Source organism: Megalops cyprinoides, chromosome 17, assembly GCF_013368585.1.
Source record: "Megalops cyprinoides isolate fMegCyp1 chromosome 17, fMegCyp1.pri, whole genome shotgun sequence".
Classification (NCBI taxonomy): Eukaryota; Metazoa; Chordata; class Actinopteri; order Elopiformes; family Megalopidae; genus Megalops; species Megalops cyprinoides.
This window is the reverse complement of record NC_050599.1, coordinates 12,578,885-12,723,063: the sequence shown is the minus strand read 5'-3', so window position 1 is coordinate 12,723,063 and position 144,179 is coordinate 12,578,885. Positions and strand designations below refer to the sequence as shown.

The window sequence follows — 144,179 nt, the reverse complement described above, 5'->3', positions numbered from 1 at the left end:
TTTTGTAAAAAAATAAAAAATAAAAAATTGAGATCCCGGGCTATTCATAGGCTATTCAAGGCTGTAGCCTTGGACACCCAGGACTCACTGCGCCACTGTTTTTAAGCATACAGTACATATGTATTTCTGCATATTCAGTTATTCTTTCATTTACCTAGTCAATGACTAACACATGTTATGGAGAATTTGCACAAAGAGGAATAATATGTGTAGGTGAACAACAAGCCCCTTGTTGTTTCTGATAAACAATAAAATAATCCAATAAAAGAAATATATATTAGATATATAAAAGAATACAAACTGCATACTAAGAACATGCAACTTTGTCTATACTAAATATGAGCCTGTCAATGGGCTTGGGTATTATTATTTTAACCTAAAGATAAAGGAAGGGGACCTATACAAATATGTAGAAAGTGTAACTTGACAAGGCCTGCTAAGGGTTTCGTACTGATGCTTTGGCACACTTCTCTGGTCAAAGTATCCACTGGATGAGAAAAATGGAAATGTATTCACACAAGAGTGTCTGCTAAGTAACAAAAATCTAAATGTACCAAGTGATATAATTAGTTTGCTGAGCTGAAAACCACTGTCCCCAGCAAAAGGAACTAATTGTAAGATCATCCAGGCTCTGGGGTTGATAGGACCTTCTGCTGAGGATGTGCACATGCTCACTTATGTTTCTGAACTCCACTACAGAAGCATATAATGAGATTCATCAAAGCTGATGATGGCTGTGCATTTCTTTGAAGATGTCCAAGAAATGGGCGCTAAGTTTGTGATTAATGGTAACTGTAAATAGCTTTTAAGGAGACATCCATTTCATCAAAGAATATTACTGCAAATTGAAAGGGTTTTCTCCCCCCCCATCCAAATTTCCCTTTTACAAATGAGCATATGCCATAGCCCTAAAAGCACACAAGCTGACAAGGCACCCAGTGATAAAGCTATTGAACAATGTCAAAGAAGACCTGAAACATGAAGTAGGGCCATGTAATCCCTATAGCAGTGCATCCTTTTTTCCCTTCTTTTTTGCCTCTAGTTCATTCCATAGCACACCAGGGTCGACATCTGCGAAATCACAGTCTACATCTTCTACTTCCTTGACTGTAGTGCTGAACATGTTTCTGAACTGCAAAGATACTGTATATGGAATATGGAGACAGGTGTGTGTGAGTGTGTGAATTATTTAGATTCAGCCGCAGCAATTTTGTGACTGTATTTCTCTTGGGTTTCAAACAGTTCATTTTTGTATTGTTGTCGCTTTCAGCTGGCCCTTGTTGTCATACATGTGATGTTATAAATAGTTAATATGGAGTCTGTTATAGTAGCTTTTGTTGTATTGCTTCATCCTGACCTCTGTGCAGATCATGGCCTCGCTTGTAAAGGAGATTTACAGCCAGGCTTGCTATCACGCATTTGATGGATCATACATTGGGAATGTGGGAAAACCCAACTGAATTACAGGGATTGCACCCATACAGCCTATACAGTCCCTGGTGCATGCTGTCTATGTCATGATATCACAGTGCATCATAGTATGGTGGGTGAGGAAGAGGAGGAGCAAGAGGACTAACCACCCACTAAGCCATTTCACACTTCAATGGAAGGCAGGCGCATTCTCAACTTGTTCAAAATTACTCATCGTGAGATAACTTTGTTTGGTTTGCCTTCAATTAACCATTATACCCCTTTATTTGAACTTTTGTTCAAATGAAAATATGTTTACTCAGAAGAATGTATGCCGCTTTATTTAAGTCTTATTGTGTGCTGTGCAAGAGTCATTCTTCTGACAAAAACCACAAAATGTTAACAAGAAATGTTCACTTCAAAGTTAGCTTGAAATACTCATTCTGAAGAACAAAAAAAGTAAAAAGAATTTGCTGGTCTCAGATAGCATCAACACAAAATGACACCACATACAAGAGTCTGAGAGAAAAACACCTAAAACCAAAGTAACCATTCCGTTAGTTTTACATAATATTTTTGTCATGTTTCTGAAACCAGATGTGGTCAGCTTTCTGTTGAAGAGTCCTCCTGTTGGCTCTGTTCATTTCATCAATGCCAGCCACTGCACTGAAGCACTGCCAGTGGGTAGAACTGGCCCAGCGTGCAGGGGTTTCACGGGGGCATTTCACAATGTCCGAGGCACGCAGCTGAGCATGATTACATTTATGCTGGTAACTGGCCACAGCGCCAGCCATTTTGCTCAGACCACACGCTGCTGACTGGTTTCTTACCAATGTGCTCCACGCACCCTTCACGGTTTTGTTGCTGTCCAAAAGTCTCAATTTCCCAGCTGGGGTTTTGTTTTTTTATCACTATTAATCAAAGACAAACTTTATGGACTTTAGACAGGCTTGTAAGGTCTTACCTGGAGGAAACAAGAATGAAAACGTGTCATTTCACCCAGCCAAATAAATCGTTGTGCTGAGCTGTATCTCAAAATGGAAAAAGCAACACTTACATTCAGTCATTTAGCAGCTGCTCTTATCTAGTAACTTACATCGAGCAGTGATTTACATGTCCATATAATAAGGCTAGATGAACGGTAGCACACTGAAGGTACAAAAAATAATTCATAATGCAATGGTATTGTGGTATTGTTTAAATCAATACCACAATCAGCATGCTGTTTTACACAAGCGCCACAGAGTAGGGACAACATTAAAAAGAGCCAAATATAGGAGTGCTGTGAGAGCCAGACAGAAGAGCCGCTGTCCGAATGTCCTTCCCCACAGAGGGGGTGCCATTACTTGGCCTGAGGTTGCAGAGCAGAGCAGTGTGGCAGGACTGCAGGACACAATGATAGCCTGCAAGTGGGAGCTGTCCTTTCTGCTGCCCGTTTAGCTGGCACCAGAGGCTTGATTTTAACACAAACCATGACTGGTGGCCGACGGAGGGAGACGGGCAGCGGCGAGATGTGACTGTTTTTCTGGGTTGTAGAGGAGTTGAGCCACAGCACACAGGGTAAGCTGACAGGCCTTGTCACACAGGGGGACCTGCATGTAGAGAGTAGAGAGTACAGTAGTTCGGATGGAAGATCACGAGGGCCTCAACTAGGAGCTGGGATGAGTAGTGGGTTAGAAATGTGCTTATTCTACAGATCTTATAAAAAGGAAACCACAGGTCATTAGCACTATATTCTCAGTGAATGACTTCTTGTCCGGCTTCATCAAGGTGCTTGATAGACTGTTGTATTATCAAAAGAGAGTAATGGAGAGATAGAGAAAATAGTGTGAAAGAAGTGGGTAGCCTGTAGTTAGCATAGAATAATAAGAAAAGCCATAAGAATAAATGACAGCACCAAGGGATATTGTGTGAAAGGAGGACAGGAGGCGACCAAGCATTCATCCCTGGGGGATTCCTTTCAAAAGGCTGATGATAAGTTCACCTAGTAAGAGCATCCAGAGAAGAACAATCAAATCCAAGGTACCAGTTTCAAAGTATGCTAAAGCAGAGGTCAGCTGCGTCAAATGCGCATTTGTGGAGTTTACTTGGATTGTTTTATCACAAAGCATTTCGCTCCTTACAGCTAGCATCCTTCTCTACCGTAATCATGACTATTGAGTCCTGGTACAAAGTGGGCCTCTGTTTTGCACATAGTTGTCAGAGCAGTTTGAATGCTGGTGTGTTGCACTGTGATCAGACCTTAGTGAACCCAGCAGCAGCGACTTGATTACTGAAGTACTCATTATGTTGGCTGATAAAGCTCAAAGAGTCAAGGGTGTTGCTTCTATGCCTTTTTTTATGCATTCATGGTGTTTTGTACTTTCATAGTGTTTCATTTCAGCCTAATCGGCATGATAAATACTGAACCTCTGAAGTTACAGGAAGCACAGATTTAAGTGCAGTTGTTTTCTATGTTCATCTCTGTATTTAGAGTCACTGTCATGGATTGCATACTTATCTGGTTACTGTTAAGTAACCTAGCTAACTAGGCTATTCAGCTGGCAATAAGTTAAACTTCAAACTAACTTACATACAGTGTGTATTACCCACGGTGGTTTGTAATTTCTGAGGAATAGTATGTTATGATGAATAAGCAAACAGTATGATCCATTCCCAGTCGGAAAACACACACCTCTCCCAACGCTATATACAATTTTTATTAAGGTTCATTTAATCATTTAATCATTTAATAAGCATGCATTTTGAATTTTCACAAAGTGTTCATTATACCTCCTTCAGGACACAGAGTAGACATTCATAAATCTGGACCGTCCCATTTTATGGGGATGTCTGGTCTATCTGCAAGACAGAGAGTTTGAATCACTTCAGTCACACACAGACATTGGAGTAAATGTACTTTAATAGGCACGTTAGCCTGCTCTCATTGATGGAACCTCAGCAGGTGTTTTATTGTAGATGATTTCCCACAATTGTGCCTTATGTTTTTCCTTTTTATCATTATTTTACTCATATACCTTTCTTTCAGTAATACCAAATGAATGCAATTTCTCCGTTGTGTCCCTTCCATATGGTACTTGGGTTCTGTGACATTAACACAGATCACGGTCCTGTAGTACTGATAAATGTATGAGGGCCTCTTTTGGCAAAATCAGCAGTCCACGGGGATGCAAGCTGACCTTTCTCAGGCATGCACCAGCCTCCACAACTTGCATGAGTCTCTGGTTTGGCAAAAGCTACATTTGTTCATGCTGTGTCAACACATGCAAAGTGTGCAGTTTATTATAAGAGATGTGTAATGGATGTGCAGTGAGGGACACCTAATTTGATTATTTCCAACTGACTTCATTCTCCTAATTACTGTTAGCAAATGTCCTACAAACATGAGAACATAAGAAGACATTCATTCTAAAATTGTTCTGACTAGCTTTTGATGATGTGCTTGATAAATTCCTTCTGCATATTTTAATCTTTCTGTTGCAGTTTTGTGTTATACACAGCAGGTGCTTATTCCAGTATAATCAGCATGTCCCTAAATTTAAGGTATACTGAATTTTAGGTAGTATTGTGCTGTTATTCTATTATTGTCTCTCCAAGGTTGGATTTTATGGGTCAGGACACTCTGTATGGTTCATAGACCTCAGAACAGTGGGCAGTAACCTGACATCACCCCATGGTAGAGTACACACAAACAAACACTTGCTTATTGCATTAGAATGTACGGGCCAAATGTACACTCACTGTAGGGCATACGAACATGCTGTTATCTGTGCTTGTCTCTGGTGTGTTTTCAGAGAAACTGTTGATTGCTATTATTTGAGCTACACACACTTCCGTTGGATATACCACTTTGTTTCACACAGCCAACAGTTTCTTTTTATATTTCACACCTTTTGTTGTCTTTCCAGCTCCATTTGTTTTACATGTTAATGAGCGGGTTTAATTAAGGTAAAAATCAATAATAATTCAACCTGGGGGAAATTTAGATTTACCTCTTATGTTGTTTTACCAAGCAACTTTTAGAAAGAGAATGGCATCCAGAAATGATGAATGCATAAAAGAATTGGGGTCTAATTTTCCACTGTCTGCATTTTGCTCATCCAATTAATTTGCTTTGGGTTGGGCTGCTTGCCCAACATGGCGAAAGAAATGCAGTTCTCTTGTAGCAATTAATAACAGATACCGTACAGATCCTTGCTCTGTCACGGATAATTCATTTACAAAAATATTTTTGCATAGATTTTTGTAGGGCTGCAATTCCCATAAGACAATAGTGATCATGGTTTTATTTTTTTTAGATATTTTTACAATGTACAATCAGTATAAAATTGTATGCAATGTACATGATAAAAGTACTGCACATGTACTGTATAAACTCATTTCTACTCTTACACTTTATGCACTCAGATCACAGTTTTTTTTATATAAAACCTCAATCAGTACACTTACAAAGCATAAAGGCATCATAGAACCTTCACATCCATCGCTTCTCTCCCAAGATACTGTCTTAAGGTTATCTGTTATCTTGATATCCACTATTGCCAAGCTGTTTCTGTGTGTGCATCTGTGCTTTAAGACACCCAAACTGAACAACATAAAAACATCTCCAGCTTCTAAATTTAGAAGTAATGAAGACACATAGCATTGGATGGCTATTTGCTGCCATATGGAACATAGATAATGTGCAATTAAGCAGCTGAACTGTGCAATGGAAAAATTAATATGTTTTTATAATGAAACAAATCAAGTTTGATGATGTCATATCTTCCTTAGCTGCATTCCAGCAGGCGGCTGGACTTCCAGCTTGGTTCTGGCAAGGTATCAAGAAAAACAAAGCTACTGAAGGACTTTCAAACAGCATGGTTCGAGCCCAGGGTCTTTTCATGCCCTTTTATTTGTACAAAAATATCATCAGTGTCAGCTGAGGCCATGCAAAAAAAATACAGTTCAGCTATATTAGTAAAGGAGTCATTAACAACTGAACTGCTGTGATGTGCTGTTCTTGTCACTGACCTAACACATTAACACATTAAGTATTACATTTTACAGCACATAACAATTTATATTTAGTATTAATTTATTTTAGTGACCCCCAATGGAATCCAAATACGTAAAATCTGCTTAAATTTGTTGCTTAAATGGACTCAATCAACACTTGTCTGGACACATCAATCTTCACCTGTTTTCACCTCCAACTCCTTTTAAATAAAGTCTAAAAAGTACATACTGTAAAGACTTGGTTCAAAGCCTGGTACATCACAGGCACCCTACCCTGTATAGCTGCTAATTTTAGGCACACCCTGGTGTTCAAATTGCCAGGAAAAAAGAAGAAAAATTCAGAAAATGAAGTCAGAAAATTCCAAAAATGCATGATATAAATATTTTTATTCACATTTTATATGAACTAGCAAGTATTTTTGCCACACAACACTTTATCTGTGTATGAAAAAAAATATTTTTATTCATTTCCCAAGGAAGATGCAAACACATAGTTTTGTCATCATAAACTTTATATTTTATATTTTTAAAAATATTTCTGAAAGCCAAATGTCATATACAGCATTAATTAGTTGACACACAGGGGTGCATGCAAAGGATCAGCCTGGCTGAGCAGGCAGAGAGGAGTCTATGGAAAATAGGCATGATGCAATTTTCATTATTGTTGTAGAATTAATTAATAAAAATATGAGAGGATTGCAAATGGTGGTCATGGGCAGTCATACCAGTTGGGGCCTGGGGTAAATTTACTCATGAATAAATTCAGGTTTTCCTTTTTTGCCAATGCAAACCCAGTTTTTCTCATTCATATTGGTGATTGATGAACCTGTCAAACTGTGTTTGTAAAAAAAAAAAAGAAAGTAGCACTTGAATTTAATTGTGAGTCAAACTTAAGGATAAATTTTGATTAATAACAAGGGTATGTGCCAAAGTTTTCAGGCTGAATACTCCCTTCTCCAAAAAAAGATGAGTGCATCAGTAATTGTAGACACTTCCTAAGTGTCAGTACTGGTTCTCCATGCAGTCCAAGACATACTAATACTTTTGACTGCAAAGGGGGGAGTCAAGCCCAGACAGACAGCCACACATGACACTCTGTTATTGAGGGGACATGAAATCAGCAGGAGACAGACTTGTAGCCAGTGGTGTTTCAGAACATGTCTGTTAATCATGAGCTGAAGTCTCTTATGGATAACATATAGCACATCAAATTGTAGGCTACCCTTGTTTAGGCTGGAAAAATGTTTGGTGACAATTGTGCACTAATAAGTATGCATGGACTTTCAGGGAGGAACCTCTCATTTGTCTGCTAGTTCCTTATATGAGGAGTGTCATCTAGTGTATTTTGATTAAGTTCTGAGTAAAGCACCTGCTTTTTTTGATTGTTCAGCCTGTGCGCATACATTGTCTCAGTTCAGTTCTGTCTCCAGTCAGGCCTGACTCTCGGCTAGTAAGCGAGGCAATTGTAATCATGAACTATGTTCCTCTTCTCCGTCAAGTTGGTGACTGAGCCGCTAAAACAAAAATAAGCTGGTTGCCATATCATCTTGGCAAATTGCTTCTTCAAAGAAAGAGCAAAACAAAAAGACAATCACCACTGTCAGGCAAACATCAGTGCCCTTGAGTTGCACATCATGTCCGTCATTGCTGTTGACGTCGTCTAACACTTCAGCAGACTCTACCTTACAGTAGACATTTGAAAAACATAAATAAAGACGTGATCCCAAATGTCTATTGCAAATGTTTTTTTAGACATTTCCCTTCACATGCCTCTAAAAAATAAATTATGTGTTTTTTTTCATACCATCAGCATCATTAATATTCCTCTTATTCTGCTCCACAAGCTCCAGAACAGACTGTATTTAACCGTGTCACCCTACAGCTCAGCGCCGTCTGTCATTCAATTTCCTGCACTCTCAACATCAAATTTGTCATTTCAAAAAGGGGGGACGCATCAGTGATTGTAAACTTGATTAAGACACGCTTATGCAAATCAGCAGAGGATATCTCTGGTAGTGTATTAACTTAAGCATCACCTGCCGTTTTCGGATGCAATTAACCTCGGCCTGGGATTTCCGAGCGCTGATTAAAAACATGTATCTTTGGAGTAATAAATACACGGGCCTGGGATAATCAATTACGCTTATAACATCATACTATGCATTCAGTTTGCTTGTTATTGATCCCCCAGGGGATGATTAGTATTCGGCACATCAGTGAGGCTGATAATGACGCTCGATGGGCATTAACAGCTGCAGTGCCCTCTAAACTAACTTTGCTCTTCCTCTGCCACAGCGTGCCGGCACAGTGTAAAAAATCATTTGTCTGTGGGGCCGCTTTGAATTGTCAATTGACGCGCCTGAGCTACGGGGAATGAAACCTCATAGGGTGGGTGGCAAACGGAGCCTTCAAAGGAGCCTGGGGAAAGTCTTACTGAATGCTTTGTGCGTCTCTCCATTATTATTTTTTATTTATTTGCTTTACAGACTCCTTTATCTAAGACCTAATTACATTGCTTTTATATTTGTATATTCTCCGGTTATAGTGTGGCAATTCAAGTTAAGTACCTTGCTAGAGTGTAAAACTGCAGTGCCTCATTGGAACTGAACCTGGCACTGTACATTTACACACCTACTACTCCAGCCCAGTGCTTTAATCAACTGGCCACTGAGTGAACACATCAATGGGTTCTCCCAAAGGCATTTTCATACGACAGCATCGTATGGCAGTGCACTTCCATCTCTGTATTCAATGCACAACATGGAGATAGATAAGACAGAGGTGACCCGGGCCAGCCTGAGGCTTTCAGCAATGCAGCAATTGCAATTACAAGGGAGAGTTACTGGAATGAAGCGTACAAGTCAGCTGTGAAGAAGCAAACAGTTTCTGAGATGTTCCAGCATTTTAGGCCATACAAAAAGCGCAACTGTGTCCTACATCGGGTGGCAGTGATTTGGCGGTGATTTGTTGTTTTGTCTCCCTGCCTATGCCACTAAATTCCCTGCAGCTAGTGCAGAATGCTGCGGCATGACTTGTTTTCAATCTTCCCAGGTGTGCTCACGTCACACACCTCCTCGTCACACATCTCTGGCTACCCATTACAGCTCACATCAAGTTTAAAAACCTTGGTGCATGCCTACAGGGCAGTGAATGAAACAGCTCCACCATACCTCCAATCAATCTTCAAACCATACCCCCCAGGCAGATATCTCCAACTGACCCCTCACTGGGAGGCCACACCTCCCAGTCACAATGCTATCTTATTTTTTTTATTTTGCTTAGGATTTGTATTTTTGTTCCAGTAAGTGTAGTTTGCATTATTACATAACTGACATAACATACATATTCACCAGTCTAGGAATGTTTTTAGCCAGGTCTGGTACCATTGCCCATATTAATCAGGTCAATGCATTCATGTTCTCCCACATTGTAAGTCATTCTGAATTAGAGCATCTGTTAAATGATTGCAATGTAAAGTATATAATGGTAATAATTGGCTTTACTTTTGAGTGCGCTATATGACCTTTGCAATTCATTTAACGTTTCTGGGCCCTTCTCAAGCTGCTTAAATTCGCATCTTCCCCAAGAACAGCAAATGTTTTCATGTATCATGAAATTAATGCAAAATACTTTAATGTTTTCAAACTTCATTTACTGTTCTTTTTCTGGAGGAAGCATTTCTCTGTTGTGGCAAATGGACCAATATAACTCCAATGAATGAATCATTACTCTCAAACTGTGTTGGGGGGCATCTGCATCAGGGGGAAGTTTCTCAGCGTACTCGTGTGTGATTCAAGTTTCTGGTGCATGCCTTCCAAAACAGTTTCCTCCAGGCAAATGGGTGTCCCGCAGCTCGTAAACTCTGCTAATAATTTTCCATGGTTATTTGTGCTCAAGAGGCAACCCTCTGTCTACTTTCCATGCTGATTCATTACTTCAATTAAATACGAAAAAAACAAGCATAACATTAAATTAAATTCCTTCCATTTACCTTTGTGAACAAATACGGCTTGGGTCAGTTGATTTTCTGTGTGGTTTGACTAACCAGTGGCATCTACAAGAGGTTTCCTTGCTCTTGATTCCCCATACCTTTCATTGCCAGAATCATGGTTTTTGCAAATTAAAAAATTGGATTCATTGACTTCGTCTGTAGTTCTAACTAAAATATCAGACAAAAACTCTCAGAAAGGAGAGAAGAAACTTCTAATGGTTATTCATCACATTTGTCCTACACAGTTAGGATGGAGGAAAGACCAGACTTCTGTGTGGTTGAGGGAGAAGAGAGATTGTCAGGACTTTTAAGCTGATCTTCTTGATCTAGCATATGGCATTAGCAATAAAATATTGATATAAAAAAATCATTTAAAAAAATTAATCAAAATGCTATCTGGGTAACTTTTCCCAATTTGGATTTATTTGATCACCTCAATTTGTAGGACTAGAGAGAGGACTGTCACAACTGGGGTCATGTTCATGTATAAACATCAGAGGATGTTTTTGGATTCTGTAGTTAACACCAAGGTGTGAACTCACGTTCTGTTGTTTGGTCCAAATGTGGTCTGTGTGATACATTATGCTTCACCTTCATGCATAAGTAAAGAAAAGAAAGGGCTCTGGGACAACTACAGCATCACTACAGCCATCACTGATGCAATATAGAATCACTTTCTATATTGTGTGTGTGTGTGTGTGTGTGTGTGTGTGTGTGTGTGTGTGTGTGTGTGTGTTTGTGTGTGCAGTTTTGGATGTTCTTTACTCACCCTGGAAACAAGGCACTATTTTGGCAACCTGTTTGAATTTGATTGTGGAAAGGTCTACTCCAAATAAAAATTGAGTTCAGTTGAGTTCATCATTGTTCTTTTTCAAATTCAAAGGGGCATATGTGAATACATCCTATTTTGAGCTTAGGCTTAGGGTAGGCATCTCTCAAAAAAGAGAATGATTTTAGATACCCCTGAAAAATAGAATGCAGAGGAGGGCTGTTAGAACTGATGATTTATCTCCTTGGAATGTGGTCTTTCTGATGTGATACAACTGGATATTGTGAGGATTTATGTCTGTAGCTGATGCAAGCCAGTAGTTTATAAAAGAGATGAGAACCTGCTGAAATGTGAGGAGGTGCAGTTATTGCATTGCCTCTCTCCATGCTTGTAGGAGTTATGCTTTAGGTTATTAGACATATAGAAATCCAGCCACTGTCTCAGATTTAAATTTGATCCACTAGATATGCATGCTAGGGAACATCAAATTTTAGTGCAACAAGACACTTCTTATAGTTTGGCAATCAGTGGGGGGTCAAAGTATAATACATTTTAGGTCATTCTGTAGGGGTCAATTTTGAACTTAATATTTACATTATAGGATGCAATCCTATGATCCTGCAATGCAATCCTGTGGAGATATTCAGTGAGCAACTCATACAGAACAGACAGGCCTGCATTTTCAGTTTTGTTTTAGAAAAGTGTCTGATATTGAATATATTCAAGAAATTCTCTCTCAGCAGGCACAGTGTATGAAAATGTAACATATGCAGAGATGGCTATCGAGGAAATAGACTTCATTAATACAGGAGCAGGTCATAGGTAACAACGCTCTGGGCCTGTCTAGAGACAAAGAAGAAAAACACTCGGTGTCCAAAGGATAAATTCAGCAACACAAGTGATAGACCAGGGAGAAAAGTCGAGGAAGACTGAGATTTTGGGTGATGATACGTTAACCTCGGAGGATTAGAAAAACAATAGGAATGAAGGAGCATGTTAATGATGCCTATGTTTAAGCAGGGAATGTGAAAACTGTGCAGTGGGGAATAAATTTTTGATAGGAACTGTGAAATGTCCTTGCATATAGGATACCCTGTGTCGGCAGCATGCTAAGAGACTGTGCGGCATTGTGGGAGATCCTTAACGGTGTAAGAGGTCACTCTTCACTTCTCGAAGGCTGATGTTAATTTCAGGAATATAAGCACAACCAGCCACCGATATGGTACAAGTACCCATTGATGAGAGACTGGTGCACACCACTCAACGAGCCGTCATCATTATGGCCATTACACCATGCAGGTCAACCGAAACAAATGAATACACTGGTGCTTTGCTGCATTGACAAGTATATTCTCATTTGCCGTTTATTTACAACAAGGTTTTACATCATAGCATATATTTCTTTTTTATCTTGAACACAATTATTTATCTTTTACCCTTGTAAAAGCAGAACTTTTAAAAGTGCTGTATCTGTTTTTTTTTATTCTTTTGCACTATTACTGTTCAACTGTATACTAAACTGTAAAATTGACTCCTGATAATATGTAGTAATTTAAAAATGCAACTTGCTTACATTTTTTTCACTCAAAATGGAAGGCCGAAAGCCACAGTGGATAGATTTAATGATGCCTTATATTTACAAATTAAGAGCTTTTACCTAATCCATTTATCTTTGAATTACCGGCTTTGTTTAAAGAGCCCTTGTGTGGCTGAGGTTTTCCCCATTGTTAAAAAGCTGTTACATAATGACCTTTCAGGTGTTTGGGTCGTGTGTAATTAAAAAATGTCCTGGAAGTTACGTTTAAAATGATTCATTATTTACATGGTTGCTTCTTGCATATACATTCACCATCCTGTTTTTTTCTGTGTTCTAGGCAGCATTGACTTTGTCTCACAGGCATACAGACTTACAGCGGCTGGTAACACAAGAGGTATCACATGTCTGTGTTGCAGTTTTAGTGGGTACAATATCAATTTTCAGTTTTTTACATCATACTGAGTGTTAGAAGTGAAACCTCACGCTGAAACACCAAAGGCAGTTTCCCCTGTTCTTCCCTGCACTCAGTAAAGCATTGCATTCTCTGGACAGGGTGTTTGCAGTCCTTGTCATGTCCACTAATTCATGACTTTGCTGGCCAAACACGGAAATGACCAGCGTAACCTTGACATGGAGGCAGCGAAGAGGAGCGGAAAGTGCGAGGGAGGGCACTCCTGTCAATTGCCCAGTGTTACACACTGCAAATACAGCAGGAAAAATCATTTCTAGGTTTAATTTGGGAGCCTTTTGAGTGAATCTGCTTTGAGGCGAATGTCAAATTTATCACTGGAGCCGCTTGAGAAAGATACGGTGTAGAGCTGTATCCAAACCATACAAAAATGAAAGGGGGGGGGGGGGGGGGGGGAGAAAGTTGTGCCTATTTGCTGAACTAAATAAATTCTTGTTGACTTTTTAAGTCCTTCAGCCCTGTGCAATTTGTATCATCTCTTTTGGCAGTTAGGCCTGCCTTCAATAATAACAGAGGGCTATATCTGCAACAACAGCAAGCATTATCAATCAGGCCTTCTACATCATTAATAACTATATAAGCACAATCTCTGAAACAAATTGCATTTCAACAGGCAATGGATAGAGTCCCGTGCAAGAAGAAAATTACACAGTCAGCTGGCAGTAATGCATTTTACCTCTATCACGAGATAAGGTATTGCCCATCTGTACCCCACAGTCAATGTATAAGCTTACTGAAAGCCCAATCGTGATACATCTTTTTATGAGAGAATCCACCTATGCAAGTGAAAGAAAGTTACATGACAGTCTGCCTTTTTTCCCTCTCTGTATAACTTTGTTTGCAACATAAAACCATTACAAAGATTAAAAATGTATTTGGATTCATTTTTCAATGTCTGGAGAAACAACTAATAAATGTCCCCCATGAACAATTATGATGAAGAATTATGTAGAGGCAATGGCAATTTCCAAGGGAACAAGAAAAACTCAGGATTTCGTATTCACAACACACTTATGAGCCATTAGTTTAAACAATAATTAGAAGACCTGATGCCATAAACAAGTTTTTGCTATCATTATTTATCATTCTCCATGTATCCCTGTGTGTCAAATTTACATCAAATGAATTCAGCTGCCGCTGTGTAATGTGTTGTGGCAGAAGGTGGCCCATCGTGCATTGCAGTGTTTAGTTCCAAGGCATTTGTCTCATTGAAACCCCCACAGCAGATAAATGTCCCTGTGTCACTGATTCAGAATTACTAAACAGCACTGCATGGATAAGAGCTTTTAAATTCTGCCACTGATTTCACTATGAAGAGCAGACTTATACATGAAATTCCTACCAAAGATGTCAGTGGAAATCTTGGGCTATTGTGTCATAGTTTGTCTTTATAACAATAACAATATTGTAAAAATATGTAAATGATATATATATATGTAGAGGAGCAAATGCTTTGAAAAAATATTTTCTAAAAACATTAATATTAATCGCAATGCAGGGAGCAAAGACATATTGTTCACAAATAATGGATTTTATGGTCACAATGGTCACAGTTATTCAATGTAATTAGTATTCCGTAAATCCTCTTAAGGCTAGGATTACAAAGACAATATGCTTCCTATAGTGTTTTGTGAGATTTTGAGACTTCTGAGGGGGGATTTTTAATTTTCTATCAGAATTGCTCTAGGTCCTTCAGATCTTTTGGGTTTTGTCTGTGAATTGTTTTCTTGAATTCAAACCACAAATTTGATTCAGTTGAGGTCTGTGGAAAATCAATTGAGAAAATGTATTTATGGTGATTCAACAATTTCTTTGTAGATTTGGTTGAATACTGTGGATTACCGTTAAGTATGAATGTCCGTTTTCAGCCAAGATTGAGCTTCTTGGCTGAGGGAATCAGGTTTGTGGCCAAAATGTCCTGGCATGTGCTGGAGGTCAGTGGATATGGGTTATTAGTCAACATGTGCCTCACCTTTGAAGGCCAACATTAAAATGATACACATTTAATTTCATCTAACCATGTTGTTTAGCAAGACAGACATGCATTCTCTTCCTGGTAGGGTTATCACTGCACCAACATCCCTAAATGTATTAGTAATACAGTAGATTCAGCATTGTCAGTTTCTTTATAGCTATCTTCAAACTTGTAGATGTCAACAACCATTTACCTGCAGTCTTGAAGGAGCTCTCTACGTTAACCATGATAAGACACAAAGCTCCTTTTATCCCACAGGGAAATGGAAAGTCTTTGAATGTCACTATATTATTCTGTGAGCGTCCTTTGATCTTCTAATATTCAGTGTTGCAGTAGATTGGTGTTGTTGGATTTTGTTTAAAAGATTACTTAAAGGTGTCAATAAATAAATGATAAATAAATGTTAAATGAATAATAAATGTTTTCTGGAATAAAATGCGTTATTTGTGATCAAACTGAGTTTGCTATGTGCAATGCCATTAAGATGAAAGTATAATGTTTAAAGAGCATCCAAATTTTGCCTTTAATTTATAATATTTTTAAATTTTTGTCAGGGGTATGGATAAATATAGGTGCCATTGTGTATCAATAACCTTGTTGCAGCTTAAAGATAAAAGCACCGGTTAACATGTGAAGTAAAATGACTTTCTGAAAAGTGTTATTTGTTCAGTTTAGGGTTAGATTAGTGTTATGTAAGAGCTTTGTCTTTCACGCGCAGTGGGATTTCTTCCAGCAAATTCCTTAAATGGAAGAAATGTTGTACTTGTTATTTTCCCCCACACTTAAATTTAACACCTGAGAAACATTTACACATAAATCCTACTCTAGAGATTGGTAAAGTAATGTCATTAGAGTGGTATCATTAGGCCCAATGTATTGTTTTGAAGCCAGCAGCAGTGGGGGAAAATTTAGTGTATGCACAAATTACAAACTGAGATGGGAGAGTACCAATAGACTGAAGGTGACCTTTGTTGGAAAGTTTTAGATTGAGACATGAAAAAATAATGGGATCTTGGTCTGGAGTCAGATGTGAGTCCATGGCAGCATGTCTTGGGCATTTTAATTGGTGAATGTACAACTCGTTTGCAACTTCTTGCTTTTGTTTACTCCCTGGAGTTCTTGCGGTTCATTTGTTCATTACAACAAGGGGTCCTGCAAATTGTAACCACAGAAATTGCATTCCACAGCATGCCTGCACACATTTCCATTGAACAAAATGAATGACTGCGCTGTCTTGTTTCATATATCCATGTTGCTTTATTCGTTCAACATCCTCAGTAATTGTTAGGGTAAAAATCACTTGCATTGCTATTGTATGCTTGTTATATTGTCTTGTTGTATCTTGTTTCTACTATAGAACGGATATTAGATAATAATATGGGGTTATCGCTTTCATGACAATATGAATAAATCTGCACCCAATGGGATTTTTAAAAGTCTTTTTCTGTGTTTTTTCCTTTTTATATTTTTGGAATTGCCAACTGTTTATGAGGCTTGTCTCCTCATGACAACCACTGCATCCGGAGCATTGAAGTGAGACGAATGTTCCTAAGCTTTCGCTGAAAGCAAGCACCATAACTACTGAGCTACCTGGGAGCACACCTGGTGGGATTGTAAGGTCTAGATTTAGTACATGATATGTATAAAAGTGATGGCTGAATTATTAAATAGATAACAAATAGTGTGCATCAAAAGAGAGAAAAATATTTGGCTCCCAACTGTTAGCGAACACCTGTGGAATGGCAATGCAGGTAAACAGTGTTGTCATGTAAGCACTAATCAGGTCTGTCAGTAATGACCAATGAAATTCTTAGTGCCTTTCACGTTGTCATTTTTGTTCTCTCCTCTGAGAACAAACAGGCACTTCCTCTGTGTGTCGTGAAATGTCACACCATGGCAGGGGGGCCATGGTGGCAATCTCCTTCAAACGTGTGTGACATCAGTGTTTTAATTAAAACAAATCACACTGGTAGTGCTCGGGGTGACCTGAACCTCACTTGTTTTTCTCCACTAGCTAATTTGCATGACGCAGCAAAGTTTTGTGGGAGGCCAAAATTGGCATTTCTCAAGAGAGAAAAAGAGAAAATATTCTGAGAAACAATCCACATTATAGCACCATTATCAATGCTGTGGCATGGAATATGGAAATTTGATCATTCTACCAATTTCCTCTGCACTTCAAACACTAATAACTACAGTATTTTGTTTTGTTTTTTTCCTGACAGCAGGCAAATCCCCAGAGTAGGAGCAATGGTGAGTTAAACGGTTTTTCAGAAAAGAAAAACGACACTGAAATTCAAACTGACATGCTGAAATACACCACACTGGCATGGCATGGTTCATTCAAGGGAGTCTGGAAGAAGTGAGAACAGTCTGAACTCACCCAAGGGATAAATCCTATCTACCTGAGGTTCTGGACCAACAGCATAAGGCTGAGGTCATCAACCTCACATGAATACGTGAAACTGGCTCCTTGGGAACATAGGTCTGTGATAAGACAGAATTAAGAATTCAGAATTAACAGTTCCTCCCACATGACAACAAAGACCTCTCAAACATAAATAAATTGAGTAAAGTAAATTGTGACTCCTGTTTGGACTTTAGTCCATTCTGAGAATCTGATAATTCTGAAATTTCAACTGGAGGCTTTACACAGTTTAAATAGACTTTTCTCATATACTTCCAAAGACCAAGTTACTTCCAGCAGAAAACCTCTGCTTATTGGACCTTGAATCACTAACGGCCTCTTTATTTGGGCCCAATCCAGCAGTTTTTTACCAGAGAAAAACTTCAAGACTGGGACTGATTTCTTGTACTAAATACCTATAAAAAAAAATTACACCACTATTCTCACAATAATAATCGTCAGTACAAATATTTGTCTTCAGTTGGGGAAATCATCAATTGAACCAATTAATTGGTTACCTAGTTATCCTCAGAAATTGTCTTTTTCCTTCTCCATGACAATTTCAGTACATGTTTTGTCAATACAAAGTATTTGCCCAATTTTTTTGTCATTTGTTTGTTGTAGTAAGCCTATCTTCACCGATACAAGCTAATTCATTACTTACATTAATGGTTCTCTCAAATGGTTATGAATTACTAATGACAATGTATTTTTTAGTGCCCTGTAATAATATCGTCATACCTCTAATGCCACCACATAAAGTATTCTGGTTTTGTATCATGATGTAACTTACTGACCCATATATTGAGAAGTGGTCTGACAGTTTCTGTAATTACTTTTATTTGTGTGGCCTTATTATATGTGATTATGTACCTTTGCTTTGTAAGTCACTGCGGATGAGACCAGGTGAGTGAATGTAAAATGTAAATTTGGTTGAAGATGAAGCTGAGGCGAAAACTCTCAATAAGCACCCTCAGTCACTAAGTAGAGTGGTGCTCCTGCCGTGACGATGAATACAGATCCTCAGAAAGTCTCCATACCCCTTTCAGAAACATGACATGGCGTCGACATTTACACAGAAGCACATTTTGGCGTCATAGTTTGAGGTGTGCAGTTATCTTGTGGTAATTTGAATTACTCCTGTTACCATATTGGTTAACCCCATGAGCCCTGCACTGTTTTTGAGGCCTTGGAGTCCCCTGAATTTTAGTGTGAATTACTCAGGATCTGTAATAGTTATTCACACATGCCGTATATCCCTTTGTTCAGAACTATTTTGTGCCATGGAAAATCCCATCTGAAGCTCTGACCATGACATGAGGAATTTGTTATGAATTTAACATGCTTTTTATATCATATAATTACTTATACATCCACCTTGTATGAACTGCAGCGTGACATATGAGCTGATGCTGTTGACAGTATTAATAGACATTAATAGTGTTTCATTTAATCCAGTCTTAGGAGCTATAGAATTCCACGTGCTTTATCACTGTTGCCAGGTTTCGGTGGGAATTATTCAGTTTATATCATCAGCACTATTTGTGAAACACATTTTCTGTTACACAATATGTAGCCTTGCATGAACTGAAGTACATTTGCCAAAAAATGAAGCTGTAACTGAACTGAAAAGTGGAACACCAAACAGTATAATGGTCAAAACAAATTTCACTTGATTCTGTATTACATGAGAAAACACACTTGGCTATAAGGGGCTTTAAAACAAGGCAAAATACAAATCAGATGGAGGGAAATATTTGAAAAAATAATCATATGAATAATGTCAAACTGAAATGTTATCTAACACAATTTTAAAAGATAGTCAAGAATAGTCAAGAATGGATGACACATTAGTAATACACTTAAAAAAGCAATAAGATGCCATTATTATCATTTATCAACTATTCAAGTAATGGGCTACATTAAAAAAGGTATGAACTTTAATTTTGTTCTAACCAGTTAGTTTACTTTCTTAGTTAGTTTGCTAGTTGAAATTTAGTTGGTTCCCAGAATACTTTATGGACTGCTATTACCAATTCTAGACAGTAGGCTCATCCCAATTGTGGTAAACTCTGTACTTGTGCAGGACTGCAAGGTAAATGCTATCCTCCAATACATGAACACCTCAATGCAACTATGTGTCACACCGTTGATCATTTCAATATCTTACAGTTACTGGGTGTGCATACTATTTTAAAATCAAGATACTGAGAGATATTTTCTTTTCTCTCTTTCACTTTTTCCTAATGTCATCCAGAAGCACAAAGATTAGAAAACTGAATGGTTCAGCTTACATCTTTGTAAATATTAATGCTTCTGTATGAGCCCTTGAGGGAAAAAGAGGCAGTTGTAACTCTCTACGTACTTTGATTTAAAAGTAGCAGGAGCCAAACGTAGGAGGTAGTTTCTATTAATGCTTTTAAGGAAGATTCTGCAGGACTGGGTCACTGCAAAAAAGCAATGGGCTTTTTGAATGAGAGTGACACTGAGGTGCTTAGCAACCTGGGAGGTGAACAGTGTAGAATCACTCAGCGATATTGAGAGGCTTTGGAAAGCTAAATGTTGGGCAGGTAAGCAAAGTAGGCCTCTATTGAAGAGACTGGTTAAAAATGGTTCTACATCCAGGTAGGTATCTCAGTTAGGCATATTGTAATATATGCCGAGGGTGTAGAAGGAAGAAAGCACTGAGTATCATTAGCAAAAACAGAAAGGGGCCAAGCATTAATCCTTGGTGAACACCTGTTGTGTAACATGAGATATTAAAATATAGCCTCTCCAGGAGAATTGTAATTTGTAAAGTAGGAACCAAACCAGTTTAGACCAATGCCTGGGTAGATGGGACAATCTGGTTGTCTAATTTGCTGAATACAGTAGAGATGTACAGAGGGATCACTACAGAAGAGATGGATGCTGCCTTCATAGAGTAGAGGGTCTCTGAATGTTTTATCTGAAAAAGCCACTCAGTAGCTTTGTGTGCAGTTTGCATAAATGAATATGATCCCCCTTGGGGCTGGAAAAATAAATAAATACAGACCTACTCTCTCGTGGAACCTACGATGACAGACTTGTATGAATATATGTATTGCTTTGCTGGTAGGGCTCTTCAGTAATGGAGAGGATCAACAAAGCCCTTTAATTTGACAGTCAAATATGGCAACCATTTTGTGAGGCACTCAAATGAACTACAGAAGCTCATTATCACAAACAGTTCAGGATGCAATGTTTTTGTGTTGCTTCATTTGCACCATTTATAATTCAAGCAGCAGTGTAATGAATTTCAGCCACAGCATGATTACAATACAGGAATTATGGATTTGAAACCCTGTCATCAGCCAGGCTTGAAAATGTGGGTGCCTTTTAAAACAAAGCCATACTTTAGACTTGATTTAAAAGGGTGGAAATGTAATCATTCTTATCTGCATTTCAAATGACATGTTAATACTGGTATGATTACAATTGAAAAATATGTCTTACTTGATCTTCATTGGTTTCCTATTTGTCTAAAAGAATTACTATAATTTATGTTTTCTGACTGCTACAGTCTGTCTCATTTACTGAAGGTTACTATACCAGAACATACACCTCACCTGGGTAAAGCCGGAAAAACCTAAACCAAAGTAAAAGTGTGAACATTTATAATACTGCTTCCAATGTCAAGAATTAGGTATAGATATGAGCAAGTCCTGTACAAATTCTGTGTGATTTACCTAGTGCCCAAAACAATGTAGTTAATCAATAACAACAGAATCAAGCTTGTAGCCTCAGAGTCCCCATCATATCAAACACTGGCACAGTGGGCTATGAGACGGAATGAGATCATTGTCTTGATGGGCAGTCCCTCCGTAGGTGGCAAGGTGAGGAGGTTCAATGACCATCCACCAGGGATTAATTGTTATGACACAGTGTGAGAGTATGAGACATATGGCTGAACGCTTTATGGGATGATTGATTTGGACCCCATATAACTTTTGATAATAAGCATTTATGTACATGCTTAATATTTAATGCTTGTGTCACATATTTCACTGGAATTGGCCATCCTTTCATTATCATTTGAAAATAAAATGTGTGGGGCATGACTAATTGAACTACTAAATCCTGAGTATTTCCATTGTTTCCAGCCCCCTATAATAAAATCTGCCTCAATTCTAAGAGCCTCACCTGCTCTTAATATTGCTGTGAGGGTAATTGTCCGTGCAACAGGAAAGCACGCGCTATGTTTTGCGGGTTTCCTGAGGGATTGTGATCTTGTAGCCACGTTTGGAGCCGTCCACCGAAGGAAGCAAGAAATTCAATTTCAGCCGCTCACCACCCATCGCCCTCCAACCCCAATCCGCCACCTGAGCTCAGACATTATTCCATTTGCCCCCAGGGTCCTGAATGTTTTGACCATTAACTGTCAGGAGAACGCATGAATGACAATTACAGCTCAGGAAAATAAAACAATGTTTGCCCCCTTATGGTTTTCACCCATATGGTTCTGAAAGAGCAGTTCCTTTAAAATATTGAATTTGAAACTGAACATCTCTGGTGGCGTGCTGCCTGATGCGTACAATAATATAAACCATGGGACATTAAGCCCAACGTAAGCATGCAAAAGTCAAAGTAAATGTGTTTAGTTTCTGTTGTTTTGTTGTTGTTTTGTTATAAAATCAACCAATAAGAACATTTTCATCAACCTGTACATGGTGTCATTTGACCACTCTGCAACACAATGTCAGTTAACAGTTTTAGTTCTCTGAGAGTTTTGTACATATATTAAATGCTCCACTCTTGCAACGATGAGTTAAAGGATGTTTAATTATGTCAAAATCCCTGGCTTTGATAGGCATATATCTGAAAACAAGGATACTGCTATGAATGCTCACAAAATCTATAGATGCAAAGTAAGCCGAGGTGATGCTTCAAGTAATGGGTTAAAAAAATTAAACTAAATTGACATCCCACTTCACAGGAATCTGGTAAAGTTGTTTATAAAACTGTAAATTCAGGACTAAATCAAATCTTCTTCAAATTCTTCTTTTTCCATATCTGTCTGCATCATGCAATGGCTGTATTTGCTCTGTTCCAGCTCCTCCAACACTGCCATCAAAACACATTCTGACTACAGTGGATAATGATGCATGTTAATTATCTATCAACAGAGTGTAGGCAATGTCATGTTTAATACCCTTTCTACTGACTCAGAATGAAAAGAATAATCACTCAGAAGCTAGCCTCTATCTGAGGCTAAATATTTTAACCTTTTAATGCTATTACACTCTTGATACAATGTATGTTATACCTGGTATCTCAATCAAATGTGCATTTTTTTGCATAAAATGTCTGAAGGTTTGGACAAAGAATTTGATAAAAAATTATTTCTTTAGCGATATATGTTTGTTAAATGTTACTGTTAATTACATGTTTATATCATTGTTTAGCTGTCTCAATGGCATATATGACATATATGACTGCTTGAAGAGTGTATTTTGGCAGGTCCATTGCTTTCTGAAATATCTGCAACATCAAGAGCATAATCAATAAAATGTCATATATTCATTTCTCTAATTGTACTTGGTTTGGATATTTGGGAAAGTCAAGTTTATGTTGCTACTTTCTTTCAATGTCACATAGGCAGATTCTTGAATATTGAGACTGCATTAGCAGAAATAAGGCATGCCTGTTCAAGATGAAATATTCAGTGAAATATATCCATGATATCCAAGGTTCACAAGCAGCAAATTTGGACTTGCGACAGTTTACCGTTGTTAGTGGAAGCTTTCATTTATTCATGAGCTGTAGAAAAGAGCACCAAATATGTGCTAATAATGGCAGTCTTTTCTCCAGCAGCAAGACTAATTTTATCTTAGTATCCAAAGCAAAAATGAACATCTTCTGAATGTGTAGCCTGGTGTTGTTCAACTCCCAAAGAGCATACAGTACTCTGAAACAAAGTGATTTATTTGACTTTCAGTCGCTTATTGCCTCAGAGCACAGCTTTTGTACCAATGCAAAATTTATCATTTTGGGGCTGATGGGAAGTGCAAGTTGATATACTCATGTTGGAGAAACTATTCAGCACAAAAACAGATGATTTTGATTCAGCCTTGCTGAATAGTGCATCTCTGACTGCTTTTCCGCTGTTGTTTTATCTCTCCATAGTGGTGAATCTTTGGTTTCAGAGCTCAGAGCTGATTCAGAAAGTTCTATCATTTGAATGGAAAAAAAAATTAAATAAATAAAAAAATGGAATATGATGACAAATGGGAGCTGGTAAGGAATTAATTATAGAAACCACAGATAATGCAACATGTTCCCTTAGGAGATTTTGTTTTGTGTTTGAAATAAGAGATATACCGCTTTCAGTTTTGCTTTTGTGCTTTTTCTGAAAGTCAATGTTTTGTAAAACAGAGTAGCATTAAAGCATGCTCTACATTTTGTTTTCAGCACCATGATGTGATATATGTACAGTATGTGTATTCATAAGGTCATATATATGACCTTTGAGGTAGCTCTGCTACAGCGGTTTGTGAGTCATTCTATAGTAATATTCTTTATGCATAAGTTCACTGGTTCAGTGGCATTCTGGTAAGAGTCTCTGGCTTGATCCCAGGAGTTTGGGGTCAGTCCCCAGCTGAGCCAAACAAAAAATAATAGAGTTTAAAAATGGTACCCCGCCACCTCTCTGCTTGGCACTCAGCATTAAAAGAGATGGATTGTGGGTAATGGCTTTGTGATAGACTGGCATCCTGTCCAGGTGGTGTACTTATCCATCAAGCTGCTTCACACCACAGAAATCAGGATAGGTTCCAACCCTGTGTGCCATCTTGGCTCAGAAATAGCTTCCAGGGGTGACCCATGAGACAGAAATAAAGGACAAGAACTTGCCTTTCCAATTACAGTTCTCTCTTTACCTTTACCTTTGTTGCAGTCAGAATGGTGCTTATAATGATTTTTTTTATTGTTTGTGGTTAATTAAGTTAATTAAGCCATTTGCTTTTTCCCATTTGTTTACATTCAACACTGTCATGGAAGGGAGCGATAGGAAAAAGTCAATATTAGCATAATAAACCAACTATCAGGGGGCCTGACAGAGACTCACTAAAACAAAACAAACGATCAGTAAGAGCCTGAAGAATGCAACGATGGAAAAGAAATACTCATCAAAAGGTCTAAGGTCTTTGTAAATTATCTTCACACCAATGTGTAGCCTTCACAATGCGTGATAGGGCATAGTGAAATTGAAAGGAAGAACAATTAAAACTGATCTCTAATTTCCAATTACTTAGTTCAATTAAAGCCCATATCCTTGTTATAATTTAAACATGTATCGCTAAGACCACAGAGGCAATGCTATCACATTGAACACAATTATGTAAAAAGGAATGAACTGGTGATGGGTGATCCTTACTATAATCCTTACTAAAATGTTTATCACAAAAGCAGGTTGAGGACAGTTCTGTAACAGTGCTGGCCCTCTCCTATTCCTTTACAATGGCTGCCACTAATATCTTCTGTTATTACAGTTGGTTCTATTATTATTAATAGAGGTATGAGTGCATAGTGTTATGAACACTATTGGGCATCACTGTGCTTGTGGACTCTAGCATCTTTTCTTTGTTCCCTAGAAATATATGAGTTATTGAAGGATTGGAATTCAATTTGATCAGTGCGGACCCCTCCTAGAGCAGGTGAGACATTTCAATAGCGTGAAGGAGGGAGTTGCTCTCAGTCTCAATATCCATTGGCTTTTTGGAAAATTGGTTTTGGACCACTGTGGGCTATAATGGGAAATTGATGGTGCTTTTCAGCCATAATCCTATTCATCAAGAAATACCACTAGTGCGCATGGTTTCAATAATTTCATCAGCAGGATCAAAACAAAAGCGATTTTGTGTTGAGAAAAAAATGAAGGTACCACAGAAAGTAGACTGCATTAATCTCAAAGCTGTTCATTCAATGGCGATGGCTGTGTTATATCGCTGCAGAAATGGACCTATTGCCAATTTAGACCCTAGGGTGATTCATCTGGACTGTATTTTCATTTTCCATTCATTGGGTGGCCATCAAGGCAATTTTTCAAGCTACAATTTGTTTAATTGTTTACAATATTCCTATAAAAGCTGATGTTCAATTGTTCAATTGTGATTTGAAATTGCTAGTGTCATCACATTGACTGACAATAATCATCCTTTTAGTATGGTCCACGGGTGCCATTTGTCTTGGGATTTCAAATAAATTATGGTAAGGAATTGTGCACAATTTAACCATTAATTTTACTGTTGCTTTGTCTTTGCAGTATTACCATTATTACTCATAGAATTTGGATCAACCAACTTGATAACAACAGATATAACAAGGCATTCAGACACACAGTACAAACCAAACCTTTCAATCCAGGATATGATAGCTAAAATACTGCAGGTTGCTTAGTACAATGGTAGTACTAAAGTACAAAGTAAATACATATGGTTTTATACTGGGTAAATGTACAACTGTATCCTTATTTTATCCTCAATAAAATTATTACTGCATAAATTAATTTAAGGACTCTCACATCACAGGACCCAACACATTACAGTTATTCACAGTTGACTTACAAAGAGTTTCTGATTGCTGTCAATCAGAATGTTGATGAGAGTAGTTTCAGTTTGCAGTGGAACTAAGTCAATGATGAGGTTAAAAGAAACTGCATGATTGTAATTAAGTGAGCAAATTCAGAATTCAAAAGTCGTTCCAGAACTGACAACCCATGGATGAAAAATGACAATGCTGTCAAAAAAAAAAAAAAAAATCAAGTTGAGAAAAAGTCAAGTGCCTACTTATAATACAATTCAATGTGCCATAATGGAGATGTATTTTTGAATTATATGGAGAATTGCCTTTCATCCATTCTGATTGAACTGAGGCTAGGGAGTATTGATTAAACCAGCGGTTGAGAAATACCTTTTTTTCACATCACAGCTACACTATGGATTTCATCACAGATAAACTGAACAATAATGTTGACTCTCAATCGCGCTCAGGTCTTTGTTTAAGTTTAAGGGGGTTTTTTTTGTAGTTTTTAAAGGAACACAGTTATGGCATATTTTATGCTTTGGAGTCAGCACTCTTGTTAAGCTGTATATATACAGCACTAAGGTGACTGTAAAAGAGATGCATCAGATGATTTGGAGGGGCCCCATTTAAAACGTGCTTACTGAGTAACCGACTTGAATGGAAATTTGGAGTTGCCCGGCTCTGTGCTCGGACAGAGGGCAGGGCAGTGATGGATGCTGCATTGCCTGCAGAGATGAGAGTATAATGAAGAATAATGAGGAGCACTCAAACTGGACCGTGTGCTGCTGATGACATTAATTTATACTGCCCATTTCTTCACACCGACCCTGGACCTAGAGGAGAGTACGCCGCTTCCTCTGTCTGATGTTGTGACAGCACGCTGTCCAAGGCAAAGCACAGGATAAGGGGAGCTATTGTCGAGCTGCAAGTAATCACAACCCGGCACAAGCCAGCCAACATGCAAGTCGTTTATTAAATAACGGCAATCTATATGAGAATTGCACTATCAGTGCTGCTTGCTTATCATTTTTCTTTCCTATTGGTGCTTAACAGGAGAATTCTGTTACACACCAATGAGAATTCTGACTGCTATACAAGAGAATTCTGACTGCTATACTGATGTATACCATGCTGTGAGACTCTTTTGTACGTACAAGACACACAAGGACAAAACTCTAAAATGAAATATTTGCTCTCAGCTTCCCCAACTCTGTGTAAGTTATTAAGTTTGGCTCTAGATAATAAGGTTCATCCTTTATAATGAGATGGACAATTTAATGGACAGAGCAGAGCTCAATCTATCCTGGTTGTTCTCATAATTTGCCTAATTAAAATAAAAGATTGGTGTCTGAACCAGATTGCCTATTATACCCACCACTGGGTCACCCATCATCATACTGAACACTGGCTATCAGGAACTGGAGTTATCATCGACCGTAAAGTCTTATTACATGGCCTTTTCTGTCTAAATAACACAACATTATATCATTAATGTGATCATAATACTGTCATGGCCATTTTTTTGCAAGCTCCACAGCATAGATACGGTGTTGGTCTGAGGTGACAGAATTTCTGTTGGGTTTTAAATGTGTGTGTGTGTGTGTGTGTGTGTGTGTGTGTGTGTGTGCACGTGCAATAATATATATTATTTATACTTGAGGTGTGATAAATGAAACATACAGTACTATTGGATGGACAATCTGCCAAGTCCATATATTCTGTCAGTGAGGAGCAGCAGAAGACAAGTTAGGGAGGAAGGGGTTAATGTGCCATCTGTGATCGCTGAGAATGCCAGCTCGCCTGAGACAAAGGCCAAAGAGCTGTGTAGCGCTGACCAGTAAGAGGGGCACTGAACGCCCACGAGAGCTGGCTGCCGGGGAAAGGATGGTCGTCAAAGCGAACCCTTTCAAACGTGAAAAGGGCACTGGCCAAATAATGTTCTAAAATTCGAAAATAAAAAACACTGCTGTGTACAATGTAACGCTGCTGGTGATGTATGCGGAGCTGTTTCGTGGTGATAGTGGTGGTGGTGGTGATGATGATGATGATGATGATGATGATGTTATTTTATTTAGTTTAGCAATCGTCAGCATCACCTCTTCACCATCGTCATAAATGGCTTCAAAATGTGCTGCAACATTATGTCACAAAAGAATAAGAGAAGAAAACCTCATATTCATTTGTACACCTATCCATTGCAGCCTAAGAAAGGCCTGTTCTTGTGGAAATATGTTGCTGTGTATACGCTGGTAAATAGGTGCTCCAATCTGATCTAATATACATTGTGTTACCTGACTATTTCTTTGTGTTTTAAAGTCATGATTCACCCTTTTGTTTATTCTTGCAAGTATAAAAGCTGTTTTTGTCCTTTTTGACATTGGGCTGTTTTCCACTTCAGATACAAACATGTAAGAGGATGTAAGAGCTTCTATGGAGAGTTATGCGCCTCTGTTATGACAAAGCGAATTCAGACACGAACCGCTTAAACTTCTATGTGGGAGAAACACGTTTGGGGTGGAGCTTTCCCAAAATGAGGTCATGCTGTCTGAGATGATGGTGTGTCTTATTATTTTCCATGATCCAGACTCCAGATTGTCTGATTTGACACTTAGGTTTGTTTTCTCTGTGCAACCCTTCCACGCAGGAAAAGGTGAAATAAGTCATGCACCACAGTGGCCATCATGTGTAACAACAACATTGTTTATAGCTAGACAGGCAAAGTCCTGTGAAAGTAAACATAGAAAACCGTGTTTCTTTTGGACGAATATTGAATTTTACATTTGAATAAATTCACACCATTTGATAACCCTGTACAATTAGACTATCAATAAAATGTTGAATTTCAATTTCTTTAAACACAGCATAATAATCTCTCTGTCATCTCAAACATGGAGGCACAGACTGCAAGACACATTCATTAATGAATATTCAACTGAATTGGATTTGGCTACCCTAACATTCTCATTGATCTCATGCGCACACACATACAGGAATACCTGCAAATAAGGTCCTCTGTCATATGGTGTTCTATATAAAAACAAATTGCCACATGCCTTGTAGGTATTGCACCTTCCTGAGGTTAGTGAATCAGTGGTAAAATCTCCGTTTTTTTCTCAGAGAACAATAACTAGCTAGTGAACACAAAAGGAAATAATTTTACTGTGACACATTACGCTGTAACACTGTTACACCATTTGAAAGTGGAGATCAGCATGACCATGACATTCCCTATGTTTTAAACAGTACTTAGCTCCAGACAGCGCGCAGTACCAACCACCTGGCCAACTAAGTACCCAGTTAGACATCCAGAGAGCAAAATATTTCAGTTCTGGCAATGGCAAAGACAGCTGAGATCTGACAGAGTTCGCAGAGGGTGAGGGTGTGGCACAAACAAATCCCCAGGCCTTGTTTAGATGATATGGGGTTAACCAACCAGCAATAATATGATACCAGCTTTTTCTCAAAGATCTTAAAGCTCCATAAATCTGCATTGCAATCCCAGGTGTGATGAAAATAACCACATAGTTGCGACTGCTACTGGAATCTCACAATCATGAGTCCTAGTCTCCAAAAGCAGTGGCAATATTTTATGTAGCTGGTATGCCATGTTCTTCAAGCGTTTACATGTGTGCTTTTTTAAATCTTTGCAATATGGTCCTGTAAGACCATAGCTGTGAAGGGAGGATAGGATTTCCCCTTCTGTGAATACAGCCAATTCATCTTGGTCTTGATCTTGGTTCCAGAACTGCTTTATTTCCACAGAGGTATCTGCTTGGCTTTCATAATTAAGGTGAGTGTCTTGCAACTGTTTTTTTTTCAGTGCTGACTAATAACTACTAAAGTGAGACAATCTATTAGCCACCAGGGTCTGGGCAAGAAAGTGCAGTTTTCCCAGGGAATTTACATTTATTAACAGTGTACAACTTTGTACTTCCCATTTTAAGAGAAATGCCAGTGTATAAGTTAAATCTGAATCCCAAAACCTGAAAATGTTTAAGTGAGGTATCACTTTTTAAACCAGTCCCCCCCCACCCCCCCCTTAAGTCTTAATCAACCCCACAGCTACAGAACGAACAGCTACAATGTCCGTACACTTTCATAAGATGTCCCACTGGGAGGTTAGTGATTCATCACAATACCACATCATTTCCTGTCCTTGACTCATGTTCCTGCTTACAGCGGATGGCCATTCCTCAACAGCCCATCTGGCCACTTCCTGTCATGAAGGGCAGAAACATCATTAGCAGGTGCTATTTAATAACGTGATGAATGTGTAAAAGAGTTCAAAGGCCTGCCAGACGCGGGAAGCTGTATTTGCTGACAGACAGTCACAAGTTGGTAACCCATACTGCGTATCGACATCCATTGCACCTTGTCAATGGGGTCAATGGGGGCAACCTGAACTTGCATTATTTTTATGTGAATCTTTATCTCATAGCTAACTGATACTGAAATGAAAAAAAATCCTAGTTGAAGTGTAACTGTATTCCATCTGATATTCAGTATTAATACAAAATAATTATTGTACATCATGGAGTATTATTTTCTTCTTTTTCCAGTTTCATATCCAGAAGACAACAAAGAAGATTCCAAAAGGTCATTTTCCCATCTACTCTGACACCTGCTGGTGTTTTGGAGTTCCTCAGTTTCTGCAAACCAATGCACCAGATGAATTAGTCACCAGTTCAAAATGTCTGCAGAGCAGATATACAGCACACTGAACTGATAAAACATACAAGCTAAAAATATATTAAAGTATACATACTAAAAGAAAACAAAAATTATCCACTAGCACAAGGTCAGAATTTACGGTGAACCATGGTTCAGCTTGACCTCAAGTTTTAACCATGAAGTCATGCTCATTGTGAAAATAATTGTCATTAGTAGTCAAATGACATAATTATGTTGGTGAAATCATGACAAGTAATGAAAAAACATTTGCTTAATTTGGCTGTTCTGAATTAAGGAGCAACTGCAATTGTCAAATGAGTTATTTACCCCACCATGCAGAAGAACATCAACCCAAAATATGTTTTGCTGCCAGATACTTAAATATTGATATTTTGAACTTATCCTCCTGTATCCCTGAAGTCAGCAGCCACCACTGATTTGAGTGTTTGTTTTCCATCATTTTTATGATGTTATTTTTATGGGACATACTGTCAGAGCAATTTTAATATGTGCCTTTCATAGTCCCCTTCGAGCAATCTCAGGAGGGCCAGAGCAGTTTTCTGAGAATAAGAGATAAGCACATTCGGTGCTACAGGTTTTTTTACTAAAGCCAAAGAAGCAACACAAAATAAAGTAGTTGAAATGCATTCTGATTCATATGAACGTGTCTGACACCAGATGACTGCTCAAGGTTTGATTTTTTTACTTTGAAATGTAAATTATGTTGGTAGACAATGGCCCAAGTCTCAAATTGTTTTATGTACATGAATTAAGAATCACAAGGAAATAACTGCATTGCGCTACAAAATGATTACACAGAAAAGGGGATTGTTTTCTCCCTTTCTGCTGAAGATGTGTGGAACAGCATGTCAGTCATGTAGTTTAAACGATGTGGTATAAATTCTTCCTTTGAGGCTTGGACTTATTTTTGTGCAGTCTTGTTTTTTGTTTGTTTGCAATGTTTCTTCCTACAGATGAAGAATGTAATTCAGGTACAGATAACTTTTCAATCGATGCTGTAACAAAAGTATTTTCACATATTAATACTGCTATTTTCAACAAAAAAAGAAGAAGCATTAGATGCTTTTGACCTGCAGTGGTCAATAATGTATGATAGTGAAATGTTTTATTGAACTGTTGTGAATTCATAAATATCCTTTCACAAGAAATGTCTAAACCTCTAGATGTGCAGAGTTTACAGCTGATTCTGTCCACAAATGAAATATTGAAATGCAGCATTAAGGTTTTAAGAGATTTTTAAACATTTACATTCAATAAACAGCATATGTGAACTTTCTGAGAATATCATGCATCTTATATTTAACTGTTCTGTCTATACAGAACAGTGTTATGATTTTATGTATTTATAATCTTTCCTGTAAAGAATGCTAACACAATTCAGGCTTAAATATGATTGGCAGTTAAGTATGATAAACTTTTATGCAAAAATATTACTTGAAGTGCTATTGTTAGAGCTTTCACTTAGGTCCTGATGAGACAGTGAGACATCAATGAAGCCCAAAATGTGTAGAAACAATAATGTTTTTCAGTGACCCCTGATTTAAACCAATCATATTGATTTTTTTGCAAAGAGTAAAATATTTTGATTGGTTCAAACATATCACTGATTGGCAGCACATTGTGGCTTCACTTATTCTAGGCTTCATTAAGCCTCAGTCTCTGAATATTACCACATACACTGACCTTAGCCACATATGCCACTAATGGCAATTCCACTGTAAATAAGCAACTAATCTTCTCATCTTCAGTGCAACATCAAATTCAGCTTTTATTCCAGTGCAGTCCTACACACACTCAATATGTTCACAAATAATATTCTTTTTATTTAGGAGTTTTGGGTTTTCTTCTATCCTTGTATTATTTAAATGGTCAGGAGTGTTTAGATACAGATAGCATACCTGATTTGTTTGTTCAATGAGGAATTAACATTGTAGGAATTCAACTACTACAGCTAAAGATAATAATAACTGAAAAAACTGACAGGATTAACTGTTTTTGTGTGCTGGCTATGTTTTGAAACATTAGTTTACGTACAATATTTGTTTTATATGCATTCTGAATAAAATGAAGAGAAAGAAGAAGGATACAAATGTCAGTCCTCAGTGCTGAGGCAGACCGCAGAGGACGCTCCAAAATCCCAATAAAACCACAGATGCAGAAGGAACATGAAATGCATCCTTCAGGAGCAAGGTTTTGCTGGGGAAGTGGGTCATGCCAGTCTGGCCAGGACAGCATGGGTCTCAGGGGTGGGGGGTGGGGGGGCAGAGCTTGCTGTGGGGGGAGGCTTGCACGCATTGCGGGGCACCTGAGGCAGCAGGCTGGGGCCTGGCTGCCAGACGCTCGCGGCTCAGCTGCCCCCGCTGGCCTGACTGTACACAGGTGGGACGACCCCGTCTGGCAGGGACAGCGCCGCCCTGCTGGAACTGGCCTGACCCCAGGGTGGCCACCTGAGGAGAGTATTGTGAGATACATCCTAATAGCCACGCAGGACAGAGCGGGCAGGGACACTGTGAATGGTGAGTACGAATTCTGAGTCAAAATAAAGAAATGAAAAGAAAAGGTGGGTTTTCAGTTAAACAGAGGAATAGCCTTGGATTGAAGACAGCCTTTTCAACTGAAAATAGACCCATCTGCTGAATTCTGTATTCTAAATAGTACTGTAGCTTGTGAACGTGTGGTTGATTCATTTATAGATGTGTGATTTTTAAAATTTGTGAATGTATAGATTGGGCAGTTACTCACTTGTGTGGATTAAACCTGTTTGTAAGACAACAGCTGCATATTAATTACCCATGATTTAGTGTCTGCCTCTTGACACGTAATTACCCCAATTCAATTAAATCTTATTAAGCAGTCCTAAAGATCAAGACACGTAAGTAACGTAGCACTGCTAATTCATCACTGACTGATGAACATTTTATGTCTTAAGTTTACCACAGAAGGCTGTTCAAACTGAACATGTTTTTCAGAAATGCTGCTGCATGAAGACCTACAGTATGCAGTTTCTCAACAGACCAAGTCCCAGTTTACATGATTCATGGTCCATCTCAGACGCTCATTCCACATTCACACTCTGCCAAAGGCAAGTGACCGTCTGAAGGCCAAATGGGGTTTTGTTGTACACTGACCTGCCATGATCCACTGTATCCAGTGTGCTAGCAATAGGTTATAGACATAGCCATGGTAGCCTAAAGTGTAGTGTAAAACCACAACAAGTTGAATTCATATTTTGCCTCTCACAGACAGCAAACACATTGATATAGTTATACAATTTCTGGATGTTTGCAAGCAGACACAATATTTTAAATTTTATATTTTCCTCCCTAGGATGAAGTTATAGTTCAAAATACAATCAATAAACAACTGAGCACATGTCAATGTGTAACAGTCTCTCTTCCTGCCACTTCCAAAAATTGTCCCAGACACCCAAGAGCAGAACTGAAAGTGAAGCACAGTGCTGAGGCACCACTGTTGTTATTTGAAGTGCCCTTGACAAACATAATTTGCATGTTATTCAACCAAAAAAGCAACACATATTTTACAGTGTTTTACATTTTGCAGAAATGTTTTCTTTTCAGTAAAAGCACAGGCCATGGTAATCTTTGAAACCTTTCTTTATTTTTAAAAATGCTTTTTATTTACAGTTTTAATATTTGTTATTTAGGCGTCGCTGTTCAGGCTTGGGCCATCCGGTGGCAGCAGTGGCACCCTAAATTCTGCTGCCCGCTTTTTGGGGGATGTCGTGACAGTTTACAAGGGGATGTATCTGAGGGAAATGAGCAGTGCGGCAGGTCTTTATAGCAATGAATATTTGATAAACACATATAAAGGGACTCTGCCAGGTGATTAGTCAGGCATGCTGGTGGCTAGCTCATGGCAGGCCATCACTTTCTCAGCCCCCCTGCTTTCATATTTCAGAGCCTTTCTTATGCCTCTGCTGGTCTGACCCATGCGTTACCATGGAAACTCACCATGATTTATTTAGTTTTTAAAAGCTTCCTATATACTGTATATGAAGTGGTCAGATTTTGTAAATGCACTGTGAATCTTTTCTTATACTCTAGTTAGGGGGAGGCGAGTACCAAAGGTGAAAAAGCCATTAATGTATTTGGCTAGATTTGTATTAGTGCTTTCTGGTTTGACGCATACTCTTGTCCTTAGCAGGATGGTCACAGCTGTTTATGTTCAAAACAATTTTTGTATTCATAAAGCTGCAAACCCACAAATTTAGTTAAAAATGTGTGGAAACTTAAATAAGGATGCAGACTCTTTGGGGCAGTTGTGTTTTTGAGAATAGGATGGAGGTACATTACATATGTCTGTAATATTGGATTCAGCCATTTTATTACTAGATAGTAGTGTAGAAATGTGGTTAAACTAAATGTAGGGATAGAAACATTTGCTGTGTGTTGAGACAAAATTAACCTTATCTGGCAGCTGTGCAGCATTGTTGGACACATTAACAATGCATTATCTAGTACAAGTTACAAAGAATTCGGTCAGCCTGGATTTTGCATTGTCCTCCACTTGGTGTATTCAAAAGCAGCTGCAACAAGAACAGATAAGGCCACCACATGCTAATGAAATTGCAGCTTATTTTAAACATTTATCAAGAGGGAAAATATTTTGCGTGGTGCTTGCCTGCTTTCTCTTCATACCTGCTGCTTCCAAACGTATTCTTGATCCTTTTTTTCCTCATTGTAGCTACATGAAGTCATTTTTTGACAATGAAAACAACAGCATGACACTTACTATTATTTTGTATTATTAGCTTAGGCTCCTCTTCACGTGTAGATCTGTAGCTTTCTTCTGGTTGGCATTTTTAAACTGGAGTCTTCACAGTCCTCTAAAATCAACAACACAATACTTAATTAACCAGTCATTTTTCTTGCATCTAAGGCAAACTACAATCCACGCTGTGCCCAAGGATTATAAAAAGCAAGCACTGCCATTTTAAAACCAAGACAGTATAAATAAACATATCCAATTAAAAATATATTTTTTCATATGTTTGTGTAAAAGCACATACTCCCAACAGGCAAAGCCTGTGTTCATATACATTTCTTTCTTGAAAGGGAGTGAAAAGAGAAAAGAGACAGCAGCAGACTTTGCAAACAGCCTATCACATCGAGCTTTTGAGCAATTTCAAAGAGCAAGAGATCGTTCCATCAGATAAATCCACTGAGCAGTGTTTATAAAATGTGCGGCAATAAAGTGTGAAATTGTTGGGGTAGGTCATTGCAAGAGTGTTGGGTGAATGCTCTCAGATGAATGCAAAACAACCGCAGCAAGGAAATGACACCTTAATTGACTTTGAAATTCGATATCACCCACCAGAAAAAAAAAAAAAAATGCAAGATGCCATTATGTTTTCATCCATGGCTGGGTTCTTATGGGCCAATCAAGGCTATCAGGGCTTAATAAAGTGTGTGTAAACAGAGAGGTGGCCAGACAGAATGTCGTGAATGCTTGAAATGAGCACAGAAAATGGAGCAGCTGTGTAAGTTATTTACGCAGAGACTGAGGATCAGGATGCAGATATGTGAGGAGGTATCAGGCACTGCCGCGTTCATTTTAATGTTTGTGTGTGTGATGTGCAGCTCAACATGCAGCGGGAGGGGCGGATTACCACGTGTGTTCAGTCTGCGGTATTTGCGTCGCTGCCGTGTGACATGCGCCTACACGGGAATCAGTATGTTTATGCTTCCACCATATTCATTTGCTTTTGCAGGATGTTGACTTGCGCTGATGGAGCAGTCATCAATCTTACTGTCAATCAGAACTTACAAAATCATCAGTTCTTTTACACTGATTAAATGTGCACATATGTGCATGCACGTTTGCACAAGAATGTAGCCAATAAACATGTAGAGGTAATAAAAGCAATTTCCTGTTCATACAATTAGTTCTGCAACATTTAGCCAAGACAAAGGAACACATGCTGAGCAAGCTTGTTTTTAACAACTTCATCATAATTTAGAGAAATTATGCATTCTGATCACAAAGAAGCACAGATGTTAGTCAATGAAAACTAGGGTTTAATAATTGGCAAGATAAAAATAAATGCCAAAAATACTCTCCTATTGTTCTCAGTGATTAAAACTCATTGAGGGTGGGTATGAATCAACTGTCTGAAAAGGGGTAATTTTGACATTCGGGGGTTCATAATAGGAAACTCATCTGGGAGACCCATCTTAGCGTACACAGCCTGGGGCATGTGTGAATGTTAATTAAGGACATGGAGGCACAGGCTTTCTGGAGCACTGTTCTGTCAATAACCTTGGGCATGCTGTCAGTCTGATCAGGGATGGCTGGAGCTCTTCTCAGTACCAGTGCAACCCTTTGATGTCAGTCATTGACAATGGTGAAGACGAAACGTTAGGACAGAAAAAACACGGCACCGATGTAGCTGTGGAAAAGAGAACAATTTCACCTTCATTCCATCTCAACATCTGTGGTCAGGGCTAAAGGCATTATGTTGAGGCTGAAAAGTAAACCGAGGAGAGCACGGCCAAATTTGATGTGAAACATTACAGCTTGCAACAGTTGCACTTTTAAGCTGCCTAAGCACATTTTCCATGCCGATGCACCAAATTTCAAAAGGGCTGAATATCACTTTCAGGTAACCCTGCTCACTGCTAAAAAATTAAGTATGCGGGTATACTTTCATAATGCCTGTACAGTTACGTTTGTTGTGTCTCTGTGTGGTTCTCAGTAAACAGTTATTTAGTTTCCTGCATAGGCTGGCATTACCAAGAGTACAGTGGCAATAACACAAGAGTTCCATAAAAAGCCCATGGCAATCTGTTGCCACAGTGTTCTTCCCTGTTGAATGTTACTAGATTTATGTCATGACAATTGGAAATAATTCCAATATTCTGATATATAGGTGGAGGGGATGCACTGATTGAGGGGACTTTAAGCTGGTTAGTTTAATTTGTATCTCGACTAAGAATCTAGAATCTGTCATAAGGGATAGGTTAGAATTATTCTTGGAAAAACTAGTATCATAAGGGACAGTCCACATGTTTTTTTGCAAGAGATCATACTTAATAAATCTTCTGGACTTTTTCCAGGAATCTATTAAACATGTTGCCTCAAATTGGGGTTATCATTATATATTTGGATTTTCAAAAACTACTACATGAGCGATTTATTATCAAGCTGAAATCAGTATAAATTAATGGAGTTTCCTTAAAGTGGATTTAAAATTGGCTTCAGTGTTGAATATAAAAAGTAAGATAAGAGGAATTTCCTCTGAGCAGAGAGCTGCAGGAAGTGAAGTCCTTCAGGGATCAGTGTTGAGACCAAAGTGGTTCTTTATTTACATAAATGACCTTGATAAGGATGCTAGTAGCAAAGGAGGTGAAGCTGACAGTTTGGCAGTTACCAAAGTGACTCAGGAAAGTCTGAACTGAATATAGAATTGTGAAGACACCTCGCAAATGAAGTTAAAGTTACGTTGAAGTTCTGCAAAATGCAAAGTTATTAACTTTGCACTTTGCTCTTTAACTTTTAAAGTTAAAGATTATTTAACGCAAAACAAGAGCATGTGCAACATGAAAAAGACCTGGGTGTGATAGTTGACACAAGTCTACCCAGATTTAATCATTGTGCCAACGCAGTAAAAAAGGCAAACTGGATGCTGGCATACACATCAAGAAAGTATTGATTACAAATTGAAGTAGGTTTTATTGATGTTACACAATGTCTTTATAAAATTGCATTTAAAGTACTGTATCAAATTCTGGGCATCGCACCATAAGACCTTTTTAAAGATGCAGAGAAGGGCAAGAAGAATGGTTGTTCTTGGCTGTTGCAGAGAGACCCGAGATGCTTATTCTTTTTAGTCTCAGCAAAAGAAGAGAGGGAAATTGACTAAGGTTATTTAAAAAAAAAAAATGGATAAATAAAGTGGACTACAGAATCTGTGTAGATTTTTTTTACTCAGAGAGTTATAAAAGGATTCACAGCAGAAGTGGAGACCGGGAGAATGTTCAAGACCAGTCTTGATTCAGTCATAGATATATTCCAGTCTGTAAATAGAATGATGAGCCTAGCTGGGCTGAATGTCAGGTTCTCATTATTAAATTTCTTATGTTCTCATGCATTATACGGTGACGTCATTACATAACCCGACCTGATTCATCTGTGTGTCTGTCACTTCTCCTCTCCGCACACCTAGAATGTGTGTCTGTTTCCTTTTTTCTCCTCTGCTGCTTCTGTGCATTGGGTCTGGCTGCTGACTAAAGAGCTACATAATTGTCTGTTGCCTACGCTAATGATGTAGACGTGCAGTAGTATAATCACTTGGTCCTACTTCGACTAACAAGTTTCATTTTTCATGCCAACTTCCACGTGGACAACTGAAAAAGAAAAAGAAAGAAACAATGCATGGACCAATAAACTATTCACAAGCACTGCTCGCTGTCATGCTGTCATGCAATGGCACAGAAAGGGACAGCTGACCCCACATGCTACAGCGATGGATCTGGGGTTACGTATACTGGCAGAAGTGTAACCAAATTGCAAATCACCATTCTGAGCATTGGGAAAGAGGCATTAGCGGGCTGCCTCTCACATAACAAATGCCCTGTCCGTTCACATAAAGGACAGTGTTCCTGCTTGAACAGCATTACATAGTGTTTGTTGGGTATGGGAAAGAACCAACACAGCAGCTTTTCCAATGCATTTTAAATGTCTCGGGATAGCAATTCTATTAGCACTGTAACATAAATTATGCCCACTGAAGAGAATGTTAATTAGTTTTGTTCACTGCCTAGGACATTAACCGGGCCTGGCAAACCACCATCTTGGCCCCTTTCACAGCTCATGAATGCTAACCTTTTTCACATTTATTAATGTTATCACCCTGTGATCAATATGTGGTTGAACTTCTGCAAACACCACTGAGACTTTGTGTTATCCAATTCTGACACTATCTAACGTCCTAACAACAAAAAAATAATATTAATGCGGCTTTCATTTGGGCCTGGAAATCACGTGCCCCTACAGAAGAACATCCACAGATCCCATTGTAGTTCAACCAAAACTTTACACTTAGCTATGCAATAGAGGAAGTTATTCTACAAAGGGATATGCAATCGTAGATTGATCGTGCATTGGATTGCGTGATGATAAACTACCATATTTTGCTAATCAAGAAACAACTGGAGTGAACAAGTCACCACAAAGAGTAATTAAGAATCCCAAGGCCCTTTTGTTTCTGTGCAATAAATGACCTGATTATCCAGTGCGGATGCCCCCATTGATATCAAATTTTTTAATTCATTCACCTCTCCTCTCTTCCTTTTCCTCTTCCTAGCAGCTGGCGAAAGAGTTCAGCCTTGTTAAAAATAAATGTAAATGCATCTCAGTGTGCAGCCTTGCCTTTTGCTTTTCAGTACAACCCACATGGGTAGTCCATATGAGATTAGTCGTTTTTCCATGTTATCATGTGGAAGACGTGGAAAGGTGGAAAATGAGGGCAAAGGGAAGCCCGTGGTGATCTCAGTAAGAAACTGTTAAATTTTGATCACATTTTTAATTAGGACTGTATTTAGATAAAATCACAAGGTCAAACAAATATTCAGACTGCATAATAAAAATGTAGCATGGAATGTTGCCTTACTCATTCTTCAGTTGCCATCAGCAGTTGTGAAAAGAATACATTTCTGGAACTGTGACAAAAGCATAGCACAGTAATGTTCTCCTATGTTTAAAAGCAATGTGTGGAAATACTATAGTTGGCTTGTGTGATCCCAGATGAACCAAACCTCACTGCTTCATAAAGAGTGGAGGAGAAAAAGCTATACCAATCATAAGAAAAATGCATACTGAATATGAATAAAACAATCCGGGTAATATCTTCAGCTATGCAGGGCCTTCTAAGCTTCCAGCCATATTGAACACAAAGTTTGCTACAGCCTTTAGTCAGACCCATGACACAGCTGCTCAATCAACACGATGGTCCATTCATGCAATAACACATACTGTTAAATCTTAAATCAAGGATGCAGAATTTGTCCTCAAGGCTGCAATAACATATCTTGAAATATCGGTGACATCCATCCAATAATAATAATAATAATAATAATAATAGTAATAATAATAATAATAATAATAATAGTAATAATAATAATAATGTCTTCCTCTAAAAAAGTGAATTGTGAAGCCCACACCTTCTCACAATTAAACAGTGTAAGATTTATATCTATATACAGTAAATAAACACTAAATGTCTACTCTACATGCACTACATGTCTACAAGTTTGACATTCAGGTTTGGATAATTTTCAGGAAGCTGTGTGTTAGCAAATGTATTGTGTCATGTGCTGTTCTGACTGTTTGTGTTTTGTATACTTTCTGTCCTCAGTTTTGTACTTTAAGCTAACCACTTTGTGGTAAAAAATGTTATAATCAGTGGTGTCCAGTCCTGTCCCTGCAAGCTAATTGGCTGAGCAGAGCCATTGAAAAACCCTCAGGAGACTGTCTGGGCAGTGTATTGGGCACTGTTTAATGAATGTCAAAATATCATTTAATGTTTTTGAAATCCCAAGCAGGAAGACTTTAGTTGGTAAAAGATTTGGCTGTGTCTAAAAACACAGGCTGGCAGTGGGACATTCTGCTTAAGGAACTGGGCTTGTGACCAGGAAGTTGCAGGTTTGATTCCAAGAAGGATACTGGTGTTCTTGAGGTACTTATCCCAATCCCCTTCAGTAAATATGGAGTGATATAAATAGGTAAAAATGTAAACATTACAATGAGTAAGGCCATCTGCCAAGCAAATATTTTGCTGCTGTGTTTAAGGAAGGTTTGATGTGTGGTAATGAGAAGATTGCAGGTTAATGCCCCATACAGGTTACTGCTGCTGTAATATGTTATATATTAGTGTCATTAATTTCAAACATCAATTTAGGTGTATGATAATGACAAATACTGCACCAACAGCAGCATGTCCTACCATGTTTTTTTGTTTTGTTTTGTTTTGTTTTTTGTGGTGGTGTTAAAGTGAGTACAGTCAATGCTCCTGCTGTTTGGAGTATATTTCTTATTTTGGTTTTATTTTATATTCTCCTCCGTGCAATTCAAGTAAAGTTTAACTTAGCATTATGGGATCAGCAACAACTGGGGTCACGTGTGAATGCGAATGTTAAGAAGGTTATTTGTCTCAAAGAGTTACTTCCATTTTTATTCAATGCTGTGCTGAATGGTCAAACAGCAATCGTTGGAAATGCATTACATCCTGTTATTAATATATTGTGATTGAAATTGTTCTCCTAATATAATGGAAGAGCACAGCATTCTACCCATATGAAGCACGAGACAGATCTGATTAGCATTTTCCACTCCAGTGCATTCCGGGATCCATGCAAATTTGAGAATGCAATTCCTCAAGTGTCCTCAAGGTGACTCCTTACTTTGGAACTTGCATAATGCAGATTGCGGTACGTATTTATTGAATATCCTATTCTGACAGCAAGGTTTAATTAGCGTTTTAAAATACCACTGTGTTTAAAAAAGAGGTAAAAAAAAGTGCATCAAAAATTTTTTAACTAGGTGTCTAAAATCCCTCTCGACACCTCTATCTTATATCTCATTTAGCTGACCTTTAGAGGATCCTGTGGTTCCAGCAAAGTTTTTAATCATTTCAATGTTATTTCCTACATATTATTGCAATTTGGATGCAGCACAATCTGCTCATATTATTATTGAAGTGCTTAATAATATGAAGCCATTAAGTGTACTTTTACATGAAGCATAGAAGTATAGCCTCTGTCCCATTTTATGAGAATTTATAATGTGAGGCACATCAGGAAAAAAAAGTCTTCCCTGTTTGTGTCAAACAGGCTGAATACTGTGGGCTAGCTGTACTGTTACTCAGCAGCAAGGCATCATCTCCTCTCGAACAAAATGAAATTTCCTGAAAAGTCTCGATCAGAGATGTTCTGACACCAACAAAAAGGAATGAATCACGAGGCCCGCAGGCATGTCACTGTCTCTTTGACACGCTCGTACGACCTTTCGGCGTTTCTGAATCAGAAAGAGCAGGCGCAAGCTCTTTGTCTCCCTCAAAAGAGTTGCATGGCAGAATTACAAATCCTTGAAAACTCAGAGATAAGGATTTAATGGTGAGAGCTGTTACACTATGTGCTGATGCTGTGGGAGAGACAAACAGATAAAGATATGCACAGTGGTGTTTCAAGGAGGAAAGTGCTTCCAGACATTTCCAGTACTTTCGGCCTCAGTGTGTGACTCTGACAGTACATTTCCTCATATTCTCTCCATTTTGTCTCCTCCCTTGACCTTCTGTGGGGTTTTCAGTCTTGCCTCATAGCGGCTTTAGCAAATAATTTGACATTTCAGCAGTAAACGCAGTGAGCCGTTGCAAGAAAGGAGATTGTAGGAGTACACTCTTCCTCCTCACATATGTAAAATCCTGTTTTGGCATTTCAATTAACTTCCAGATATTACTTCTCTCTGTGGATATCTCAGTGGATAGTGCTGTCTCACAGTGGATATGTGGGACAGAGCTTGAGGATATGATTTTCTCTGGATTCTCCGTATCTCCAGTCCTGGGGCTTTAACAGTCCTACATTCAATATACAGTGTATCAATGGCCTTTGTCCTGCTTTTATCTATGACTTACCTGCTCAATGTCTTATTTCACTAATACACATACAAAAAGAATTGATTTTGTTGTACTTTTTTGTTTTTGTTTGTTTTTTTGGTCGGAGTATTGACTCAAAATGTTGATCTAATATGATTAAGATGGAAAAATAATTGCAGACACACATAACACAAATAAGGACACTGATGTTGTGTTAGGGAGTTAAAGATGTTGTGTTAGGGAGTTATATATTATAGCCATATATTATTTTAAAGCTCCATAGATGAGCTAAGTACATTTATTTTTGTACGCTTTCTTTGTAGGATGTCTGCGCTGACATATCCATATAATAAATGACATTCCAGTTTCAGTTTTTACATCTTCACAAGTTTTACAGAATATCGGCTAATGGCTACAATTCCTCGGTAACAAATGCACTTTACATTCATGTCTGTGTAGCCAATATTGGAAACAGCATTACATCTACAAGATAAAAAGGTAATAACATACCTTTACACTGGGAAAAAAAGAATAATCCAAGGTTTTTCAGTCTGAGCAGAGGTAGCAGGTTTTAAATAAGCAATCTTCATCATTCACTTCCCATTATCATGGTATTATGGCTTAGGCCTTACGTATCAACTTTAAAATCTTCTCCTAACCAGGGCCATTGATAAGGCAAGACGTGTGGGTAATGCCAAATAGCACACATTTGACCCCAAATATCTATTGAAGAGAGTCCAGAGTAAAGAAAAAAGCCCTGTCCATTATTTTTAGAAATTTCTAAGCTAATCTCTTTTTTTTCCTCAAACTACATTTTACAAAGAAACCTGAGACGACTTTGAAAATGCCACAGTAATTATCAAACCAACCACCAATCTAAACTTAATCAAAGCCAATCAACAAATGCACTTGATAAGATATGAATATAAGAGGAAATCAGATCAAATTAGTTGTTTTAAGAAGAATTTATCTAGAAGTATTTCCATCCCCTGTTTGGATGTAAAAAGCAATTTATCACACTTTGCATGGTAACAGGCACCTCTGACAAATATCTTCTTTAAAAAAATGCATTGCCCAAAGAGGGGTTTAGGAATTCTACTGGGAAGGTCTGACACATTTTCCGATTTTGCTCTCCATCTGTCGAATTTGATAAGCTACTCCTTGGGCTTTATCTGCTGTTTTTTTTTTCATCACATCAGTCAATTTCCAGAATTTCCACAAAATGAAAATGAATGCCCCAGAAAAAGCAGTCACAAAGACTACAGAAAGGCCAACAAGTGGTATTTCTGGTTAATGAAATTAACCAGAAATGAATTTGTTCCAGTTTTATGGACTGTGTTGCAATAAAAGCTTATTTTGGTTGCTGCCTTTTCAATGTCACCTTGAGAACATTTGGAGGTGAATTAAAATCCAGGAATCCAACATGGTCATTGTTCATTAAGCATAAGTGTTAACATTAATGTGGACTCACATCTCTCACTAAATAAATAGTTCATTCAATATATATTCTTTGTGTCCTAGAATGGTCAGCAGCTGTCAAAGAATCAGATAGAGACAGCTCAACTTCACAGTAATTCACCCTTTATACTATTAATACATATCTCATGGTTACCTTTTCATAGCAGCATAGCCCACTCATAGACTACAATTTAGAAATCAATATTTGTGCAAAACAAACATTCATATCTAGTATCCAGCATCCAGGGTGACATTCTGGTACAGAGGATGTTGGATGAGTAAATCTTTACAGTGGTCCCCAGTCAAGCTTTAACTTTACTGATCTTTTTGTAGTCCAAAAGTTTTTGTCTCTGAGCTAGCCCCTTGACAGCTCATGGTGCATTTGCTTTTTTGTCTGAGATCTGTCGTAGTTGTTTTCTTGAGTTTTGTTAGAGCCCACTCTGTTGTTCTTTATTCTGTTGTTGCCTGACGACAAAATTCTGTGAATTTCAGTTTCTGTTATGTTCCTTAAGGTTTACTTCTCCAGTAACAACGTGAATTATCAGACTGCAGAGTCAGGAGACTAAGTGAACAAAATGCTATATTTAGCATCTGAGATGTCTAGGCCCTTACCCCCCAATCCTTTTTTTTCATGCAGCAGAGTAAACTCAGTGTGACGCATAGTGCTAAAGCAGAAAGTTTCTATCAATATGCAGCCTCTGTCTCTTTTCTTCACATCTATGGGGTCTGAAGTTGAAGTCTCGTGGTTTCTTTTCTTCCAGTACAAAAACATGGTGATCTTATTTTGAGTGAAGATGACACCCCTTTTTAAACTATGCAACATACCGCTTGCAAGAAAGTCAGAGTCTTTTCCACCGCTTAAACAGAATAGTCACTGAGGAAACAACAGCCCCTAATCTGCATTCTGAGCATTTATTTCTTTTTACTGAGTGTTACTTGCAAAGCTGTCTCTGTCTCAAGATGTAATTAAATACATTTCAGAAATACATACTCATCAGTCTAAAAGAAAAGCTACAACACATTTAATGACAAATTCACTTGTTAAGGCAGGGATGAGAAATCACTCAATTTTTAGAATCACAATGAAATGTCTTTCAGATTCAGTAAAGAGACTAAGTGACTTCTCTGTTATTTGATGGAATGAAAGGTGGGCTACTGTAATCTAGGACCAGCATTAGGTGTATATGGGCAACAGGTAAGTTGCAATTAAAACATGATCACTTAATACAGTTGATTGCAACCTCTCTCTTACACACAGACAAATACACTTGCAATACACATTCATAATTGCAGAGAGCAATCATTTTGAAACCAACATTTTAAAATAATTTCACTGATAGTGCTGCATCTAATCAACATAGGTATCATTGTGGAAATGTTTTTGTTTGCTTATTCTCTGTATTGAGGCCTGAATACTAAGTATCTATAGTGGATCATATTTGTATATCACACCTGATGACCTACCCTGGGATGATGTATCATTCAGTGTTTGTTTTCATTTTTTCATGCTCCTCCTTATTTTATGGATTATTTGGTGCATGAGTGCCATCTATGGAAAAAACTCTAAACTGCAAACAAAATTACTGTTATTAACAATGTGTTTTAAAATACATTTAGAGTTAATTTCCTTTTGTTTGTTTTCCTGAAATCCTGTATGTGGCATTTTTTCCCCACAGATAGAAGGCTCATTTGGCAGAAAAAAGGGTCGTTGTATTTTTTTTTCTTCAAGTGCCACAATGTTATATTATCTTGCCAAGACAAATGATCTTCAAAATGTGTAGTGCCAATTTGTAATGCCAAATTTACATTTACATTTATTCATTTAGCAGATGCTTTTATCCGAAGTGACATACAAAAGTGCATATAGTAGGCAAACAGGCACAATAGCAGGATGTGTACAGGTCATACAATAGCAGATAGTGTATGAAATATATTCATCTGGGAGAACCTCCTTCTTATGACTTGCCAAGGATGTTCTGTGCTGTTATGATGGTTTCATAAACAATAATTTTGCTGGCTAAAATTAAATTTTTCTGTCTTCATCATATTTCTGTGTCAAAAATCAAAATTGTTCAAGTATTAAATGTTTCTTATTGTAATGTAACTTTGTGTTAAGGCTATAGTGAAAATGATAAAACTAGTGGGCTGTAAGAATCTTATTCTTTCAAAATTTTCAGATTTTTTTTTTTTACTTTTTAGTATTATACACATACTGTTATTGATGCAATCTTACAAATGGCAGTTGTTTTTTTTTGTTTGTTTGTTTTTTGGCAGTTCACTTGCTACGTGGACATTATAGGTTTCCGAATAAGAAAAAGCAGTGGGAGTTCACGTAAGTTTTTTTTTTTTTTTTTCTTGTAATCCAGAAAGTGAGTGTGTTAACTGTGTTACAAGATCCCTTAGCTTTACAGTTATGAGAAACTCACATACATCAGCTCAATCCTCCTGAACCTTTTCATACCTATTTCATGATCAGTGAGTCAGCACCTTGGTCAGCTAAGTGTAATGCAAAAACAGAGTAATGCAAAAACTAAGCAAGATTTTTTCCAAATGTTTTATTACTCCTCTGCACATATGGAAAAAAAAATCTTCTGAAACTATGAAGATTTTAGAAATGAAGATCTTAGAAATATGTCCACCTCACATGCATTAATGGCATAAAATACTGTCAACTGAAAAATGTTTTATGTTTCAAACACGAATGAAGGTTAGGAAAATTTACAATTTATTATGTACGAGTAGGTTAAAACATCATAATAGTACTGCTACAGGTGTCATAGATGCACATCGTCTCTCCTGTGAAGACTGCTTGCAACAGCAGCCAGAGATACAGACTGTCTCAGGAGCAAAGCTTCTGAGGGTTGCTAACTCTTTCATTTAGCATGACTCTTGGAGTTTCAGCCTCAATCGCATGCAACCTTATGACCCTCACTTCTGATCTGTTATCAGAAGGGTAGAGCTAAACTCGCAGGCAAAACAACGGGCTGGAAATAGAATGTACTAGCTAGCTAGTACATTGCCAATTTGGCTACCTTCACAGCTCGAATTAGTTTGCTTGCTAGCAGGTTAGCTGGCTAAAGTAGGTTTAAGTAGCCATCTAGTGGCTTAGCCAGTGAGATAACTAGCCGAAAAAGAATACGTAGCTAGATGGGTAATAAGGAAATGATGCAGGTAGCCTGCAAGTTGGAAAAACACTTAGGATCCTGCTTAGTTAGCTGACAAGTTGGCCGACATATCTATGAACAGGATTTGCATGTTCATGGATGCATGCATGTCTAACTACTAGACACCATGCTTGTTCAAACTTTACTCAATACTTCTTTTACTTATACTCTTCTTTTTTCCTCCTACATGGCACTAATAGGCTTGTAGGCACATCCACTTTGTTTAGTGTTTGTCCGAAGGTTTTAGCCTTTCCCCGACCAGGAAGTATAGTGAGGAGAGTAGAACATTCCACTCCTTTCCATCTTGCATTGGGCTGTCCGGACTGCCTACCGCCAATAAATGCTCCAGAAGTTAGCAGCCTGCATATCAGTTCTGCACACTCAGACAAACCAGTGTACTAGGTACACTGTCTGTTGGGAAACAATGCCATATCACTTCTATAGTCACATGTTATCCTCCATACATTCCTGCCCCATTTACTGCACTTATCCCCCCCTTTTAAAAGATGATTTCCTAATGACTGTGTGTAATTTAACCTTGCACTCACCATTAGCCTTAAACACATTAGCCAGTGTGTACTGCTCAAGGTACCTGCAAGTCACTGTTACTGCCAGCAGATGGCATACTTCTTAAGGTACCACATTTTTTTACTACCTAAAAAAATTAGCAATAGTAATGTGAAGCTTTCTTTATTCAGAGACCACATTTGACCACGAATAAATATACACATATATGACATTATAAAGTCAGTGGTCTGTCTGACTAGATGAAAAGTACAGTAGGAGTACTTAACTACAGTGTACGATGTACTGCATAGTCCAGGCCAACACCTATACGCACAAACAGTATGTTAGCATTGAGTAAGAAGGAGCAATATAATATATAACAATATATTTAATATATTTATATTGTTTGTAAACCTGAAGGAAGTGACTTTCCACAACAGGCATTGAAACATTGACAGATGACACTCTAACATTACTATGCTTTGAATGGATTTCCAGAAAATCTTGAACATCACAACCCTCTGTACTTAAACCAATAGTGAAGAAAGTGGGAGAAGTAACTGTTCACAGATAAAGCCCAGCTTTTTCAGAAAACTGAAAAACAGAACCACTGTCATCCTTTGTACCAAGTCACTTTTTTCACTTATTGTATAACTTGCTGGTATGGGAATTTGAACACTGCAGACAGAAACTGTGTGGTAGAATTACAGATAGATGCACAGGCCGGCACGGATGGAGGAGGGAAAACAACCTTCCGTAACCTCAATCTATTATAGCAGAAAGTGGCTTTAACCTCTAGAACCCAAATCCAACTTCATTTAATTACTTTACTTTGACAACTAACTTCAAAAGTCTGCAGTTTTCTGCTCCTCTCAAGAACACATTACAGGGGTTATTTACCATCAGAATGGGCAGTCTGGAAATACGAACAGGTGAGAGAGAGCACTGCCCAATCTATATCAATGTCTAATTGTGTATGCATACACTATATAGATAAATCTGAAGTCTCTGGTAATGAGATTCTTGAATAGTACAGCACATACATCTCACCACACACCAACAGCACCTCCAAACACACACACACACACAGATTTTGCAGGGGGTGATGTGCACATGTTACACAGTGGTATGTTTACTCATGATGCCATTAATATTTAACAGCAAGTTTGATAAATAGGCTACCACAGTGGTGGTCAACTCATGTTTACACCTGAGATATTGTCTATCACTGTGGTAACTCTAAACATTACCTACCGCTGAGTTAACTAACAATATATAATTAGGCTAGTCTATTTCTCTGATCATTTTTTGTAATTTATTGTAATCTTTATTACAGAGACAAATTACCAAATGGCAACATCTGATATCTAGTGGTGGACTGGAGTATTTCTGATACCTACAGAAAATCAAAGGCCTCCCAATGATGAGCTGAAAAGCTGAAAAATGTAACGGGGCCAAAAAATGACCTCTCGAGAAACACCAATTGCATCACACATGAGGACAAAAGTGTTATTCTAGAGGACATTGTATCTTTAAAAACTATTAACTAGTGATTACATATTTTTCCATTATTCCACAAAAAGATTAACAGGATATTATTGAATGTATAATGTTACTTAGTTTGCTGTACAAATAATTTCATAAAGTTATTAAAAGTTTGGCAGAAATTATAATAGCTATTATGCAGAACTAGAAAAACCGCAGGTCAATAATACACTAAGAGTTTTTTCCAGTCCATTGAATAAAGATTAAAGTTATTAATAACACTGAAAGAAGGGTACTTCAAATACAGAGCCATCAGTTTTATTATTACATTAATTAAACATATGTCTTTTTCATTCAATAAAGGTGTCACACCAGAGGACAAATTTAAGGTGGTAACAAGGTAAAATTGTTCATGGTGGTATTGTGTGAGGGCGTCGTTCATAGAATTTACCCTACCTGAAGCTTTCATGATTCATATCAGCTCATCAGATTTTTTTTTTTCTAAAAATAGTACATTAACTAGTTCTCACGTTTCCTTAAAATTGATTTTTTTTTTTTTTTTTTTTTTGTCCCTCCAAATGGATAGGAGAGACACCTGACATTAGACTACAAAGAAGAAACTTTCATTAGCTAGCCAAAACATTTTGAAGACATTTTCAACGCTATGGTAAGGTTTCTTATAGGCCACATAGCCTATCACTGCCATAGAAAATAATTCGTTAGATATGTTTTGCGCAAGTATTACGTTAGCCAAGTCAATAATTTTGCAAGTAGCAAGATAACTGCCAAGATAACCTTAAGCCACTTAACTGTCAAATGGGCTATTAGTTTTCGTGAATGTGAGGTTTACTTAGCCAAGTTACCTTGCTAATCATCGATACCTAGCTAGCTAAAAGTGAGACCTTAGTCTAGAATTATCATAGTCTTATCTGGTCTAATGTTAGTTGTCAGTGGAGCTAGTTAATATTAGCGATATTGCCAGGGTTTTATATCAACTGTACCCAGTGGAGTTAACTAACAAAATATGTCACTTCAAAAAAAGTGCAGAATATGAAATATGATTTCGCTAACATGCTAGCAAAGTGTTTATAGCGAGCATAATATGTTGGAGCCGTTTCACCTTAAATTGTGATTAGTAATTAGTATGATAAGCAATTAGCCTTTAGTTTTTGGTTGATAAACTGATCGTCTGTCAGACAGTTAATCTTCCGAAGGACGTAGTGAGGATATTAGCGATATCAATTACCAAGGTTAAAGTGGTTCACTCCATCTTCTGTGACTTAACAGTGCAACTCGACGTCACTGGTGTCAGCCCCATTGCAATTTCATATATAAACCGTATCCTATGCCGAATTTTCCCTTTCCTTTGCAGATGTGTGGTTTGACATTTTGACCAAAAAATCATTTTTTTCCCTGTGTGAATAGCAGTAACTCGTATATTTTCAGCAGCAAATACACGAGACCACCACAAGTATCCAATGTAGCCGCTAGCTACCTAACTTTTGAGTACAGCTATCGTTAGCTTCGGTTGCTAGTTTCTTAGCATCCAACGGACAGATGACAAGGTAGATATCAATTACCATGGTTACAGTGGTTCACTCCATCTTCTGTGACTTAACAGTGCAACTCGACGTCACTGGTGTCAGCCGCATTGCAATTTCATATATAAACCGTATCCTATGCCGAATTTTCCCTTTCCTTTGCAGATGTGTGGTTTGACATTTTGACCAAAAAATCCTTTTTTTCACTGTGTGAATAGCAGTAACTCGTATATTTTCAGCAGCAAATACACGAGACCACCACAAGTATCCAATGTAGCCGCTAGCTACCTAACTTTTGAGTACAGCTATCGTTAGCTTCGGTTGCTAGTTTCTTAGCATCCAACGGACAGATGACAAGGTAGATATCAATTACCATGGTTACAGTGGTTCACTCCATCTTCTGTGACTTAACAGTGCAACTCGACGTCACTGGTGTCAGCCCCATTGCAATTTCACATATAAACCGTATCCTATGCCGAATTTTCCCTTTCCTTTGCAGATGTGTGGTTTGACATTTTGACCAAAAAATCCTTTTTTTCCCTGTGTGAATAGCAGTAACTCGTATATTTTCAGCAGCAAATACACGAGACCACCACAAGTATCCAATGTAGCCGCTAGCTACCTAACTTTTGAGTACAGCTATCGTTAGCTTCGGTTGCTAGTTTCTTAGCATCCAACGGACAGGTGACAAGGTAGTACACTGTTTTATGTTAAATGTTTATGCTATGTTAAAGCGAATCTCCGTTCAAAACAAATTATTAATTTATTATTTTCTTCTCCTCCTCCAGTTTGCTTTGAGAACTGGTTCGAAGTTACATTTTAGCGCTATAATAATACAAAATGATAAACAAATTAGACTATTTACTATTTTGCTAAATAAGTCTTGAGCAGTCAGTATAATCACAAGTCACCATGACGCAAACATGTTTATGTTTTCTTCTAAGAAATGAGGATGATTAAATCATTCCCGAAACTGCATGTATGATAAACTTAGATACAGAAATGGTAGATTAAATGCAGTGCTTTCATATAAAAGATGATCACCTGCCTGCTGAGTGGTGGGAAGAAAGTCTAATTATTTTTAGGTACAAATATAGAATTCAAAAAGGGTAGAGAAACTGAGGACTCGGTAAGGTCAGCCGTTCACAGGGCATTGGCAAGATGTTTGACTGTGGTGATAAGTCAATGAAAGATTTTAAGAGTATGTTGATACTCAGTAAATGCAAGGGGATTGAGTGTAGATTTATAAAGTAAATGCAATATACATGTTGCAATATAAAATAAATGCAAAGGCATTTAGCCTCTCCAGTATATTCTTATACATATTTATTTGCAGTGTTACTCAGATCATAGATCAGGTGGTAATGCTCAGAGGATGCATACTGTAATAATAATTACACAATTATGTATGAATAATGCTGATAAGCTCATTTGATATCATTTCAATCTGTATACCAGTGTTTAAAAATAAAAATGACACTGGATAACAAGACGTCTTTAAAAATATTTGATTACAGGGTGTGGTCATCAGCTCAATTCTATCTGGCACGTTAGTGCAATCAGACACAAAACACACTTGTTCATCTGACTGCCTGGAGATGAAAGAGGACACTTGAGTATACAAGAATAAGGCTGAAATGTCAGGGTAATGTGTAATGCTTTATTCTTACGCTATAATGCTCTGTTTATAACTCACATAAGATACGCAGGTCTGTTTCTGTTGTAATTACACAAATTTTCACAACACTAAAGCAAACAAAATTAAATCAAATAAAATACACAGTCAAATATAGCACCAACATGAATGATCCATGTAGCAGTCATCCTGGTATCATACCCAAACTTTTCAGGATCTAAGTAACATCTCTGCCTCATTCCTCTTGACGTGGCTTATATCTAATTATCTTAAAAAGCAGCATTCAGATACACATATTGATAAAAAATACACAAATGCAATACATAGTCACACACAAGCAAAGCTGAATGCTTCCATACAGACTAGCTTCATTTGGGTTTAGAGGCAATTTAAGTACTGTGATGGTGGTATTTCTACTAAAATGGCAAATGCATTTTTGTGGACTCCAGTCTGAAGCACTAAGTGCCTCTGCTTTTAAAGCTAGTTGGAGGAAAATTACGCATAAGTCAGCTTTTAGCTGAAAAAGTTCAAAAAGGAGACAGCTACATTATTTAAATGATAGTGTTGGAGACTTGGGGGACTTCAAATCTAAGGGCTACCTCTCTGATGCATATGAAAAATATTGAGGACATCAAAGCAGAATGTAGCCACTATGGCTTCAGCTGGAAAGTCTATCACGGCAAAGCAATTCAACGGCTCTTTACAAACTTATTTTCGAGCAGTCACATTATATAATTACGTTTAAATAGTTGGATGATGTTTAAAAAATAGCAAATCCCAGTTATGTTCGCCAAAACATACTATATGACTGTACCGTGTTCTTTTGATTATACATTGTTACTTTAAAATGACATTATTTACAAGTGTACCCAGATACATACAAAACATCAAGCTCATATATACTGCATATGTCTCAAAACCAAAAAAAGAGGCTTCCAAAAGGCTTCCCCCTCAGAATCTCCACGTTGAGCTGGAGCGTGGTAAGGGAAGGCGAAAAAAAAATAGTCGTTTTCCTGAATGTGTTAATGTACTTTTACTTCAGTCCTAAATTCTAAAAATCCAGATGCCAGAATATGTATTAAAAATGCAGAAATATTCATAACATACAGATTAAAAATATTTAACTTCAGTACTTGTCTTTGTAATGCTTGGTGGTGCTGTACATATTGTGACTTTTGTAATAAGCTGGACTCCTCTCACATACAAGCCGATGGCCAAGGGAGCCTCTAACTTTACTGCTTTTGAATTATGTGCTAGATTGGATTTTCAAGCCTCATGTGGCTCACCCACACTGTCTTATTTCATGTCATCCTATTACACGCTAAACTGGTTGTACATCTCTACTTGTAATAAATTAATCTAAGATTGACCTGCAGAAATTGAGGCGGTGCATTAAAAAAAAAACAAAAAAAAAACATGGCATCTCTTAATATTAAATGACATTTGTTTGGATGTGTTGTAATCCTGGCAGATTCCAGTGGCAATTTATTTGACAACATTCTGTACCTGATGGTAGAGGTTTGATAGGAAGTCACCTGAATGAACTGTTACCTTGTGTGGTACCCAGTTGCGTCAACTGTAGCTGCACTGTGACAGGAATGTCTGCTGGTGACCCACCAAGTGGTGATTCATACTGCTGGTGAGAGACAGCAGGCAAGTGTTGATATGCCTTACTGGACCAGCAGGGGGCAGAAGGTGAGTGGCTCAGGCAAGGCCAGCATCTCCTATGCCCAGTGGGGCCTTCTGTTCTGCTGTTTCTTTTTCAGACACTGTGCCAACAGACTGAGGCTGCAAGACGGTGCTTCCGTCACTGCAGCTCATGTAGGAATTCCACTCAATAAAAACGGCAAAAACTGAACGGGTCCAATGGCTCACTTTAGGAAAAGAAATCACAAGGGTTTATATTTGCATTATGGCAGCAGTTAGTGATCATTTCCCCTCCCAAGTGCCTGCCCTGACATCGTTTTTGACCCAATCCATATTTTTTTTCAGTAACGCTTAGTGTTCATACACCCCCCCTTTCAGTCAAATTTACCATTTCGATGCATCATAAATAATCTGTCACACGTGTCTTCCCCATTACTACACACTGCCCCCTAACGCCATAATTCTGAAGCTGTAATTATGTACATTTGACAATCAGCAGCATTGTCAGATGTGGAGAATCCCACATATCAGACGTCATTATCTCGAGGTCAAGATTTTCAAATTCATAGCTGGATTTAATACTGCTCCACAGTATTGCTTCTGTATCCACTCCAACCTGCTGGGATTTTGGAATTTCTCAGCTTCTTGTATGCAAAAATGCAAGCAACAAACCCAGATTTGTGTACAAGACATATGTTTAAGCTCATATGCCAAATGCCTTGAACAGGAGAAACAGTAGTATGACTGAAGTAATGAATAACGTCTTTGTCATTATCAGATTAACTACATATTTATCAGATACATGGGGTTTGTTTTTTTTTTTTCAGATTTCTGTGAATGAAAGGTGAGAGGCTGTTAAAATAGTAGCAGCAGGTAACAGTGGGTCAACCCCCTCTGGGACCTTCGTCAGTTCTTACCTGGATGTGAATGTGGAGAAAACTTGACCTTGAGTTCATGACATCTAACATTTGACTCTCATCCATTTCCTGATTTTATAATGCATACACAATTATCCTTTCAGAATACAATGTGCAGCAAAGTGAAGAGACTGCATGTGGAGTGAATTATTGGCATACGCTCACAAGGTAAATCTGATAAAAGCGGGTATAAATACACCATATGGGTTTTCTTCTAATGGATCTTTCCAGATAGCACCTGCTTGTTTCCTGACTCACAGTGCCTTTGCTCAAACACCTGCAGGAAACCAGCTCAACACTCCCATGCCCAACCTTGCCATCCAGACAGAACCTCAAGTCAACATTGGTAGCTGGCCACCAACTTAAAACTGAACTTGTTCTGTAAATTAAAAGTCAAAACTTGTTTTCTTTTCTTTCACAAACATAAATACTATGACTTTGCATTACCCCATTAATTGCAATGCAATAATTGAGAAGTTGAGTGACAGGCCCTCAGAACTTGGCCTGTTTTAATTTATCGATGTGGTAACATAACTTCAGGGCTGGACCCAGCTTCAGTCCCAGGTACTTCATGATCATATCGCTCTTCAGGAGAAGTAATGCGTACCCATCAATCTCCTGCAGGAAAAAAAAAAAAACATGAATAAGTCAGCAAAGAATGAAAAATGAAAGGAAGAGTGAAAGCTGAAGAAATGTGGATGATAAATGAGAATGAGAGAAAAAAATATGCTGGCGGCGCTACGAAAAAGAGCGACGTACATGTTTCCTGAAGACCTCTACATGCGGTCCCAGAGCATGAGGGTCGGCATCCTTGACGAACCACACCACGTCCTCCACCGTCCAGGTGGACGGGTCCTTGCTTGGCGGGGGTTTCGACTCTTGCGACTCGGGAGACGGGCTGTAGGCTGTGCAGACACATGGGTCAACCGTGCTGTGCATGAATGTGTCCAGGTCACAGAGCATATTGTTGAAGATACATGCACCTGTGCTATATAGTACATTAGGATTTTCTCCAACAGTTGTCCAGATTGGGACTTGGCATGAGTTGACTGTTGAGCTGGTCAAACTCTTACATTACATTCTCATCTAGAGTGACTTATGTGTCTTACAATAGTTGGAGGTTATCAGTTTACACAGTTGGATATTCATTGAGGCTATTCAGATCCCATGGGTACGACAGCAGCACCCCACCAGAGAATCAAACTGGCAACCCCTTCCATATCATAACACCACACTACTGCCTGTCTTTGACCACTTAACAGCTCAATAAGGTCAAGCTCTGAGTGGAGCAGCTCTGTGGCCGATTTCTTGCGCTTACCACTTCTGTTTCCTTCCTGGAAGGCGCTGGGGCTGGATGTCTGCCGGCACAGGCCCATGGGGTTGGAGCCGCCTTGAAACTGCTGGCAAGAGCGATACCCATAGGGCTTGGGTGGGTAGGGCGAGCTCATGGAGTTAAAGGCAGAGTCGCTGGGGTCCACAGAGTAACGCTTCGAGTCTATCGGGTCCACCAAGTAGTCCTCCGGCATTGATGTCTCAGCTGCTTACAAGACACCAGAAAAGAAGAGAGAACGCAGACCATGAGCACAGACATACTCCGTTACATTAACTGCATTCATACAGGTTAGATACAGCATTACCACACAATCTGGCATTGCATGAAAAGAACTCACCAGGCAACAATCAACACTGACTCTTGGACATCCAGATTAGATTACTGTTTAGACAATACTGCCATTCCTGGTATGCAATGAGTGGCATTTATCCTTTTCTGGAATTAGGTTAGAAGGGTATTTTCAATTTATAATGCCTTTCACCAAGACTTACCAAGTACAAGTGTTCAGCTTTACTGAACAGTCTGGTGTGAAAAATAATTACTTATTTAAATGATTATCTATTATCTATGTACCTATCTATCTATCTGCCTATCTATCTACTCATATAAAAAGTTCAATTATGATATCAGAATTAACCAGTGACTATGGATTTGGTATATTTAGCTGATCCATAAGTACCCACATGTTTCCTGAATGTTGATCCTTTCTTTAACGCTTTGTATGTTGCACTGTTTTAGCTGAAATTAATGAAATCTGTTCGGGTTACGTCAGGTTCACTCTATATGAAATTAATCATGGACCATGCCCCAAAGGAAAATTTGCTGGAAAATTGTCCTTTACTCCTCAAAGATAATAGATTGGGAGAACTATATGATGAAGTGACTACATGTGACTTACAGAATGTCCAAACTCCCCACCCAATTCCAACACCCCCCAAATCCCAGTATGACAACAGCTGTCTTACCATGGTAACATTTTCTTTTTGTGCATGTTTTTGGCATGTCTTTTAGTACCAGCTGAAGCCTATTTCTCAGGTTAGAAACAAACAACCAATTCTGACCAACCTACAGTAGGTACAAAGTCTGCTGGATGTCTTCCAATAAGACAGTTTCAGTAATTCCAATTACTAGAACAGTTTTTACTGTCTACAAAGTGACCCATGAAAAGGGTGTGTAATATGCAGAACATTAATTATTAATGAAAAAATTAAACAATGAAGAAAATAACTTCAGACCATGATAGCAAATATCCTGCATTGTAGAATCTCCTTCCTGTTTTTTTGGTACTGACAACATATAAATTATTTCTAACGTTACTAAAATATTTACAAAGACTTCTCTTCATACGGCCAGACATGAAATTGTTAACTCACCCTTGATGCTGCAATGTAAGTCATTAAAAAGGTTATTATGTGGAGAAGATATCCTGTACTTCACTTTTCACTTTGTGTTATCCTTGCCTGTACTTCACTTTTCCCCCCATCTCAATCAATGAGAAAATAATGTCACCTAAATGGAATCACTAAAAGCTGAACTTTGATATTTAAGTTAATGTAAGTTATTTATTATATTTAATTTGATGATTTACATATTGTCAGCATACTCTTCATCCCTCTCTACAGTTTTTTACTCAGTTGCTTCCAGTGTTAGACCATTCATAATGTGCCTGCATCATCCCCCTGCACTCAGACTGGCTTCCACACTCCTCCCACACCAATGATCTTCTTAAAATAAACTGATTCAATGCCACTCCCTGTCTCGCTACTGCCTTAAATTACACTGATCTCTGATCAGCGAACAGGACCGAGGGTGGCCACTATCGGCTGCTAAGTGACAGACTGCTGATCAGAGATCAGTTTGCTTAGAGCACCGGGAGCCATTTTGGAGTGCAAGCCTTTTTCCCCTGCACGTCAAGGGTGCCGCACAAAACACAAGGGGACACTGGGCGGGTCTGCAGCACATAATGAGAGCTGCACTACAACATTAAAGCACGCCCCAGTACTGCATGCCCCAGCCTCATTCCTATAGGACAGGCTTCTAAATCCGTAGCACAAGGATAGGGCAGCCCAGCACATGTAGGATATCCAGGCAGTGGAGAGAAGGGTTGCCAGGTGTGGGGATACCCCAGGGTGCCTTCCCCAAGGGATATCACCACCTCACTGAGGCAGATTGCGCACTGACTTGGGCATGACAGGATCACCACGGAAACCGCTGCCAGAGCAACGCCAAGCTGCCAAGCTGCATCAAAGAGCACGTCAGTGCTGAGGCAGGCTGTGTCTGCAGCCAGGGCTTTTCTGCACGTAAGACGGGGAATCTCTACGAACACAGTGCACATGGCACACCGCACAGGCAGGTGAAATACAACCCATGTAACACACACCTGCAGGTCATACAGGTTACATTTCCAGCAAAAATCTGGCTTACCTCTTTCTACATAACACAATAATGATAACATATTACACTGCACTTCAAGGACGTACTGCCAGCTATATATATGCATAAGAGATTTCAGTCCAAGAGGAGAAAATTCATCCTCTGGATATCAAGGCATTTCAGAGGAATACTTCAGATTGATACATCTGTGTGGGTGGAGTTTCAAACTCAACACACAGACAGAGGTTCTACCTCAGATGTTTGCAGACATCATTGAAACTTAAAATTACATTATGTATCCATAGAGAGAGAGTTTTCAATGGAAACTTAATAGGACTTTTAAAAGAAATGCACAAAATGCATGGAAATATACACTCATGCATGCAGAGGCGTTTCCGTTACAAGCTCTGCAACTCAACATTCTACCCGCTACATTGCCTCATACCTGAACAACTTACAGTACTCTGTCATTTTAGTGTGACTTACAGAATGTGTGGTGGAAATAAAATGGTTATATACTCTTTTGGGGAAAGGCGAATTCAAAATGTAATTTTCGTAAGGAAAATAGCAGTCAAATATATGTTCCTCTTGAATATCTCTTCAGTAAGCATTACACAAGGGTAGGTCTCGGCAGCTACTGTATGAATAATTTTGATGAAACCAAAATGATTCTTCTTGACACATCTACTCAATTTCAGTGACCTCAAATCACAGAGTGTTTTTTTGCATTGCACATCGTAAAACAGCTTGAATTTTCCGACCGAACGCGAGAGCCCCAGGGAATGAAAAATGCACACAGTACAGCAACACTCGCTTTACTGAAAACACAGCATGGCTGCTCATGGCTTTGTGATTAGGTTCTCCAACTTACTGCACCACCTTTGATTTAAATCTTCTGTTCTACAGCTCGGCAGCTTTTACACCAACACTTTATTCATGCCTTCGAACAAGAGAAATTTAACTCAATGCAACAACTTAAACACAATGCCACACACATTTCAGGTGTGTCAACCCTAAACATTATTTGTGTGTATTATTTAAACTCAAGCCCCTCTAAAAGGGCATTACAGAAGGCAGTTCACTATAAAAGCAAAATCTTTTTTCATTTAAGAGTCTGTCATGGACAACAAGCTTTATTAACAGCTTGGATGGTTCTGAGGGGCAACGCTATGCAAATCAAGAGTAACACTGACAGGCGGGCAAACAGGAAGTCTGAAGGGTAGAGATATGTTGAGAATGACTGCAATAAAAAGCCAACAGCATTCAACAACACCTAGCCTCTGTCAAATGGCTAGTCATCAGTGAGCACCAGAGCACAATAAACTGAATCACTGCCAGTCTCGCTTAATATATAGTAAAATGTCAACTCTCAGTTAATCATAGAATCCATGACAATATAAAATCATAATAGCTTAACTAACTCCACATTGAATGTCAGTTTAATATATTTGCTCAAGGGGATGGTTCTGCTTCAAGTAAATGGAAATATGTGGAGGCTTAAAGAGTCCCCAGCCAAGGTACAGGTACTGTAACCCTGCCCAGGATACTGTTATTAGATTAAGGAGCCCTTCTGCCTCTCAGGGGAAATTAGATTATTCTGCAATGAAAATATTCCTGTGAGAAATGGTTACTATTCATATTTAAAATAACTGTATTACCCATTACTTCACAATAAAGAAGGTTTGATGAATCCTAAAATTCCAGGCTGATGGAGATTTAATTTGCCCCATATTTTTTGTTACAATATGACATGTTCTTCAGACTGACATGGCCAACACTGAATGCTTACTTTATGCACAAGTCCTACATTTCTACATAAATGCTGAAATTGCATGCTGAAGTTGGTATACTGTACCAAATATATTCAATCTCAAATAAATATTAATCATTTAATCTCTCAGAACACAGCATGCCTCCATGAGACACATGAAACTCAGATCTGACAAAATGTAGGTTTTCTGTCTTACAGGAGATGAGAGATGTTCACCACAGTGTAAAGACAGCTTCACAACACAGGGCTCAATGTTTTCTTTTTACAGAGAAAGGGCTTTAGGTTGTGGCGGCTCCCTTCCATTGACCTGAGAGCACCTTGATGAAACCTAGCTCATCGCCCTGGCCTGACAACTAGCACACAGTTCAGGGAGGCAGCTTCAAGGGCCCACAGGTATGCTAGCTCTGTAAGCTTCCTATTCAGACCTAAGGCCTCTTATCTTTCATCACAGATGATGTCCGTTAGGCCTTTAGGCACCAATGTGTAGAATTTGCATGGAATCTGACCAGCATCAGGACATCTTAGGCACAATAGAAGCCGCTCTACAGCTGCTCGAAAGCACATTTGCACTGAATCACCACGTTCAGGAAAAAAAATAAAAAATAAAAAGTGTGGATCAATGAAACACAAGAAAATACAATCGGGTTTTGAATTCTCAAATCAAGGTAAGGGATCATGCTGAGGTGTGCCAAGGAGGCCTCCTCAAACGAATTGGCTGGAGGAGCACAGAAGGAGAGAGAACTGACAGGCTGTAGCCCTCCCTTCCCACACCCCCCGGCATCTGTGTGTTGACACTCGCTACGAGGAGCATATCCCTGCTATCAGAAAGGGATGAAATCCCTTGTCTGGCTCTTAAAAGACATGGCAGTTCAAACGAGCTTCCTCCACGCCAGCACTTAGGACGCAGAGGAGGATCTACAGGAGAGGAAGGATCACCTGGCTTCCACCCTCAAAGGGCTACCCTCACAGTGTAATAATGACTGAATTATTAATGCATCTGAGGGCGCTTCTCTGCCTGCCACACAGTGTTTGTTGTGAGGGGAATCAAGATGTCACTGCACATTTAATTACCATCACAGCTGGGATTCGGCTATTCTAAAACACTATAAATTACCCGTTTCAGGAATACTATCATTTCCATTTTTTTTTTTTAGCTCAAAACAGTTGTAATCCACTTCCTTAAATAAAGCTTGGAAGCTGCAGCTACAACCCATTGATATGGAGAGGCTGTTTTACACGTTAAACATTCTACAAAAATTCCAGCCCATAACTCTACCCATATTGAAAGTAATTTTAAAAGCTACAATAAAAAATTCAAAAGACTGTGTACCCAATGGGGAAAAAAATATGTGTCTTTGGACATGCAACTAAAATTCTCTGTTTTCAGATTTGTAATTCAAAAAAAACAAAGAAAAGAGAGAATGTTGTGTGCGACGCTAGCGTACGTACTGGACAGCGCATTTCCCTCAAAGTGGTAGGCAGCCGCATGGAGCTGTGTGAACGGCTGATCGCTGAAGAGATTCTCGCAGTGCAAACTGCGGCACAACTTCTTCAGGAAGCGAAGCACATAGCCAACACTGTTCACTACGGGCAGACTCAGAAGGTGCTGCTTCCCATCAAATGTGGCTGAAAACAAAATGACACAAAAAAAGCTTGAGTGAGTTGGGCGGAATGGGCAATCTGCACACAAAAAAAATAGCCATTTAATTTTTTTTTTTTTTTTTTTTTAAATCTGATTTTTTTTTTCCCATCAGAAAGTGTGTACGCTTTTTATGGTATTCTGCATATTCAGCCAAAGTGACTTGTCAGAAAGACATGGTTCCTGACGATGTTCTGCGATATTTTGAAGCCTCCATTCTTTGACGTTTTCATTTTGTTTATCCTCAAATAGGGCTCATTTGCAAGCAGATAGTGAATAACTGAATTTACTTGTACACATTGACAATGAAATAGAATACGTACAATTGAATCACCAAAGGCTCCAAGTTAATGTTGGAATTAGCGTTCATTGGAAAGGTTTGGACACAGGTGCATATGGTAATAAGAAAATATCAGCAATTGCCGATTAATATAGTTGGACGAGTGGTACAAACAAGAGTGAGGGGGTGAAGGAGCATAGGCATCAACTGCACCCACTTAGTGTCATGTGTCGATCAGAAGCCATTTATATGCAAATTCGAGGCTTATTATGCAACGGGTCTCCAGAGGAGCCATATAAAAGAGAGGCATGCCTATTCCTGTAATCCGTGTGCTGTGGTCCTCATTGTCCATTTATGCTGATTTTCTACAGCATTATTTCTATGACAGAGTCAGTCTGTATATGAAATGTTAAAATTCAATAATGGACTCCAGCAGTTACAGCAAAGCAAGTCACATCATGGAGATCTATTTAAGGCTGAGGGGAATGTCTTTTGGTTTTTTTTAATGAAAATATGCCCTTTAATGTGATTGTTGTAGGTACAGCAACAATTCTAATTAATTCAGTTGAAACTATGCTGTAAAATATACTCATGAATAACTCAATTCATCTAAATCGCCTTAAACCATTGTATAAGGGAATAATGTATAATGTTGAGTCGCTTTTTAATGTCCAAAGCAGCTATCTGTAAAATAAATCAAATTTCTGGGTGACGAAGCAAGTCAGTGGAGCAGTGGGCCATTAAACAGTAGAACAGGCCTTATGGTGCAAAACAAAATAAAAATCTCCTCACAGGCCATTCATTTCAAATATTCTTACAATGCAAATGCCCCCCCGTCCTTTGGGACAAGTTTAAGGAGATGCATCTCCAGTATTGGCAAGGAGGCCGGTTTCAGTTTATTGGTGGAGGGGGGGCAATAACGAAAAAAACCCCTAAGAAGTAAATGTGAGAAGGATACACCGTGATCCTACGGAGGCATTGCGGAATGCGTACCTGAGATTTTCTCTCCGCCGTAACCCTGCGTGAGCAGGGAGAATGCGGCTTTCTGCTGGAAAGCACTGTCAATGCAGCCTTGGACCGCCTGCTGCAACACAACAGAGGGTCTGTCCGGCCCAAAATGATCAGGGAGCTGTTGCACTTTTTTCCTGTCAAGATTAGGACCTGTGTTGGCTTGCTTGTTTATATATATGCAGACTGGAAACACAATACAGGGAAGGGAGAAAATGCAAAGATATTAGAGGTCAAGCATTTGTCAGCGGCCACATTAGCTTTTTCTGTTTACTTATTTATTTTTTTAGACAGCATTTAAACATGAGCATTTACATATATAGTTGTATTAAAAGTTAAAAGTTAGATGACATAAGCAAAAGAGGTATGCATGCCATCTACCAAAATATTTATATGCTCAGGCCTATGAAAAATATCTCAATACACCATACATAAAAACTTTTATTTCACAAATGACTCAAGCTTGCAGGATGTTCCACACTTGCAGTTACAATAGAATGTGTTCCTGAACACACAAATATGTATATTATATATACATATATATTCAACGGATTATGTATTAAAAGGCATTATAAATAAAGATACATTTAGTAAACCTTACAGAAAAAACAGTGTTGAGGAGAATTTACTCTCCATTCCAGATCTAAGTGTGAGAAAATTATAATCACATAGACTCAGTCACATCTGCTAGGGAGTATTATATTTCCTACTAGGGGATTATATTCTGAAAATGCATGAACCTAGGTGACAGGCAGAAAAGTTCCACAAATACACTTTATTTATATAACTGGTCTTCAAATATTGAAAATTTAACCATGTGCATACAATGTGCATGAGTCTTTTCCATTTCTATACAACACAACTGAGCAACCATCATAAAGCACTGTATGCATTTTATAGGCTGTTGCCCCAAAGACGACACACTCAAATGCAAAACAAAGGGCACAGACTATGACCATTGGTTACAGAGTAACCATGGCTCCTGGTCATGTAGGGAACATCATGTCTTTCACTGCTCCCACGGGATGGAATGGAATGACCCTTGACCCTTAAGCTATGTGGGGGGAAAGCCACGTTACCACAAACTGCACATCAATTCACTGGTCTTAAATTTGGGCCACTGTAATTTACTGGTAACATGTTTAAAAAAACATGCAACAGTGGCAGGCCTGAGGTATTTGAAATAGAAAATAATACCTCCCATGAAAACACAGTCAAATTTACATCTAGACTCCAGCGCTGTGGTCTACTGTTCTACTTTTGAGCAGCCAGCCCTAACAGTTCAATGGTGCAACTGCAGGTCACCATTTAATTGCAATGGAGATTGCTTTGGTTTTCATCTGAGAGATGAATTACACAACCAGTGAAACCCATAACGCCAAAATCTAATGTTTCATTTCCTCATAATGTCCTCGGTGTTTCCGTTTTGCATGTATCAAAGGCAGTTTGAAGAAATAAAATTAAAAATCCTTTAAAAAAATAAATTGGAAGAAATATATCTTGCAACACACAGAGGGAGACTACACATAAAACATGCATGTGCTCTTTGAAAGATTCCACCATTTTGTGGGAAAGGCATTTACATTTCAGGCCAGGCAGCTCTGAGAGGAACCAAAGGGGAATCTATTGAATTATTTCAAAGACCCATAATTAATTTGCAAATATTGGAGGATTCCCTTGCTATTACTTGAAATTCATTTCCAGCTTCAAATATTTGTGAGAGACTTTAAAATATTTGAGCATTCATTTTTAGCATTTGGAAAATGCATTTTTCATGAATGAAAGTGCAAAATAAATGCCTTTTTCATGCCTCGTGGCCCATGAGAAAAACGATGCAAACAAATGGGTGATAAACAGAATAAAAATCCAACATTACAGGCAACATCGCATGAATGAATGCTATAACATAACATAAGAGGAAGTCGTTGGAAAATGACATACATAGCCTCACACAAGATTCTAGCAAAACAATGCTGTCATAGAAAGTCAAAGCATATATTATTTCATTTTCAAAATCAAAAATAATAAATGGTAATTCACCACACACTAGGTTATACAAAAAAATAACGCTATTCACAAACTGCTATTACCACAAAACCATCCCAGATAGAGCCGATCTCCACACTGTAACACACATCAACTTCAAATCCAGTGCACGGTATCAGTATGCACACAGGAAAACAATGGTTCTGTTCAACAAGTTCCCAAGTCTTTAATTTATTAAACAACTGTGTTGTCCCCACTGAGACAAAACAATCTCAAGACACAGAACAATCTAAGAATGATAATGTTTCGCATCGGGCGCCCACAAAGGCACTGCTCGTAGCCTATATCAAAGCTACGCTGGAAATGATGTGCAGGGAAAAAAGCTGTATAGCGCGTCAGCACCCATCCCCCCGCCTGCCTGATCTCATTCTCGCTACCCAGCCCACAACCGGATTGCTGCTTTGTTTGACAGCTCTTTATGCAAAGGGTTTCCTCCTGCCAGTCCAAATACCGGTGGCTGTTACTTTGTGTTCGGAGACGCGAGGCACACTTTCTGATGTTCCAGCCAATGCTTAATGCAGTGACTAATTCCTCATCTGAGGAGGGCCACATGAAAGCCTTAAGCACATTAAGATGCTAGTCAGCTGTGGCGCGCGAGGGCGAGCGCCGCACGTTAAACAATGATTGAAAGTTGTGTTGTGGCGGCGGGGGTTTTGCGTCTCGGCCGACGAGGAAGGCCGGCGGTGGGTGCCAGCCAGGGCAGAGGGGTTCTTGTCTGGGAGTGTGCGCGCAGCGGGAGGAGGGGATGGGGAGGGGGGGGGGGAGGCGTTTGCGTGCGTGTGTGCCTCTGCGAGCGCTTGCTCCAGTCTGATCGGAACGGTGTGGGGGAGGGGAAGCAGGCAAGCTATGGCTGCTCGCTGTCATGAGAGATGCAGGGAAATTGTTTTGCACAGGGTTTTTGCAGGCAGCCCCCCCCCCCTTCACATGCCCCAACGCCCCAATGAAAATCAAGAAGCTACAGCATTAAGGGATTTGGATTTTTAAACCTACAGAACGGGGCCCAGACTGGGGCAGTCTTTATTTCCCTTCTCCAGCTGCCACGGCCCTATGCAACCTGGTTAAGATAGATAATTGACCCAACAGACGACATCAATGGAGAGCAACAGCAAGTCACATGAAAGCAGACCTTCGTGGCTTAGGAAACAAAGAGTATGAGCAGTGAGTCCTGGAGCGTGTAATAGACTGAGCGCTGAAACTGGGGAGAACGTGCCTGCTTCACCTTGCCAAGAATTAGCCACCTCAACCACAAAGTAACATACATGGGAATGTCAGCTCAGACCAGGAATGCAAGTGGAATCTCTCCCCCCCTATAGCAAGTTCATCTCGAAAACAATGGCAGACCAACGCCTGTTGTTTTGATTGTCAGACAATTTGGTGCACAGTGGTTACTTCCAAATATTACTTCCAAAGGTAACTTCCCTTTATTGGTGCATTTTACATTCAGTTACAGTAAACTGTAAAATCATGTGCAATAAACATTTACTTTGCAATCACTAAAGTACCTTGTTTCTCTATGAGAACTTCCTCCAGAGAAAAATCGTTGTTGCATTTCCATTTTTCAAATATAAGACTGTGTCACTGAGGCTGAGTACTTCTTAAAAGATAGCACTTATAAACCTTGATGGCAATTAATCTTTTTAAAAAAGGCAATTATGTCTTCCTGAGTTCAGGCAGAGTTGAATAACCCCCCAGCAAACGACTGATCGTTTCCACTGGGGCAGAGAGCACAACCTTGTCTGATCTTGGGTCAAGGCCTATACAACCCTCTTTTCTCTGTTTAATTAAAAGAATGCTCATGGTCTAGGAGGTAAAGGTGATCAAAGTGAAGGTATGGCCAAAAACACATACACCTTCAACACAAGCCAGCCTGCATGTAAATCACTCCCCTGTGCTTTCAGAAATAACCACCATGACCTTTACCAACGCTGGCAAGAGAGGAAGCTTCCTGCGGTTAGGGTTAGAAGAGGCACAGCGATCAGGTTTGACACAGGGCCCCTCAAAGGGTGTTTAAGCCACATCATGGGGGTCCAGCTCTAGCATACACATCCATTTGTTACACAGTTCCTCTGTCCTTTCTTCTGGACGTATCTTTAGACCACACTCTCACAAATCATGATCGGTTTAATCTTAAGCCAGGTTGAAGTCAGGCACATAGTGTCAGAATGTCTTGTACTGCATACACCTCCAAGCCCTCTGAGCAAGAGGATGTATTGGGAGGATGCAAACCAATCTTCTGGGGGAGGGACAGAAGATTGGTTTGATAAGAAACAACAGCAGAATCTCAACCTGAATGTCTTGCCAACCATGCTCCTTGAACAACCAAGTACTCCTTCAATGTTTAAATTGTAATATTTTAACAATATTCAACCTCAAAAACTCCTTTTGATGGGTTAAATTGTTAACTGCACATTATTTTGAGCCAAGTAAGATTATACCCATAAGACACTTACTTGCAATCAGAACAATGACATAATTCATGGTTAATAACTAAAACCTGGTCTCATGATCATAAAATGATGAATTAAATCAAGAAACGAACACACTGATTAACAGCTTTTGAAATAAAATCAGCAGATTTTTAATCTGTCAATTAAGTCTCTGGATAATGCCTCCTGTGGAGAACTACTCCATGGAGACCACAAACTAAACGAACTCATCAAATGAACAAATTAAAATTTCAGGACTAAAAGTACTTCACAAAGATAACAAATGGGACACAACACAGACTCAAAGAACCACCATGTCAGTGAAGGGTCTGCACTCCAAACACACACTTCCTTAATTGAACAGTCTTAGTAAATGTCAGCTGCTGTAACTACTGTATATAATGAGGACTAGTGTCAAAAGGTGACAATACATTTCCCTTTAGCCACTCAAGAGAAGCTCATTTAAGCATTTGAAGAAAAATGCAGAGCACTTTTGAAGTCATTTCTCTGCTTTTCCCTTTAATTTGGCTCCATCCACACTATGGGTCATGTCAGAATGTTTGGAGTGGAAGGTTTTCTTGGATGACTGTGATAAGCCACATATGCCACATATTGCTTTGCTCAGCATCTGGTTACACATTCAGCTACACAATCCATTCTATCCACAAACAAGTCCTGAATTTTCTACAGATGTAAGTATAATAATAAAGCTAATACAGATATTTTTGTGTGGGTTTTCACAGTTCCTAAAGACCTCGCCTCTTGCTTCTCTCACCTGCTACACAGTGACACGGCAAACCCACCGCAAGCACGGCAGACAAGTAAAGCATATTTGCAACAATGAGTGAGTTAACGCCGCCCGCCCTTCAGTAATGACACTTCAGCATGAGGCAGTCTCAGCGTGCAGCCAATCACAAGGTGATTTTAGCACAGCTGGAAGCAGCCACGGCAACTCACACTATCTCTGTGCAGCCCTTCACCTGTCTGCAGTCCCGTAACTGCTTCACAATGGGCCGCCCCCGGGGCCAAGAGCGAGCACTGTGGGAGTGTCAGTGTGGTCGGGTGGGGCAGTGGGGGGGGGGGGGGGTAGGTCCTACCTGTGAGCACCTGGGGCGTGGCGGAGTGAGGGACGGTGGCTGCGTCCTGTGGGATGGAGCTCATGTCCGGCTCAGGTGTGCTGCTGGGCGGGGAGATGGCCAGGGGGGTCATCACCAGCCGGGACTTGAGCTGCAGGTGGACACACACACACCAAAAGCCCGTGAGGCAACCGTCCCTGCAACCCATAGCCACATCCGAACTGAAGCCAGTACACCTGGCAGCCTCGCCCTTGCTAAAGAAAAAAAGAAAAAAAAAACTTGCCTGTCCTCGTTGGGCCCCTGACAGGAAGTACTGCTAAATGTGGGGGTGGACCAGACAGAGATAAAAGAAGCTGCATACTTTTGCATGGGCTTGAACAACCTGTTAAGAAAACATTCAAGGACAGCTAATCTGTGTAAGGCTTCAGTTGGGAGGCACAGCTATGATGCAAAAAACTAACAGAGGGTATACTAGGAAACAGAGGAAGCACTACCGTTTCATGTGAATGTGAGCATGTTGGTAAACTCGCTAGCACTTCCAGCGTAGTTTCTAAACACCACCGTGTTCTAAAAATAACGAGAAGCTGAACGCATCGATCTGGAAAATGTCCCTGAAGCGAAGGCGTAAGATGGCAGGCCTGTGTTTCCATTTGTTGTGGTAACTGACAGACACCACCGTTTGTAATGAGCTCACAGTGAAGGTGACGACACCACAGGGATGTCGGTGGGCCTGGGGATTGGGCCACCGTTGACCTTTGACTACAAATAATGAGGTGGTATTAATGGCTCACAGGAAAGAGGCTCTCACTGCTGTGTGTCCTGCACCAATTAACTTGGCAAGGAACCACACAGTTTTGTTACTTAATAAGTGAGGCTCCCCTTCATGTGTATGACAACGTTCTGTCCTGAAGCCCAAAAATACGTAGCATTCTACATCCTGTTACAGAAAAATTCTGCAGTAACCCGTTTTTCCATTTATGTGCACACATACATCTGAGCATTAACAACTAAATGCAGGGTGTGCATCAAAAATACAATCTCTGCAGATGTAAACATCGTCTTGTGGTCGTTGAGGTCATGGTAATTTGCTTTATCACAACACAAAGATTCTACAATTAATCCAAATGAATGAGAAAAAATACACTGCATGAAATACAGACAGCTTCCAACAGAAAAAAAAACATGGTGCTCATGGGAGGCTATCTCTCATTGACTGACTGCAGCCAGAAAGCTGCCCCAGCCATATCTAGACTGGCCTTAGGACAATTGTCCGGTCACCCCTTTCTTACTGGATTTAATGAACGGTGTCATCCATAGTCAGGGATAAAGCTGGCAACCCACCAGTCCTATCAACAGCCATTCAATGGACAAAATAGTGTGTGTAACATAAACTGGCCACTGGGTGCAAACTGCTGCTTCATTTGCACTGCAGAAATCTTAAAAACAAAATACATCAAATTTGATAGGAAATATATATTCATAAATACATATATACTTTGATCATTGCAAATCCAAAAAAATACAATGTGTACTGTAAATAAAAGAGGTAGTTAATTCCAACATTTCCATATTTACAAGTATGGTTTTTACAGGATAATAAAAACACTAAAAATAAAATAACCAAATAAAACTAAGGAACATGAACAAATGAAATACATGGGCTAAGACTAACAATAATAAACATAACAATGGCGGCAGCAGCAACAGCAGCAAGAGCAGTGAGGTTTTGCACAGTCTGAATCTGACAATGTATACAGAGCCAAGAGAGAGAGGGACTGGGCTGTCTATTGTGATAAATGTCTGCACACTTACAGCCCAGAGAATAACAACCACCCCCCCCCCCCCCCCCCCAAACCTCCCTTCCCCCCCAACCCCACCACCACCACCACCCCCCTCCCGCCACTGACCTTAAATCCAGGCTTCCGCCCCCTCTTCTTGGGAACTTTGAGGGGTGAGAGGGACTCAGAGTAGCGGTTCTGAAAATCCATTTTGGGGATGTTGCGAATGGGGGGTCTCCCCCTCTTCCTGCCCGGTATCTTCCCTCTCTGGCCCGGGATGAACGAGGGACTCATTGCAGGCGATTGCATTTCACTGTTGTCTGCTTTCTGCGCTGATGCTGCAGGAATACTCATTGGACCTGCAAAAATACAGTGCGAGGGGACATGTAAATAAACGGAGAAAGTACAGTACAAAAGGGGGGTACCTGGCAGACTGTGGTGCTGAAAGTAGAGGCAAAACAGCATGCAGCTGATGCAAGCAAGACTCTAGCCTACACACACGCACGCACACACACACACACACACACACACAAACACACACGAACACACACACACACACACACACATACACACACTCTCTCTCTCTCTCTCTCTCTCATGCTTTTACAGCCAATTCATTTTTAATTAAAACCCCAGCCTCCAGTTTTCCTTTCATCTAGGATGACAAAAGGCTGGTCAAAATAGAAAGCACACTGAAAAATTCACCAAAAGCCTGAAAAAACATGACTTCCCACAGACATATTAAGCTAATAAACAGAGGGCTGTTCCAAACCTTGGTTCTTTTTTTATTAAAAAAAAAATCCCACTGCTCTCAAAATCGATCAGTCTAGAAAAATCATTTCATACGCAACGCCTTCATGCTACAGAAATAGAAGTCTCTCAAACACACACGGTGCTGCAGACCCAAAAAGCACGGGTCTGGAGGAAAACGCACAGCAGCTGAACGCAATGCCCAGCAGAACAAAATGACTAAATATAGAAGCAACCGGCTGAAATCTGACCACATAAAGCATTTCTCCATGCTCCTGCATTGATCCCATCCCCCTCTCTGAGTCGATACTGCTACTGTCCCCCCCCCTCGGCAACCCCCCCCCCCCCCCCCCCTCCATTATCAGCTCCAGCGTCCTGGCAGACGGGCTCCCGTTACCTTACCTATTTACTGCACTAACGACCGCAGCCCTGTGTCTCTGATTCCGGTCCTTGTGCTACGGGTTCTGGTAGAGCTTCTCAGAGAGCTTGGAAAGCCATCTTCCCCCCTTGCCTGCCTCCAGCCTCTGTGCTCTGTCCCTCAATCCTGCAGCTAAGCGCACCAGCTGCAAACATCTCATTAGACTAATGCATTCAGCACAGAGGCAGAAAACTCCATTTACCATAGCTACAGCAATGAATTTCCATTACGATGACAGCTTCAACCACATCATGTCCGGAGAGGCAGCCAACAGCTGGCTCTCTCAGACCCAGCGCACTCTCACACACAGAGAGAGAGGGAGAGAGAGAGAGGGAGAAAGAGGCCTCTATGAAATAAAGAGTGTCTGACCATGCATATGAGAATGTTTATGTGCACTGTAGCATAGCATACCATCCTTCCCTTCCCCTTTCGAAACAGGCAGCGAGACAGAGACAGACCAGAAAATAGAGCAGGAGGGGAAAAAAATAGATAGGAATAAACACATACCATAAAAAAAGAGTACGAGGGGATAAAAAAAGAAAATCCTGCTTCAATTCCTCTACTGCAAATCCCTTGATGCTGCTGCTGTGCCTCTGCTCTCGGCGTCCTGGCCACAGCTCCGCACTGTAGAATCTCCGGCGGCCAGCCTCCACTGTCACTGTTGTGAGCTCAGAGAACTGTCCCTCTTCTGTTGTCATGGCAACAAGCCTCCTAACATCCTACCGCTGACTGTCTCCCGCTACAGTGTGGTTCGTGTGCGCGATTCTGCACGCAGCGCCGGGGAAATAATGAGGCTACAAACGGGTCGGCAGCCAGCTCCTGCGAACGCCGTAGGAGGACACGTTGGTTTTAAAAGGACCAAAATGCCAGATATGTGTCCCTTAATGTTTTTTTTTGTCCTTTTTTTTTGTTAATGGATTTGAAGGCTATAAACAGGGAGACTCCTTTTCTATTGGCTGAAAGGCAGCATTTGTTCCACATGATTGGTACGGTCCTAGAAAATACACACGTCTATTTACATCTTGTAAAGCTGTTTTTCAAAGGCTTCTCTCCTGGAGTAACAGGGCTGGCAGCTTGCCAATGTCTAAAAACTGAACATCCATGTTATGATTTTCATTCTGCCATTTTGCATACTGAGTGAAAGATAGGATGGTATTATGATCATTACACTTCAAGGTAGCTGTGCTGGTCCATGTTATGTAGGGCACTTCTAGTGCCTTTAAAGCTTTTTATTGTTTTTTTTTTCCCTCTAATTAGATTTTGATTTTTGGTTACAAATTTACTTCAATTTACTTATCAACACCTGATAAATTAGAAAAAAGAACCACGAGCTATGAAAAAAAGTAATAATAAATAATAAATTAATACATTTAAAAAATTCAAGAAGCCTCTAAGACGCTCCTATATAAGCTGGACACCCTCCCACTAATTATGCCGTCTTCAAAGCAAATTCTGTGTTTTTTGTAATGTACAGTGCAGAGCACGCAGTCGGTCACAGTATACCCAAGAGTATATACACCATAGAGTCTGCAGATCCTTTTATTATAAGCTCAAAAACAAAAGCCAAGACAAGCTAAGTCTCTTCTCACCAACAGCAACAAGGATGCTCAATCTGTACACAATGTCAGCTGTTAATATACAGACCATAAGTCTAGTCTAAGGCACAATGCATAAAGTCATAAAAATCTACAGCAGTGTAAGGTATGGTCTTTGTCGTTGTTTTTTTTTTTTTTTAATCATAAAAAGCAAAAAAAAAAAAAAAAAAAAAAAAACAGGGATTAGTGATTACCAATGTGAAACACAGCCTTAAATTTGACACAGATTGTTAAGGAGTATGCAGACAGAATTACCGTGGCTGCTACATCTAGCTTCCGGAATGGTATTTACGTGTCGTGGCAGTAAGAGGACAAGGTATGCAGATCACAGCCCTCCTGAATCCTGGATGATAGGGAATGTGCCTGATCCCGGCTCCACAGACAGCGTGCTTACCTCAGCACAACAGCTCCATTTATCTGTCTAATTATTGAAGAAGGGAGCAGCCCAGTTTACTCAACTGTACAGGAATAATGAAAATGTCATTCTCTTCATGCTAATTAAGTAATTCCGGATGGATGGGCCTTGTTTCCTAAGGAGACTGTAAATAAAAATGATCCTCCCCCCCTCCTTTTTCTTCAACTCTGATTCTGTCTCATTTGTAGACAGCGGCACATCCAAAAATTATTTCGCTTTGTTGATTAGACCACAGGATGAAAGGAATATCCTCTTTGTGTTGTCAGTTGTGTAAGTCTGTGTTGATGACAAAGGTCAAAGCTTAATTAATACTATATCATTATACTTACAGTAGGTGTTTTGACAACCGTTTTATATCATCAGTGTTAGAGGTCTAAAAAAAAAAAAATCATGACTAAACCAACTGATGATTCCAAACAATAAAGGGGAATTAGAATAATACGTATGAGTTCTGCGACAGGATATCCCACTTGGAGCAAAAACCGTACTAGATTTCCCTGTTAAGGATGGGGGGGGGGGGGGGGGGGGGAGAGTCTATGCATGAACAGTTAAGAGTTCAAAGCCATGTCACCATGCTTCTGGGCTCTGTGTACATAGCATGACCAGTGTGACCTCATCGTGCAGTCACGCAGCCACTGTCATCAGTGTCGCACAGGCTTGCGGGCCACCGCTGGCTTCCCTCTACGTTTCAGCGGGTTTCCCAGCGGACAGCAGTGCCGCATCTCTCCCGCTTAATGCAGGGGCAACACTGCACTCTGTTCATGCACATTACCCATGCGGCATTGCCCGGAGAAGCTCATCACAACAAGCAGCGCTCCGACAATCACTGCCATCTCCGGAGAAGCCAGCCTCTGCGAGCAGCGAGGTAAGCGAAGGGGACTCGGGCAGGCGGCATTGTCGGGAGTCGTCCTCCAGAAGTAAACGGCTGAGTCATGCCGATTACTCACCGGTTTGTCTCCGCGTTTGCCTCTGTCAGATCCAATAAATCGGGCCGGGTGACACGTGGGGATCGAGAGGGGAGGGCAAGCCCCTGGTCTCCCTCTGCGGCGTAGCTGGGAAACCGCCAAAACACACAGAGGGAGAAAGTTCACCTCTAGCAATCCTGACAGCAGGAAGCACTCTGTCAACATGGGGGACCAGTGACCAATAAACTAACTATTCATTAAAGCCTCCTGCTCTACTGGGTTCACGCTTATACACAGCTAACTCACAATGTATCAATAGCAGAACAGAGGAGCTCTGTACCATAATAATGTTGTGCTGATGCGTCACGTGACTGCAATATCATTTTTAACATATACCTACTTAGGTAACAACATACCCTTAAATAATCCAATGCAACACACAATCCAACAACAACCATATGAACATGAAGGCAATATTTTACCCAACAGAAAATACTGCATGTACGAATTGCCAATTAACATTACAAATAAGCAGATTACAATCATATTACATTTGGTCTTGTATTCATAACAGAGGTGTGTTTGGAAAAATCTACCATGTCATGCATTAGCATTCCGGTTTTCTGGGACGTAGTTTAAAGCCTTACTAGCAGACAGCTAACAAAGGCATATATACTGATTTTCTTCATTCACTCATGTACCATGTTGATTTTATCCACCAATTGAAACAGTGGAAGAAGAGTGACAGAAAAACCAACAGCTAAAGCATGACATAAATAGCCAAACCCACACATCCAGTGTTGTCACAACCAAGTTGCTTTTGTTTTCTGCTGTTTTTGGAAAAGAAATAATCCATCTTAGAAATCCATCTTTACGTAATAGCTACTTGCACAATTGATAACCCTGGCCTAACTGCACAAGTTAGTTAATTTAAATGTACTAAAAATTCCAAATATGACATTTACATACACTAATATTGTGTTGTATGTAGGGATATTAACAGTCTATACCACTTGTTTTATTTTGGAATGAGGAAGCAATTAGGAATTGAGTAAATAAATATGAATCACAACTTTAAACTAAGCCTATTTGTAGTTGTGCACTAATCAATAATAAACAGTAATGTGAACATCGTTAATGACTGTAAAGCTGTAACCAAATGATAATTATTGCTCAGCAACATCCTATAATGAAGGATAATTTTTAATTATCCCTAACTGCCAAATTTTTTTTGTTTTATTCCACACACATCTCATTACTAGTAAAACACCATTAGACAATAACTATTCTAATGTATAGACAAAAAGCCAAATGAAAAATTTGTCAAATGCAAAAATCCAGAGTGAGATATACATGGTCTATAAAATCTAAATACAATACACACAATTAGTGAAATTAACACAGTAATTATAATAATTAAATAATTATTATCTTAAGTCATTTCTCTATATTGCTGGGGGGGTTTTGGGATCTCAAGGTGGCTCAAACAATCTGGTGCACTGAACAGAAATAGAATCAATCCTGGGTTTCACATACTTGTCTGAATGCGTTCCTACCGCTCATTTCAATGTAGCACAGCACTCAACTTTGCTCATAACCAGGGTTAATGATTTCAGACCTGGCCAAGTTTCCCATCCAGAGATTATAGAGCCCAGAGAATGTAAATGACTAACTGAACTCTAAACCACCCTTAGGTGATTCCTAACCTACTGGATCTGGACACAATGACAATGCTAAATGCATGGAAGTTCATTGTGAAATGTTACAAGATTCAAATTTAATTGAAAACTACTCTAAACTTTATACAGTATATTCTGCACACGTGGCCAAATTTTACCTATGCACACTTATTTACTTTATATTCTCAAGAAGTCTCGTGATTTATTTTACCCACTTTCCACTTGTTTATTCTAACAGGTTACAGTTCCCATGATCCTCCTCTTCATTGTGTTTTACCATGGTAAAGCATTTAGTGAATTAGGAAAATGCATTTAATACTTTAAAATCTGGACAAGTGCCTTTAAGGAATTCTACCAGTTCAACTGTCTGTAATTTTTTGTATTCAAACAAAAAAAAAAGGTCAGCCTTTGTCTGTGGACCACCAATGCTGTGGAGATTGGAAAATAATCTGTAGCAGATTCTTAAAGGACCCAGGAGTATTGAAGGGCAATAAAACTCATGCCACTGAGGCTGAATCTGCTTTAACTGACCATCTATTTCTGTCTCTGCATTCCACAGCAGAGAGGAAGTTTAAAATAACCAGGGGAATCAATCTTTCAAGATCGCAAGGACTTTAAAGTAATTACTCCAAGGTCCAGGTGTGGGGGGATCAACAAAGCATTCTAGATGTGGTCCATCAAGGGTTTTGTGCTGTTCAAAAAGAAACTGCTATTACTGCTTTTTGAGTCAAGAAGTAACAGATGACAGGTTAATTCTCAACTGGAGCTAAATCTGTATCCCTCAGGCGGTCAGAGGTGAGTAATATAGGTTATATACATTCATATACACTCACACACAAACAAGAAACCCGTCTCTCTGTATGCATTAATTTTCACTATACTGATGATATCATGCTGCTCATAGCATTTGCATGTCATTGCTTTGATTTTAGTTGGGTTTCCATACTTATACTGACAGATCGGATCAGATATATACTACTGTCACCCCGTGTCAACAGAATTCCTGACGCTGAACAATAACCTCGTTCAAAGTCATTTTAATTATTTTCACTTGCAGCTGCATTTCTTTATCTCTGTTCCCTAGTGCGACATCAACAGCAAATGTGTTCAGCGTGTCTGAGCAGCCCCTCGTCTGAGCAGCTGCTTCTGAGGCCACACAGGGCACAGACTTCAGGAACGCCGAAGTCCACCGCGGGGAGGGAACGCAGCCAGCACATTATTCTTCATGGCCTGTATTTGTGTGCGGCTTGAGCCTGCACCAACCGCCCCAGGGATCGGCTCATCACTGTCTCCTCCCCCCGTGGGTCAGGCCAGAGGTCACTCCACGGTTTGAAAACACCGTTTAATCAAGGCTGGTTAAAGGTGACCTCCACATGTGAGCGCTCAGCATTCAATACTGAAGAATGCTACCATGCTAGTTAAAAAAAATGACAGCACTCCCTAAATCATCCCCAGTAGTACTTTTAGCCAGCCTGAGAATGTGCTGTAGTTAAACTATGCATCTGTCCACTAGCAGACACCTCATTGTGTATCATATTGAACATGGATTAACGATAGATAATTCCTTAATATAGTAAGACAAAGACCATAGAGAACAATAACTAGCCTGATATGCATATTATGATTTTTATGCATAACAGTTGCAAGTGAAAGTCCTGTGAGGGAGCCTGACACACTTTACGAATGGGATGCTGCAGAACCGGAGTAGTCGGGGCTCACAACACACCAGTTCTGAAATCAGGAAGTTGTAGAATGTATCACCACCTCAGAACTCAGAAACAATGTCCAAGCCATATAGTCCCGTCCCCCCCCGTCTGAACAGTGGTACTGCCCATTGAGGTCTTATTTTACCAAACATAACAAAGATGCACAAAATTTACGATTTTTTTTTTTTTTTACTAAGCTGCCCAGATAATTATAACTAGCTACAGCAGCAGCTGTTGTGGTAGCGTGGTCTCTGCAGACATTTGTAATAAATACAATGAACACTGTCCAACAAACACATATTATTGAATGGTTAGCTATTTTTCACTGGCTGTTCGTAACCTCTCAAAAATCATGAAACCCAACAATGAGTCCGATATGGCAAAAAAAAAAATTCAGGCCAGCTAGAAAGTGACTAACAAATCACAGGCAGCACAGTTACCATCACCCGTAAGCACCTCATACACAACACAAGAAGAAGGGAAGAAATCACAGCCAATACTGTAATGTGTGTAGTAAGCAAGATTCCCTCCTTAACCAAACTGAAGGAAGTGGATTTTTATTAAAATTTTTTCATGACATATTTTGTTTATGCCAATTAGAGACTGACAAACAAACTGTATAACAAAAAAAAACAACTTATATTTGCTGACTTTTTGGGTTAGATTGAATCAGAACCATGGTATAATCAGAACTACAAAAATGTGTCTCTATAAAAAGAAAAACAATAGGGAATTAGACTACACTGAAATCATTAATGTTAAACTTATTTCTCATATAGGCTGCAAATGAATAAATAAAGTGTTTCTTTCAAGTAAACTGCATTCACCATATGCAAATGGTCTCCTTTCATTTTTCTACAATTATTCCACACTTAACTTCTCACAGACAGCCAGGAAAAAGGGACAAATTCCCAATATCAGCACATCTGGCACAAATATGAACAAGACCTTGAGGTGACAGCTTCAATTCGTAATGAAATTAATGAGAAAATTACTTACACCATTATCAAATCTCACAATTTACGTAAAACTACACTTAATTAAGCCTACTTCGTTTAGAAGTAAAAGCTATTAAATAAAAGTTCCAACTAATCATATATCCAACATAACACTACAGTTAGCGTGGATTTTTTCCACTCTGCCTTGCTATGATAGTTTGAAATGATTAATTCAGTCTCACCAGGCAACGGTGTTGATTCATCTCTTGTTAAAAGTGAATGACAGAAATGTATGCTTATGTGCAATGATGCACAGCCAAAAATTACCAACATCAGCACTTCTGCACATATTCCGGTGGAGGAGAAAAATCACTACGTGTCTGGCATAATTAGGATTTCTGCAGAACAAATAGGCTTGTCTGGCTTTTTCTGTCAATTCTCCTCAAACAAATCTTTGAGGCTTTGTGGTCATGACAGTGCAGCAGGTCCTAGCTAGGCTTGTCTTAGAGGGGGATGGTCACTGGTTTGGTCTTCCAGCACATTCCTACATACATTGTACTGCAAACAGACAACTGGCCAGTCATTGGCTCCTTGGCAATGTGCCAACTGTAATTTAAGGTGGGTCCTGGTAGATCATGATAACCAGGCCCCTTTCTACTGGGCCACTTCACACTTGTAAACACTTGCCAGTCTGACTGGTCTTGGTCCAGGTCACAGTGCTGGTATGAAAGCAGAACACTGACGTGGACATGGAACTGTACTGACTGAGTGCTGTGGCTGACAACCACACCAAGCTGGTCTGGAGGCTGGCAAAGCAATCTGGTTTAACATAAGGCGTGATACTAGATGTCTTCCACTGACGATAGAGTTTCCTGTTTGGCTAGCTTGCTATTTATTCATAAACAGCTGAGCAGATGCAAAGTAATGACCCGAATGTGAGAGCTGGCTATCCTAGTTGCAGACAGAAAAGCGTAAATTTATTAAGTCATCAGCAAAATTATAAGTCACTGTGTTGGCCACAATGTTTTACTTGTCAGACTGTGTCACATCATGATAATTTCTGAATGAGGATGATCATAGTCATGACACACAGTATACATTTCAGGAGATGCAACCAGATATAGTACACCTCACCAAAGACTATGTAACACCTGCAGAAAAAAAAGGAGAAAAAGGCTGACAAATTAACTACAAAAAGCCATGTGTCACCATCTATGACACTGTCACACAAGAGGGTATCACTCTCCCTAATGGTGGAGCTCACTTCCCACTGCACAAATTCAATATGAAGGTAGGAAAAAGGGACTGAAAGAGTTAAGTCTCTGTCTTGATTGATGTCCCTCCAGTGCCCTGTCTAAACACTGTATTGAATGTAAAACCTTCCAGGGACACAGCAAAGGCCAGGGTGGGATGGCCCCCGTCTGTGCTCACTTTGCTAACAGTCTGTCACGTGCCCACAGTGTTGTACTTCTGGGCTGTCCAGCACCCTCCTGTGAAAATCAGAGGTATCTGGGGGGTTTTGTGATTGCACATGGGAATAAATGAGGGAGCAAAAAAGTGATTAACATTACTGTATCCCGGTCTATTTAGGAGGGTAATCTGAAGGCCTCCCACGTTGATTTCATTGCCTTTTGGAAAGCAGATGGCAATTCCCAGGCCCTATGACTGTTTTGGCGTCATGTTTACTACATGCTGTCTGATGTGGATGATTGGTCAAAAGTGAGACCCCAACCAAATGGTGCAGAGGTTTCAAGCCTCAAAATGCAAGTGTATTCTAAGGGTCACACTCCTGGTTCCATCCCAGTCACCGGGATCTACCGTGGGTGACTGCAGAGTGCGATACAGTGCATAATACATTTTGTCATTTACTTCATCTCATGCTCTTCTCCTGGACTGCAGAGCAGAGGACAGTCTGGGGACAATCAATCCCACTCATACAGCCTGCAATCTGTCTGAAGGGCCAGGCTTATTGAGGCTGTCGGGGGGAGGTTCAGCCAGCTGTTTCGATTGGTATGGATCCACAGCAAATGTGTTCGTGTTGTAATGGCAGCAATTTCGCCAAACGATGGCAGAATCATCTCAAGCCAAAACTCTCACATGTCGACTGACAAGGATGAATGTGGTGACTTGTGGCTGACTGTACTGCAAAAATGGAAAAAAACTAGGGTCGTATTCAATCTATCTGCAATTGTACTTTGTCAATTGTGATTGCAAGCTCATTTAATCTTTTTTTTTTTCATCCCTACATACCACAAGCAAAATGTAACGCCTTGCTCCAGTTTATGACTCAGGGGAAAATATTGTTAAAATGAATGAATTAATTAACAAATATGTCATGCAAACAGCTGCCCACGTATGAAAATGTCATCATGATTATCTTGCCTCGTCCGGACTAAAAGTTAAAGACACACAACATAACAGTGTCAAGAACAGATGCTGCCTTTTCTTTGTTTTTTTAGATGAATAAAATGCACTCTATATTTATTCATCTGCATTCATATCATACCATTCCATTTGTCAATACAAAAAACTGGTGTGAACCAGTTAAATTGTAGACTACACCATACAGGCAAAGCACAGAGGGCATAAGTCAGTCATAAGCATCATAGCCACCGTCACTGGGTTTCTTCACCTTTAAATCAAAGCATTGTCTTCCTTCCTTCTTTACCCAATTACATGACTTCCTGGTACTTCGTGGAATTCATATCAGCAGTTTGTTTTGGGTTTTTTTTTTTTTGCACGCCACACCACACTGCAGACAGCTATTTAATCTTGCATTACTCAAAAGAAAAGGAGATGTTTCAGCTGTTGCCAAGAATACTAACCAGTGCATAGAATATAGTAGAGCAACATGACAATGAGGCAAACTGTCCATGAGAGAATATATCTTTGGCAAGGTGTGTGTCAAACACTGAGCAAGCCATTTACAACTTTACTTTAAAGCTCTTGCTGTTAACATTTTCAAAGGATAATTAACCTTTAAAACAGTATATTCATTTTGCACAAATCTGGCAAAACAATTTTAATGGAAACATTTTAATCTCAACAATAATAATTATGAACAATTACCAATTTCCAATTAACTTTACCTGCACTGTTGTGACATTTCAGTATAATTTTTTAATGCTAGATTTTCAGCCATCAAAGAACAAACATAATGTTGCCCAATCTATACAGCCCCATAATCAAAATAGCAGCATTTGTTCAATCTTGCTGTTGCTTGGAACACAAAGAATAGAATATTATTATGACATTCAAAACAACAAGGAGAAGATATTTACAACAAAGGTTGTGTCACCATAGCAACAGAAAGGGAACCTGATACTGTTACAGAACCACATGACCAGGTGTAGAAAATAAGTGTGTAAACACACCACAAGCATCAACCTTCAAATCCTCCATCACAGGTATCAAGAATTACATTTCCTTGTCTACTGCCTTGTACATTTGATTTCCAGAGCTATATTAAGCTGGGAGCAGTCCCACCATCAATTTATATGTGGGATAAATTCACAAGTTACCATTTTAATTTTCCTACCACCAGTCCCCATCTGCCATAACCATTTATCTAAACCCTCTGAAAGACAGATAACCTTTGAAGCTTGAAGTTTGCTTATCCATTCACTAAGCACATATGCAGTTTCACCTTTGTTCCTTGATTTCTCATGCCCTTTGTATTTCTTCAGGCAAAACTATAAAGAATGATTAAGAATTTCAAGAGGGTAAAAAGACTTAATATCACAAAACATATTACATTAATGAACACACACTTAGGACATTTTTGGAACTGTACATATCTGAATTCAGACACCAAGCCTTCTTAAAACATATTTAAGTCAGAGCTAGATTCTCAACAAATGTTAGTTATGAATATTGAAACTGAGTGATTTTGTGCTTTGATGTTTCAGTGGAAGATTTTTCCAAAACACTTTCTGCAAATATTAACACATTCAGCTGCAAAGGTAGGAAAAAAATGATGATCTGTTTTTTAGCAGAGCCATATAACCGAGCACACATGCCCGCATTCAAAGCGGGTTTCAGCAAGTGGAATGCAAGTCTTCAACAAAGACCTGGAAAAGAACATCAGACATTCTATCTATAGTCAGCCAATTGCAGTGCCAGTCTATAACAGTCATCCCGAGCAGATTAACGCTACCTAATGGAGCTCTAATTAAAATCCCAATCAATCAATCACTGCAGCAATTGTGCAGCACAGAGACTATTTTTGTGTGAAATCTTTTTTAATGATAATCTCCAGAGCAGTACAGCTGTCCATTAAATTTATAATGGATAAATGGGTCTTGCAAATGAGACATACACAGAGAATAGAAAGCATCACAAATCTGTGACATTTCTTTGGTTTCCCACCTTCACACAGCGTTAATATAAAGACCGCTTTTGTCATTATTAATAATGTATCTTAATCCACACAGTGCTCAAGTGACACAGAGTGATCAATGTGAAAAGATGTATTATACTGCTGAAAACTTTTAAAATACTGAGCTACTGACAAGTAATTGCCAGATATCATACAATTATTTTTCCCCCAATGATTTTTTTTTTGTTATTATTGACAAGGGATAAAACACCATTCATTTCACCTCAAATAATAGCAAAACCATCCTCCCTCAAAATGGTATAGTTGTCAGGAAAGTGGACTTGTAACCACAAGCCTGCAGGTTGAAATCAGAGTTTAGGCACTGCTATTGTACATCTGAGAAAGTCACTTAACCTGAATTATCTCTGTAAACATCCAAGCTGTGTAATTGATAAGATGCAAAAGAAAAAACAGGCAATGCAATGGCAGGTATGGCTAATCATCCAATAGGCAGGCAATGTTGACCTGGGTATTCGTTCAACAACAAGCCTAAATAATGCCACACCACTAGAAATACAAAGAACAATACATGATAACAATACTACCAGCACAAAAGACATAAAATCTTTCTCTTGTCTGCGCATACCAATCAACTGCAGGAGATCAAAGACTGAAATAACAGTAATAACAAAGGTTAGACATTGCAGAGTGCCCTCTCAGGACTCCCTGAGGACTATGTAAATCAGTCTCCATTAGACAGTGCTGAGAGAAGAGCTGGGCCCTGAGAGTTTATTCAATGCTTTTAACAGTCTCTCAAACACAACGTCACCTCTACTGTAGATATTTGCATGCCTGTATTTACAATTCCCCACTCACGGCTGATTTCCTCTGCCAGCAGGGGCTGTGTAGTCATTTACTTAAACATTACTACATAGTCATTTGTTCTGTGTTCCTACTTGATAGGCCATTATCAAATAATAAAATATGCATTCGCGTGACTGGTTGGGAATGGAGAAGACGTGCCGCTTCTGAAACAAAACAGGTAAATTGTAGGGAAAAAAGTGTCATTGCTCTCTAAATAAGTAATGTTTGCCAGTGTCCACAAATCTTCTGAATTGTAGAGAAAATAAAAACACATTTGGGAATTGACTGGCTATAATTTGCATCTGCTGAAAATGAAATGTACAGTGAAAATATAAATTATGAATAAACTACAATTATGACAACGCTTCCATGCTTATTGCATGATTGGGGTATACAATGGATGTACCCTGTCTCAAAATGCTGTGATGTACCATGGCATAAAGAGATAAAATTGAACATTCACATCTCTGCAACAACAATTGAACAAGGAAAGGGTGGTGTGTGTGTGTGTGTGTGTGTGTGTGTGTGTGTGTGTGTGTGTGTTGTGTGGGTGGGGGTTTAAAAGCTTGTGTGCAGTACATTTCTTCAGGTAATCACAGACAACAGAACAAAACACATAAGAAGGCAGCCAATTTACACACATAAAATTACCATGACATTGATCAATAGAAGTATAAATCAGTGCTGTGTCCCCAAACTGGACTAGCTCAAAGTAGTATATAGTGCATGACAGAGCAACCCTCAGTCAACCTTTCAAACCTATCAAAAAAAAAAAAACAGGCTTGTTGTTTAAACATTTACCCATTAGCATATATGGAATGATGGAACACTTCTTCATATACCACCAATAGCAATGCAAAACAATTCTGACAGACAATCACACAACAAAGGCTTTCTGCAAGTGTTCCGTTAACTCATTTATCACTGCTATGAAGTGACAGTGTCGCAAAGAGTAGGTGAGACTTTCTCAGGCTAACTTATGGGAACAGTGCTAACTCACAGGAAGGGGTACTCTGGCATGTGCCCTATGAACCTGTGATTTCAATATCACAGTTCTTACCTGAAGACTGATAGGTGTTAGGCACACACTAATTAAGAGATCTAATTCATAGTTCACTGAAAATGATTACAACCAGGCAGAGTGGACCGCTGAAGCATCAATGCTCCATGTAAGCAGAGAGGGCTATTACTAACAGAACACGTACTGCTACAGTAGTATCAGAAATTGTGGGAAATGCAATACTGTAGACAGATTCTTGATGTCAGATATACCCACTGGGTTCAGCGGTTTCTCTCTCAGATTTGTCCACTCGGGGCAGTTTTCAGAATACTCCTTACACTGAATACTCCTTACATAAAGTTACTCCTTACAATCTTATGCAGATTGTTTCCCACTGATGCTCATCTATCATTATAATCTAAATCAGACTCCAACCTCTCCTCTAGCATGTCACCCGTGCAGCACTGTGCTCCTCTTTGTATTCACTAAAAATTATACTTGTTGTGTCCCAGTCTGTATAGATAAATGGGGAGATCATTGTGCAGTACCAATCAAAAGGTTGGACACAGTTTTCTTTCTTCATTTTTACCATTTTCCACATTTTAGAAAGGTGGAGACACCAAAACTACGAAACAACACAAACAGAATTATGCAGTGGCTGAAAAAGCATTATAAGCGAATCAAAACTCTTACATTTTATATTCTTCAAAAAAGCAAAAAAAAAAAAAAAATTTAAATTAAACTTTTTTGGGAAAGACATTCATACATAGGCATCAGCTTCGCAATTTATTCTTGTCTAAGAAAGAAATTCAAGCATTTAAGCATAAGACTTTAGATCAAAATGTCTTTGAATGCATGTTTCCCATTATCTTAATCAGGTGTGTCCAAACCTTTGACCAGTACTGTATATACGTGTGTGTATGTGTGTGTGTGTGTGTCTATCTAGAAGAAAAGTATGCTTATGCACATAAATATAAAGTATGCAGCTGTCTTACTCTGCGACAGAGTCGGTGGGGTCCTGTCTCGCAATTTGCGGCAGCTTTGCTCACTCCCACTGCCCAAGTCAACCAGCTGCCAACAGCCTCTGCCCTTGTTGTCACGGCGATCCAGCCTCAGCCGCAGCCTGACGCTCTGCACTCCGAGAATGTTGGGTATCCAGGATACGGGAGAATCTTGAAGATCCCTGCCTCTAAGTCTCATTCCAACTGCACACAGTGCTTTGGGCAAAGCATTACACTGGAGGAGAAGGAGAGAAAAACAAGCTACAATCAAAGTGGTGTCTAAGTGGGTAGCTAATATCTCTGGAGTAACCACAAGGCAGTTATGCAAAATGACTTAAAGTCCATTCTCCATTTATGGTGTTACACTGAAGAGCATATTTATAATTAACTAGCTAGTGTTAGAATAAAACAAAGTCAACAGTGTGAGTATGACACAGTGATGCAAAACAATAGGCCATCCTCTATATTCTTTGGATGTCAAGACAATTCTAGTACATAACAAATACCAGTGTTTGAATTTCACTTACAAAACATTCACTGATAGATGAGTTTTAGACTTTCCAAAACGTTTTAAACATAGCACAGTACATGCTAGTAATTTGTGGTCTAGTGATCATTTGCTTGGTGGCTTTACACTTTCCCAAGTCTTCATGATCTCAGACAGCCCCCCCCCCCCCCTCCCACATAATTTCAAGCTACAGTTGTGATATATGACGTACAAGTTCACTAATATAAGTAATGTGAGATATTAATCATATTTCAGAGAACAACTGTAGGTATCCTTTAATAGCTTCTGACATTCATCATTAATTACAATCACTCCATCTCATTTGGCAGAAGTTAAATATTAATTACTAAACTACAACTAAACCACCAAAAATACCAGATAACCCTCCAATGTAACATCTTGATTAGATATTATTCCCCTGTAAAAACTCTGGACCATGCATTATGAATTGCAGCTCAAGTCTCTAAGTTTGACAGAAAAACAAAACAAAACAAAAACCCAATCTGCAAATAATGCAAATTTGCAATAATTACAAGGGCCCAGCATGAGTTCCACAGCAGCCATACTCCAGAGGCTAAGAGGACAAATTCCACATTCATAAAATATGCAAACTTCCCAAAGCCTAGGGGTTATGAATTTAACGAGATGTCTTCCATAAATCACTCTTTAAAAGCTTCTCCGCTTCAGGAGACATGCAGCTTTTCCATTTGAAAACAGCCATAACAGACAATCATTTCAGATGTTTCCCTGTCTCTCTTTAGTGAGTGAACAATAAAACTGCTCCGCCTAGTTACAAGGGACATCAAGCAGATATATTCAGATTATTGGTCTGCATTTCCCATCCCAACTGAAATCAATACACAAAGCATAAAGCTGCGAAGTTTTTGTTGAGTAGTTCAAGCGTACAAAATATGAGACATACTGTATCTGCCATACCGCTGCCAGTCTGATGTACATGCAGTCACAGTCACAAATTACAAAATGCAGCTGAAAATAAAGCAGAAATCTTATTTCATTTCAAACAATGACAGAACCCACACTCCCAGACAGCTTCCATGGCAACAGCAATGTGTTATAAGATGTGCAGGTCTTATTTCACAGACATACTGTCCTAAGATAAGGTAAACTGCAGCAATAACAGGTTGTTGACAAATTTAACACATCTGAAAGCTGTACAAAGAATGCGTTTTTAATGTCACACATTTGCACAGAATCCATCTTAAATCCTTTGTTTCCACAGATTAAAAACATTTGTGGGTTCTGCAAGGTTCTCATACAGAAAATTAAAGTTAAAAAGTCACATCTGGTTTGTCACATAAATTGAATCTCCTAGTAGGAGACTCCTACACCAGCACCCACCCATTGTTTGTGCTGTAGTAATTCTTTATCAATTTTTCAGAAGAAAGCCAGGGCTGCTGATCTAATATCATATCAAGCTCTATGGTGTTTATTCTCTCTTTTGACTAAGACTCCTGAAGACCACTCAGCTAAAAACATAACACAACGTGGCAGTCTAATCACTCTCGTGAATCCATTAGCATCACAATCACCAGTATCCTTGTTAGATTCAGTTTCTTGTGTAAAATAAGACTTTTCTCTTGCCTGGATGATGACATGCAGTAGCTAATGGTATTCTGTACAGATCTGATTCATTTTTTTATGATTCATCATGAATTTTCAGACATAACCACAAAAACAGACATAAACAAACATAACCACAAAGCCTAATGCCGGCCTGTGGAATAAACCTAATTCCAATATCAAGTAGATTATAAAGACTAAAAGAATATCCTGCACAAAGGAACTATTGTCAGTGAGGTTGGCTGAGGCTATTGCTACTTCTTTGTAAGTGAAAGGGGAAAACAGATAGCATTCTTACCATTTCCTCATTACTCAATTCAGGTGATTTGCAAATAAGAAAACACAGATCTGCCATTTCTACTGACCAGGAACAGCATTCATTCAAGTGTCCAGAAGCAGTTATTGACATACTTAAAGGTTTCATTTCAGCTTTTGTATTATCATTATTTGCTTTCTCTGGGGAAACCCTCATCCATGGAAAACATTTATTGTATTAAAATATGTAATTTGCTAAAGATAAAAACATAAGAATATCTATTAAAAAACCCAGACACCGACAGGTTGTTGTTCCTTTTTATCAGTATCTAACACAAACACGCTCTTAGCACTTAGCTAAATGCTGCAAATTATTTTTATTTTATTTTTTCCCCACTAAGAGAATACTACTGCAGTCAACCTCATGTTTTCCATATCTCTCTACAGGCCATCTCTTTCACAGCTCTCACACAGATCAGCATCCAAGGTAAAGCAAGTCTTGGCTGTGTCTGGTGACATGCCACACACGCTGCTGACAACCTTCCTACCTCCTCCTTACTACTCTGGTCGGAGGTCTTGTACTGTTATCCAACGGCACTCCTTGTTGGAACCTGCGCTCATGCACGAAACGGTGAGCATCCCAGATGTCGTTGTTTCAGAAGATGCGCGTTTTTATGGGCCAGTTTCATCGCGATCTTCCAGCACTGCGAGACATCTGAGAGCAACAGTTAGAAAACTGCGGTTGCATCCTCTTCTTTTTGTGCTCACGCGACAGTCTGTATTTAGTTACTCCTGAGCTGATACCCCTTATTCCCCAGGTAGGGGAATTCACTCACTTCCTGTTTGGCCATGCTGTCGTCGTGGCAACAGTGAAGTTGTTTCTGCTTCATTTGATATCTGTTTCTGTCCTTTTTTGCTTGCACGCAGTTAGGAGTGCATACATAGGCCTAATCAATGAGTGCAACCAATGACCGTCAGATAACCCTTGTCTCAAACCCTTTCCTCAAGTCGTAGGAAATTGGTAATGAAAAGCGTTTTCAGTCACTTTTTGGGAGGTAAATTTTACGACAATAACTGTCATATTGCACGGCACAGCATAAAACGATAGAATGATCGTTTATGACATACAGATTATTCTGGCGATCGCTGAGATGGACGACCCTTTCGAAATTTTAACAAACGACATTATTGCAACCTTGCGACTAAATTTCTCAGGCCTAAAACAACCGGAAGACAAAACAGTGACATGGTGACAAATTTTCCTAGGCTAAATGTAAACGCAGAATTCCACTGACTTGAGGGACCTGAAAACTGACGGGACACAAACCTAGCTAGAAGCTGAGGTTAATCGACTGAAATGATCGTAAGTCCATAAATGAAATTTTGCGCCCGATCTAACTACAGTCTAACCCGCTTAATGCCAGGTAAAGCAAGTATGTTAATTATGCGATATTAATTTAACTGTGTTCATATAGCCACAATCCAATGGCGCCACCGTGCGGAAAAAAAAGAAAAAAAAAAACATTTTATACACATTTACACCTGCGTTGTACAGTAAACCAAAACTAAGAGCGTCTTCTTTGACGATTAAATAGCAATATTTTGCTGGGCATCTTCCATCTGAATCCTTTGTAATAGACTGTTCGCAGCCATATGGCGCAACCACTAGACGGCAGCAGCAGCGTGCGTCGTGTTGCTCGGGTAACGGTACGACAGTGCAGAATTTGCTGTGTTGTAGCTAATTTATTGCTGTGGGTTATACGCTCAAAATAAATGTTAAAACACTTTTTTTATGAAATTTGGTAAAATTCCAAACTACTTCACCCAAACAGATTATTTCTCGAAATTGTACAGAGACAGTTGAGAGCACAAAGGAGAAATAAGTATCTACGTTAAACAGTGAGTTAGCTATCATTAGCAAGCAGAGCTTAGCTAGAGAAAAAAGCCACATGTTTTCGAGGATAGGTTTCTCGTTCGGTGACACGGTCATGGAAGGCAATATTAGCTGAGTAATATCGTTATGCAGTATATTCAACTATAAATAATAGATTTCGCGCTACTTTTCTTGGCCGCAGGAAGCATTAGCTAAATCTGTTACGGCGAAGCTATTCGTTTGTATCGCTTCCATTTAACTATTTCGGTTGCTTAGTTTTTTAACTATTCACTTGGCACATATTGATCAAATTAGCTGACGCAGCAGCGGGATGATTAGTAACTAGCTAGCTGACTACCTATTTATAGCTATCTAGATGAAGTAAGATACTATAGTTAACGAAACTTTAGACTTTAGAATATGACATTAATCGCTATCTGTTAAACGTCAGAGTAATCATTGAAACCACAGGCACAGTGTTATGTAGTTATCTATAGATGACAATATCTGACCTCTTGTACTGGCTACGCATCTGTCTAGATGAATTCAAAAACATTGCACGATATCAAATCGGATTTTGGGGGTAGCATATTTTATGACTATGGAAGCACGCATAGTCTTTAACTTAAACTTTATCTCAGGTTTTTATTAGGATGTAATTGTACCATATAATTTTATATTTTTATATATTTTATATATTTGTAATATAAAAACAGTTGTTAGCTCATGCTTACAACTAGTTAGAGCGAGCTATACACATTTAGTATCTACTGCGATTCTATGATGTCACAAATGCAATGCAACATCCAGTAATTTGTCCTGTTACTGGAAGAACTTTGTTACTCTGCAAACGGGGATTGGAATTGCCTTTTTTGTTCTGTCATCTAATGGCAGGGATGAAGTTGGTAAACATCTTTGGAGGACATGGGACAAACTAAAAGTGTTCAAGACCTGCGCAGGGCAAACAAGAGAAATGTGAATCGGTGCCGCCCGAAATCAGTGCTGACCTGCTGCATTTGCTCTCAGGAAAATGACGTTGACCATGGAGACGAGGGGCCCTCCTCTACAGCCTCAGCTCAAAATGCCGCCTGTGCTGTTGATGAGACTGACAAGGATCGCACTGATACTGTAAAGGTGATAGTGCACAGTGACACAGAAGAGGAAGTGGACCACAGTTTATGGTTTAGGATACTTCATCACTTGACTACCTTTGATTTTCTGTAGGCATCCAAAAAAAAAAAGCACATGTTTTTCAGGGTAGGTTTCTCATCAGTTGTCTCGGTCATGGAAGGCAATATTAGCCAATTAATATCAAATAAATCACTCAGTATATTCAATTATATAAAAATAGATTTCTTGCTTCTTATCTTGACTGTACGAACATTTCTCCAATTCTGTTATGATGAAGGTATACGTTTGTACTGTGTCCATTTAAGTGTTTAGGTAGCTTAGTTATTAACTCTTCATTTGACACATACTGATTAAAGTAGCTAAGTCAGCAGTGGGTTGAGTAGTAACTAGCTAGCTGACTACCTGTTTTTAGCTAGCCAGCTGAAGCTAGCTACTATAGCTAGCAAAACATCTTTAGCTAATGGTTAATGTCATTTTGTGAATACAATCTTCACACAGACTACCTTTGATTATCTGGATTGCATCAGAATAATCACTGTAGTCACAGGTAGTTAGTGTTTTATAGTGAGCTATAGATGACAATATACGAGCATTTCTTCAGCATTGTCTTAGCAGATGCAGCGACACATCTATCTAGCCATTACATACATAAAGTTAAAAACAGCAGACAATATCAAATACATTTTGGGGGTAATACACTCTATGACTATGGCAGCACTTAACCGTCACTTCAGTTCAGCTAGAAATACAGAAATCCTCACATTTTATTGAATTACAAGTGATACATTGGAATCTCGTTCTATGTGATATTTTATTAAAAACGGTAACTCAAAATTATTTTGTGGTGACATTGGTTTTATGTTAAAAAAAAAAAAAACATTTTTAAGAACAACTGAAATATACTGCTTGTATAAACATTCAAACCCCACACATTAATATTTAGTAGAGCCACCTTTTTCTGTTTTAAATCTTTTGGGCTAAGTATCTACCAGCTTTGCACACTGCTTGGGAGTGATGTTAGCCCATTCTTCTCAGCAGATTTGCTACAGGTTACCCAGGTTGGTTGGCTGGCACTTGTGGACCACAGTTTTCAAATAGTACCACAGATTTTCAGTGGGATTCACATCAGGACTTTGACTGGGCCACTGTAGGATTAATAACCTTTTTGTTTGTGAGCCACTCCAATGTTGCTTTGGCCTTATGCTTGCAATCACTGTCCTGCTGAAAGGTGAACTTTCTCCCAAGCTTCAGTTTTTTTAGCAGACTGAAGCAGGTTCTCTTGTAGTATTTTGCAGTATATTGCTCCATCCATTTTTCCTTCAACTTTAATAATAAGTCCAGTCCCTGCTGATAAAAAGCTTCTCCACAGCATTATGCGGCCACCACCATACTTCACTGCAGGAATGGCATTTCTTGAGCCATGGGTAGTGTCAGGTTTGTGCTTCACAAAACACTTTGGATTTTAGCCAAAAAGCTCTATTTTGGACTGACCACAAAACATTTTCCCTCATCTTAGCTGGGTCACTCTCATGCTTTCTGGCAAAAAGTGTGCTTTGAGGTGGTTCTTTTTGAGTAATGGCTTCTTTACTCCTTCTTGCTACCTTCCCATATAGGCCAGTTTCCTGCAGAGCTCTTGATATTGTTGACTGTTGCACTTTTATGCCACTCTCAGCCACTGAACTTTGTAGCTCCATCAAAGTGATTGTTGTCCTCTCCATGGCTTTTCTCACAAAGCCTCTTCCTTGGTCGGGTGCTTTTGTTTTGACAGACGGCCTTTTCTAGGCAGTGCCTGGATGGTGTGATGCTGCTTCCACTTCCTGATTATTGATCCAAACACGTGGATATTATTTTGTACCATTTTCATAATTTATACATTTGTATTACTTTATCTCCAACTTCCAGAGAAAGCTCTTTGGTCTTCATTTTCACACCTTTCCTTCAAATTCACTGCCTGACTAGTGATCCTTAAACACAGTGGGGTTTTACCAAAGTTAGTTTAGTTAGTTACTAAATCAGTTACTTTAATGGTTCACAGGTAGAGGCCAATGATAAGGCAACTGTGTCCACGTCAGAGCAATTTTTTCATCTGTGTAAACCCGGAGCTTCCAGTGCACAGGGATTGAATACTTTACAAACAGCATATTTCAGTTTTTTACATAAAACCAATGTCACCTTAAAATAATTAATTCTGAGTTAGTGTTTTAAAATAAACTATTACACAGAACAAAATGTCAATGTATCATTTGTAATTCAGTAAAATCTGAGAATTGGTAAAGAATCTGAATACTTTTACAAGGCACTGTATCTCAGCTTCTTATTTTGAATAGATTTATCAAGGATGTAATCATTCTACTTTCACGGCTAGACAAAAGAGGATGTGTAATAAAGCTAATAAAAGCTAGCTTAACAGATTAAGTAGCTACAGAGCTTCTCTGACATCACAAACGCAATATGTCGCTGGTGTCATCCCAGGTATTTATCCTGTTACTGGAAGAATTTTGTTAACTCTGCAAACACAGGTATTGCCTTTGTCTGTCATACTATCTTACGGTGGGGAAGAAGTTATATGTGCCCTTTAGAGGGCATGGGACAAAGTAAAAGAATACAAGACCTAAACAAGACAAAGAAGAGAAAGAGAAAGAAAAATGCAAAACGGTGCCTCCTGAAATCAGTGCTGACCTGCTGCATCTGCCCTCAGGAAAATGACGTTGACCATGGAGACGAGGGGCCCTCCTCTACAGCCTCACCTCAAAACGCTGCCTGTGCTGTTGATGAGACTGACAAGGATCGCACTGATACTGTAAAGGTGATAGTGCACAGCGAGGGCAGCACTGACACTGACACAGAAGAGGAAGTGGACCACAGTTTATGGTTTAGGATAATTCAAAGCTTGATGACTTTTAATTTTATGTAGGCATCCAAACTAGGGGTCGGCAGGAGTGTTTCAGTGGTGCAGTTTAGGCATTCCTCATTTCCTGACAGTCCTGCCTATGACATCTACAGAAATGTCACCATTAGTTTTACCAAACAAAATACAGATTTACTAATAGAGGCTGGGTTATGAAAAACACCACACGGTAAAAGAAATCTAAACTATGTAAAGGCATCTAAACTATGATAAGTGCATCAGATTTTGGGGCCCTTGGTTGAGTTGTGTTCTTATTTTAGTTGGTTTTCCTTCAGTGAACTCTTGAGAGGAAACTGAAGATTTATTTTATCCTTTAAGTGTGTGTGTGTGCGTTGTCTCACCCGCCCTGTAGCAATGCAGAACACCTGTATAAAAACCATGATTTGCCTTGCTGTTCTCTGTCGTCATTCTCGAGCCGTCAAAAGTGGGTTTCATGGCTTTTCCACTATGGAGCTTGAAACCTAAAATACGTTTATTACTAAACTGTGAGCTTGGCATCAACTGTGTCAATGAAAAGAATTGCATGGAAATGTTAAAAAAAGGGGTTTTCAGAAGATTTTAATGACCGGCCTGTTTTCACTGTAAAAAGGACTATGATTAAAAACAATAAAAACAAGTCAAACTAAATATATTTTATTAAATACATCAGTGATAGTTAGCTAATGCTCAATGTCGCCTCAACGGTTCTGTTCAAAGTTGACCAACATGCTATTAAATATTGAGGTTCTCAGAGTTTAAAAATGTACACAAATCTCAACAACAGTGAGAGCATATTTGATTTCTATAGATATATTGTTTATTGGAAAGATACGTAGCTGTAAAATTCTTCAAGTAAATGTGTTTACAACAGCATTAAATTGGTTTCTCTTGTTACTTAGCAACAGACAATTACCAGATTGAATATGGTCCCAAAAACCAATCTTGTACAGCAATAATTTACTAAGCCAATTTAAAATAATTACAGGATCTAGGCAGCATTTTTGACTATTTCAAAACACATCAAGACAGGCCGCCTACTGTTTAAAACCCTGAGCTTATGATACAACAAGGACCAGTGCGCTTCAGTTTAATGAAAATGAAAAGTGTGACTACATAATAATAAATATGAAATGAAACAATAGCAATACACAACAAGAATAACAGCAAGTGCCAAATCTGACATGGTTTCATTTTGCCAATTGTTCAGGGATTTGTCAGAGAAAATGCACAAAGCTGCAGGAATATTCGTCCAAGTGTGCAACATTTTTGTTACAGAAGAAAAAGAAAAAAAAAAAAACAATGAGGGCAAACAGCAGCCTCCAGGGCATTAAAACACATCATGGAAATCTCATTTACAATTTCAGTGCCTGGAAAATTAAATTGTTGCGAGAGTTTCAACACAATAACCAGGAGAGCGCAATTTCATAAAACTGTGAGAGAGCATTTTCATGGCCACACATAAGCCTTTTATTATTATCATTTCATGTACAATAGACAGATGCAGGGGTATATCATACATCATATGTGTGTGTGTGTGTGTGTGTGTGTGTGTGTGTGTGTGTGTGTGTGCGTGCGTGTGTGTATACGTGCATACACACAAACTACTGTGAAAAGCAAGGGAGGGTATGAGTCACCAGACTATAGTGACAATGGGCTGCCATCTTGTGTTATCATACATGTTTGGAGACAAATGAAATTGGGGTACAAGTCCCCCTGGCTTGAGTACTGCTGGCCTTTGACTTCAGGGCAGTCTGAGGCCCCCAGGTCATCATTTATCCAGACACTCTTTAAAACATTGTCACTTGACATCTTGTCAGTGGTGGGATTCTTATTATTTTGGCTTCCCTTTCCTTTCACCATAGGATGTCATTGTAAAGGCCCTAATGGGAAGTGGGCCCCCCAAGGCTGATACAATTAGACATGCGGGCAAGCTGGTGTGCCCATACACTGTTCAACAAGCCCTCCCACCGTGAAACCCTCCCAGACAGAGACTTAAGAGGCTATGCCGAGAGGAAAAGATCATTCTAAATCTACTTACTGAGCAAAAAAAGGAGAGGATATCGTTTTTTTCCCCTTTCTTTCTTTCTTTCTTTCTTTCTATTCTCTGTGCATCGGATAAAGTTGAGAAGCTAAATACCTTCTGTGTTACTTTAGGGGACTGTCACCGCAGAAAGTGTTCCTTAGCCTTGTTGCAGTGGTCTTCATTGAAGAAGTGTCACTGTGAAGTACTTCATGTCTGGAAGAGAAAAACAAGAGCATTGGTTTGACTGATTATGGCGCAAAATGAACTAAACTAAACAGATAAGTGGGACAGTTAAAGGTGTTTGCCAAAAGAATGTAAACAAGTGACTCCTTTCTGAGATTCCATATGAACATTAGTGTGTATTGCTCACTACAGTATGCAAATAACATGTACATATGAATCTGAAGTGTTATCCACGAGAACTGCATTATAAATTTCTGTAGTCTGATAACATGAATCAGGTCTTTGATTTTGCCTCTTGAAATTCAGGATGCGTAACACCACCACAAACACCATGCTAATTACTTTTCACAACAGACTTAAAAATCTTTCCTCAAAATCCTTTTTCTTGCATTATAAATAAAACAACTGATAACTCAGGCAACCCTCTACAGCAAAGCTAAATAAGTAGCACATATCCAATCAAACTGTTGGGACCTGAGCTTAACTAAGACCCTTCCTACTGCCTCCGATGTGTCTTCCTTATTCCTGTGTGTTCTGATAAACGAGGGAAATTGTTGCATTTTTATTAATATTTTGCCTGCTTTCCAGCCAGGGAGTAGCTCAGGCTCACTCTAAATAAATGTTTAAGCCTTGACTGATGGATTACGTGCAGCAGACTTGTTTTGAATTCCAATTTTGCACCCTAATAATAAATGCACACAGCAGGGGGTGGCTTGAAACTAAATTTCCGGGCTTAGTGGCGGGAACACACAGTGATGAAAAACAACACCCATGAAGGCAAGGCAACGCGTCAGCACTGCCGAGCGAGAGGAATACCAGAGAGGAAGAAAGCGTGCTGACCAATTACATGGCACAGAGGTAGCTGGAGAAAAATTCCAAGAAGTTGGACATGTGGATGTCACCGAGAAGAGAAGAAACGCTGCCTTTCTTGTGCTGGCCTGGACACAACCAACATTACATGCTGGCTAAAAATGTCTTTCATAAAATACTTTCAGTTCCCTCTGCATGGGTCTTGTCACATACCACTTTTGAATCTTGATTTAATATAACAATCATCAACAAAACAAAAAATATGCCTGACTGCTTTATTGTTCACCCACAAAAAGAAAGACATCATGTACAAGTTAATATCTAGTGTTGCTGGATGGCTGAACAAAGGCCATTAGTAAATGACGCAGAGGACCAGTACAGAATTGAACCCTGTCACCACCAAAACATCTGGTGGGTGCTAGGTAAAACAGAGGTGAGGTATTCCTTCCTTGCCATAGCTGGAAAGACTTGGGCTGACAGTGAGGAATAGCCTCAGATTAAACATCACAGATATTACCATATACATTCATGTATTTATTTCAAGCCCATGATGTCTATTAATAATAACCAATGACCACCCTGTTTACTTATGCATATAGAATTCAAGGTCATTACAATGATGACTCTTCATGTACAATCTTAAGTCTCCTGCAGCACTGTGCCAAGGACGGACATGGTTATTGGTGCAGCACAGCATTTAACATATTTTGTATTTATTCAACAGACAGTACACTAGACAGGAAAGTATAATTCCAGTCATTCAGTAAAGAAAATTAATATCACTAAATTATATGGGCAAGTACATGCTGACAGTGCTTTCAGCTCCTCGTTAAGAGGAATGGACTTAAAGGAATGCACTTGACACGTGCCATCAAGAAAAGCTCTTATTAGCCTCTCAATATGTTCCATGACATTAGATGTGGTGAAGACAATGGCATTTAGACAGCAATTTGGGAACAGCTGTAAACATCAGCCTTTTTAACTCTGGAGCAAGTTCTCTGTCAAGCAAAAAAGGGTGTTATTAAGATCAAAAAGGAAAATTGTTTGTGCAGCAAGGGATAGAATGCTGCTAACAGATGTCAGCCTTCAACTTTGCAACATCATTTAAAGTGTCTTATCTCTGGCATTTGTGCAGCAGCCAAGAGTCAAAAAGAAAAGCACAAAAGAGGAACCTTTTTCAGACCCTAGCACGAATCATTCAGATTAGCCACCACTAATGCACAAGCTTCAAGATCTGAAAACTCATGTAAAACAGGTCAGCTTAGACCCCTCCCAATACATCTTGATAACTCACAGCTACAACAATGAGCACGTTGTACACCCTTTAAAGTTGGCAAACATGACAAAGAACCAAAGTAGGCTACATCTGAATATCACAAAGTGAAATATGTGCAGCTCAAGCTGGAAAAAAATGATGACGAGGACTTAACATGATTCAGTACACTGCAGCCACGTCAGTAAAATAATATTACAGGGAAACACTCATGCAAAATAGAGCTATCATATTGCCTCCACCCTGACCTTTAGATGTGACATCCATTAGGCCTTGTTACCTACTCAGATCACCATTTGAAAATGATCACACTCAAAAGTAAATAGTGCAGAAAACATGAAGAGCTTCAGAGCCTATTTCATTTCTACAAAACAAGCAGACATGTTAAGCCATCTTCTGGAAATTTTGCAGATCTTCATTGATGATCTTCTTTAGGCAAGAATGTAGAGTGGGACTTACAACAAAACATCTCAAATGCTGGGGTTAGTTTTGAAAACCTCTCCATAGCTATGAATGGGGGCTGTTTTCCTAACCCTCTCTGCAAAGGAGCCAGAATTCCCAGCAGTCTGTCAGGCTAATAATAATGGTTACAAATATCCACTGATTCATCTTGGCACATAGCCTCAGGGTGTACCCATAAATACCTTTGTGCTGTTCATTTAGAAGATCAGAGAGGCCCTGCAATAGTTGCGGCCTTGCATACAAATAGGTTAAATGTTTGGGAGTCAGAAGGGGGAAGACTATTTCAGCCAATCAATGATCCATTCTACCGAAGAGTGTTAACAACCTTATTACTGATTACACCTTACAAGGTGTGTGAAGAATATCTTTCCAAATAGTTGTTTTTGAAACAGCTTTTTGTAAGAGTTTTGAAAAGTACTCAACAGCAACAATCTTTAAGATAAAGAACTGCATACATACTTATCTAGAAAACTGGAAATTGATACCTCTAAAAAATAGAAGCATAGCACAGAACCATCATATCCCTCTCATTTAGATAATAATTTAGATGATGACTGACAGCAGAAGAAATACTGCAAGCCTGTCTATGATTCACATACAATGTGCTTATTGAGAAAGTTCAATTACTGCATTTTTTCATTTATATGCATCTGATCTTATGTTACACAACACTATAAGTACGTGTACAATAACATAACAATTTTGTTTTGGTTTATAAATACCATTTGAGACAAACATAATTACTGACACAAATACAAACGGAACCAAAAACCGTATTCAGCATTTCTAAAATGTGTTGGGTTAATGATTTTTGATTTCAGTGTTTTGCACTGTACGTAGGCCCATAAGAATGCTGAAAAGGCCGTAAAACCTAATAACCATTAACTGTAGGCCTAGTTACCTGCGATTTTGTTTACCTTACACTTAAAGCGTGGTCGTAGAGCAAATAAAACATTTGGTGACACTTTGACAACACCACTGTTGACATTAAATTGTGTAAACGGCACAAAAATAATAATTTAACAAATCACCGGCTGTTCAGATATGTTCACAGCAGTAAACCGGTAAATTAATTAATCCATATTAAAGACTCTAACAGTAACTTTCACTGTCAACAAAATACTGATGGTTAACCCAAGGTTTCACAAAAATGTCACCCACTGGTAAACGTGTCAGGCCGACAGACATCGTTATTTTTCATATTAAAACAAAACGTCTGGTGGGAGCTAGCTGACACAGAGGTGAGGTATTCGTTTCTTGAAGAAGGGAAAACCTGATATTGATTATAAGTACACATCCACAGATTACCGTAAACTAGCTAAACTAGCTATTTGTTCGGCTAAAAAATCTTACTTTAGTATAGCGCAATTTCAGGGTAAAGTTGTAGTCTAGATGTTCTATCAGGAAGTAGGCTAACGGTATATATTACTAAATAACGTGTCTTGAATAACGTATTTTCGGGCTCTACCACATTACCTAATGTGATACTATCGGACGTCGCTGTGCTAACGATGTTTCCATTACCAGCGAACTGCAGACATTTTAGTACACTTTAAAGTACAAAGTTGAGCTTGTGTAAAATGAATGCAGCCCGGAGGCAGCCAGCTAATGTAGATTCAGGTTTTCGAGCCGCTGTGTCTGTAACGTTACTGGTTAGCTGGCTAGCGAGCGAGCTGGTGGCTGTTAGCGTGCACGGTTTTAGTAACGATGCGACAACTAAAATAAAATACATGCGTGAACATAGGAAATGTTAATTTGTTAAGTGTCGACGTAAATGGCTAGCTAGCTAGCTAGCTGGTTTCCCTTTTGGCAAAATAAACGATATGATTTGCAACGCAGTGGATTTTTTCCAAGTCGGTCTATTTATAGCAAATAATTAATCTGAAACACCAATTCAAATTACCGAAATGTCAAACGTTACCTGTATGTTGTTACAGGAAAGGTGTTCCCGTCTTCATTTTCTGCGTCGCGCCGATTACCTGCAGACCGCGTCTCCCAATCTGCAGCTGGACTGCGGGCTCGATTTTGTCTGTATCCCGGTTATGCAGATGCTTCGGCGAGCACCGTGGCCCGGCTAGTGCAGCCGAGTTCAACTGCAACAAGAGCCCGCTGCCAAGTTTCCTCTCACTCCGGGGAGCTAATTAGACGGCGTCGCTTTGAGGGATATAAAACACATTTTGACGCGGCTAGATATGCAAATCGGTTTCAGGAGAGGACTCGTACAGTATTTCTGACTGTCTAAAACTACTTCCGAGCCACCTGCAGGGGCCAGAGTAACATATGCGGGGGAAGAGCCTCTACGACAGCATTGGGTCAGAAATGATCAACCCCTTTCAATAGCGCAACCCCCTTTCCCTCTTAACCCCATTTTCCTTCAAAACAACCTTATTTGTGTGGGCGACGGTTTTGTTGTCGCATAAATAAGGCTGCACATGCTAATGCTCGAGTAGGTGTGCAAGACGCATGATGGAAGTATAATTCAGTCTAGTGACACCTGGAGCATCTTTAATGGGAGGTCAAAGTACTTTAAATGATGCTTTCGCGTTGTAGGCGAGTGGCCGCATTGACTGACCTTTTAGATCTCCCCTGCTCGGTAACGTATAACTCCAGGACAGGTTATCGTGGTGGTCAGATCTCGGAAATTCAGAGTGACCAACGTTTGTAAGATCTCCCTGTCAGAACATCTGCATGGTACAGTATTTATTCAACTGACTGAGCCATCCTTTTAGAAGGCGGTGTATTTCATAGTAGTAAAAAAAAAAACTTAAACACTTCCTATTGAGATTATTTTAAAAGACACACAGCTGTCACGTTACTGCAACATTCTCGCATTTCGATAGCCTATTGTGTCTCGTAAAATCACAGTGTTTTACCCTAATTAGGCTAAATAATCTTCAGGGAAGTTGATGTATGAGAAAACGGGTAGCTATTTCAGCCCAAATATCTTTTTTTTTTTCTTCTTCTTCTTGAAACAGTAATGAAATCTCCTCTATAAAATGTGTACGTTCAGAATCACTGATAGACACACACTTTTAATAGTCTACACATTACTATTTATTTATTTTGAAGATTTATTTCATTTACAAATAGGGCAGCCTACGATATAGTTTTGTTACCTATAGCTCAGAAAAGTACGGACAGCACCTTAAGCACTGAGAGAACTTGGTTAGAACAAAATGTTTTTGCATTAATAAATGTTTTTGGAAGATGGAAAAGTCCAGCTTGACCTACCAAACGATTCCTGTTGTGCATTTTATTTCTTTGTTTTCGAAATATTTTTCGCTGTTTTCCAAAATTCCGCAAAGCCTTTTCACAGACTAAACATTTCGTCATAACAACTGTGATCTAATATGTATTTTTCCATTATTTTACCTAACTAGTGATGCAGTGCGAAATTATTAAATTTCTTGTTTTTCGAAGTAAATATTGAAAGCAGCGTCCCTCTTAATAGACTGCCCATTCAATTTTAATTTTAAGACCTACACTTATAAATGAATTAATAAGGTCGCCATTGTGCAAACTAAACTTAAGTAGTAAGGCACACATGTTAGATGTATTGAATATACATGGCAACCTGCTCAGTGCCTTGAATTAGCGGCTATGCTCTCATGATTCATTTTTATATATCTATATTAATTAAGTGATAATTTAAATCGTCAGTGGCTCGCTTTGCGATGCTCGTGGTGGTATTTTCTGCACTGTTGCAGGTAATACGAATTCGTCCCCATCCCCCCATAAAACCGCACTTTCATGCAGTAGAACGGAAGGCGCGCAGGTGAAGAAAGCTCGACGCAAGTCGTTGATATTTGGATATCTCACACTGGCTCTCATTATGTCAAAGAGAATATATACGTCGTAAAATATTTTATGGGTGTACATTTGGCCACGTTTGTTTTATATATCAGTATGTGTTATCAACGTTCAACGTAGAAAAATAGGAGATCGAAAACCACACTGAATAAAGTCCTAATCGCCCACGATACCACCGATTATTTTAACAAAATAAGATATTAATTCTTAAAAACAATAGCATTGAAAATAGTTCGTATTCACGTCTTAAATGAAAAGAAAATAATATTTAATGTTTTTCGGCTGTTGAATCGATCAAAAGGATTCCTGGCGTTCGTTGAAAGCCTTATGCATAGACCTGCCAGTCATCCCTCAGTGCAAGTCTGGCGGCTACGACCCTAGGTGTCCACATATCCGTTAAAGCGAGGTCTTCTGTAATTGGCTATGAGATCATTCCTTTTGTGTCTCTGTTACTACTGGTTGACAACATAATCTTGCATGATCAGGCGCTGCTTTCATGTCTGAAAAAGAACTCCAACGAACGCACACCCTCACTGAAATACAACTTTTAAATATGTAAATTGGCCGCGCCAAACATGTACACACTGCCAACCAGGTCACTATACCAGAGTGCCCTTTTGGAGTCACAAATTCATATGCTTGAATAATATTTCATCAAAATTCTCAAATTGAAGAATGGAGGAGATTTTGTAAGGTAAAGCAAAGCACCACGGTGGACATGGAAAATAAAATAGTAATTAAATTGTCAAATCATCCCACTTCAGGATGCAGTGAAGAGAAGGTCTCTTCAGGCACTGACAAAATATTAACATATAAGCAATGACCATAACACAATGGGGCACACATCCACCCAACAATGGGAGCTGCAGTGCCACTCAGTCTCCAGATGAGTCCAGCAGGAGTGATTAACCTAAAATAAAATTTTAAAAAGACTCCTTCAGACAGGTAAAAGTGTTCAAATATCACTTGATAAAGTGGAATCTCAAATTGGGTTTAATTAATTTCTGAATGTCACAATCACAGACCTGTGCATGGAGTTGGGGTGATACAGAACTGGTCATCCAAGGCACGTTGTAGATGAATTAAACACTACAACAACAACAAAAAAAATCCACATACTGTGTTCGTTGATAAAATTTCTTTTGGGCATGTACTATATACTATTTTCCCCCAAAAGAGTGATGGATCACCTTCTGTTAAATGAAACAAGTGTGCTTGGTTTCCACACCTGACATTTTTCTGAACATTGCTTCATACCACTTTGAGGAGGAAAAAAAAACATTTCTCATTTTAAAAGGTCTTACCATTTTATTTGAAATGATTTAAATACAAATATTATATATTTTCCATTTACAATGACAGTTTTCTTGTAAACAAAAGTGGCAGATATTACTGGGTAATTAATTCTTATTTGGCCTGTAAGAATCTGAAGACTGCATTTATGTAGATGTATGTTACTGCAGTTTTAAATACAGCATGTTAACTAATGCTACATTCTTGCAGATTAATAATACTTGAGTACAATAATCTTCTAGATAACCTGTTTGAAACTTGATTTTACAGTTTGGTGCTTGCGTTTACAGAGCATGCAGCCTTATAGAACCTTTTCCCTCCAACAGTACATTTATACTAAGTAAAAAAAAAAAAAAAACATTCTATTTTTATGAGTCACTACGAAAGTTTAGTTCATTTACGTAGCTTCCAGACATAACTACAAAATACGTAAGTCAGCTAGGTTCAGCGCCTAGGTCTATGATGATAAATTCAAACTGACCAAAAAAAAAAAAAGATTTGAAGAAAAAAAAAAAAAAAAAAGATTTGTAAAAGTGTACTGCTAGTTACATTTGATACATTTCTACATTTTAGACAATATCCAATCAGATGGACATCATCCTTTTACCAATTACCTGGGACTGATTGAGGCTGTTTGCAGGATACAGAACTTTAGTTGCTTTAAAATAAAAAAATAAATAAATTTAAAAAAAAACATTGCAGTGAATTACCAAAATTCCCCAAATGATAATGTCTGTCTTTTGCCTTGGCTTCAGTACATTGCCAACATGGTCAGCTTTGCACTACCTAATGCACTCACGCCATTCAATGAATACATGGTCCCCCGTTCGTGTGCAGGTGCTGTCCCCTATGTAGTTTTGCTCAACTGAGTGAAATGGAAATTTTTACAGTTGAACTACTCTGAAGGACAAGCTCTTTTAATTCAAACACCGTTATCACCCTCACAAGCAGATCTTTTTTTACTGCAACAGTGGCACTGTGTAAATGAAACCATCTCATACAGACCAACGTGTCTGCATATTACATTGGGAGCAAGCTTTGGTACAAAATACGTCCATTCACAAATTCCAAAAGAGCGCATGTACTGATTACCTCCACTCATTTATCAAAGTTCATTTTCAGGTGTTTGAGCTGAATCTGCAAGAACAAGGCTTCCAATCCACTGCACAGTACATCCCTAATAGGCTAACCTTTCCTCATCATTCATTGACCTAACAGCACCTGGACAATTCTATGGATCGTCTAACCAGAAGACCACAGCACAGCCTGGATTACTAAAAACTTAAATGAAGGCCAAAGATTTTCAGTAAGGGGAAAAAACTCCTAAACAGGTTCATTGCACACGTGACTTTCTACTCAATGTCGTAATCTTGCGATTTTTATAAGGCCTTTCAGATGAAGGAGCTGACTGGAATGTACAACACAGTAAACCACAATTACCTCCATATGCTTCTCAAAACCGTACGACGGAACATGGGCCGACAGAAACTTAGCGATATCACAACCCAAACTGTCAAATGGGAAGGGAAAGAACTGAGACATCAATGTCTCCATGTCACAGTTCTTGAGGTTCCATTCAACTGCATTCAACTGAAGTTAAGTACCACTTAATTTAGGCAAGTTGAATAGAACTGCTTTATACAACTGTTATGCTGCCAGACCCCCAGCCATGAACTTAGTTCCAAGGTCTATTCAGCTCTGACATCTCAGATTCAGGTAACAGACTGGATGGCTATAATAAAAATGTCCTTTGGAAAAAAAAATTACATACAGAAGCACTGAAAACAAACCAAGCATGTGAAGACTATTACCAATAATGATCGGGAGTACTGTCTTTGGGTGGGCAAGGAAGGATACCATCACTAAGAGATAAGTCCATGGTGGAATGTCCACTTGCGGTCTAAAAAATATCTAAGAGCGAAGTGCCAAGTGCTGAGGCCTGTTGAGAGGGGCTGAGCAGCTCCTGGCCCCTGTGAAACTCCAGAGATCGTCTGACAAGAACACAGAGCCCGGCGTTACAGCAACCCCACGTGATTAAAAGAACACACTTTGTCACGTGTTGTGACAACACAGATCTATACCCAGAGAAACCCCCTTTGAAAATTGGAACAGATACAACATTTAACTTTTTTTTTTTTTTTTAGTTTTTAAGTAAATGGCTCACAATTCCACTTTTTAAACAGACTTCCTGTACACTAAAACTACAAAATAAAACTTAACTCCCCCCCTCCCCAAAAAAAAGGCATGAGCTATACTGTTACAGGCCAGTTCTTTATTTGTTTAACGGAGGTGTGATGCGGGGGTGGCTCCCTATGCACCCCCAGATCCAAAGCAGAGACAGGTGAGGGGCCCCTGCTGAATGGTGTGTCAGTGGCTTCCCAGGGCAGTGCTGGCACCCACGGCCTGTGGCACGCGCTCCTCATCCTGACACACAAAACAACTGACAGCCCAAATTTCAGACTCGCCGGGGTCTGGATCGTTTGCGTTTTTCTTTTTCTCCATTTAAGTAATTTAAAAAACTGGAAGAGACAGACGGAGCGCGCCCCTGTGGGTCTCTGCGCAGATGCACGGGCGGGTTGTTCTCGTCGTAGCTGTCGGGTGGAAGGGGAGGGTTGTCGTGGGGGGAGGGGGGGGTCAGTCCGTTTCGCGGGGTTAGTCGTTGTCCTCATCTTCATCCTCGCTCTCTTCGATGCCGTCGCTGTCCTCCTGGTCCTCCTCTTCCTCCTCGGTCTCGGGGATGTCCCACTGCGGGTGGTTGTCGAGCATCTGTTTGGCCTCGTGGACCTCCAGCTGCGGTAGGGAGGACCGTAGGGTTCAGACACAGAGCCAACAAGCCACAGACACATACAAACATCACTGCACTGACCGTGCAGTTCCCTTTAGGTGCTGTCGTGCTGTTTTCAAAAGGTGCATTAGCATCATTCTACAACAATAACAGAACCCTGGGATACCAATTGGACATACCAATTCCTTACAAATCAGCCTGGTAAGGGCCATCGATTTTAGCTTGGTAGGTCCAATTTAACATTTTCTCCAGGGTTCACTTTTAAATACTTATGGACCTCTTCCACAAAACTGAATTATTTTCTTCATGGTTTAAATTGGATATACTTTTCCAGCTGTAATTAAAAGGAAAACTTTTAAAAGGACTTTTCTTAGAAAACAGCCCTTTAAAACAATTCAGATTCTACTTACAGTTCTTATACAAGAGACTGCTGAATTGATGTAAAAAGAAAGAACACCTCTTACCTTTAATGGTTTAATCTGATCTAACCCCATGTAAGAATCCGATCTCAAAATCACTGAATACTGGTAGTTTCCGGTTTTTGAAGGCGCAGGGAATTTCAGTTCGACCTGTTAGCACAAAAGCGTTCATAAACAACGTCAGTTGTGCCGAAGAAACATTTATATAATAAAAAAAAAAAAAAAAAAAAATTTACAATACTCTGCTCTCTGCTTTAACTTATACAGGGGTTGGACAAAATAATGCAAACACCAAACAATGTATGAATATTCATAAAGTAATGTGACTGGGCCACCCTTTGCCTTCAGACCAGCTTGGAATGCAGTTATACAAGTTTTGAATTTCTAGTGAGATATGGGAATATCAATCTATTCTTCAAGAAAGAAAACCACTATTTCTTTGAGAGATGAAGGAGGTGGAAATCTACTCCACACTCCATACGTTTCAGAACTTCCCATTAAGGTTCAGCAATTTTTACAGATCTTGTGATCGGGGAGGCCATGGAAAGTGTTTGACTTCATCCACCAACTCTTGAATCCGTTTAGCAGTGGCCGTTATCCTCTTGGAATATGGGAACATCTTGATGAAACAATGTTTGCACCGTCGGGTGCATCTGGTCAGCTTATCATTCCTTGGCTGTAATTCTACCATGCAGAGTAATAATTGGATCCAATGACTCCCACGAGATGGCTGCCCATACCATAACAGATCCACCATCATGTTTAACAGTTGGGAACAGGCAATGTTGGCTGAAGGCCTCCTTTGGCTTTCTCCAAACATAAAATCATTCAGATGTAGGAAAAAGCTTAAAAGACCATTCATCAGACCACATTACTGCATGTAATTTGACTTGCTTTCAATGTGCAGAAGTCCATGTTTTGCGCTCATTCTACCAGGTTATGCGTTGTTGAGCACTGGCCTTGGTTACAAGCAATTTCCAAATGGCAGCCCTGCCATAAATATCAGCTTCGTGAGGCTCATGACATACAGTTTGTGTTGAGACTGGGTCACAGAGGTGTAGGGTCAGGTCTGTGGTAGCTTATTATTGGTTAACCTACCCATTGTTTTGCCTTTTTTAACAACTATCCTGTTAACTGCTGGTCTATTCTTTTGGTAACTTCAACTTTGACTAACTTCAGCAACAATTCCTCTCTTGAGAGGCACTTCTTCATTTGGTGTAAGCGGTCATGATTTTCACCATTGTTCCCCTTGACATTATTACATCATTCTACCATTTCAGTGACTGACACACCTGCAATTCAGGCACTATTTGACCTTTTTCAAAATCTGTCAGATCTATCATGTTGCTTTTGAAGCTCACAAAGAGTTGATTTCAAAAAGCATTTTATAGCAGACATATTGGTAATTACTACTGGCATTGTGTAGACTCATTTTTTAAACATGATTTAGTTATAAGATATAAAATATAAGTCACTTTTCATTTGTTGTTGATGTTCCGATTATTTTGTCGACCGCCTGTGTACATGAGCGTGTGTGTATAAATATATGATTTCCATTTATATAACACAAAAATATGATTGCAGCCAAAAAATATGATTGCAACATCCAACTAAACTAATGGTCATCAATACAGCAGCTTGTGCAGAACATTTTTCTATTCTGCACTTCAGACAACATACACTGCATAAAGGTGTAACAGTATCCATCCATCTTCTAAACGCAAGTTCCCCCCAAAGTAATACATCTCCACAGCTAATGGCTACCTCTGCCATTACAGAGCAGGACACTGGGCTGTGGAGTTCTGCACAGAGCCTAGCATTTGGGCTCTGCAGGCCATGAGATCCTACCATTACTGCCTCAGTCTCATCTAAACCTTTCAGCCTTTCAGCATTCTGTAAACCGTGTGACTGTCGTACCCTGAGCACAGTGTGGCCTGTTCGATGCATGCGTTTCAGTGATCGTCACAGCCAAAGCATTAATGATGTAAACTGGAATGAAAGTGGACCTGACTGTATTTGGGCGTTGCCCTGAAGCGCATGACAGTGTTTCAGTGCATGAAAAAGGTTTGCCAGTGCAGACAGTAGTGCATTCCCTGCCCAGCCTCCCCTGAGTGTAGGGCAAAGCTGTCGGTGCAGTCAAAACAAACACTCTGCAGACGGGGCTCCGGCCCTTTAAGGGCCTGACGCTGCAATATGGAGGTTGCCTAGCAACTAATTATGGAAGGCTGCCAGGGAGGAGGGTCTCTGGAAGCTCTCTTTGCGACCAATTTCAGATGCTGAAATGCAGAGCTCTTAATATGACAAACATGTCTTGGGTGTAGACCTCTGTAGATAACAAACAGCAATGCCCACTTCTCCGAAAGGAACATCACGGTTACCAGCCAATAAGAAAGTTATCTGATGTGGTCTGTGCTTGTCCTATCCTAGAGATGATGCGGCAAACCTGGCAGCGAGGGGAGAGAGCTCCACACCATATCCTCCCATCTAGTAAAACGTTTATGAAGAAAAGAGTCCTGATTTCAAAACAGCGGCACTCACCTCTTCTGTGTCTTTGAGGGTACAGACATGGTAGGGCATCGACACCAACGTCTGTTCTTTTCTGTCCGCAATATAGAGCCACCACCACTCCTGCTTCTCCTGTATTCAACAAAACGACACCACTGAGATCACTGACCTGCCTCACCCGCGCTTCTCAAACTGGTTACAACTGATCATTTCATACTGACCTGGCAGATGCCCTTGCCAAGACCGGTCTGCACAGCTTACATATCTTTTTTCATATTACTTATTTTATACCGCTGCATATCCAGTGAGGCAATTCAGGTTAGGAACCCCAACCACACAATGACCTAGCCCACTGATTCTCAATCCTGCTCCTGGGGCCCCCCTGCTCCGCACGTTTTCCATCTTTCCTTGCTCTACCTACCTGACTGAACTCATCAGTGGCACTTTTGATTAGCTGAGCGCACCTGTTAATCACACTAATTTCAATCAGGTGTGTTTGGAGCAAGGACAGATAGACCATATGCAGGACAGGGGGGGCTCCAGGAGTAGGACTGAGAAACACTGGCCTAACCCTAACCAGGATGCAAACCTGCAACCTTTAGCTCTCTCCGTCTGCCACCCTGACTCCACTTCCTGCAGCTGCAGGACTGAACACCTAATGAAGACCAAGCGAGACCAGGACCTACCTCTGGGAAGTAAAGGCTGTAGACGGGGTGTGTGATCTTTGACTTGGTCTCCAGAAGAGCCCTCTCCCTGCGCTGAATACTCTGCTGCAAGGCTGCCCATTCCTGAGGAAAAAAACGCACCCAGGGAGAGTGAGAAAGACAGAGAGCACAGCTCAGCACACTCATGACATCATATTACAACATATAAGACAGAAGTGATTGAAACAAATCACTGAGCCCACATTAGGTGTAAATTTGTATATAATCTCCATTCAATCTCTGGAGCACTGTTCTACCACACAAAGTATACCACATCACAAAGATACAATCTGCCAATCTCTCAATGATCCCCATATCATTGAAAGTGAACCCATTTAAACCCATTTTTTGGTTTTATTTCAATACTGTTCCATCCTCTTTTAAGCATGGGTGTTCAGAAAAACACTCTTGAGTCAGTGGTGTGGGAGCAGTCAGGACACATAGACCACATAAACCACATAGTCTGACAGTAAGCGACATTTCAAACCACATGGTCTGACAGTTAGAGACGCCTTACTCGGGGTCAGCGTCATGGGACCAGTCAGGGCAGAGACCGCAAGGTCTGACAGTTAGAGACGTCTGACCCAGGGTCAGTGCCATGGGACTGGCCATGGCAGGGCCTGACAGACTGACCCGCCCCACCCTGCATGACACCAACCTCCTCATCGTCTCCGCCCATATCGTCCACTTCTGTGTCGCTCTGCTTATCGCTCTCTTCATCTCGTTCGCTGGGCGAATCCTTGTTGGCCTCCCCCTCATCCGAGTCACTGCCCTTGTCCGACACGTCATCGTCTTCCTCTTTAGCGGCGGCAACTGCTTCCTACAGTCACATTAATGCAAAGCGTTCACAACCAACAGGCAGGTCTCTTTTTGGACTTATTACTCTGGCTGCCAGGAATACGTCAATGCTTAAAACAAAATTCCATTCCATCAATTCAGACCTGCACCCATTAAGACACAAATGGTAATTCACCTTTGAGAGCATTAACTGTAATTCTTTTGATTTCAACTTCACCCAGAGAGCAACCAAAACTATCAATGGTTGAATGTTTCCCATCGATGTCACAGGAAAAGCCATTAAAACTGTACCCAAGCCAGCTCCCATCAAATGGGACCGTAATGTGCATTACCACTATGGACACCATAATGTGCATTACCACTGCGGAAACAAAAACTTCCCGCCGTATGGGGACCATAAAGATGCCGTAACTGGAATCTTGCGTTTGATGCGCTTCAGCTATACTGCCTGGCCTCATGCAGATGGAACGGTATGCTCTGTGCAGAAACAGTCAGGCGACACGGAGGCTCTTTCATGAATAATAAATGAAACTTGTGACGGCCGAGTGAGGAACACGCAGCCGCCGGCGGCGCTGGGCTAGCACAGCCTTACGTTGCCTGCCACGTTCCCGTTGGCCTGTTTCTGCTTGTCCGTCTTCTGCTGCTGCTGACCGACGGCCCTCTTCTTGGTCAGCTTCTTCTTCTTCGACTTGGCTGCCTTCTTGGCTCCTTTATTCTTGCTCTGCCAAACTTTGGTTTTGTTTTTGCCGGCGTCACCTTGCTGTAGTGGGGGGTGGGGGGTGTTGGGGAGAAATTAGGGAGTCAAAATTATGGTGACGAAATGGTCATCGGTCATTTTATAAGGGTGCTCATGGGAAGTGAAGTTCAGAGCTAGAATAGAAGCACTCTACATCCTCAGACCTTGGACTTGCACTTGAAAGGTGCTGTACCAATTGTTACTGTTGATAATATTCACTTTCTATTGCCACCACAGCAAAACACTACTCAGCCTCAACTTAATTCACCACAGAGGCACAGTTACATAGCCACAAAGGATATCAGTTTAATTGATATTTAATACACCTAAAAATGATACCAGGTATTTATGTGTGGTCAATTTGTAGAAAGAGAGATAATACAATCCTTTCTATTTGGAATATTTGTTGGGTGAGTTATGCTTACCGCCTCCTCCACATTGGTGTCTTCTCCTGTACACTGTATATCCTGTTCCTTCTCAAATACGTCCTTTTTCACAGAGAAATAAATAATTTCATAAAAACACAATTCACACTTTACAATTTCACACTTGCACATCCATTCTACACTTAACATCTAACACACTTTCTGCCAGAAGGTTCAGACACTGTGGGTTTACTATAAAATGCACTGGCATGGAATTCAAATGCATGACCAGCAGCAGTGTAAATAAATGAAAAGGACTGGCATTCCTCCTAATAATCTTCATATTCAATTTTACAAGCAAGAAGTGCTCAGTGGTTTATTTCTGTTAGGCAGAAAGCCCATGCATTTAGATTATTCTGACTGCATTTCCACGGGCTTTGAAATATGAACAGAAGGCAGACGGGCTTGGCTGCATCTGAAAACCTAGCTTGCAAAGAGCAAACGCCACCCTGTGGCGAAGTCTGCAACCGCACGTGTGAAAGACCCCCACCCAAAGGGAACGGCTTTTACAAAGGCAGCTTGGCTCACAGCCAGCGATGGCCCTTGAAATAGATCTCATTATGCAGCTACTGAACAGCAGAGGCATGTTTACTCAGATGTGCTAGCAAGTATCACATAAAACAAACTTACTGCCATCGTTTTTCTCGTCAGAGTGACCGTGACAGTCACGATAGAGCCAGCTGTGATGTTATTGCTGTCTTCGTCATCCAACACTGAGAGGAAAAAAAGAAACTGCTTTTATTCCCAGAAGACCTCTCGGAATGTACACTCAGCTTGAGTGTGTGTCATGTAAGCTTGATCACCTGTATACCTATTGTCATAAAAAATATGAACCATTTTATGAAATACAACTAAATAGGCCCAACGCTGACCCTTTTTTTTTTTTTTTTTAAACCTCAAGAGTCCAATCAAATTTCACCCTGGGCTACAAGCAGAATGATGAGAATGCTGTAATGCCAACACCTCCTGGATCCCTGTGAACCACAGGGCAGCGTGACCTACCCTGGAGCTTGGTCTCCATGGTGATGTGCGGGAAGCTCCCGAGGACGGCCATAACCTCGTCGTACTTCTCCTCTCCCAGGAAGCGCAGCATGCTACGGCGGTCTGACTCCTTCAGGCTCACCAGGTCCTGGAGACTCCGCACCTTATACTGCGAGACAGCAGGCCTGGGATCAGCGGCTTATCTGCACTCCTCACTGCACCTCAGCACCTCTCGCGGCTAATCAAGGGCAATCACCCAGAACAGCCCTTTCTTCAATCATTTACAGTGACTCCACAAGACCACACTATCAAGGACTGATGGCCTGCTTTAAGCAGTCTGATTAAAGACTTTTCCTGGGGTTTTCTGTCATGTAAAACTATAAATCGGTATTGGGTTCCAATAAAGACAGAAGTTAAATGACTAATGTGATGATTTTTCAGAGAACAGCCCTGGGTGCTTTTAAACAAGTGCATTAAGGCAGACATGTTAACACTCCAGGAAGCCCGGCCCTCCGGTCACTCACTCAGAGGATACCACTCACTCAGGGAAAACCAGGGAAAAGGTCAATGAAAGGTCAGGAGCTTTCACCCCCCCCCCCCCCACACACACACACACACACACACACACACACTCCTGCAGTACCTTCTTAGAGATGCAGTACCGGAGGTGCTCCTCCTCAAAGTGTGGCAGCTGAAGGAGGGGGGACTTGGACTCCTGCAGGCCCTGCACAGTCATCTGGGTCAGCTTCATGCAGTTCTCTATGGAGACCAGGCGAGGGGCGTGGAACCCTGGGGGAAGGAGAGGTTTCAACAGGCCAAATCACTAACGTGTACGGTTCTATTTTCTACACTACTCATAAAGCATATGTATGTATATAGAGACATACATATACAGATGCCTCCACACTTTTTCATATCCTTGATTAGACGGGGAATAAAAACAGAGTGTAAGAGGAAAAAATGCACACAATGGATAATTTTTTTCTTAAAAATGAATACTGCAATCTGAGTGGCACGGCACAAAGCAAAATCACGTTTACAAATAATTCATTTTATCCAAGAAAATAAGAGGGTCACATTTATTCAGGCCCCTGTAGTCAGTATTTGCCAAGTCCCCCTCCAGCATGGATTACACTGAAAAGAGGCTTCCTATGGCGTTTTATGAGCTTCTGGCAGGGAAGTTGTGTCAAATTCTACGAGAACATTTACTGAACCGAAATCATTTCACTGAGCTAAAAGAAACTCAAAGAAATTGCTGCATTTCAACAGAAAGGCTTTGGAGGTTTTTCTTCCATAAACATGTGCAGTTATTGGGAGAACCTGCAAGGAAACTGTCAAGAAAAAAAAAAATCCTTTCCAAGAATAAAAATAATGATGCATTTATCACAATAAGGTATTATTTCACACAGGCACTGCAGGTTTACCTCCTCGGCTGTTTGCCATCATGGTGAGCTGACAGCCCACATTCACCATCTCCTGCAGCAGAGCCGGGCTCTTCCGCACCACAAACCGCTGATCTGAGGACCGGGGCAACAGAGGGAGTCAGAACCACGCTGCACGCCTCTCCCAGCAACGCACCACAACCACCCCCACCCGCCGCACGTGTGCACAAAACCAAAGATGCAGAGTAATACATGTTAAGGAGAAGTGCCGGGCAAAATCACCATTATTGACAAGTGAACATTCAAAAGTACAAAGGTAAATGCATTTGCTGTTTGCTGTAAGAAGTTACTAAGGGACAAATTTGTGGACCAAACAGGCACAGTTTGGTCACACATAACACCCAACATACACCTATATGTGTGCACTCATACACACACACACACACACAAATACACGCGCACACACACACACACAAACTGAAGTAAAGAGGTCCCCCAGAGTGTCACAGCACACCTTCTTCAATGTCCTCGGACACCTCCATCCTGGCGAGGTGGGACAGGACCAGCACACGGGCCTTCAGGCTGTAGGGGTAGCAGAAGGGAGGCTCCTTCTTCTTCACATTGATGTTGCCCAGTTCACGGATCAGCTGAAAGGGTAACGGACTGATGGTGAGCGCACCCTACTGGTGAGGCAGTGGAACAGCACGTAACCCCCCCCCCTCCCCAGCTGTACATAGGGCCCGCTGATGACTTCATTACCTGAGGCACTTCTACGTTATCTGTGGGCCTGATCGTGGCTTCCTTGTTGCTACGTGGGTCGAACTCGAAGGCGGCCGTCAGCACCATTGTTAACCCTGAGGGAGCAAACGAACAGCAGTGTAGCACAGTGGTAAGGAGCAGGGCCACATAACCAAAAGGTTGCTGGTTCAATCCCCCACCAGGTCACTGCTGTTGTACCCTTGGGCAAGGTACCCAGAATTGCTTCAGCAAATATCCAGCTGTATAAATAGATAACATGTAAAAATTATAACCTACGCAAGTCGCTCTGGGTGAGAGCGTCTGCTAAATGGCAACAACGTAATGTCATGTAATGAGTGACAAAGGGAGGATCAGCTGCTCACTCAGTCTGTCACACAGTTCGCATCCAACAACATGGCTGCCCTGACGAACCCCTCTGTGGTTTCAGTGAACGGGAGTACTTACGTTTCATATTCATGTTGGGGGTTTTGTACATGAAGTGCATGAAGAGCTGCGTAGTGTTGATGAGGATTTGGTCTCCGCTGTAGCGTATTGAGCGATACCACCAAGTGCCCTGAACACACACAGAGTCAGAACAAACAATGAGGCGGGTGTCGTTATTAATTTACCTCCTCGTAAGAGTTAAGCAACTGTCTTCGGAACAGTGAGACAACAATCCCTGCCCCTATATTCCAGACTAAAGACACTAGCCATTTCTGTGTTCAATTACTACTGTTACAGCTTAATATAAAATATCACAAAAATAACCTTTCGTTTCAGAAACACTCGCATCAAGGCTCACTTTACTAGGCTACCTTTGGTGATGCTTAATGTTTTGGTTACCTCCATGACCCCCAAAGTAGCACAGACATGCTCAGGTTTCACACTGAAAGGGAGGGCTTTTTATATGGCCATAATAATGAGCAATGTAGGGGCCTGTGAAGTTTTGGTGGTTGATGTGTCATTTATGGAAAGTGTACTATTGAGAAGCACCCCTTTAGAGTGAGGCAGAGAAAATGAATTTATTGTAAATGTTTTCCAAAGTTGCCTGCGTCTGCAAACTTCCTGGAGAATATAACAATTCATTAAAATGACCAGGAGGATGCAAGTGTGTTTAGACGGTAAAATAAAAAACCACGCCCAGCTCAGAGACATCCCTGAACTGTAAAAAGGTTTCAAATGCATTTCAAATAATGACAGCAGCCCTGAATTAATAATCTGAAGTTAGCATTAAGGAAAAGTGCTGCAGTCATGTTTTACTACGTCAGTAACTGTAGTACGTTTGGATATAAAGCCATCTTACACAGTGATATAGTTTCACATGTAACCTTTTATCTACATAGATAAATAAGTCTTACCACCACAACTGGAAGGATGACCATAAAAGCAAGGCCATATACGAGCAATACCTAGGAAACACAGGGAAAATACATGACATCAATAATTTGAGTTTTTAATCTTTTTTACAATTATTATAGCTTTACAGCTATTACCTTTAGAAAACTATGCAACATTCCCCCACAACCAGTTTATTACATTAATGATGAATAGATCAATCATTCACTCTCTATTTAGGATAGCCCCTTGCCAGCAGTACTGTCCCAGAATACTTGACATATCAAGTATGATGAAGCAACTGAGGGGCCCTGTCTTTAAAGAATAAAACCTACAACAAGACACTACACAACATACCACCACAAAGAGCCCTGTGTTAAAGACTATAACCTACAGCGAGACACTATACCAAATATTAGCATGAAGAGCCCTGTGTTAGAGACTACAAGCTACAGCAAGACGCTACACAACATACCAGCATGGAATTTTTCTGGTCCACAATCCAGGCAGGTAGAGCAATTCCAAAGCTTGTGGCTGCAGGAGAGGAGATAAATGTGAAAAGCAAAGTAAAAAGGATCGATAAATGTAATTACCATAACACAGTTACATAACGCAAACACTGCGTTCAATGAGCACTTAAAACCAACAAATGGAAAGCCTTGGCTGCCTACCTCTAGGGCCGTCAGGATTGCCATACTGCTCCCAATTCTGCCTCGACTCCTCATTTGTTAAACTGTGGAATAAGACACAGGTCAGTCCCCAAACATCCTGACGTTAACCGTAACCGTAATTAATATAAACAGGGGAATCTGGAGAGTACGTACGCATAGTAAGCTTTAGCGATCATCATGAACATGGCCTCATCGCCACCTTTATCAGGGTGGTACTTCAGGGAGAGCACTCGATACTGCTTCTTGATTTCAGCAACAGACGCACCCTACAAACGCAGAGGACGAGACATTTTGCATCCTGTCCGTTCTTCTTTTGGTTAGATATATGAGCATTAGTAGGAGGTTTCCTATAATGCCACAGTTTCCCTGCACAGTTTGTAGCAATTACTGTTGGACAAAACAGTTGAACTATCTTACAGAGAAAAGACTCCAGAGAGAAACTGAAAAAGTACAGTGAAAAAGACTTACCGCCTCTAGATTTAAAACCTCATATGGATTGTACTCCTGGTACTCCCTGTCTAATTTAGACACCTTGTAGGCAAGGAACAAAAACACAGCCCATCCGAATAACAAGGCTGCTTTTCTGCAAGAGAAGAGAGACGACAAATCTGTGATCAGAGGGAAAAGGGGGAAAAAAAAAATCACTGACAGAATGGATAAGAGGAAACGCAAACAACTCACCACCCTCAGGTGTGTATGCCCTGCTACCGGAAAACCTGAGCAGATACCGCTAATTATATTAATAAAATTATTTATATTAATTATCTCCGAGAAACAGCGAACAAAATTAATACGGAGAACATCCTTACAAGTTTCATGAAAAAATATTCGCACCGTAACAAAATATACATTTTTGAACATACACCATACAAATGATTTTCTTTCCCCAAATGGTTCATAAAATTATTTATAATTATTACACTGCTGCCACACAAATATAATAAACATACATAGAGGATAGGAAAGGCAAGAGTTAAATCATAACACGGGGTGTGACACGCAGACAACTTTCGCAAAGTGAGGGCGTAATTCTTGAAGTGCAATCGAGGATTTTTCAGAGATAGAGATGAGAAGTGTCAGACAGCGTAAGAGATAAGATTTTCGCTGCCTTCATTATTAATCGGGTAGGATTGCTGCCCTTCGAGCAGGAAATCCCTCCTCTGCAGCAAACATCTCCATGGCAACCACCTAGCCCATAGGTCTGTGCGTGGCCCGCGCGGCACTGCTGAGCGCGCGCACACAGCTCCAGGTGTGTTCACTGAATACATTACACTCATCTGCGCCACAATATTCTCATCTCAGCCAGGCTGCGGCCCTGGCAGCGCCCGGACCTGTCCGGTGAAGCTAAACCAAACAGCTGGAGTCCTCAAAGGCAGCCTGACCTTCACTGACCCTCACACAGCAGAGGCTGCCTACAACCATCAAGTCTAACATGCGATTGCGGCCCTGCACGTTCATACCAGGATCACATACGGTAGCTGAAACGACTTCTGACTGGGTTTATACACAAGCCCTGAATAGATTTCTCCATGTGTGGGGCAGAAATCCATACACATTGGACACACAAATCAACCCAAGCTGGATGATCGAACAGCAGAGAGGAAACCACAGGGTGAGGGCACGATATACAAGACACAATGGACCACAATGGAAAGGTGGCCCCTTTGTGTGGAAGGCGCCTTACACTGCACATATACGACACAACTTTCCCAAAATTCACGCGTGAATGACTATTTCCTTTTTCCTAGCGGACGACGCAGGTGGTCGGTGGGAGTACAATATGGAATTTGTGCCACTAGGGTCACTTCCTCTCCATAACAGCACACCTACTGAGCAGCCCCTCCACCATCCCGAAATGCCACATTCTGTTATTTATGATGTGCTGCAGGCAAACACTGAAGAATGAAAGGAGTGGAAGAGCATGGGCATGGACTTTATCTGCAGCACTGCAGCTGGTGACACTCCGCGCAGATTACTACACGGAGCACACAGAAAGCAACCATTCTGCAGTTGTAGTTGTCAGTCTTTTTTTTAAAACCACAGACTATACAGATAAAAGCAAAATAAGTGGAAAAAAAAACTGCTGTAAAAATAATTTTGCGAACTTTTTTGACTGTAGGCTTGATAACAAATAATCTGAGGGACTTGAAAGCACAGGCGGTGCACAATTTTCTGCAAATGTAACCAGGGCTTTCTTCCGTTCTTGCACAACCTTGAGTTCAGCAAAAGCAAGTATCGATGAAACTACTCTTAGCATTGTGATGCACTTATTTGGTCGCTCCGGGTAAGAGCATCTGCTAAATGATGTAATGCAATGTAATGTGAAAGGTGTTGTGAAATGAATGAAAAACACCGCTATATATTTGCTTCCAATAACCAACCTGCAAAGCATGAAGACGAGGTAGAGCCACAAAGCCTTGGAAAGAAAGGAAAAAGGGGAAGACTTACTTTAGAGTTGGGACTATGCTTTGCTGTGATTTCATCAAGCGCAGCCGGTACCACAGACACCTTCCGTGCACTCTCCGCAGAGACTTCAGCCGTAGCTGCTCTGTTGAAATAGGGCAGACGCAAAGCAGATGGTCAGCACAAAAGTTAGGCTGGCCAACGCAACAGCTGTCTGGACTACCTGAGAAGTAGAAAACAGTCCTAAAAGACCTGATGTGACCTTATATATATACACACACATATATACACATATACACATACATACATAGAGCATTCCACCATTGTGCAGTAATCTGGACTCAATGGAACATGGTTCAAAAAAAGATTCCAAGATGAATGAGTGGAATCTTGACTTTCTCTGTATGCTCTTTAAAGAGAATAAAATTCAGAGTTCCCTCTGACAGGGGAGCCCAACTCAGCCCTGAGAAAAAGTTTCATTTTTGGAGGCATTTACCAAGCTTGGCTAATACCATTTGGTTCTGCTGGAGGCTCTACACATCCAGGATATGGGACACAACCCAAGAGCAGATGGGACCTGCTCCAGGACTGTGGATCTGTGAGCAGAACTTCCACATCATAGGAATCACCAGGGAGGGAAGCACCCATCTCCCGCTTCCTGACACGTCCCACGGGCACACGTGTGCCCAGGCCAGATGGGCCACCGCGCGGGCGGACGCGTGACGCTCCGAGAGTGACGTTTACGTGCGACCGGGCTCTCCGGCTGCCACACGACTCACTGGAGCTGACGGAGTCAGGAAGGCAAGCCCACACAGATGCCTTTCTCGGTCTCTCTTTGTCTCTCTCTCTCTCACACACACACACACAGACACACACAGACACACACAGACACCAACGTGCACTCTTTCAGTCCTGCCTCGCTGATCCACCACCAGAAATAGAAGCAAACAAGGGAGACATTAACATACAGTAGGGCTGTTTAGCTGAGCAGCCAGATGATACATCACTCCCTTTCTTAAAGCACACGCTGACAGTGTGCTTTCAGGAACGACATGAGAAAATGGGCCCGCAACCATAGAAAGGACTTGTTTTTCTTTGACTACTCTGGATTTAAATTCCTCCAAAAGACAACCTGATACACACACTCATATCTCTGGAATGCCTTCCATGTCTGTGTCTTCAGCACAGTACTGCTGTGTCTCCTTGGAGAGAACTCCACTGAGTGACAGAGCAGTTCAGACTACTAAAATGAGCTGTCTGTTTGGGTGAGTGCTAGACTTACTTTACAACATGCTGGTAGATCCCTGACACAAAAAACACCCATCAGCTGATCTTATGTTAGCTTCACTAAGCATTTCATTATCTTCTACAAACAGAGATGCCCAACTGAACTGAGCCTTTAAGTGTCAGTGCCACAAAGCACATTCACTCTTACAAGATAAGCAGCCCAAAACCAATCCTGGTCTCTGATGAAAGCTTGTCTAGGTGGCAGAAGTAGTCAAAGTTGAGATATGTTGAACCGCATCATTAAATATGGCCTTCATTATGTATGTTTAGCAGATGCACTTATCCATGGTAAATTACACAACTTGCATTTTTACATAAGGCACTCATGCAGCTGTACATTTACTGAATGAATTCGGCTTAAGGGGTTTTTGGTCAAGGCTACAATGGCTGTGCCCAAGCTAGGGAATCACAACTGCAACCTTAGGGAAGTACACACTCAGCTCCTTAACCACTACTCCCTACTGCCAAGTCGAAAAAAGGTGGATTCCATTTTAAAGCTAATAAACAGCTATAACAGTGTGCCAAGCCTGATTATGACAGGGGCACCAGCGCTGTGCTTTGCAGTACAGCTGAAAGAAGAGAAACAGGCAGACATCAGTTTACCGCTGATTGTTTATATTACACCTCAGCCGAGTTAACAGTCTACAATGTACCTTGCCTAAGCACGGGGTGCAAAAGCAGCCTGTCACCTGGGTTTCAAACACATGTCCCTCATATTCAGTTCACCCCAATGGACCTAGGTACCAAGTACCAAAAGTAGAAAACTACATCTTCAGCACTCAACCCCTGAGAGAGAGAAAGGGCTGGTGTGTGTACTCCCATTTCCCCTAACTCCACAGAGATACAACATACCAGTTATAACTTGCTAGCCTTACGTTCACCCTCAACATACTACTATACCACTGTGGTGAGGTATTACATAACAGGAGAACCCTCATAATTACCAGAGCTGTGTCCTGTGTTTTCAGTGTCAGGTAGCAATCCCAAGATGCATCTTGTTATAACATAAAATTTGATATTATTCACTGGATTATTGCATTATTGCTTGAATACATACTCACTTATCAATTGATTGACAATACCATTTTTAATACTCAAAATGTGTTTTTGGTCTGTCAGGAACAAATCCTCATTATAGGTAGGACTTTAGCCTGGGTACAACACAGTCTTCCTGGATTCTCCCCAAAGGTGAGAATCTCAGGAATGCATCCTTGTGAATGGAGGTGATCTCCTACATGTCTCCCCTGGCCTCAGATAATGCTTCCATTATTTTATTATTTAGTGGAACAAATGGGCGCGTGGTCACTGACAAGAAACAGGTTACATTCTCCCCAGAGTATATTACTAAAAGGTCATATGCCTTCACAAATCCAATGTTTACCATTTCAGTACTGAACTATTCAACTGCCTAACATGAAAACAGGAAAAGGATAACAAACTGAAACAAGAACATAAAAAACGAAAGACAACCAGACCAAAAATGGGAATCGAACTGTCAGCAAAAAAGCTTATGAGGAATCTGCTTAACATATCTTAATAGGATGACAGAGAATGAAAACAGCCAGCCATCACTGTGTTTATGATGCTGAATAAAACTTCTTGTTGAAGATTAAAATTCAGGCTTTATTTTCTAAAAACCAAGGCTGTTTGTCTCTTGGGGATTAGCAGAGTCCTGTACAATGCACTTTTTTCATCAATCCTACATTATTGTTTAAAAAAATAGGCAGATAATCCTGATAACAAGCATGTAAAGCCAATATTCTCCATTTTTGTCACTGATAAAAAATTTTTAAGGGCTTCTAAATAAGCCAAAAAATGAAGCCTAAAGTAAACTCCAATCAACTGCCTACACCACTGCTCTATTCTTCAAAGCACAATTCATAGCTACCCCAAGGAGTAAAGGAGAACTTCGTACTGTCTCTGATCTTCAATTTAAAATTTCGTCTTAATGAACACATAACTCAAACATTTCCCCACAGAACAACTACTTTTGGAAGAGGCCTTATTTATCTGGCCATTTATCATTTCCTGAAAAGCAAAATGGAACACAAATGACCTTATATGATGTTGGGCATATATATGCACTCTTTATTACTGCAAATAAGCAACATCAATATATGATGCTTCGCTATAAAATAACAAAACTCAGTTTTAAGGCTGCAGATTTGGCTGAGATGTAAAAACACTGCTTGTCAGATTAGCTAAAATGTTTTTGAAAACATACTCTTCGTGCATAAAGAATTTAATCTATTGCCACCTGCCAACAGAGAATTGATCATGTCCTCTGAGACATGTAACATTTCCCTTCACACTGCAACAAAACCACTACCTAAGTGGCTCAAAGGACAGGTCAGAAACTCTGCATATTGGGTGTAAAATATAAAATGAAAATAAAATGAAAATAAATGCATAAAAGTTAGAAACTAACCACTCCATATTATCAAATGTTTAACATCTAATCAAGTCTGTATTGTTTACTAATAATACAAAAAAAGATTTTTAAAAATCAGCCAATGGTAAATCTCGGGAAGCACAAAGAAATACAGGGTTGTTCTGGCTCTCTTTTATAGCTGCATTCTTCTTGATTCCTTTGTCTCTGGAGAAAATGTCTAAGAAACACTGACCTTGACAGTTAATTAGACTTGATCAGGGTGTAAGAAACGACTTGCAACCAAAGACTTCGGGGCATTAAACTCCAGGATTTTTTTTTCATTTATGCCCGTGTAAATTAATCTCAAAGGCTACTGTATTCATTCAGATCATTTCATTAGTTGTCAATACGAGTTTAGAGTCGTATGGTGCAGACAAAACATACAAGGTTTATGCACCAATAGCCGGACAAAATTAGTTAGAACGATGCATGTTATATAACGTTAGGCTAAATGATAATTGCAGTCTTCAACTAAAAGACACTTACTGAAACTGTAATTCGGTTAGAAACCATCACATGGGACAGCAAAGAGAATTAGCTCAATAACAATTAAAAAAAAGCTTTTGCATATTTCTTAGTTTATAGTCTGTTTTGCCATCTTTTGCATAAGGATGAGGATCGAGGTTGGTCAATTAGCTAACTTTAAATATTTCACTAGATAACAGCTTGAGTGTCTAACAAACAAGTGTGATTGGGCCTTCACAATACAAGATAGTTTCTGTCAGTAGGTCTTTACAAGCCAAATCGTTAGAGAATGTTAAAAGAAACCTATCTGGGTGGCTAGCCAACTAACTACCTATGGATTGCTAACCAGCTAGCTATCGACTGTAAAAAGCACACGTCACACAGAACGTCTCGCAGCCGATCGCTAAAAGTAACAGGTAAGTTAACTAAGCTAAGTTAGCCAAATACAGTGAGATTGTGTCTCTTCTGTCTTCTCCCTGTAGAAACCTGTTAGGCAATCAGATTTATCTAACCAGCTAGCTAACTCTGGAACTGAAATAATCAGTGGCCTAATGTCCATGTCACTTGCTCTCCAACGTTAGCTAACTAACTGTACAAACCAGCCAGTCGCAGCCTGTTTGCTGCTAGCTAGCTAATGTTAGTTGGATATCATAACCACAAAGCAGTTTTATAACCAGTTAGTATCTATGTTAAAGTAACTACATAATTATAATGGGCCAGTGACCGATCAAACCAATACCCACCTAGTTAGCTAACGTTACCAAGCTATCACATTTCAGACCAAGCCATGCATGTTATCTAACGTTAGCTGGCTGTAGCCACCGGTAACGCTGGCTAAATTCCTAGCCAAGGGGAACTCAGTCTAAGTAGCAGCCTAACTAACGAGGGCTTCAAGTTTTGAAGACGGCTTTCAGCTAAAAACACACACGAAAAAACACACAACTAGCTAACTGGGTACGTTACTCTTTCCAGCACAGCTCAGTTAGTTAACCTTTACCTAGATTCCGAGATAACTATGATACCGATTCCACGTCGGAGAGCTAGCCAACCAGTTATGTCACACACTGGGCTGTTAGCTCACTAGCTAACATAGTGATCCTACCCAGGTTACCTCTCATGCTAGTTAGAAGTCATTTTCAGTCACATATCGACTTCTTTTAGCTAGCTGCAAAATTGATCACGATCAGGCTGACCAATAAGTGTTAGCCAGCGACTGAATTAAACGGACAAGAATAGTTGTGCAGGCCTCTGTAATAGTGGTCTGTCTGTACCTTCATGTTTACAACACGGTTTCTTGTTTGCCCCGAATGCCAAGCTAGCTAGCTATACCGTTTCTCTGTTTGCAACCCAGGGTTTCGGGCCTTACCCGCATTCTGATCCCTTGGCCAGAGGTAGTAGGTGGCCGGGATGACAATGAGTCCGACGAAGGACGTTAGGAAGTAGAAAAATGTGTTGCCGCTGTCATCGTACTGGAACTGTTGCCCGGCCATTTCGGAGCGGCGCTGAAGTCCCCCTTCCTATCCGCCGCTTACCTTCCCCACTCAATCCCCAGTAAGTGTGACTGGACACACGGGCTACAAACACACGGCAGTACTGCGCGACGCTCTGAGGAATCGGGGTACGTGGTCTACGCGTGCGCAGTACGGACTTACAAATACGTCTGGGGAAGTTACCCTTGATTTTTCCACCCGAAAAGGTCCCCGATACGTCATAAAGTTGTCCACAGATCAATATCATCGGGTTACCTAATTGCCAGTTTAAGTATTGTTCAACTGCGTTAGCCTGCATGCTACTGAAATTTTCCTAGAAGTGCTGGATGGTCGGATATTAAGTTGTGGCCACTGATCTCTTGAGGAAAGATCAGTGGTTGTCTGCTTGGTCATGGGGATCAGTTCAGCGACCGCTGCGCAGGCCCACTAATTATAGGTGGATGGGGTATTACTAATGGGAAGCAATTATCAGAATCATGTATGTTTATAATAAACATAAACATATTAAATTTTAATATTTAAACTGGACCATTTAAATATTTCAAATTAGGCAATAGATTAGTTCCCATTACAGATTTCACTATGATAAATTTAAACTTTTTTTCTATTATTGCAGATAGTTCTCTGAAAGAAAAAAACTTACAATGGACATCATGTGTGTATCATAGTTTTATGTAACTATAACAAACGATCTTCAGCTGTGGTCATACTTAAGAATGCTGTGCTTTAATCAGTCACAATCTCAAATGAAATATATGCACATATTCATTGTAAACCTGCTTAAAGGATGTGTAAAAGGATTAAATAAATGAAAAAAAAAAACAAATATCCCAACATGTTCTTTTATTATCATCACATATGTAGGAATATGAAGAGCAAGATCATAACTTAACACTATTGGGGAACAAACAACTTTCAATCTGTTGATTTTAACTGACTAATGCATGAGTCATTACCAGTGATCTAAAGCTGTAAATATTTTGTTGTCCATCTACTCCAGGTGCCCTGCAAAGAGGCACAGAAATTCAATGCAATGCATGAAGTATATCCATAGTGACAAATTGTTATGGTTAGTGGCCAACAAAACTGAATGTAAAATATGTCAAAGAATGTCACACTTTATTAAATGAAAGAACAGTACTGAAACAATCACATTATATCTTGAGGTCTCTTTCTTCCGAGCGATGCAACAATGTCTTGCCTTTTGGATATGCCACCCAAACTCCCAGAGTGCCCATTTGGCAGTAAGTGGAAAGGCTCTTGTAATACCGTGTCACAGTCCGTGTCATCGAGTTGCACTGGATTGTTAGTCTCTAAACACATGTTGTGCAAAATACAACATGCTTTTACAGCAGTGCTAGTCTTTGCAATGGAGTGCATCTGAAGAGATTTCAGTCTGTGAAATCTAGACAGAAGAACGCGAAAGGCATTCTGTATCACCTTAAGGGTCGAAAATATCCTCCAGTTATAACGTCCCTTTTTCACGACAAGGTCGCCAAAATCTGGGAAAGGAGTAAGCAGGTACTCAAAGAGAGGGAAGGTGGCATCACCCACAAGATGGTGGTCCGTAAGAAGGGCCTGAGGGTCTTCCTGCAGTGCCTTGCCCACTTCAGTCATCTGAAAGACCTGAGAGTTATGCCACCCTCCGGGGTGCTCCGCGTTTACGTGAACGAATCTCCCAGCGTGATCGCAGAAGGCCATGAGGTTGATGGAGTAGAACTGTTTGGCATTGAGGTAGGCCTCGGGCTCTGGGACCCCCTGGGGTTTGTCAATGGGGACGTGACGGGACCCAACTGCGCACAGTGTGCCTGGTAACCCCGCCCATGAGAAGCCCGCCACAGAGGCCTCAGCCTCGGCCCCTTTAGGCCACCTGATCTTGTGAGAGAAGTGTTCTGTGAGTAGTGCACAGAACTCATGCAAGTGGTCACAGATGACAGATTTGCTGGTCTGGAACCTTTCCGCCACATCTCTGTATGACTCCAGGGTGGTCAGAGTCCAGAGACTTGACAGGATGATATTCCTGAGAGGCCATTTTCTCCTAGTGAAGTTCCAGTTAACAGGCTCTAATGATGTAATCAGCTCCTGCAGTCAGGAGGAAACACACAAGTGAGAATTAAATGCCGGCAACAGCACTTGAGGGACGAGCAGATATAAATCCAAAAAGCCGCACATTATCAAAGACATTGCTACATACCTCCACCTGAGTTGGTGTTAACTGGAAGTGGTTCTGGAACTCGACAACGCTGTATTGAGGTACCACTGTAGTTATGTAGTCCCCTTCAGTTTTATCCCTAAGATAAAAAATAGCAAATTAACAAATGCAAGGAAACTTGTCTACCTTGCCTACATCAGTAGCTATACTAGTAACTACATGTCTTGTCAAAGATCACACAAATGACAACATATTAATGATATCATATTGATAACATAATAATGATAGGTATGACTATGATAGTATAGGTAGGATACATTTCAACAGTTTTTGGCTACTTCATAGCTACTGAAGCCTCTAAGACAAAACCCCATAATGACTAATGTTGTATTTCTTTTCATTTTAAATTTCAGAATTCACAGGAGGTGACACAGTGCAAACTACACTTGCTTTGTAACACTATCCAAAGATAACCAGTGAAAGTGTTTAAATAAACTATTTTAAATAAACATGGGCTTCTCAATTTATCATTTCACACAAATAACAGTCATTAAGCATTTATGGCATCAAAAAGGTCATCTAACATGACTGTCAATGGCCATATTAGGCAAATCATAAATCAAATATCCTAAACACTAAAAGCATATCATAGGGAGGGCAGAAACAGGAGAAATGAAAACTGAAGCAGTGCCTTATTTTCAGTCAGTACAGCCTACAATGAAAACCATTTTGGATCAAACAGAAAAGGTGAAGACTACATTGCAGCATGCTGGTAACATTAACCAAAGGCAGCTGCAATTACAATGCTGGTTTTGAATGGTGTAAATTTTAAAGCACTGTACTGTGTTCAATATGCATGTATTAAACACGTCTATTTCATGTTTAAGGTGCATTTGGAGATATTTATTTAACAGCTACCTATACTGTGCTAAGTGCAAAATTCGCATCTCTGGAACACATCCCTATGGTATGTCATGTTCGTTAAGTGATAAATGCATTCATGATTTGTAATGAATTAAACTGATAGAACATTTACTTTGATAATCGAGGTAAATATTTCTATACTCGTATATCCAGCTGAGCCATTGCTGTGAACTGCAGCGTTGGACCCCACACACACATTCACACAACTGTCAACTACGGATGCTCTGCAAGTTTTAACGTTTCAGTTTTTTAAGGACGATTTTTCGAACATTTAAGGAAAGGACAAAAACGTACAGTCTTCTACACTAGCGAAACCTAAAGGTAATAGAATTTTTTAATAAAAAGCAAATTTAAGTAAATTTAGACCCTCGTGCTGTTGTGGTTTATGGTATTTGACAAAACCTTAAAACCAACATTTACATATTTTACAAAACATTACACCATAGAAACAACTAAGAGTCCCTTACCCTTCCATTGTAAAACAAACTTTACTTGCTAATTACATCTGATACAGCCAATACTCTATCTAGTTAGATTTGGTTAGGGCAATACCAGTTAACTACTCCTATCTAAAAGAATGCACCTAACTAGTTAGCTAACATTAATGCTTGGCAAACTTGTTAGCAGTCTCAGCTAGCTCTCGAAAAAAACACAGCTTGGCCACAACATTTAACTGGTTTAATCTTGTGCAGTAAATATGCTATGCAAACCTGACTCCTTGAATGTGTCGCAGCGCATCTGCAACGAAAGGAACATTATCATCTGCATCCAATTCTTCTGCAAGCAGGAACGCTACACATGCCTCCAGCGCCATGTTGTTTACATGGGCAGTGCGCATGCTCACAAAGGTAGCAAGCGCCTTCTTCATGGTGTTTATTGGCAGATTATACATCAATTTACAGGACCACTACCGCCACCTACTGGACTTGATTGTGCGTCGGACAACTAGACGGAATCATGTGTGAGTCTTGGTCTGTCGCCCGATGGTTTCGTTGTTGGTTTGTTTTTGACTGGCTGTAGTGAACGAGAAAAGGCCAGTGCATTCTCCGTCCGATTTGCCCTTAAATACCTCAAATGAATGTATGCCTCGGTCTTGCTGGATAAATCAAAATTATTTCCGCTGTAATTTTTTTTTCGCAAAAACGGAAACCTTAAATACATTTGAGTCGAGTCTTTGTTGGGCTAGTTATAGAAAAGCAAACATTTGTGTGCATTTAACTTATTTAGACGTCCATTAAATGATGAATAGATGCTAGGGGTGGCTAACCCGTGGAAGGAGGAGAGAAAAACACATCTATTCCACGCTGAATTAATGTTATGCTTAAAATGTCATTATTGGGTTCTGTGAAGTATGGAAAATGGTATTGCTTCGTAGTCAAACATGAGGTCATTCTTGGGAAAGAAATGTTCAGGCCCTATTTCTAGATATAATTTTTAAAGCTTTACACAAAATATTTAAATGTAGTACAATTCCAATCGTTTTATTTTACTAACATTTCAATATTTGAAATGGAAATAATTTCACTGTGAAAAAGAATGTTAATAGCCATGGTCATTTTAAAATGCTCAGAATTTTCCCTCGGCACAGAAGTATGATTTGCTCACCGTTAACTGATGCTGACATATCTGCTTGAATAGAAATAAATTACATGATCCAAGATAAATAAATAATTGTATACCTATATGAAAAGGGCTATTCCATGACGCTACCTATAGATGGCGTCCAAAGAGCATGCAGACCCACCCGGACCTGTAAAAATATGTTTACAAAGGAGTTGATGAAACGAACTTATTATTTTAAATCAAACCTCGAAGAGTTAAATGCGCTTTAAATTTAAAAGCATAAAGAAACATTATTACCGAACTAAATCTAATTCAGCTACAGGAAAAAAATAATAATTCTCAAATATTTAGATTCTTCAGTGACCCTAAATTATATGCAAAAACTCAGCTGTTCTTCATTAAAAAGACTTTTTTTCAGTCTCCCATGATTTTGGTATCAGAGTAGCAAGTGAGCAGTCATTATAATATTTCATTATACACGGAGAAATCCTCAGTTGATCCATCAGCTTATTAACCTTATAACCAGTTCTCAGAAATGATGCTTTATCCTCCCCCCATGCATCCTTCAGGGAGTATTTGGACGATAAAAAAGGGAAAATCAGTTTCTTTTAACATACAGTTTTTTTACAACACACTGGGGGTCCAATTTATTTGGTGTTTGGATGGCTAAACTTAGAACATCTTTAAGATGTTGGTGCTCATGGAAAAATAGAGGGAGGTTGAACTAAGTAACAGAGGCAGAATAATTTGCATTAATAGGGACAAAGACTATTTTTGTATTTGTGTGTTTGGGGCTGCATTTTAGGCATTTTTAGCATTTAAGACTGGGTATGTTGGGGAGTGTGAAGGGTTGAGTCTGACCAAAAAGGGAGAGGTATAATTCAGGTTTAAAATTTATGAAGAGAACAGGAGAGGGTAATTGACGGAGAGGAATATTGTTGAAGATACTACGGGTGTTTCACAAATCTGTGCAAAGGAGACAAGGCTATACCATGGAGATGCTAAAGGAGACATAGAGCTAAATAAAATGGCTATGAACTGCACTTAGATACATACAATGCTTTTTGATGTTATACTGCAGAAAGTATTGTATAATAAAAAAAACATATTTCTGTGATGTGGAATTACTCCAGAAGAATAATAATGATACAGATTTGTTAAATAAATAATTGTTTGCCCATCGCTGATCATGAAATAAAACTAACCTACAGCTATCTGTGAATTAAAAGTGAATATTCAGTGTTACACTGTACACTGCTGAAAAGGGCTAGTTCAGATTCTGACTTACTAAAAATGTTCAGATAAATTGGCAGCTTTTTGCTTTCTGAAACCCTGAATGAAAGTCTGAATGATGACTGTTCAAATTTGCCCAAAACTGAAGCACAGATTTACAGGACAGAAACCTCTCCAGGCAACACAATACAGCACAACAGTAACGATGTATTTATTTGCAAAAAGGTTTGGCTTTGAACTGCTGGCACACTAACGGGCATGTGTCTCTTGTGACTGTTTCTCCATTTCAAGGAAGAGGCTTTAAAAATGTCTCTTCCAGCTGATGGCAGTGAGAGCTCGGATGAGAGCGGGGTCAGATGGTCCTGCCTCGTATCCTGGACACCCTGCTGGGCTCCCATTCTTCCCTGCGGAACCATGCCCCGAGCTGTCTGGGCCTAAGAGGTTCCACAACAACATGGCAGAAGTCAGACACCAAAGGTTCTGACATATGATCCGACAGCGGTGATGTCATCAACAGCTGACCTGTCATGGGACCTTTGGAGAGAAGCCAATGGGAGCCTTGTTTTCAATGGCCTTCAAGGACCTGTGCACTGTGCAAGCCTGATTACAAACTGAATGACTAACATAATAGAGTGATTCTATAATCTATCATAATACCATAAGCTAGAGATCTACAGACTTTGACCCCTCACAGGTATAATAAGCCCCTTTATTCAACTGCACATGCTCTCTCTTTGGGGGGCTTTCTTCTAATTATATATCCCAGGCATATGTTTTCCCCTCTAACAAAGCACCATATTCATTACGAGAAGATTCGGAGGTAGCTTAGCTGCCTTAGCCAGTTAACTAATTGACAGCTTAAGGGGTTTGCATAACAACTTAAGCTTTAACTAACAGTTTCTTAATATTGGTGTAAAGAAGGAAACATTGGCTACCTCATAATGTATAATGGCCAGGGAATGCCAGCAAGCAAGGCGTGGTTAATGACCACAGGTTTAAGGACTTAATGGCTGAATGGGGCATGACCTCACAAGAGCAAAAGAGCAACTTTGCATGAAAACTGAAAGGAGCATTAAAAGAAAAACAAAAATAGATCTGTATGGGGCTTTGAAAAACGGAGGTGCAGTATACCTCCCAACACCCCACCCCCACCAACTCAATCGCTGTTTTCCAGTAATGTGCTCTGGCAGTCTTGTCAGTCTGTGTCTCAGACGTCACCACAGTGATTCAATTGTTCCATCACGTTAAGAGAGAAGGCTGGGTAAGATATGCGTAAACCTGCCTTCTTTTCAATAGGTAACACAACCTTCTACATTAACTTGGCTTGGATCCATAATCCTGCAAACAGCATAAAAGACTAATCATTATATGGCAACAAAGGTAGCGAAGGTCCCTGGGAAAACTGTATTGACCACAAGCAGGGATGAATCCAGCGAACTACAAGACAAGAGGTTTGATTAGCTCACTGCATGCAAGGTCCATTAGAGGGAAGAATAGTCCTAACCTGTTGCTTTATGACCTGACCCTGGCTTCCTGGACTTGGCTGCATTGTACACACCTACCGCCCACTACCTTTGCTCTCCAAAACACAACTGTAATCTTATGTGTTGCAAATCATAATTTTCAATTCTCATAGATGGATTTTAAGATCTTGCTGCACTTACATGATGAATGCAGGCACTGTGCTGATGTTTGAGGCTCAACTACTGCCTTACTGGCTGTTCTGTCACGTGTATTTGTTGCTATGTTACATATTCAATGCATCTTGTCACAATGCTATTTTAAGTCACTTTGGAGAAGAATGTCAAGCAAATTAGTAAATACATACAGTACAAGTCAAAAGTTTGGACATGAAGTTTATTTTTACTATTTTCCACATTTTAGAATAACAGTAAAGACATCAAAACTATGAAATAACACAAATGGAATTATGCAGCGACCAAAAAGTGTTAAACAAATCAAAACTATCTTATATTTTATATTCTTAAAAGTAGGCAAAAATATTTATTTTTTTTTTACAAGGAAAATCATGCATAGGCATCAACTTCACTATTTATATTTGTCTAAGAAACACATTTGAAGCATTTAAAGATAAGTCTTTACATCAAAATATCTTTGAATGCATGTTTCTCATTATCTTAATCAGGGGTGTCCAAACATTTGAGTGGTACTGTATTCCAAGGTCTCCATCCAGAAGGGTGTACACAGAGGTCTTCACTATAACGCCAAACAAATCATGATTGCACACAATATCCACACACACATTCATACACTTCAAGTCTATCATTGTCCTTTTGATAATGCCTTTATTTTAGAATTGAGGGACCCTGTACCTCCCACATAAATTTACCGCCTAAGCCAATCAACACACATCTGAGAATAATTGAGGGGGACATATTAAGTCAATTTACAGAATCCTTTTTTTCCACATAAAATGTTACTTATGACAGCATTATTCTTCAGTCAAATCGTATCAAAGCTCTTTTGGAGCAGATTAGGTGAATGGGAAGCTTGCCCAGTGAGGGCATTATGAATAACTAAATCTGCACAATGTGGATTTTAGAGTTGCATCATTCTGTCATTCACAGCGCTGTTAGCTACCACGGCAGTTCGCAGTCCCAGGCAATTAACACTTAAATGTCAGGGACTGCTGTCATTTCACTTATTTTCAATCAAATGTTTAAGTGAGTTGTTTTAATGAGGAGTTTCAGTGAGCACAAATTAAATGAACAATTCAGTATTTCTGATGCAGTTATATATCCTTTTGCATCATTTTCAAGGGCAATATGAAACTGATAACTCTGCTTGTAAACTTAAGGAGAAAGATAATGAGTTTGGACTGGTCACTGAAAACAGGACAGCATTTTCACTATTTCTGTGTACCTACACATCTGGGGGGTTTTTTGTTTGTTTTTTATTTTACTTCAGAAGAATGGATGGCTTGTATCCTGTGGGCAGTGAAACCATTCTGAGAGGTAAATAAAAGGTGATTAATTCTCTCAGTTGAAAAGCTGAGCACTCATAAAACCTGTTCATCGCCCAAAGCAGCAAAGTCAAAGTCAGGTTAGCACAGGTCTGATGTGTACAGCAAACAGTGTTTTCTACCGTTCACACCTCCATTGTCTTTCAAAGCCCTCTGAAGCATTGAGAACTTTACAACAAATGCCTGGACATTGGATATGTCTCCAAACAGACAAAGGCCTCCAGTTTTATATTACAGGCAGTTCCAGGTCCCAGCTTTCATTGTACGTATCAATGGCTGGCTCGGAAGTCCAAAGTCACCATTCTTACAGCCAGCGCTGAAACGTGATGTAAACGTTAACCCCGGCAGCCCCCCTCGTGCGTTTCCAGAGCCAAGGCAGAGCCGGGTCGCCATTGCTGAGGTATTTCAGCTTTTCCATTGGTTTCCCAATCACGTGGAAATGACTTGGAGCTAGCGAGGGCCGGATCTCAACGTGTGCAGAGACGCACTGTTTCGGAGTAATGACTTTCAGCCCTACTTACCAGCAGTGTGCTCAGAAAGCCACGGATTACAGAATCAAAGCTGTCATTCTTGAGCTCTCCCTGTACAGGCAGCAGGTGCCAGCATGAATGAAAGATTGTTTTCAATGGCTCACATTCGCAATCATATGATTCAGCACATCAGGGGTAATGCTATTAGAGGCAGTGTGATAGGCAATGGCTGCACTCCGTAAGACCAAAAAGCCAAAGGAGTTTAAACTGATGTGTTATTATGATTAGTCAGCCGAGTAACTTTATCCTACATTTAGATTAACCGCTAATGAAGAGGAAACTGGTTTTGTTGCAATCCAGCAAAAAGCCAAAGAACCTTAACGGGCTCTTTTTTAACAAAATAAAAACAAAAATGAGTTTAACTGGGAAGAGGGAGGACAAGGAGGTCAAATGAATAATAATTTATCAAAATGAAATTTAAAAAACAGTGCAATGATGTCTAAGTGGAAATGAAATACTTACCATAATGTATCCCCTTTTATTTGTGTTATAATTCATGCACGTGTGGGCCATCTTCAATACAAGGAAAAGAATACAAAATGCATGTAAAAGAAATCACAGATAGCAAGCACAATGTTACGGGAAATTACCTGAAATCAGCCTTACTGTAAGATTCGAACTAAACCAAGAACAAGAACAGCAGGTCAAACCGCAAGAGAAAAATGATCACAGTCAATGGGAGTGAATCAGCTGAAGCACGGAGAAGATAAAAACACATGGGGGCTATGGGTTAAGTGAGTAGTAAATTTAACTACATCTAGGATTGAGAATTGTTTTTTTTTTATCATAGAAAATGTGTAAGTCTAAAATTAACAAAGAACAGAAGCTGTATTATGACCCATTAATTTATTTGATCACAGTTGACACATTTTTCAAAGAAAGTGCTGTGACTCACTCAGCCAACATGTTGCTCCTCCTGACAGCACAATCAGTTTTGATGACTGGATATTGTGAATGAGAAGAAAGGACAGGGTTGTCTAGCAGTGTAAGAGTATTGCCAAGGTTTGTCCATTTCACACAACACTTAGTCAAAGCCACTTCGACTACCTACTGCGCACCAAAGAAAACATATCAGTATAAAAGGCTTTGTAGGTTGAATTAAAAACAATGCATTTAAAATGTAATATTGCCTCTATCATTACATTTTCAATCTTTGTTTTCAGCAGTGTTTCAAGGCATAGAAAGTTCTGAAAAATGAACTACCAGGTGGAAAGTAATACACACAAAAACATACACATCTTGTTTTCTTTCAAGTACAATATTTTCACTTGGACTTTTGAAGGACAATTCCAATCAAAATTTTTATTTGACATTTATTACATTTATGAGTCACCATGATCATGATTCCTTATAATTAATTTATCGAGTGCTTACACCCATGATTGAGCATTTCAATCTGCACCCTGAGAGCCTAGAGGCAGAACTTAATTCTCAGATGATGCAAGCCAACCACACAACCAGCCAGAGCTTTTCGTTGGAGTGAACCCGGTCAAAAAGCTGCTTATTTTGTCGACAGCTCTCAGATTACTTAAAAAACACCAAGAAACCGTGCGGGGAAAAAAATTCTTGTGGGCATATCAATGCACGGTGTGTGAATGGTGATGATTTCATTGTTTAGTAACTGATCGGAAGGCAAGGCTTACTCTGTCATAAAGTCACCTGTCACTGAAAGGATTTGTGACCATCGCAGAGAAATAATAAAGGCCAGCTCTGTGGGTGACACTCATACTGGAACATCACATGCTATTTCTGGATGGGAAACGGGACAAACAAGCAGTGAAAACACGGGCAAAGAACAGGACCAATCAGGATAACATGTGGCTGTGATGTACAGAGGGTCTCTATTTCTGTTTGTTGTGTTTTGATTTTACCTTTCCAGCTTTTCTCTCAATCACACACTAACAACAATATGTGCTCACAATAGGTTTTTCTATATGACTTTTGGCATATGCAAGTGAGCAGAGTGCTATCCATGGAAAGAGCAGGTTTGTTTTTACATTATTTTTTATGTAATCCCATCACTGTAACTAAAAGCTCTAGCTGGTAGTAAGGCCAGCTTGCACCATCAACTGTGCTCTTGGCTTATAGGACACGGTTATTAATCACGCATGCCACTTGGTATATGAAAAACCTTCATCAAATTTTTATATTTAACTACAGGTTAATATGTAAGACCCTCATTAAATAAGGAAATTGTTCATTTAGTCCAACATCTGTCTAAACTAGGAGCAGTATTCAACCTAGAAGACTGTACAAAATGTTTAACTAAATAAAATTAACCTTCAATGTATGTAAAAAAGAAACATTCAAAATGTTAAACTGCCCTCTACTTAAAATCTAACAGTCAAACTAACCCCAGGGGGGACTTTACAATGGGGGACTGTGACATGATTCAGTATTTTCATCCAATGCAGTTATACATTCTTATAGAAATTCAGAAAAAAAGAGCATGCACATAATTTCTTCAAAGTCCCAAATGTCAGTCAACTGTCACTGCTGAGGGAGTATGCGTCTCTGTTAATGGACACCAAGTGCCCACTGGAGATTCACTCTGGAGGTGCATTACCTGAATCCACTTCCCTTACCTGGAAAATAGGAGATTCTGCTTTGAAATAAGAGCTATATCACAGGACACAAAACAAAGGACATAACCTCAGTTTCACGTAATTAGTAATGGTAGTAGTACTGCTCCTAGTAGTAAAAACACAAAAGGACACCTGGCTATCAGAAAAAACACCAACAAAAAAGGTGATTTAGCATGAAAAACCTGCTTACAGAAAACTGAAATTTCTTCTTTTTTACTCATTTTCCATATACCTTTTTTAATAATATGAAATGCTGTAATTACATTTTGCAATGTAACACTGCGACAAGTCAGCTTCTGACAGCCAGCATCACTTTTCCCATTCTATGCGGATGTTTATTTTGATTTCTGCTCACTGTGGAAGTTATTCGAACCCGATACCTTACACCCAGTGCCTGTTTGCACCCACCCACCCACGGCAATATGAACGATGGTCTTTGCAGCGCGGAACCCTTGCAGACCGAGTGCATCTCAGGGGTGGACACCGCCGTTCCTCCTCCCCCTCTCCCGCCTCTCCATGCGTCCGTCAGTCTTTCAGCTGTATTTGTCTTGGACGTTCGTCAGACCACCACTCGATTTCGCACGCTTGGCTGTGACACAAGAGAGATGCAGAGGTCTTTCAGACAGCTTCGTCATTTCACTTGTTTATCTTTCATCCTTGACAAGGTTTGCACACAGATCTGTTTCGAAGGGGTTTTTCAGACTCTCTTCCCTCTGAGATAGTGTGAGCTTACTGACCAGACATGTATTCTGACCGCTTACTCTCACTAAACCTCCTTTTCCAGGGCATCACTTTTACAAACTTACTTCAATCACTAATGCTGGTCAGCTGATCTTCAGACTAATGTGTCTCACATCCTCTATGACAAAGGCTGGAAGGCAATTGGGAACAACCTCTCAGTCGTGGATTTTAAGAGTCTGACGCATAATATTTGCCATCAAATGACAGCCTTTGGCCAAAAAAGCCCCCTTTAACTGACACAGACTTAGCCCTCCCCCATAAACAACCTGTGGCATCCCAGCCAAGCCTCACCAGTTAAAAATACGGCAACAATGGCCGCATTAAGCCAGTTACTCACGGTGAATGAGCTTGCGCTTCTTTTGTTCCGAGTGAAGGAAGCTACTCAAGTAGAAGATGATGGGCAGAAAGAGCATGAAGCTGGACACAGCGATGACAGGGACAGTCTCTTCCCGGGGGAAGGAACAATTGAAATTCTTGCTCCACAATCTGCGGGTCATATTCATCTGAAATAGTCCCAACACAAGAGCTAATGAAACAACAAAGAGATCTCCCCTCTTGTGCAATGGCCTCCATCAGCAGCCCTTCAGCCTATACCAGCTACAGGCTACAGAGTCCACTTTCCCCTTCCTGGTGCAAGTCTGGGGTGTTTGGGGAGCAGACTACTCATCTGAAAGTAAACTCCACCATTCAGAATACGAACACTGACAGCTGACGGTCTGAGAGCACTGTGACTAGCTAAAACAATAGGGCATTATTGCTGGCATCCAGAGAGCCAGTATGTGAGAGATTACATCAAGCCATGCAAGGGTGAAAAGGTCAGTGTTTTGATTTCAAGTGGTCTTCCCCTTTACTAATGTAAGCTACACATCAATGTCTATGTATCACATATCAAATGTTAACTGTTGAAACCTTCTGATATGGACACATAACATAGGAAACATAGGAACAGACAATACACTATTTAGCCAAAGGGTAGGCAACTCTGCTTCTGGAGGCCTGGAATGGTTTTGGTATAGTTAAGTATAGAGATAACTTAGGTCAAAGCTCATGGACAATATGACTGCTCAGACATTTAGTTATACTTGTCTATGCGGAATGAAAAATGGAGGCATTGTTGACCTAGTTGACTTTCCCCCCACTCAACCTTAAATTTACCACAGGGGCAGAGCTGGATACCACCACTAGGGGGTGCCATTTTCTTGCTCTGAAATCTCTGAAAACTGCTGCCATGCACATATTTCCATTCTAACAAGTGGCACCCATTGAATTCATTTTGCCTATTTCAGTGTTACGGGGATCCAAAACATTAGCTGTTTTACCAGCACGACATTAGAGCAACTTTAGCATCACAACAGTCATTCACAGCATCATTAGTCATTGCCTGTGCTTTTGACTCAGTGACATGCACCCATGCATGGTACCCATTAGACAACTTCAGCATGTCCAGGTTTGGATGTCTGAAACTTTAGAAAGATTTCATAAATACATACTGAATCCTCAATGTCAATGCAGAGGGTCTTGTTCTTTTCCATCCTGCTATAAAGCTCATTCAAGCTTCTGTAGGTTGTTTTGCACTCTTTACAAAGCTCAGAGTGATTCCCTTGCTGAAAAAAGAAATTAGATATACATACATCATTATACAGAGCTCCAAATGTGCTGTATACAAATTATTGTTTTAACTAAAACAACATCAGTAAAATAATCGTTCATGCTGTTTTTTATTTTCATGGTAATTTTAGCTACAATTATAACTACAATGATCATCTGAATACAGCTGATTCAATACATCATCCTCAATCGTCAAAGAATGGCCCCAGATATTTGGTTCCTTAATGTTCTTCTCTGGGTTACTGACCTGCTGATGTTTCTCAAAGCAGCTTAGTGACTGATTCAGTGTGGCCATGTAGTACAGAGTATCGTTGGATAAGCTGCTGAGCTCTTTGGTAAGGCAACCTAGAAAACAAGCAAAACAAACAGAAATCAGCATTGCGTAAGTTCTAGTCCTCAGGAAGCACTGTCACGAGAAGACTTTCCTTTACTTCGAGCACGCCATTAATATCTGTGGCTTCCACCCCATTTAGATCACTGGGCAAAATACATCATGCATGCAAAATACATACAAATACAAATACGTCACCCTACAACACAGTGTATTAGTTTCCCATCAGAAGACTCAGATTCCACAGTTGAGATCACAGACACTTGATTCTTCAGCAGTGTCGACAGGTGCATGTTTCTCAGGTCTCTCACACACACGGACACTGGGAGTAATTTTGACTCTGGTTTCACATAGGCCCGCCCCCCACAAACAATTAAAGCAATCAGTGGGCACGGCGGCACTGAAACATGTGCCACAGCTGGGGCGATGTCAGCGGTACTCACGATCGCAGGCTGAAGTCTTCCATATCTCCAGCAGGTTGTCGAAGAGCACAAACACCAGCATCAGCCTGTCTGAGCGGAGAAGGGTGTCTCTGCAGCTCACGTTGGCTGGGCCCACCTGTACAACAAGCATCATGTTTAGAGAAATCAACATGAAGCAGTCCCAGTAAGTCCCCAGGGGAATTTCTGTAGATTCACAAACTAACAGATTCATAAATAATTAATACCTTATTAGGTTTTTGCCAGTCCCCTTTTGGAAAGTATAACAGACAAAAAATGGACAAATAGCCATCTGGACATAATGGGACCAAAGGCCTTCCGAGATCAATTTATGTCTGCTGCGTGTAACACATGACATGACAGAACGGTGCTGCATGACCAAATAATTAAAAATCTTTTTGACTAGCTACGTCATAGTTTTAACGCGTTCATAATTGCATTTCTTCATCGAAATGACCTTGAAATCATATCAACGTTCGTCTGAGGTATCAGTTCAGTTGGGTTACAGATCGACAGCTTATATGCATCATTCATCAAACATTGTTATTGCAATGCTACAACGGAAGAAATGAAAAACAACAGCGGTCAAGCTAAATCGCTAGTCGGCCGACTACACCACCAATTCTGTTGTGTCATCTCGCAGTGCGTTAACTGGATAAATCGCTAGGTATCTATGGCTCAACCTATGTGTTTAATGTTTTTGGGAGGTATCGATTTAACGTGAAATTGTTTACCTGGTCTGACGATATATTTGCATATATTTCTTCGAGGTTTCTAAATTGGATATGACAGTTCTGACAGACCTTGACAGGACGAACGAAAGAGACCAGGCAATTCACGTATGACACATATCGCTGAGCAAATATATGAAGCTCCTCTTGACAATAGTCGCTGATTTCTAGATCATCGGGAAACGCGGACATCAAACTGAGAGACAAATAAGAACTTGGACCCAGGGAAGGCGACACAGGCACGCCACGGTTCACGGATGAGGTTGTCATTGAAACACCGTCCACTCTCGATTCAGGAATTGTGACGCTAACGTCTACAGAGGAAGCCTGAAGCCATTCATAAAGCATCAAAGTAATGACATATGCGAAAATATTCGTGAAAGCCATGTTCGCTGAATACCAACTTCACTGCTCCTCGCTGTCACGCCACACACCACCACTTCCTGTTTTGCCTTGTGTGGTCATGTGACAGGCAAAATCTCGAGAGATGAGCATTTTCCAAAGTCCTGGGATTTCTCCACTGATATTTTGTGTTTGTTTCATCCCAATAGTGATATAAGCTTTGCAGTATTGTGTATAACGCTGATAATAACAATAATTAATTTAAATATAAAACTAATTTAAATATATAATTAAGGTATAAAATGTACAATTACTGGGAGGGAGTGAGGCGAGTGCTTCAGTTCTCACTGCACTTAAACATCCAGTTACGCACGTGAGCATGGCATTTTCTATTTATTTCATATTATTACCAAGACGTGGCATATATACTATGAAAATCTCTTCTGTTGAACCCGAAATATCAAACATGCATGTACATTGTTTTTTTTTTTTCTTTTACATAAAATGTGCCTTGCGCACGCAAAGCACAACCAACTGAAAAAATTATGCAAACCTTCACTACAGCAACACAATCTCACTATTCAGTTGTTTCGACCGGACTAAACAATATCTACCACACCGTCTAATAGTATTTTTTTTTTTTGTGTGTGTTTCAAATAAATTGTGCAAAAATGCGTTTAACTTGCTGAGTTTAACAGTTTAAGATATACATAATACAAATGTTGAGGTTTTTCTGAGAGTTGTGGAGAATTTCCTATGGTTATTTTTACATTTTGCACCCAAATGAGATCGTATACAATTTTAAAAAATAATAATCTGTACCTTTGAAAGTCAATACATCACTATCACAGAACCATTCGTATCCCCCATCCTCATGTCTATGAGCAGTTGAACAACCCATTGAGACGCGCTGATGCAAAGCTTTTACACCGAGCCTCTCTGGTTGTCAGTGGACACATTTCAGCTGTCCTGCCTCTGTTGCTCGTATCGCTTTGTCTCCAGCTATATCAACGTTTGAGGTCGACACGGAGCAGAGCTTTGCTGCTCTTAATGGATCCTTTCAGCCTTCAGTTGTAGCATTCAAAGTGACATACTCGCAGTCGTCATAGTTCCCATGGTTTGGAGGCTGTTCCGTGATATTAAGGGCAGTTTCTGTAATATTTTACATTTTAATAAAGGCAATTCAACGATGGCCGATATTACCTTTGACTATAATATCAGGAAAACCAAAAGCCCCAACATGTGCCTTGAAATTTTACTGATGTTGCTACTTACCTCTGTACCAATATCCTGTATATA

The 144,179-nt window shown here is 39.8% G+C and overlaps 4 protein-coding genes across 10 annotated transcripts; all 4 read right to left on the bottom strand.

Moving 5' to 3' along the window:
* Window positions 1–53,078: 53,078 nt before the first annotated feature.
* Window positions 53,079–102,496, bottom strand: scml4 (Scm polycomb group protein like 4). Of its 5 annotated transcripts, XM_036549972.1 has the most exons (10): window positions 101,981–102,496; window positions 97,446–97,544; window positions 87,068–87,308; window positions 71,614–71,843; window positions 69,728–69,857; window positions 64,144–64,344; window positions 62,681–62,857; window positions 57,073–57,291; window positions 56,514–56,659; window positions 53,079–56,372 (listed from the first exon to the last, which is right to left on the bottom strand). In XM_036549972.1, the coding sequence occupies exons 3-10, from the start codon at window positions 87,270–87,272 to the stop codon at window positions 56,247–56,249; spliced, it is 1,434 nt and encodes a 477-aa protein (XP_036405865.1). In that variant the 5' UTR covers window positions 87,273–87,308; window positions 97,446–97,544; window positions 101,981–102,496; the 3' UTR covers window positions 53,079–56,246. The 5 variants fall into 5 exon arrangements, with proteins under 5 accessions (XP_036405865.1, XP_036405866.1, XP_036405867.1 ...); XM_036549973.1 differs by lacking the exon at window positions 87,068–87,308 and having other exon boundaries at window positions 101,981–102,495; XM_036549974.1 differs by lacking the exons at window positions 97,446–97,544; window positions 101,981–102,496 and adding an exon at window positions 75,610–75,714 and having other exon boundaries at window positions 87,068–87,140.
* Window positions 102,497–105,255: 2,759 nt separating this feature from the next.
* Window positions 105,256–126,859, bottom strand: sec63 (SEC63 homolog, protein translocation regulator). The gene is made up of 21 exons (XM_036549933.1): window positions 126,594–126,859; window positions 121,090–121,189; window positions 119,110–119,224; window positions 118,795–118,907; window positions 118,642–118,703; window positions 118,446–118,504; window positions 117,994–118,044; window positions 117,101–117,209; window positions 116,657–116,751; window positions 116,412–116,544; window positions 115,940–116,032; window positions 115,159–115,304; window positions 114,537–114,684; window positions 114,165–114,247; window positions 113,535–113,597; window positions 112,966–113,133; window positions 112,234–112,395; window positions 111,558–111,659; window positions 110,905–111,003; window positions 108,412–108,516; window positions 105,256–107,952 (listed from the first exon to the last, which is right to left on the bottom strand). Exons 1-21 carry the CDS (start codon window positions 126,715–126,717, stop codon window positions 107,815–107,817), a joined length of 2,268 nt encoding a protein of 755 aa, XP_036405826.1. The 5' UTR covers window positions 126,718–126,859; the 3' UTR covers window positions 105,256–107,814.
* A 939-nt stretch (window positions 126,860–127,798) lies between these two features.
* si:ch73-257c13.2 (protein ALP1-like) lies at window positions 127,799–130,661 on the bottom strand. Its single transcript, XM_036550249.1, has 3 exons — window positions 130,504–130,661; window positions 128,912–129,008; window positions 127,799–128,799 (listed from the first exon to the last, which is right to left on the bottom strand). Exons 1-3 carry the CDS (start codon window positions 130,659–130,661, stop codon window positions 127,867–127,869), a joined length of 1,188 nt encoding a protein of 395 aa, XP_036406142.1. The 3' UTR covers window positions 127,799–127,866.
* Window positions 130,662–138,995: 8,334 nt separating this feature from the next.
* Window positions 138,996–143,746, bottom strand: ostm1 (osteoclastogenesis associated transmembrane protein 1). 3 transcript variants are annotated; one of them, XM_036550482.1, is made up of 6 exons: window positions 143,703–143,746; window positions 141,811–141,925; window positions 141,284–141,381; window positions 140,919–141,032; window positions 139,766–139,931; window positions 138,996–139,276 (listed from the first exon to the last, which is right to left on the bottom strand). In XM_036550482.1, exons 2-6 carry the CDS (start codon window positions 141,869–141,871, stop codon window positions 139,221–139,223), a joined length of 495 nt encoding a protein of 164 aa, XP_036406375.1. In that variant the 5' UTR covers window positions 141,872–141,925; window positions 143,703–143,746; the 3' UTR covers window positions 138,996–139,220. The 3 variants fall into 3 exon arrangements, with proteins under 3 accessions (XP_036406375.1, XP_036406373.1, XP_036406374.1); XM_036550480.1 differs by lacking the exon at window positions 143,703–143,746 and adding an exon at window positions 142,542–142,978; XM_036550481.1 differs by lacking the exon at window positions 143,703–143,746 and adding an exon at window positions 142,943–142,975.
* Window positions 143,747–144,179: the final 433 nt, after the last annotated feature.

What these genes read in the sequence shown, in the direction of transcription:
- scml4 (XM_036549972.1), bottom strand. Translation starts at nt 87,272, where the DNA reads ATGAGACTTAGAGGCAGGGATCTTCAAGATTCTCCCGTATCCTGGATA. An exon ending in CGGCGGAGAGAAAATCTCAG is followed by an intron (nt 62,858 to 64,143) that starts GTACGCATTCCG and finishes TTTTGTTTTCAG; the next exon opens with CCACATTTGATGGGAAGCAG. An exon ending in TAGAGGTCTTCAGGAAACAT is followed by an intron (nt 56,373 to 56,513) that starts GTACGTCGCTCT and finishes TTTTTCCTGCAG; the next exon opens with GAGATTGATGGGTACGCATT.
- sec63 (XM_036549933.1), bottom strand. Translation starts at nt 126,717, where the DNA reads ATGGCCGGGCAACAGTTCCAGTACGATGACAGCGGCAACACATTTTTC. An exon ending in ACACCAATGTGGAGGAGGCG is followed by an intron (nt 113,134 to 113,534) that starts GTAAGCATAACT and finishes CCCCCACTACAG; the next exon opens with CAAGGTGACGCCGGCAAAAA. An exon ending in ACGGGAACGTGGCAGGCAAC is followed by an intron (nt 112,396 to 112,965) that starts GTAAGGCTGTGC and finishes ATGTGACTGTAG; the next exon opens with GAAGCAGTTGCCGCCGCTAA.
- si:ch73-257c13.2 (XM_036550249.1), bottom strand. Translation starts at nt 130,661, where the DNA reads ATGAAGAAGGCGCTTGCTACCTTTGTGAGCATGCGCACTGCCCATGTA. An exon ending in CGACACATTCAAGGAGTCAG is followed by an intron (nt 129,009 to 130,503) that starts GTTTGCATAGCA and finishes TTTTTATCTTAG; the next exon opens with GGATAAAACTGAAGGGGACT. An exon ending in TAACACCAACTCAGGTGGAG is followed by an intron (nt 128,800 to 128,911) that starts GTATGTAGCAAT and finishes TCCTGACTGCAG; the next exon opens with GAGCTGATTACATCATTAGA.
- ostm1 (XM_036550480.1), bottom strand. Translation starts at nt 142,925, where the DNA reads ATGGCTTTCACGAATATTTTCGCATATGTCATTACTTTGATGCTTTAT. An exon ending in GAAGACTTCAGCCTGCGATC is followed by an intron (nt 141,382 to 141,810) that starts GTGAGTACCGCT and finishes CTTGTTTTCTAG; the next exon opens with GTTGCCTTACCAAAGAGCTC. An exon ending in GAAGCGCAAGCTCATTCACC is followed by an intron (nt 139,277 to 139,765) that starts GTGAGTAACTGG and finishes CTTGTGTCACAG; the next exon opens with CCAAGCGTGCGAAATCGAGT.